General features: G+C 41.7%; 4 protein-coding genes across 11 annotated transcripts in view; 2 read left to right on the plus strand and 2 right to left on the minus strand.

The window, feature by feature from the left end:
• Positions 1-4,144: 4,144 nt before the first annotated feature.
• On the plus strand, positions 4,145-20,751 carry LOC143291156 (UBX domain-containing protein 11-like). Of its 2 annotated transcripts, none has more exons than XM_076600842.1 (4): positions 4,145-4,836; positions 8,983-9,346; positions 10,655-10,702; positions 12,258-20,751. In XM_076600842.1, the coding sequence occupies exons 2-4, from the start codon at positions 9,008-9,010 to the stop codon at positions 13,503-13,505; spliced, it is 1,635 nt and encodes a 544-aa protein (XP_076456957.1). In that variant the 5' UTR covers positions 4,145-4,836; positions 8,983-9,007; the 3' UTR covers positions 13,506-20,751. The 2 variants fall into 2 exon arrangements, with proteins under 2 accessions (XP_076456957.1, XP_076456956.1); XM_076600841.1 differs by lacking the exon at positions 4,145-4,836 and adding an exon at positions 5,089-5,175.
• A 31,631-nt stretch (positions 20,752-52,382) lies between these two features.
• Positions 52,383-81,614, minus strand: LOC143291157 (glucoside xylosyltransferase 2-like). 2 transcript variants are annotated; one of them, XM_076600844.1, is made up of 8 exons: positions 81,153-81,612; positions 71,379-71,459; positions 67,739-67,913; positions 62,526-62,657; positions 61,967-62,168; positions 60,953-61,102; positions 58,029-58,210; positions 52,383-52,813 (listed from the first exon to the last, which is right to left on the minus strand). In XM_076600844.1, the coding sequence occupies exons 1-8, from the start codon at positions 81,266-81,268 to the stop codon at positions 52,649-52,651; spliced, it is 1,203 nt and encodes a 400-aa protein (XP_076456959.1). In that variant the 5' UTR covers positions 81,269-81,612; the 3' UTR covers positions 52,383-52,648. The 2 variants fall into 2 exon arrangements, with proteins under 2 accessions (XP_076456959.1, XP_076456960.1); XM_076600845.1 differs by lacking the exons at positions 52,383-52,813; positions 58,029-58,210 and adding an exon at positions 58,320-58,357 and having other exon boundaries at positions 81,153-81,614.
• Positions 81,615-82,682: 1,068 nt separating this feature from the next.
• LOC143290885 (uncharacterized) lies at positions 82,683-121,454 on the plus strand. 6 transcript variants are annotated; one of them, XM_076600436.1, is made up of 8 exons: positions 82,683-82,718; positions 84,507-84,691; positions 91,899-91,992; positions 111,022-111,161; positions 112,508-112,756; positions 114,904-115,212; positions 119,144-119,245; positions 119,805-121,453. In XM_076600436.1, the coding sequence occupies exons 3-8, from the start codon at positions 91,907-91,909 to the stop codon at positions 119,807-119,809; spliced, it is 891 nt and encodes a 296-aa protein (XP_076456551.1). In that variant the 5' UTR covers positions 82,683-82,718; positions 84,507-84,691; positions 91,899-91,906; the 3' UTR covers positions 119,810-121,453. The 6 variants fall into 6 exon arrangements, with proteins under 6 accessions (XP_076456551.1, XP_076456549.1, XP_076456550.1 ...); XM_076600434.1 differs by lacking the exon at positions 82,683-82,718 and adding an exon at positions 82,949-83,085 and having other exon boundaries at positions 84,331-84,691; XM_076600435.1 differs by lacking the exon at positions 82,683-82,718 and adding an exon at positions 82,949-83,085.
• An 11,195-nt stretch (positions 121,455-132,649) lies between these two features.
• Positions 132,650-141,734, minus strand: part of LOC143291159 (dynein regulatory complex protein 1-like) — a 30,016-nt gene continuing 20,931 nt past the window's right edge. Inside the window, exons 15-20 of the mRNA XM_076600848.1 lie at positions 141,479-141,577; positions 139,250-139,294; positions 138,194-138,342; positions 137,554-137,706; positions 134,949-135,051; positions 132,650-133,757 (exon numbers count right to left, since the gene is read on the minus strand). Of these exons, the coding sequence (XP_076456963.1) occupies positions 133,692-133,757; positions 134,949-135,051; positions 137,554-137,706; positions 138,194-138,342; positions 139,250-139,294; positions 141,479-141,577 (615 nt within the window). The 3' untranslated portion in view covers positions 132,650-133,691. The remainder of the gene's footprint in view (positions 133,758-134,948; positions 135,052-137,553; positions 137,707-138,193; positions 138,343-139,249; positions 139,295-141,478; positions 141,578-141,734) is intronic.

The following is a 141,734-nucleotide window of genomic DNA, read 5'->3' on the forward strand; positions in this document are numbered from 1 at the left end:
GCCATCTGTGCGGTACCTGATGCCAATGCCTACGTCAGCGTCTCTGAAGGCATCTGTCAGCATGGCTGAAAACATGAGACTGAACAGGGTGGGGGCAAGAAAACACCCTTGCTTGACTCCATTGGAGACAGGGAATGGTTCTGAAGTCTCTCCATTGTCTTGGACTCGGGTCAGCATCCTATCGTGTAGTTGCCGTATGATGGTGATGAACTTTCTGGGACACCCGTACTTCGCCATGATTCTCCAAAGGCCATCTCTGCTAAGAGTATCGAAGGCCTTGGTCAGATCGACATACGTGGAGTAAAGGTTGGCGTTCTGTTCCTGACACTTCTCTTGGAGCTGCCTGGCAGCAAACACCATGTCGATAGTCCCGCGTTCTTTCCGGAAGCCACACTGGCTCTCTGGTAGGAGTCCTTGCTCAAGGTGCGCTATGAGACAGTTGAGTAGCACTCTGGCCAGAGTCTTGCCCAGTGCGACGGACAGCCGGGATATTCCACGATAGTTGTCACAGGCCTGACGATTTCCTTTGCACTTGTACAGGTGTATGATGGAAGCGTCTTTGAAGTCCTGTGGAACCGCCTCATGCTGCCAGATGAGCTGGAACAGCTGATGAAGCTTCTCAGTCAGTGCCATACCACCTTCTTTGTAGACCTCAGCTGGAATGGAGTCTGAGCCAGGGGCTTTGCCATTGGATAGCAGACGGATGGCTTTCTGGGTCTCCTCCAAAGCTGGAAGGTAAGAGACTGTAGAGACAGTTCTGTGTGTTTTGTCTGTTCGTCTTGTGTTCATGTCCGTGAATAAAAAACAGAAGGGGGTGGGGGTGGTATGAATGATATTTAAGCAAATACAATATTTTTGCTGTTTTATGTGCACGTGTAGGATGTGTATGCATTTTAAACATACATTTTATAAGAATGTAATGACAAAATTGTTTACGTGTATTGAAAGGGTTCAACCGTAAACATCAAGATTTATTAAGCTTTCTTTGTGAACCCCTTCAGTTGTTTATTGGTTTTATATACACACATATGTGTGTGTGTGTGTTGTCGCATTATATGTGGTACATAAACTAGGATATTGGACTACCCCCTTTATCCCTTTCCGTCATGTATCTTTGCTTCTCAGTTGGGTGTGGCTTCGTAGTCAGCCTTTGAAACCTTAGTAATTGAGCGAAAGACTTTTGTATGTCAATTGAGCGAAAGACTTTTATATGTCAGTTCTTTCTGGGATCCCTTAACTGGCCAAAATTGTAATATTCTTGTGTTGGGGAAGGGGGGTCTTTTGTAAGATTTGGTTATTGACAAATTGTTGGCTAGGTATACTTGTGCATTGTTAATTTGAGGGGAGGGGGCGAAGAGAGGATTCTGCCGATGTACAACAGACAATATCCAGTGTTTGCAGTATTCCCACTTCCCTGTCCATCCACTGTCTTCCCTGCCCTTCCACTGTCTTCCCTGTCCATCCACTGTCTTCCCTGCCCTTCCACTGTCTTCCCTGCCCTTCCACTGTCTTCCCTGTCCATCCACTGTCTTCCCTGCCCTTCCACTGTCTTCCCTGTCCATCCACTGTCTTCCCTGCCCTTCCACTGGGCATCCATTGTCTCCCACTGCCTGCCTTTGACCTCTGTGGGTTTGGCGTTGTTGGCTGCCACCGCCTTCTACTCCCTTCCATCGCCAGTGTCCTCTGGCCTGGCTGAGTCCCTGCAAGGGATTCTACTTTTGTCCTTGTCTTCGTCACTTACTCTTCTTCGTCTTCGTCACTTCATCATCGTCGCCTCCGTCTCTTAATCGTCTTCATCGTCGTCGTACTTTGGTTCAGTTCCAGTTTCGTCTTCATCTCGGCCTACCCACTTCATCGTCCTCGTCGTCCTTGTAAAGTGCTTTAGTGCCTCTGTCATCAATGTAGTGTCTGTGTCTGTGTTTCATCTACACCGTTTTTCCCTTCAGGAAGATTGATTTATTTTGTTATTCGGGACACCATCTACCTCCGCTTGGAGGAGAGTGATCAGTTGTGATCAATTCAACTGCCGCCTTTTGCGTCATGTCTTGCAACGTTGATTGATTGATCAGTTTATTGGATTGTACTTCTGTGTTGTGCTTTGTTTTATTTTGATCTTCGTAATTATCTCTGTATTGGTTCTTATAAATCATGTGTTGAATAAATATCATAAACCTTTATTCTGTTAGCCTGTGTTTGTGATGTCTGGGTGTAATCTACACAGACTTCATGAAGGCGTTCGACTCAGTTCCACACAGACGTCTTCTCTTGAAAATTGCAGCACATGGTATACAATGCAAGGTACTTGGCTGGATCCAGTCCTTGACAAACAGAACTCAGAGTGTAGTGATCAATGGATGTACTTACAGGCAAGGGTCACAAGCGGTATTCCACAAGGATCGATGCTCGGGCCAGCCATATCTGCACCGTATATAAATGACCTCCGAACAGTGTGTAGATGTTCAGTGCAGATGTTTGCTGATGACACTAAAGTCTATGATTGCGGCGATACAGCTGAGGCAATCGAGGCACTGCAGAAAGACATGAAAGGGACTAGGGACGAGGAGTACAATGTCCGGCTACAAGAGAGTGCAGTTGAAAAAGACCTGGGCATCTTTGTCGATAAGGACCTCTGTTTCAAAGAGCATGTCGGTAAAACAAGAAAGGCTAACCAAGTGGTGGGAATTATTCGACAAATGTGCGATTTCCTAAGCCCAGATCTTTTCATTCAGTTGTATAAAAGCCTCGTGCGACCGATTCTGGAATATGGACACTCAGTATGGCAGCCCCATCACAAGACATTGTGCTCCGAAGTTGAGGATGTCCATGTAGAGCCACTAAGCTGTTGGCCTGCATCAATGATAAACCATATAATGAAAGACTGGCCCACCTGCAATTACCAAGCTTAGAGCACCGAAGGAAACGAGGTGACATGATGTATATAAGTACCTGCATAGTTTATACATTACAGACAGACCTCGCCTCGAGCTAAACACCAATCGGGACACCAGGGGGCACTCCTTGAAATTGGCCAAGGGTAGATGCAGGCATGCAGTACGCAGCTGGTACTTCTCCCAGAGATTGGTGAACTCCTGGAACAGCCTACCTGAGGAACGGTGGTCACAGCCCCATCAGTTAAGTTTTAAAAGTAGGCTCGACGCTTTCTGGAAAGGCAGTTCAACTGTCTACGATCCAGTGTGTCTCTGGTAGTTTGTAGGCCTGCATTAAAATACCCACGCATGCAACAGTAATAGTTGGAGCGTATGGACCGTGTAAAGGCCAGATAGGCCTACACACTGTTCTGTTCAAGTTCAATTAGTGCTGGGTTGGGTGGGGGTTACTAGTCCGCTCTCTTATAGGGCGTGACACACACACACACACACACACAATCAGTAGGGACTAAGAGGAGATAACCAATGCCTCAGTACTAGCAATGTTTGTTTTCGTCAGTTCGAGTTTTGTCTCCTGGCTGGCTCTTGATGTCTCGAAGGCAAGCTCCAAAACAGTAAAAGACAACCAGAAATACTGAGACACACAAAGAGAAGAATGAAAGAAAGAAAGAAGAAAATCAGTTAAAGGTTTTCAAGGGATGCTTTACAAAACGTGTTCTACTGGAGCCAACAGATTCCGCAGCTGACATCAGACAGCTCAGTGCTTTACGTAGTCGATCGTTCACCTTCGACCACAAAAATTGTTTTGACTGTCTGCGCACGTGTGTGTATGAGTGTGTGTGTGCGCGCGTACAGTGCATGCGTGCGTGCACGTAGTGTGCTGACTGACATTTGTGTACTGTGAGGTTTGTCACAGTGTCAGTTTGTGCCAGTGTGAATGTCAGCCGTGTGTCACGTGTGTGTCAGTGAGTGCTTGCCTGTGCGTGTGCCCGTGTGTGTCAGTGTATGTGAGTCACGTGTGTGTGTGTGTAGTGTGGAAGGGATGATGCGAAACTGACAAAGACATACCGTCAGTCGTTAGAAACTACAACACACACACACACACAGATATATATATATATATATATATATATATATATATATATATATATATACACAATATACAATAATTCAGATTGTCTTTTAAACTGTTAGTGAAAAATCAATCAACACAGAAAAATGAAAGAAGAAATGGCTGGTTAACACTCGTGTATATTCAAGCATATGTGTTTAATCAACTGAATAAATCGTCATGGTACAAAGACATCTTTAACCTTTTCTACTGTTTATAACACTACAGCTCAAGAACATGCACACATGCACATACAAACACACACTGACACATATTCAAAAGTGGCACATGAACACAAACACTGAAACACGTACACGCACGTACGCACTCATGTCTAACGCACGCGTACGCACGCGTACACACACACACACACACACACTAATATTCACATGCATTCCCTTTCCTTTATCCACTTCTTTACTCCTTTCCGTCTAAAAACACTTATTGTGAATAGACGTTAAACTGCTGAAGATAAAACACACCCACCATCACACGTCGACACACATCCATCCACCCCCCCACCCAACCATGCTGATTGACGGTGCTCGAATGGTGGGGCCGAAAGTCCGCCATCTTTGATATTCAGTTGTACATTCTTCTCCAACTTTTCATATTGGTCTGCTGTACATCACACTGCTTTCCAACGTGAATAGTATCGACACGATCCCGTGTGTTACAGTTGTGAGGAATGACCCACATCTGCTTGGGTGAAAAAACAAGAAGAAGAAAATAGAATAGAAAAAGAAAAGGCAAATGACAAATCATCGCATTTTCCCACTTGCTGATCTGGCTTTGAGACACTGCACATTCAAGGGCCCACATTCAACACATTGAGAAGTAAGTTTATTATTGTTGTAAGCCTGCGAGTGCTTATTTTCAATGGTTGTAAATATTTGCCGCAATGGTTTTAATAAATGTTCTTTCAGGATTGTGCATAAGCCATTTCAATGATCACATATCGGGTATTATCATGATTATAACTTTAGCAGATCTGAGGCACTAAACAAGAAAATGTTGACATGGGACTGAAGAAATAAACAATATGTGCAAACAAAAAAATGAAACCTCCCTCTGATCAATATCCGTTCCAAGAGAGGTGCATGCTGGCATTACGTGCAGAGGGTTGCCAAAAAAATTTTTTTTTTCTACACGGTAGAACTGCCATTGCAGGGTTTGGTATGTGAAATGGTTAACTTCTTATGACAAACTAAACAACAATATAGTGTTTACTGGAATGTGTGGAACTTACGACGATATGTTGGGGGAAAAAAGATGTCGCATAATGTATTGCTCAATGAATCGCCATGGAAACGTTGTGAGCGTGTACTTTGAAACAGACATAATCCAAAATATTTGGGATATTTACGCAGTATTCGTCTTGAGATGAAGGTTATAGATTCGTCATGAGTCACGCGAGTGTAAATAATTGTCCAGTAACTGAGATTGTTTGTCAGATATTCAGTATTCAGATTGCATTGCAACATACTGAAAGTAAACTTGTGATGTGCATGATGCCGAATACATGTTAAGATATCAACAGACGCGGTGGATTACCAGTTGGAAAACTGCACGTTACATGTTAATCATAAAAGGCAGAACTCACTCTGTATTTAGATTATGAAAGACGCTATTGGAGTCTGATCACTAATGCATGATTTTGTTAAAACAACTCTCAAAACTGTTAAACCTACCTGTTAAAGTAAGCAACAGAATGCACAGTTTTCTTCTGACTTGTTGATTGTCGCTGTATATATTGTTAGCTTGTCTCTTCAGTTTATGTTGTGTGGGTGTAATATGTGGACAAGTGTGTGTGTGTGTGTGTGTGTGCTTGTGCATGCATCAATATTGGCGCACATTGTGTGTGTGTGTGTGTGTGTGGTGGGGAGAACAACAGTGGGGGAGTAGTGTGCACACATGTGAATGGGTTTGTGTATGTTTTAAAATGGTTTCTTTATAATTGGTTAGTCATTAATTTAACATCTGTTCACTAATGTGATTTTAGATGGGGGAAAATGTGTTCATGCAGTGTATGTGTTTATGTGTATTGTTGTTTGCAAATGTGTGCATAGTTTAAATTGTGTCTCACTATGTGCATGTGTGTAGATTTATTCTGTTATGGTCCATTCTATTTTTAAAGAATCATCTCATGAAGCCCACAGATCTCTAAGTCATACCAGAGGAGTGCGCTATTGAAATGTTTTGTTTTATAACTATGATAATGCTTAAATGTTGGAATTAGTTTTCAGGGTTTCACTGTCAACAGAACTATATCATAGTTGCTTTTTTTATGCTACTTTTGATGGAGTGATGGCCTAGGGGTAACATGTCCGTCTTGGAAGTGAGAAAATCTGAGCACGCTGGTTCGAATCACGGCTCAGCCGCCAATATTTTCTCCCCCTCCACTAGATCTTGAGTAGTGGTCTGGACGCTAGTCATTCGGATGAGATGATAAACTGAGGTCCCATGTGCAGCATGCACTTAGTGCACGTAAAAGAAGCCACGGCAACAAAAGGGTTGTTTCTGGCAAAATTCTGTAGAAAAATCCACTTCGATAGAAAAAAAAACAAAACTGCACACAGGAAAAAATACAAAGAGAAAAGGGTGGCTCTGTAGTATAGCGACATGCTCTCCCTGGGGAGAGCAACCCAAATTTCACACGGAGAAATCTGTTGTGATAAAAAGAAATGCAAATGCAAATACCTGAAATCAAGAAAAATAATGTGTCAGAGGCAAAGAATATATGTTTGAATTGAGTGTTTTTTCAGTTTTTGTTCAAGATGTATTCGCCTTAGTCTGTGCTTATTTCAGCTGGACAGAGACATACAATGATACATACTGCATAATGTTATCTCATTATTTACAATGCATTTTTATGATTTTGTTTATCACCCACTAAGTAGTGTTGAATGACATAACAACTGAAAACTCTATTATACTTCAATACAAATTGTACTGTGTCTCTCATGTGTTTCTTGAGTCAAAAGTTTACATTTCTTGTCAGTCTTCTCAATTTTGTAATGCAGTGGTATTCACATTGTAAAATCAAAATCTAAGCTTTTGTTGCAAACCATCACAATATTCATAATAGTAGTGTATTTGTAGTTGTTAATTTCTAAGAGTTTCTAAGCTGTTTGAATATGAAAACAAGAATATCAACTTTTGCAGCAAATAGATAATCTTAATACTGATATATCAATAGATGTTTATTTTTAAGAGTTTTTACTTTGTCCTTGAAGTTAAATGATATTAAATTAACACCACTGAAAGGACATTGAAAATCCACAGCAAACCAGAGAACATTGGTAACATAAATTAGTAGCAAAGCCACATGAAATAAATCTGGATGTACCCTATTTTATCCAAACAATTGATAATTTTCAGTCCTTTGAGTAATGCCACACTCATGCTTATCCTTTTACAAACTACCTCTGTGTACATGGTTTGAAATATAAATTGATTAAGTCACCTGCAGGATTTGTATTCACATACTGTTTTAACCAGTTGAGTACCTATAACAGTACAAGATGTCCACTGACATCCTACCTGTATTTTGATTTCTTCATAGTACTTTGGTACAGTGAACATAAACAGACTCTGAATGGGTAGTTTAATGTGTCTGGATTATAAACATACTATATAAGTGAACATTCATCAGGTGGAAGATCCCTTTTTTTCTCAATAATGATTTGTAAACTGGACCATGTGGAGCGAGTGTGTAAAGAGGGTTTACCTTAGATGCCAAAAAGGCCTCAGACACTTCGTCAAGTGAAGACAGTGGTCCCAGTCAGTGGATTTACACAACTTTGCAAGCTGTGCTGACAGTTATATATTAGTACAATGATGATAGATGGATTTGTCTTGTCTTATGATTCGTTTGAAGTCGAAAGTCATTAGGACAGTGACGAAACTGACAGCAACATTGTACACTTTCTTCAGTTCATCTATCCAATCATATATCATTTCTGAGCAAGTGACCATGACTGACAGTGAAGGTGCAGTCCTTTCATGTAATTTGAGATGAGGAGGAATAGAGATAGAGGAACAGTGTAAGACAATAGGTTGAAGGCCATACAGAAGGTGGGTAGGGGGTGTTGCACTGACCTGTTGGTCAACTGTCGTTTCACAGTGATGAACTGCTGGAAGTGGCAACAGCCAATAATCCATGATGTTTTTTTTTTTAATTCAGGGTTGACAGATGCTAGATGTGAATCTTTAATTTAAAAAAATTTTTTTTAATTATTATTATTATTATTATTTTTTATGTTTTCATGCTTTTTGTCACTGACCAGTTAACCAATGTATTTTTTAGAGGAGACAAACTGGATGCACAACAGACACTTTGTTGGATCAGTTACAATCAGGAGGAAGGGAATATCATAAAAGCGCTTTCTCCTCTAGTGAGGGGCACTCTCAGAAAGAAAAGCTTGACAGCTCACTTTCTTAGAACATGCTTGATTTTCTATCTTGACCAAACCTACGTTTATCATTTCTGAGACAGTGATTCACTTATATGACTACAAGTGTTGTGATTGTTTTCATAAACTTTAGCCATTTTCTTTTCTTCTACAGATAGATCACAGACAATAACTGAATAAGCATGCTGTTTCCAGCTGTGATCTGTTTGTTTTCTTTCTGGGTGTATTTCTGTGGAGGTGGAAATGCTTTCTTTTTTATGCATGAAAATTATTATCTTATTTTTGAAATGCCAGACTAGTTTTCTAGATTAAAAATTAATTGGAAAAGAAAGCGGAGATTTAGAATCAACATTCATTTTCATTCACAAAAACATATACTTTCATTCTGTATATCCTATAGTTTTTGTGCTATATTTTTTTTAAATTATTACCCGTGAATCCTCAAGATTCTCTGGCAAGGGGAGAGCACCTTTTTTTCATACAAAATTCTCTGGCACTGAACTGGTTGATACTCATGTGGAAGCACTGGAAACAATGAAAATTACATAAATTCCTTGTATTTTTGCAGGTGTGAAATGACCAGCCCATAAGCCATGTCATCCCCACTTTCCAGCCTGAAGAAAGGGAATCGAAACTCAAACCTCCCTGGCCGCATTCCTGGCCACCGCCCCATTCCGTTCCGGCACCCGGAGTACTCTGAGGATGAGAGCCGACTGCTGGAAGAGATCACCACCAGCATGGTGGCCAGCCGTCACAAGGCTCGAGACCCCTTCACCACGGGAATCCCTCAGATGGAAGCCTCTCCAAACCCCTCCCTGATGGTGGGTGGGGAGGATGACGGAGAGGATGACACAGAAGGGGCTCTGCCCCCGCCAGGTGACCACGAGCTGATCAAGTTGATGATGGCTCGTCTTGCCATTATGGAGCAAAAGGTAAACTGCTGTCATGTTTTTTTAGATTTTTTTTTTTTTTTTTTTTTTAAATTGTGATACATGTACCGAACACTTTGATTGGCAAAATCCATATAAGCATGTTGTATGCATGCATACTTACACGCACATGCACATGGTCTACAAAATATAGTTGCGTCTTTCCAGTATGCCATCTTCTTGACTTTTATCTAGGAATGTTTTTTTTTTTTCTTTCTCTGTTTTTTGTGGGGTTTTTTAGTATTTGTTCTCAGACTGTTGAGAGTGGCTTCAGTTTTCTCTCTGTCACCTCCTTCAGACGTGTTCAGATCAATACCAAGGAGCTGATTCTAGCAGCAGCAGATCCTGAGTCAGCAGAATCTGACTGTGATGCCTGGGTATTTCTGGTGGCTGCAGTGTCTTCATGACTCCTTGTCTTCCGTAATTCCTGAGGAATAAAAATTGATTCTGTCACATGGAAAATAAAAGAAAGGGAAAAAAAAACCTCACAGAGAGTGCTATAGAACTTATCATTGTTTGAAATCTTATCAATATATATTGAAAAACATTTGTTAAGATCAGCACCAATTTCTGTGTATCAAAAAATTATGAGCATAATGACATGATTTAAGTTCTTATAAGAGAAAAAATGCAGAAAAAGAAAGAATAAGATGCTCAAAGTCGAACCATTTATAGTGTTTTTTTCCTAAATTTGTGTGCTGAATAGGTAAAACGTATATTCTGAATTCAAGTGAGGTAGAACTCCAAGCACATATGTTTAGTTTCATTCAGTTGTGCTGTGATTTATAAATGATAAACACTGAAGCAATCTGTTGTGCATTTCTTAGTGTGGTCTTGATGATATGTCTTTTGTATTTTTGTTTTCTCCAATTCTTTTTGTTCTTTGCCTCTGTCAGTCTCATTTTCTCTTTCTTCTCTTTGAATGTTTCTTTATCAGACTTTCCGTTTGAATGCTGTGTGCACAATCATCCACAAGTTCATAATCAGTTCTGTTGATTTGTTTGGGTTTTGTTTTATGTGTTTTTTGCTGCACCATCAGCTCATTTCAGTGGCATTTCTCTCACACTGCTAATAAGTCCTGATAATTATTTCTCAGCTTTGTGTAATTTTTAGTATCATACTTCAAGTAAGGGATACAATATTTGAGCATTCTTGCGGTGTTCGGTGATTCAGCTTTGTGTAGATTTCAGCATGATACAAGAAGTAAGGAAGAAATTACCGCTATGCTAAAGGAGAAGCTAGTTCAGCAATGTGGATGCCTGTTTCCTTCCATATTATGACCCACTGTCTTGATGGTCTGTGTGTTCCCAGGTGCAGCAGCAGCAGCAGGAGATCCAGACAAAAGACCGTCGCATCAAGGTATGTGCATGTGTGTATGTGTTTGTACGTGTGTGTGTGTGTGTGTGTATGTGTTTGTGCGTGTGTGTGCGTGTATGTGTTTGTGTGTGTGTGTGTGTGTGTGTATTTGTGCGTGTGTGTGTGTATGTGTTTGTGTGTGTGTATGTGTTTATGCTTGTGTGTGTCTGTGTGTGTGTGTTTGTGCTTGTGTGTGTATGTGTTTGTGCATGCGTGCGCGCGCACATGTGTGTGTGTGTATGTGTTTGTGTGTGTGTTTTGTATTTGTGCATATGTGTGTGTGTGTATGTGTTTGTGCTTGTGTGGGTGTGTACGTATTTGTGCTTGTGTGTGTATGTGTTTGTGTGTATGTGTGTGTGTGTGTATGTGTTGGTGCTTGTGTGTGTGTGTGTGTGTGTGTGTGTGTGCTTCTGTGTGTGTATGTGTTTGTGCTTGTGTGTGTATGCGTTAGTGCGTGCGTGTGTGTGTATGTGTGTGTGCGTGTGTGTGTGTGCATAGGTTTCAGCCAGCACGTTTTGGAGAGGTACAAAGGGCAGGAGGGAGGAGAGTAAAATATCTCATTCTGACAGTGTTGTTTAAAGCTTCTTTTTTTTTATTTTATTGTTTTTGATTTTTTTTCTTTTACTTTAATTTTTCTTTTTAATGTTTATGTGTGGGTTTTATGTGACAGACTTCATACCAGTTGTTCAGTTGTTGATTTATACTTTTCTTCTGTTCTGATTATGCAGTTATGTGTATATTTTATATATAATTCTCTTCTGCAACCTTTTTGCTTTTATATAATAGTTTCAACTTCGATCACAACTTTTGTTTTCCGTGTGGTACACTTCTTACTGGTTCTTCAGATGTTGTTTTATATTTTTCATTCAGTTTGATTATGCAGTTATGTGTACATTTTTTTATGTGTAATCCTCTTCCAAGACTAGTTGCTTTTATGTATCTTCAACATTATGTTTCAACATATCTTACTGTACTGTGCTTGTTTTAATAGGTCATACTGTACTGTGCCTTGAGCCTTTTGCTTCTTAGGCAAAAGCGCACAATAAACAAAATCTGTCATTCATTGTCACGGGAAAGCATAATATGAATAACGTCTTACGTCATCAGTATGAGTATCAGTAGCTCAAAGAGGCGTCACTGTGTTTGGACAGATCCATATACGGTACACCACATCTGCCAAGCAGATGCCTGACCAGCAGCGTAACCCAATGCACTTAGTCAGGCCTTGAGAAAAAAAAGAAATACAAATAAAAGAGGTAAATGGATATCTAAAAAAAAAAATATATATATCAAAGAAAAAAGAAAGAAAAAGAAAAGATAATAATTATAATAATTATAGTAATAATGATAATGATAATAACAATAACAATATAACAATAAATAAAAATAAAATAAAAAGACAGTAATGATAATAAACAAACAAATAAGCAAATAAATGTAAAACATACAGCCTACGCACACACACACGAACACATACACACGCGCGCACGCACGCATGAATGCACGCGCGATGCAAGGAACGTGGCGTTTAGCGTGTTGCTCGGCCTTCATTCTTCAGGTACTGGAGGACAAGCTGCGCATTGTGGGCGGGGCCCGGGGGGACAGCAACAGCAGCAGCCAGGAGGGGGACAACAACAGCAACAACAACCAGAAGCGAGCAAAGGAACTGGAGCAGCACTGCCTCCTGCTGCAGCAGCAGGTGCACGAAATGGAGACCTTCCTGGCCGACTATGGCATGGTGTGGGTCGGCGAGCAGGACGACCCAGAGTCCGACATCTACCTTGAGGACCACGACTCAGAGGCTGACAGGAAACAGAAGCAGGCGGACGCGGGGCTGATCCTGGAAGATGCTGAGCAGGCGAGTGGGCAGTCCTTCAACATCGACTTTGACCGACTGCTGGAGAACATCCAGGACCTGAACGTCATTGCTGGGGAGGGGGAGGCTCGGGTCCAGCGCACCACGGATGGGGCACGCTTGAAGAGGCAGGAGCATGTGCCCATCACCTTCTATGCCAACGGGATGATGATGTTTGAGGGTCCCTTCAGACCCTACACAGAGCCAACTGCTGTGCAGTGTGTGCAGGACTTTTTGGATGGTTACTTCCCTTCAGAGCTGCAGTTGCGCTACCCAGAAGGTGTGCCGTTCAGTGTCAGAGATATGCGTGATGCTTACTTCAAACCGAAAAAAGCTTCAGATGTCTTCTCTGGCGTTGGGAACACACTGGGTGGTGAGATACAGCCTTCCCGTCTCATCCCCACCAAACTGAAAGAAACAGACGCAACAAAGCATGCCAAGACCTCAGCCAGGTCAGACGGCTTGAGTGTCACTTCAGATCCTCCGTTCCCGCCCGTGAAAGTGGATGTGTTTCTGAACAAACTGCCCAAGTCGGTCGTCAGAGATGGCAAGGTGATTGACATCCGTGACAGTGTGGGCAAAACCCTGACAGGGGAGAGCTCCTCGCCCGACAAAGTGCAGGTGGCGGTGGTGGAGACGGCAGTGACAAAGACAATCCAGAGCGCCCTGTCCCAGGCAAAAGCTGAGCGGCCCAAGACGCCCCGGGACATAAGCACACTGCGCATCAAGTCGGAGACGGGCAGTCACACCTACATCGTCAAGATGCGCTTTAAGGAAACCATCGGTGACCTGCGGCGCTACCTGGATGCTCACCGGGCCGGGGAGACAAGGGAGTACGACATCTGCTCCACCTACCCCCGCAAGGTCTTCCTGGATGACCAGGCCACCATGGAGGCCAGTGGCCTTGTGCCCAACGGGGTGTTGTACCTGCAGGGCAAGAAGAAAAACTGACCCACCCACTGACTGACCGACACCCACTGACTGATACACCCACTGACTGACCTACTGATGGAATAGCCAACTTACTGATGATCTACCAACGGACTGACGGACAGACAGACTGAGTGATTGGCCAGCTGGCTGACTGACAGATGACTGACCACATCATTTGATGCCCTTGAAATGAAACCCAGTCTCTGTTTGCACAGGGACGCAATTATATTTATACATTAGTTTGCAAGTCATCTGCATAAATCGACATTATAGAGAGGCTTGCTCGTTTGTTTGTTTTTGGCATTTGTGCTGCTTTTGAGAAAATATGCTTTATGAATTACTTCTCTTGCTTTTTTTTTGCCATGTTAAACCACCATCATGTCTCCTTCCTCTCCTTCTGTCCTTGGGCTGAATCTCTGTCTGCTTTCTATTTCTCTGTCTGTCTGTGTGCCCACTCTTTTATCTACTTGAGAATGTGTTGGGTTTATTTTTTTAAATATGAAAAAGGAAAATGCCTTAAAAGGAAAACCTCTTCTTTCATGTTGGTTACAAGCTGGTTATATCATTGATCGCTATATTTATTTTTCCTATAAATGTATAATCTGACACAGTTTTCCCATTCCCCAGTTCATTTTTTTACCCCATGGAAATGCCTTATCTACTGTGTGCATCTGTTTCCTACCTTTATCGTACTTGGATATTTTGCACAAAATCCTCTCCAATGATGCGGCTGCATGTATTTGTGTACACAACATAGATGCCTTCAGTCACATACCTTTTTCAGTTCGTCTTGTGGGAGTGGCAGGATTCCTGTATGTTGCATATATTTTTCCCCCATGTGTGTAGGCTAGTCTTGGTGGTGATGATGTCCATCTGTTCTTCTGTTCGCATGCACTTTTGATATGTATCATTGTATGTGTGTGTTTGTGTGTGTGTGTAAAGGATGTGCACATGTAGTTTCAGTGAACATTGACAGCATTTCATTTTGAGAACAGACAAACCCTCTTGTGGCGCTTTTGTTTCATGTTCTTTTTTGCATGCATGCAATAGAGTTAGAAGTAAATAAGAGCAATTCTTTTTCATAGAGATGGATGATTTTCATCAAGCTGGAAAGCTTTGACCCCTTTCCACACTCTGAGACGCATCACCACTTCACAGACATTCACATCACACACATTGGGCACCCACACACACACACACACACACACACACACACACACATGCCCCCCCCCTCCTCCCCATACACACAGACACACATCTCTCAAACCCACACAGAGTACCAGTCTGGAATTGAACCCACTATCTTAATATTTGTTATTTGAAATATGATATGTCTGATGACATAGAATATAAAGCTACCACTGGTTTCATATGATATGTCTGATGACATAGAATATAAAGCTACCACTGGTTTCATTCATGAACTAACTTGTGCACCAAAACCACCATAAGTGTAACAACAAAGTGTAGCCCTGTTTAAAAAAGAACTAATAATAACAATAGAATCCATATTACATCAGTTACCTAAAATCTACTTGTGCCAATTTTCCTTTTTGTTTGTTTGTTAGTGGCATGAAGCATTGTCCATTTCAGGAACACAGATCTCTAATTGTTAAAGTCATCAGGACTTTATAATCACAAGCACTTCTGTAAACTAAGTAATGGACCAGATGTAAATATTGCCCCAAACTTGTACCATGTTGCAAACAGGATACTGGGCCATAAAGGTCTCAACACTCAGCTGATTGATACATGTTTGTGTTGATTGGTTTTATGTCTGTGTGTTTCCTTACTGAGACTGGTGACAGACAGACTGACAGGTGGATAATAAAGTGGATGAACTTAATGTCCTCAACTTCATTGAGTATACATGCCAAAAAAGGTTATGACACCAGGAATGTGTGTGAATGAATGACTTCATATTTTACCACCACCACCCCCCCCCCCTACCCCCCCCCCCCCCCCAAAAATGAAATCCTGGTATTCAGTGAAATTCCTCCCTCCTTCCCATGCTTTTTTGGTTTTTATTTTATTTGTTCAAACTTTTAGAATTGAATTTGCTTCTGTGAAACTTGTGATAATAGAAACAAATTTCAGTGTGTTTCAGATACGTGTTATTCGACAGCCACAAATATGGTTACACTTTTTGTAGATCTTTGTTCTGTTTCAGCTTTAAAATGCTACCTGCCACCTCTTAGTCTTATTCCAACCAGTTTGTTGTCGTCTCATCACCTTAAGTGTACGACAGTGTTGGATCAGAACAAGTTTTCCTCCAGGACTGACCCCTGTGTGCTTCAGCCACAGAAGTGAAAGTTCTGTTTCCACACGTGATCTTTCAAGGACACCATTGCTTACAGGACTGTGGTGGTGTTAAGGTCTGATGTCAGTACATGTTTGTTTATTTCTTTGTGGGGTTTTTTGTGTGTGAAAGTGCACATACTAGTTACAGGTGTGTTATTTTTACAGGAACAAAATGTTGTATGAGATCATGTTGAAAGCTGTCATTGTGGGCAGATCCATAGGGACTTGTCTTGGAAGAATGCAGCAAGCATCTCCACCCTGAAAGGATGCCCAGCCAGTCTTCCTGCATGATGTAACCCTTATTGTCACAGGGAGCGTAACAGAGAATGCTTGTTCTGTATCCCAAAAGGCTTTGATATTGACAGTGTACCCAGCCCTTTGTGGTCAGAGGGGCTGTCAGCAACAGTGATAAATAAACAGGCTTTGATTAACCGTGGCAAAGGGACTTTGCTGCATTGCAAGTTGCCTGTAATAGTTTTAGGATTGGTAACTTCTTGTGAATTGCTGGACACAAGCCTGGGTGCACAAAGAACAGTGGAGAGGAGCTGTGTTTGAGTGTGTTACTGAAAGGGGACACTTGGTGACTCACTGGACTATAACACTCCTGCCTTGCTGGACACATGAGTAAAAGTGCTCCATGGTCCACAGTCCTCAGTCGATTTGCTGGTATCACCCTATCGTCTGTTGAAAAGTGTGAGGTCTGTCCAGCCTCATGTCCCAGTGAGGGGAGACACTGTTTGCAGGTGATGGTTCACACATAGAGACCTCTATTTGAAGCAAAATGATGCTATTTGATGCCGAGGATCTTCCTTAGGAATTAGGTGTCAAAGGCATTCAAACTTTTCTCCTGTGTGGTGTAAGTTGCCAAGATTAACAGCTGTGGAGGAGTGTGGCTTGAACATGTGATGTATAATCATGATCCGGTCTTAGAATTTTAGGGAAGTTTTATTGTTGCTTCATATTTGCTCCACTCAGTGGAGTGATGGCCTAGAGGTAATGCGTCCACCTAGGAAGTGAGAGAATCTGAGCACACTGGTTCGAATCACAGCTTAGCCTGCTGATATTTTCTCCCCCTCCACTACATCTTGAGTGGTGGTCTGGACACTAGTCATTCAGATGAGATGATAAACTGAGGTCCCATGTGCAGCATGCACTTAGCACACGTAAAAGAACCCACAGCAACAAAAGGTTGTTCCTGGCAAAATTCTGTAGGAAAATCCACTGCGATAGGAAAAACAAATAAAACTGCACGCAGGAGAAAATACAAAAAAATGGGTGGCGCTGTAGTGTAGCGACACGCTCTCCCTGGGGAGAGCAGCCCAAATTTCACACAGAGAAATCTGTTGTGATATAAAGAAATACAAATACAAATATTTTGCTGTTTGTTTAAAGCTGCTGCTGCCTATTCAGTTCAGCATTTCAGTTCATGGTAAAACTCACTAAGACAGAACAGCAAAAGAAAAAAAGGTATGCAGCTAACTTATTTTCTGTGAGGTGTGATAAGTAACTTTTTTTCACGTTTATTTTGCTATTTTAGGGCACAGACTTGCTGAATAGTAGGCTGGGTCAAGACATTTCCAGCCCTGCCCCCAGACTAGCTCCTTGTTAGTACAAGAACTCAACACAGTATGTGATTGTTTATCTGCAGAGCAGTGACAAATGATGATTGCACACTTTGTTTGTTGCACAGGTTGTTTTTGATTGCTCATCCGTTTAGTGAGATTCCATGGTACCACACTGTTGTGATGATTATGCTCAAGGCTGTACAAGCTATATGTAATTCCATTTTTAAATGTAATGCCTTTTAGTTTTTGAAAATAAATGTTTAGCAAACATAAGGATTCATTTCAAGCTTGCTAGTACTGCTGTTGAGCAGTACTTATTGCAAGCTGTGCAGAAGACAAACCAGCTTTGGAAAAGGAAAAAGAAAGCCATGTCTTAAATCAAACTGAAAAATGTACATGAGCATTCAGTGAAAATTATGGTGGGAGTTCGATCTAACCCCCATGTCAGAATGTTGGATTCACTTGAAATTGTTCCTTGTGCTTGCACTTGATCTGCAGAAATAGATCTGCACATATGACACATTCCCTGAATAAGTGCCTGCTCTTGCACTCAATCTGTTGCCAAGAGTTGAATCTGTTTAGCTGTCAAGCAAGTCCACCAAAAGCAGGGGACAGTTTGTCCTTGGAATCTTCTCTGCACATGAAAACTGCAGCTCACTGCTTCCTGAAAACATTTTTCGAAAAGCATGTGACAAGATCACAATGCTGCACTAATTTGCGTATATATATATATATATATATATATATATATATAATATGTATATGTATTGCTTGCAGCTCAACATGGTTGACTTGCAAGCATGTACCCACAAAATTTTAGTCGAGCAAAAACAAGGCTTCATCTTGTGCTTCAAAGTCTGAATGCATCAAACAGTGTGACAGTATCTTGACATGAGATACTGACTTTGGAAAAGTCTTCCAGCTGTTCAAAGCTTCTCTTGGACCCCTATGTTATCACTGCTGCTGTGTGACGAGGCAAAGAGCTGGTGGATGGGAAAAGACGTCAAGATCTCTTTCTTCTTTTTCACTTCTCTCTCGTCTGTATATGTCTGTCTCAGGAAGTCATCAAGTCCCATCATCTAGATTTTCTATACAGCTGCTTGATATGACCCCTTTTGCATTCATCCCCCTTAATTTCAGCTGTTTGACATTTGTTTTTGATTGTTGAAAGCCAAGAAAACATTGCTGAAATGTGGGAAGTGATGAAATGAAATGGTGTTTGCGTGTTCTGTCTTGGTCTTCAATCTCAGGCTGTTGCTCAGCTGGGTTTTTTCTGCTAAATTCTCCTCTCCTTTCTTTGCCAAACGCACCTTCCCAGGTCCACCTGTTTTCCTCTCTTTCTGTCTCTCTCTTTAATGAAAATACTGAACTCCAAACAACCCTGCCTGTTAATGGAATGTGTGATAAGAAAAGTAGGTATCTGTACCAATCAATTCACCTTCAACCAAGCTGACCCACCTAGCTTGTCAGATCAGATGAGTTGCAAACTTGGATTTACTTTTGTGTGCCTACATAAAATGTATTCTTTATTGATTTTTATTTGAAATGTTGTTCCCCAAACAATGGCAGGGTTTACATACATGTATTCCAAATAAGTGTTTGGTTCATGAAGAAAACATGGGTGTAAACAGTTCCAGTGATGTTTGATACCTTGCATTGTAATTGTCATCTTTTATATGATTGTTATTCAGTGACTGCCTGACTTATTTGTTGGCATGAACTTGATGAAAACGGCTGGATACTAGCCCCACAGCATGCTACATTTTCTGGGCGCTTTTCAAGACCCCTGTGAGAGAAGTGAGATAGGGGTGGGGAGAGGGACAGGGAGAAAATATGGAAATTCAGGAAACAGAAATTTGGAAATTTGCTGTATTGTTATCCATCTGAAATAGCGGTCAGGTCTGTTGCACTGTTGACTTGACTTTCCGTTTTGGAAATGCTTCAAGAACATTGATTTTTGTTTGTTTGTTTGCAGAATTTTTGAAGATTGTTTTTATTTCTTTAAACAGCAGTAATTTGATTTTCAGAAGACCACAGTTTAACTTAAAATTCCCCCCCTCTCTCTCTCTCTCCCCATCACACACACACACACACACACACACACACACACACACACACACACACACACTCGCAGAGCATTTCCTTCATTGCTTGATCATTTTGTTTTCATGTTCAGCATATATTCTACCCCAGTCGTTCCTGTTGTTTTTTCTTGAAGCCAAATTTTAATGAGGTTAACAGCTGAAGATACTGAAATAAATAAATAAAATTTGAAATGATAGAAATAGACCATTTAACTTTGGTACAAAAAATAATTCCTCCTGCTTATCCGCATCCTTCTGGATATTCTGTGCAAGAAATTTCCTCTGTTTTATTGCTTCCTTTGTCTATACATGAAATGTATAGAATATATTTCTTCTACCCTGATGGGATTTCACATAACATGTATTATACGTTCCGTCCATTTTTTTGTTGCTAAACCCCTCTTCCCACCACCTCCCACATTTCAGTTTTCTGCTGTGTTGATTGTTTCTCTTTTTATGATATTGTGGGTTTTTTTCCCTGTGAAAATTCTACTGTCTGCTGAGCTGCTTGAGTGCAGTTGGATTGCAGCAGTTTGTGGGCTTTGCTTTGTTTCCACCCCTCACCCCCTCCCTGCCTTTGCTCTGCCTTTTTGAAGGTGGTTGTACAGTACAGTTTGTGTGTACTTTCCACTGCTCTCTTTTTCTGTGTTTGAATACTGTTTGTGACAGTGGACTTTGGTGGTGGTGGAGTGTTTCCTCCTAGTTTAGTGCTTATCTACAATTTCACTCTGCTTTTTTTAATTTTTTTTATTTTGTTTATTATTGTGTATCATGGAGAGAAGAAGGATAGTTGTGGCAGGAGGAGAGGAGGGTTGTGTTGATGGATTGTATATTTTATCAGTTTAACCATGCTTTTGTTTGTTTCTTCTTTTTTTTCACCGGAAAAGTGTGAGAAATTAGAATGTCTTTGATTTCTCTTATTTTGCTTACTTTGGATGTTTCCCCTGTTTAATTCTTCCCCTTTTCTTTCATTCTCAACCATTTCTTCTTCTTCTTTCCCTTGTCTGAAATTTTATGTTTTGCATATCCCAGTACATTTCTTGTGGTCTTTGTTTTGTTTTTGTTTTTTGTTGTTGTTGTTGTTGTTGTTGCTTAGTTCACTTTGCTAAAGGAAATCCATTGATAGACTTGTTCAGGCCAAAGAAGTGTACAAAGTGTGATGACCAGAAAGGTCCTGCAGCCTGGCTTTATTGATATGTGATCTTACCTGGGTATTGGGAAAATTGAATGTACAAACATACACATCCACACAAACACACACACACACACACACACACACACACACACAGAGACACAGACACACACACACACACACTCTGAAGTCATCATCTCTTTTCTGCCTACTTCCCCCATACCCACCCCTCCTTCCTGTTCCAGTTTCTCTTTGTTCGTTCTCATCCATCTGACCTCCCTTCTCTCCTCTGCCCAGTTTCCTCACTTCATTGAACTGCAGCACCTGTTAAGGTCTGTGGACTTTCTGATGTCCTCAAATACTCTGAAGTCAGCGCATCAACATCAGCATGCACTTTCTGACTACACAGACAGTGTCTTTGAACACTCTGAAGCCAACCTTTCAGTATCACTGCTTTGAGGAACTATTGCTGAGTGTACAGATACACTTACATTCATTTTTCTTTTGTTTTTACCTAAGTGGGTCCTTTCTATTTTAAAAGAATTGTGATTTCTGAAAACTTGATTTCAGATTGTTAAAACAAGTTGCTTGTAATCTTCCCTTTTGAATTTTTCAGTGAAAGTTGTTTCTCATTACAGATATGTGGTTTAAGACAGGACTAGGTAGTCTCTTCCCAGTTATTTTGTTTATGTGTCTCTGTTGTCTGGATATTGGTGACGGCTTTGAGTTTTTACATAGTGAAAACGTAGGACTTGATATCCTCTGACATACATTTTTTGTTGTCAGTTGTGCTGTGATATATGATTTTACATCATGTAAGTATTGTTGGTGGTTTTTACTTGTCATTAAAAGGTTTGAAAAAAAAAGCAACCAGGATTAGTGTCCTCCCTTACTCTGTGTCCCAGTCTCTTTCTTTGTGTATGTGGCGCACGTGCGCGCATGTGTGTGTGTGTGTGTGTGATTCATTTGTTTTGTTTATTCAACCGATGTGTCTTTTCAAGACAACACCAGACAACTGTGTGCAATGATGCGGGAGATGCATGGAATTATCGGTTGTTGTTTTTTTAAATGAACAAGTAAGTCAAAAATGATCCCACTTCCCTCTGGAAGTGATACAAGGAGTATCAGCATGCTTGCAATCAGGCTGCCATCCATCTTTCTCACTTCCATCACTGGTTGTTAACATAATCACGCCTGATATTAACCTCTGGTTTATATATATACAAATAAGGAAAATATAATCTGGTTTAAAAAATCTGCAAATAAGGAAAACACTAGTCCATAAAGAGAACGCTACTCGAGAAAGAGAAAACTGTGGACAGTGGTCCAGATTCATTACCAGGGATTACAGATCCAGGGACCCAGGCTGCGTGACGCAAATGCTACAAATTCAAATTTTACCACCTTTAGAGGATCGTCGCAAAACCACACGACTTACTACAATGTTTACGATTGTTGACAATCAATTACCGGCCTTACCACCAGGAAAGTTGTTGACACCTGCAAGCAAGACCAGCAGAAGATCCAAGCCTACATCTTATAAAGACTATGATATAGACCATATAGTAGAAAGAAGAACTTTCAACAGCAGCAAGGGCTATGTCATTCCATTCTGCAGGACAAACCAGCTAAAGAACTCATTCTTTGTAAAAACAATAGCGGAATGGAACCAGCTGGAGGAAGGAGTTGTGAGCGCAGGGACGACCGCAGCATTGAAGGCGGCCATCAAAACCCCTGCCAGCTACTGTTTCCCATCAATAACAGTAACAGTAGTAGCTTTGTTGTTTGTTGTTGTTTTCATGCGCTCTTCCAAGTTCTGTTGCGACGATGGCCATGTTGGCCTCTGCGACGTGATCCTGATCCTGATCCTGATGTATGAAACATGAGTCTGCACAGAGAATACAAGCTAAACTGGAATATGTTCAGGAAACGTTTGTCAACACATGGAACATGGAATATACAGGAAACACCAGTCCATAGAGGGAATACTAGACAGACATTATTCAAGAAATAAAACACTGGTGTATGCAGGTAATACTAGTAACAACTAGCCAGTGCAGGAGACTGTGCTCCATACATGAAACGGTGGTATATACAGGGAATACTGCGGGACAACTTCCATCATTGAAAACACGATGCAGTGCATACAATGTAGCTTTCAAACAGAAGGCGATTGAGTTTCTCACTTTCTGTGGCTAATTTTGATCCGTTTTTGCACTTTGTGTGTGTGTGTGTGTGTGTGTGTGTGTGTGTGTGTGTAACATTTGCGGCTAATAAACCATCAGTAACAGTAACATATATGTTGATAAATGGACTTTTTTTTTCAAAATTCGGGAGGTGCAGCTGATATAATGATGCGCTCAACAGCCCAGTTTTTACGGAAGTTGAACACTAATCTGTACTGAAAACTCTAGTTTGTGCCAGGAATATCATAAAACACTGTCCAAAACAGAAAACACTGATCGATACAAGAACAGTAGATTGACCACCAGCCAAAACAGGACACAATTAGTGCAAACAGGGAATGCTAAACACCACTATACAAGATGTTTCAGTTTCAGTAGCTTAAGGAGGCGTCACTGCGTTCGGACAAATCCATATACGCCAGTATATGTGCCAGTATACAAGAAACAACAGAATATACGCGGAATACAAGTTAAAGATTTTGTACAGGAAACACCAGTCAGTATAGGGAATAGTTGTCAAGCACAATACGGAAAACACGAATACAAGTCTGCGTAGAAAACAAACACTAGTTTTACACATGAAAGCACTTCTATACAGGAAACACTAGTCAATACTGAAAACAGTACAATATTAGTGTGCACAGGGAACAATAATAGCTATTTAGTCTACACAACAGACCCTAGTCTGTACTGAAAACACTAGTGTGTGCCTGGATTTCTAGTTTAAACACCACTTTTTACAGGAAACATGAGCAGTAGTCTACACATGGAACTTGGACATTAGAGTCTACAGGTGAAACACTAGAACATATGGGAACGCTAGTATGTACTGGAAACTCTAGTCTTCAGGGAAATACTTGTATATACTAGTATATACCAGAAACAGTAGAAATCTAGAACTATTATATGGGAGAACGCTAGGCTATACAGAGCACACTGCTTCATTGTGGAAACGCTTGTCTATTCGGGAAACAGCAGTCTAGACGGGAAGTGCTAGTCTCGTGGGAAACATTAGTCTACATGGATACGAGAAACGCGATCAGCAGACTATTAATTTTGGGAAACAAAAGTACACAGGGGAACGCTAGTCTTTTCAGAGCTCACTAGTCTATAGGAACATGCTAATCTATAATCTATAAGGAAGCACTAATCTATTTGGGAATCACTAGTAGTTAATGGGGGAAACGCTACAGAGCACATTAGGGATACACGTGTCCATAATAGAAAACGCTGATCTGTACGGGAAACGCTAGACTATAAGGGAAACACTGGTCTATACTGGAAATGTTAGTCTACACATAAAACACTACTAGTGTATAAAAGAAACCCCTATGTTTACACAAACACTAGTGTAAAAGGAAACCCTTATCTATACAGAAAACTACACGGGAAACGCTGTTTTAAACTGAAAATGCAATTCTACATAGGAAACGCCAGTCTATACGGGAATCACTAGTAGTCTATCAGAGAAAGACTAGTCAAAAGGGAAACGCTAGCCCACACAGAAAACGCTAATATGTACGGGAAACACTGGTCAGTACTGGAAATGTCAGTCTACACAGAAGACACTTGTGCACACAGAAAATACTAGTGTGTTAGTATTGGAAATGCCAGTCTACACAGAAAACACTTGTGTGTACAGGGGACTTCCGCTCCAGGGAGAGGGCAGTATGACAGCCATGCTGCAGGGAGAGGGCAGTATGACAGCCATGCTGCAGGGCCTCCAGCTCCAGAGCCTCCAAGACAGACAGACGCCGAGGCCTCAGGCTGACCTTCTTCAGTCGAGTGGATGAGGGGTCGATGGCAGCACTGCCACCAGATAGGTATTTGGTGGAGTGTTGGCCAAGAGGTACCGCACCCTCCCAGGACGCGAGAGAATCTGAGCTCACTGGTTCCGATCCCATAGTCGCCAGTGTTTTCTCCCCCCTCCACTAGACTTTGAGTGGTGGTCTGGACGCTAGTCATTCGGAAGAGACGATAAAGCGAGGTCCCGTGTTCAGCATACACTTAGCGCACGTAAAAGAACCCACGGCAACAAAAGGGCTGTCCCTGGCAAAATGCTGTAGAAAAATCCACTTCGATAGGAAAACAAATAAATTTGCAGGCAGAAAAAAAGGGTGGGGGAGTGTGTGTGGGGAGGGGGGGAAGGGGGAGGGGGGGTTGACGCTCTCAGTGTAGCGACGCGCTCTCCCTGGGGAGAGCAGTCCGAATTTCACACAGAGAAATCTGTTGTCCCCAAAAAAGTGAACCGCTTTTTGACAAGTGTTTTCTCAGTGATGGAGAAACCAAATTCATTCACAATTTTTACACAATAACTTTAGGGTATCGTCAACAAGCCTGCAAAATATCTAAAGGTTCGGACGCAAATTATGCGATTATTGTCAAATTCAAAACAGCATGTCAAAAAATCCAATATCAGAGCTGTGCAATGTGACCTTCATCATGTTCATGTCAGCTGCCAGGTATTGGCATCTGTCAATCAGTGTCAGTCTATAAACAGCCTGTCTGGGTGTCAAGTCTATTGATTTTTAAAAAAATTTTATTGTCGTCTGTATCCAAAATCAGTACAAAGTTTCAGTTTGGAAGGATCAACCATGCCTTTGAGTGAAAGTGATAAGGTTACCATTGAAAACTGTTTGAAGGAGAAAGTGAGTTTTCCTCTGATATTGGATTTTTTTACATGCTGTTTTGAATTTGTTACTGTGTGAAAATCTTGAACGAATTCGCTTTCTCTATCACTGAGAAAATACTTGTCAAAAAGCAGTTCACTTTTTTTTGGTACACCCGATATTTCAAACCCAACAAAGAAAACAAGCGCCGTGTACAGCCCAGACGTTCCAGTGACTATCGCACAAAACGTCGTCCAACACCCAGCAACAAGCTTCTTCTTCCAGTCGTTCACTCTTTATGTACACGAGTCGGCTTTTACGTGTATGACCGTTTTTACCCCGCCATGTAGTCAGCCATACTCCGTTTTCGGGGGTTCTGCAACAAGCAACAGCAGATGGATTTGTAGTGCCACCATCAAACACTAAACAATGATAAGAACTTCTTCTTTATTAGAACAACGGTGTAGTGGAATAATAGACTGACGACATCGAGTTAGCTGGCTTCAGGCAGACGGCCCAGAGACAACACGTACATTAATCCTACTCGATCCTGTGCGCACCCCCCCCCCCCCCCCAACTCACCCCCTCCCCCTCCCCCCAACCCTCAGGTTGTAGTTATTGCCAATCTTGGCTTCAGCAACATATTCATCCACATCCAGATCCGGAAGCCTAGTCTATACAGAAAACACTTGTGTATACCTACGCGGAAACGCAATTCTAAACAGAAAATACTACTCCATTCGGGAAATGCTGGTCTGGATTGGTCTGGAAACACTATAGTCTATACGGGAAACATTGGTCTATGTGGAGAGTGTCAGACTGGACTTCAAAATGACCTATGGGCAGTCCTTGGCCAGCGTGTTCCGGGGGTACCGGCCAGGTGAGTTTGACAACAGGAACTACGTTGGCTTACCTGACAGCACAGAACCACCTGTTGTGAGTCCGCCGTGTCAGAGCGCATTCCTCCAGGGGCAAGTGGTTCTGTTTCCCCTTGGTGTACCGTGTATGTCCTGGATCGAAATGAACCTGATGACTTTTTGGTCAACGAATGACATCTTAATTAGTATCCCAGTAGTCTGGTTAGGTGTAGAGACTTTTGTATCTTTCACCCAGATTCAGCGTCAGGGAGCTAAGGAAGTCGACATGCAGCAGAGGTCTGTTTTAATTATCATCACCCATGAAAGTTCTCCACCAGACTTATTAAAAAAAAAAAATAAAAAAAAAAAAAAAAAATGCAGGCTTATATAGCGCCGCACCCCCATCTCAAATGGGGCTCGATACGCTGTGCAATAAGATATTCAAATTTAAGACTAAGTGACATAAACATATGTATAAAAGATAATACAGTATAAAAATAGAATAGAATAAAATAAATAAATAAACATAGTCTCACATCACGTTTGCTAAAATACATATTTCAGACAATCTCACATCACGCTGACTAAAATCTACTTACTTCAAACTAAGTCATACACACACACACACACACACACACACACACACACGCACGCACGCACGCATACAAATATATATATATATATATATATATATATATATATATATATATAAATATATATACATGTATACATATATATACATACACATACACATATATACACACATATATATACATACATATATATACATACACATATACACACACATAATCATATACATACACATACATATACATACATACACATACGCATACATACCCCCCCTCACCACCACCCCTCACCCCCCTCCCCACACACACACACACGCACGCATATCTATGTATATATATGCACAGATACTTACCACTGGTGACTGGCTCAAAGGGAGTAGCTAGACATAGGTTTAATCTTCTTCTTCTTCTTCGTTCGTTGGCAAGAAGTATGACATTTTGTCATTTAGCCCTGTTTGTAATTCTACATGTAGATAAGGTCTTCTTGTTTCAAACCCAACTTTGATGTTGTTTTCAACAGACAAAAAGGCATGATCTGAATTTCCCAGCGAAGGACAATCCAAGTTTTCCACAGACAATTAAAACCAATTTCCTGACATAAATGTGTTTGGGAAGTGCCTTTTATATCACAGGGCCTGAACGCACACCTCATGGTCCCATACCGTTATGGCACAGGTCCGTTTTATGGCAAGATCCGTTATGGCACAGGTCCGTTTTATGGCAAGATCCGTTATGGCACAGGTCCGTTTTATGGCAAGATCCGTTATGGCACAGGTCCGTTTTATGGCAAGATCCGTTACGGCGCAGGTCTGTTATGGCATAGGTTTGTTATAGCACAGGTCCGTTATGGTAGGGATCCGTTATGGCACGGGTTCCTTACGGTACAGATCCGTTATGGCACAGGTCCGTTATGGCACGGGTTTGTTATGGCACAGGTCCGTTATGGCATAGATCTGTTATGGCACGGGTCCGTTATGGCACAGGTCCGTTATGGCACGGGTTCGTTATGGCACAGGTCCGTTATGGCACGGGTTCGTTATGGCATAGGTCCGTTATGGCATAGATCTGTTATGGCACGGGTTTGTTATGGCATAGGTCCGTTATGGCATAGATCTGTTATGGCACGGGTTCGTTATGGCACAGGTCCGTTATGGCACGGGTTCGTTATGGCACAGGTCCGTTATGGCACGGGTTCGTTATGGCATAGATCTGTTATGGCACGGGTTCGTTATGGCATAGGTCCGTTATGGCATAGGTCTGTTATGGCACGGGTTCGTTAATCCACACAAGTCAGGAGTGTGGAAGCGTGTTTGTTAATCGTGAGGTTTTCAAGGCTCCAAGTGCTTCCGGTTAGTTTCAATAGTCCGACGAGGCCAATAGTTATAAGAATGGCTGCGTTGCATTTCCAAAGCTGTTTCCTAAGCCAATATATAAATTTTGTTGTGCGTCAGAAACTGCTTCTCAATTAGTTATGTACCCTTGATCCAGTGTGTCAGGAAAAAAAGCCTAATGATTTATTAACAAACACGCCATCACACACTGAGACCCTGCCTGACATGATCAGTGGCATAACACGGACCCCTCAGTATCCACGTGTTAGTGATGGCACGTGTGTAACAACGTAAAAAGACCAATTCACACACACACACCACACACACACACCACACACACACACACACACACACACACACACACACACACACACCACACACACACCACACACACACACACACACACACACACACACACACACACACACACCACACACACACACACACACACACACACACACACACACACACACCTACCTCTGTTTCAGTCCAAGTGAAATGTAAATCAAGATACACTGACAAGAAAGGACCGCCCGCCACTGGCGATGAGTCTGCATGAAAGTCATCTGTAGCCAACATGGAACTTAATTCACGCATTCTTCGTCTCTCTCTCTCTCTCTCTCTGTGTGTGTGTGTGTGTGTGTGTGTGTGTGTGTGTGTGTGTGTGTGTGTGTGTGTGTGTGTGTGTGCGCGTGTGTGTTTTTCCTTCTTTATTTTCTTTTAGTTGCTATGGATAACACAATGTTATTATATGCAACACCCTTCCCCACTGTATTGTGGCCCAAGGCCGATGTGCATAAAAAAACCAAACCTTTCTGTGGTCTGAGTTCTCTCTCGATGACAGTTTCCTTACGACCCCCCCCCCCTCCTCCTGCCCTCTCCTCCTCCTCCTCTCTCTCATTCCATCCTCTCATTAGCTGTTAACATTTCAAGCTCAGTACACACACACCCCTCCTCACCCCCAACCCCCAGATGTTTGCCACCCAACACGGAACGCACTGCCGGGTTAACGAGTGGAACACCTTGACTGATTGGACAGACACAGCTGGCAGGTGGAAAAGGCAGAGGGGCGGGGGGAGTGGTCCGGGTGGGGGGGGGGGGAGCTCAGGTGAGAAAGCTGAGAATAAAAAGGAAGAGAACGTTGTGCTGGTCAGCAGACCAGAAGGGCCAGTCCTGTTTCACGCCAGTCCACTGTCCCCTGCAAGTCTCTCACTCACCTGTCAGCGTCTGGTCAGGTGTATATATCTATACAGGTACAGTCTGCAATAATGCGCTGCTGTTCGTAGGAGTTGTTTAACTGGTGTGAAAGTGCTGCCTCCATGTCGGTTTGTGTGTGTGTGTTCGTTCTTTTGTTTAGCGTCTTTTCACTATCAGTGATATTAGACGTTAAAAAAAAAATTAAAAAAAATTAAAGGGGTGGGGTGGGGTGGGGGCATGGGGTATAACTAACATGCTATTACATTTAACAGTAACAATTCAATAATAATAATTATAATAATCAGAAACCATTAACACAATTCTGAAGTGCATTAAAGGAATGTAGAAATAGGGCTATGAACTAATGCCTGTGAAAGTTCGACCATAAGAACCTCGTCAGAAATAACTTTACAAAAATCATCTGCAGAATTATTATTCTCTTTGAAATACTTGGGCAAGAAGGTACGTAACTGCTGGCAGTGAAACAAACAATGATGCAAGCTGAACTGCTTACCACAGATGCATGTAACATTTTTACTATACTTTATCTTCAGCGCATCAAGTTTTATACGGAAGAAAGTAGAGGTTATTAATCTTGTATAGCAAGCTGATGGATTCGGTATCTTTTCTTTAATAATATTCTCGGGGAATAATGTTCCTTTATGGTTTAAAAACTTTAACTTCCATCGGTTATGAAATCGACCCCATGCTGATTTTTCTAACAAAGTGTATGCCTCTTTTACGGAGAGACGGACATGTATTTTTGTCGATTGTTCTGAATCTTGCGCTCCTCTTTTAGCTGCTTTATCAACAGTTTCATTAACAAGAATGCCCACATGAGAAGGCACCCAACAAAAACTGACCTCAGTCCCTTTAATCCTTAAACAATGTACCAAATGATTTGCCTCAATAACTAAGTCAGGTCTTGTTTCAAGGCTGAATAGTTCTAGAGCATAAAGTACTGATTTGGAATCAACAAAGAATGCTATTTTCGAGAAAACTATTTGATGGCTCACTAAGTAGTTCAGAGCTTGTATAATAGCAATTAGCTCAGCTGTGAATATGGAAAGGTGTTTTCCAATAAAGTAAGATTTTTCAACTTTAAAGGCAGGAATATAGAAAGCCGCACCAGCGTTTTTGTCATCAAGAACAGATCCATCTGTAAATACATGGAGATGCTTTATACAGTGATCCCATTCCGCAAAATGACTTGTGGTTTAATTCTCCTATTACATATGAGGAGTTACAAACCGCTATAGCTTCCCTTAGCAATAAAAAAAAGTTCAGTTGGAATCGATGCACTATCGAATGTGATGCTAAAACACATCCCAAAAAATTGTATCGTTTTCCTACACAAAATATATCAGAAATGTTGGACATCTGGAACTGTACCACAGATATGGAAAACATCAATAGTTGTACCGGTTTTAAAAGCAGGAAAACCTAAACGTAATAAAAATAGTTACAGGCCTATTGCTTTGACCTCGCATGTCTGTAAATTGATGGAAAAAATAGTCCTGTTTAGAATAATAACTTACTGCGAAAAATACAATATCATTCCAGTGAACCAGGCTGGATTTAGAAAAGGAAGATCAACGGTCGAACACCTAGTAAAGATTACAACTCAAATAAAACATCAGTTTGCCCGCAGAAAAAGTGTCCTCGCAACGTTTTTTGACGTAAAAAAGCCTACGATCAGGTTTGGCACAAACGTCTTTTATTCAAACTGAAATCAGTTGGAATATCTGGTAATCTCTATGAGTATATTAAAAGTTTTTTTTTTATCTAATAGAATTATTCAAGCAAGGGTGGGAACACATTATTCTTTGCCACATAAACTTGACATGGGAATTCCACAGGGCTCAGTTATAGCCCCTATTCTCTTTAATATTCTTATTCAGGATCTACCAAAGGCATTGTCAAATCGTGTAGTTTTAGTACAGTATGCTGATGATATATGTATGTGGATGGGTGTCAATCTAAAAAAGTCAACCCCACAAAGAGCACAGAATTATATACGTCGTTTGTATCAGTCTGATCTCGATAACATTGGTAACTATATGTTTGAAAATGGTCTAGCTTTGTCGACTGAAAAAACATGTATGATGTTGTTTAATTCAGGTGGTAACCCATCTAGCACACCCATTTTTAAATTACTTGGTGACGTCATTGATTATAAACAGGTAGTGAAGTTTTTAGGCGTTTATCTTACTTCAAAGCTGACATGGAACATTCACTTTGATTACATCTTAACAAAGGCAAGGAAAAGTATCAATTTTATGAAAATTATAAGCCGCTTACCCTGGGGAATGGATACAAAAACATTGATTCATCTTGCCATGGCCCTTGTAAGATCTAAGATAACCTATGCACAAGAAATATTTTTCAGTGCACCTAAATATCTATTACAAAAGATTCAAAGTGTAGACTGTAAGGCTATCAAAATTGCCCTCGGAGTGCCCTCTCATGCATCCAATCAGGAAACATACAAAACAGCCGGAATTCTTCCCTTAAATGAACATCGTGAGTTAGCAACAGCAAAATTCGCTGTGAGGTACACTTCAATGACAAAAAATTTCATTGCTGATGAACTGACAGTAAGATCAGACATTGATTTTCCTAAAAGAGCTAAAGCCATCTCATCACAAGAAACAGTTGCAACTTACATTTCAAATCTGTTAAAAGAATCTGAAGTTAACATGAAAGAGTTAGCTGCAAAACCACATCATTCTCCTGTTCCTTTTTGGGAAATGTTGAAAGCGGATTTTGATATCACTTATTCTGAAACAAAAAAGGAAGAAAACATCAATATCACGACAAGTACTGCCAGAATTCATATAACAGAAAAATATCAGAATCATCTCCGTGTGTGTGTGTGTGTGTGTGTGTGTGTGTGTGTGTGTGTGTGTGTGTGTGTGTGTGTGTGTGTGTGTAGCAAATCATTACCTACATATTCGTGAACGTGTCTCGTTGTGTACTTTCAGCCCTCAGAGCTTGATCATCAAGCTGAATGATCTCTTGTAAAAGTAACAACAACAGGTAACAAAACAACCACACACACAACACAACACGACACAACTCAACACAACACACATATACACAAAGCATCGTCTAATATCACTAATAGTGAAAAGACGCTAAACTAAACAACAACAACAACAACAACAACACACACACACACACACACACACACACACACACACACACACACACACACACACACGCACACCTTTCAATTACACTCAAAGAGGGATATCTTTGACCCAATGGCACTGAAAATCCGATCATATCCACTCGGACGATTGTTACTATCAATAAATTTTCTCTCTCCAGATACCGCGCAGTAGGCTGTGAGGTGACACTGCAGAACAATGGCGTTAAGATGCACACCCACTGCACTTCTTCTCACGCTCATTGGAGCTGTGCTGCTCTGCTACGTGGAGTGCCACAGCTACAGGAGTAGCTATGGCTACAGAAAGAAGTACTACGGAAGACCCAGCCCCTACTACGGGATGACCTACTACGGCAGAAAGGGCTACGGTTACAAGTCCTCTTACTACGACGATGAGCCGTCCTATGTAAAGAAGATTTACATTCCATACATCTTCAATTCTTACAATGGTAAAACTTTGATGTTGTTGTTGCTGTCCTTTGATACAATTTGTTTCTTTCATAACATTTTTTTATCTTCTTCTTCGTCGTCGTTCGTGGGCTGCAACTCCCACGTTCACTCGTATGTACACGAGTGGGCTTTTACGTGTATGACTGATTTTACCCCGCCGTGTAGGCAGCCATACTCCGTTTTCGGGGGCTGGTGGGGGCGGGGGGGGGGCGCATGCTGGGTATGTTCTTGTTTTTTCATAACCCATCGAACGCTGACATGTATTACAGGATCTTTAACGAGCGTGTTTGATTTGCTTGCGTATACACACGAAAGAGGTTCAGGCACTCGCGGGTCTGCACACATACTGACCCGGGAGATCGGAAAAGTCTCCTCAGGCGCCGTTACCGAGATTCGAACTCGGGACCCCCAGATTTAAAGTCCAGCGCTTTAACCCCTCGGCTATTGCTCCCGTCTTATAACATTTTTATCTATTTTTAAGCACAATTAGAAGAAAAACTAAGCAAAACAAAAGCAGCAAAAAGAAAAAGAAACAAACAAAACGAAAGAACACACAAACACAAACTCACCGGAATAGAAAAGCAGACTTCAATTAATAATATCAAAGAGCAGTTAAAGAAATGGGTTGATAACCAAAATGCCTGTCGTTTTAACGCTATCTGGTTGTCATAATCATTGCAACTAAATGTCTGCATTCCCACCCCACCCCAGCTTTTTCAGTAGCAAAACCAAAACTAACTGAACTTGCAAGGGAAGAGAAAAGCTCCAATTTTATACACAACTGGTTAGAATGGACAAATTGTAAATGTTCGTTTCACGAACAATGAATGAGGTTGCCTCTCTTAATGGTACAACTTGCTGGTCTGTTTCCCCTTCCGTTTAGCCCCTTGGCCGCTGCTCACAAGTATGAACGTCAGTGAAGGGTTAATTGTCACTTCACTGAAACATCACTGAGCTTACAGGTCATGACGCCAGTGAAGGGTTAATTGTCACCTCACCAAGACAACACTGAGCTTACAGGTCATGACGTCAGTGAAGGGTTAATTGTCACCTCACCAAGACAACACTGAGCTTACAGGTCGTGACGTCAGTGAAGGGTTAATTGTCACCTCACCAAGACAACACTGAGCTTACAGGTCGTGACGTCAGTGAAGGGTTAATTGTCACCTCACCAAGACAACACTGAGCCTACAGGTCATGACGTCAGTGAAGGGTTAATTGTCACCTCACCAAGACAACACTGAGCTTACAGGTCGTGACGTCAGTGAAGGGTTAATTGTCACCTCACCAAGACAACACTGAGCTTACAGGTCATGACGTCAGTGAAGGGTTAATTGTCACCTCACCAAGACAACACTGAGCTTACAGGTCGTGACGTCAGTGAAGGGTTAATTGTCACCTCACCAAGACAACACTGAGCTTACAGGTCATGACGCCAGTGAAGGGTTAATTGTCACCTCACCAAGACAACACTGAGCTTACAGGTCATGACGTCAGTGAAGGGTTAATTGTCACCTCACCAAGACAACACTGAGCTTACAGGTCGTGACGTCAGTGACCATTTTTCTTAGTTTGCATTTCCTCTTCCTTTTCTCAGCAAAATCTTTTTTTATATTTTTATTTTATTTTATTGATTTGTATAAAAAAAAAACAAAAAGAAACCTTTGCACAAAATATGAATTATAGTAAAAACTGATGCCACTATAGTGTTATTTCACCAATGTTTAACTGTCAGCGGTTACATCAGGAAAGAGCACTCTAAAACTGACCATCGTCATACAGCTGTGGACGTCAGGCAATGTTCGGCTGATGGTGCTGGTCCACTGTGAAGCAAAGCTGGACTCACTGGAACTCCAGGTTGAGTTTTCACTTCTATTTTCACTTCATCACTGGCAATGACCAAATGATTCTGTGTGTGTGTGTGTGTGTGTGTGTGTGTGTGTGTGTGTGTCCTCCATTTCCCTCTCTGTCTGTTTTCCAAACAGGTAATGACAACGTGATCAAAGGCTACGACTTTATGAAAGGGAGCATGGCGAAATTCTACCCGTACTACAGCAAGGGCGTGTTTTCTCACTACCACGACAACGACGACAAGGACCACAGCCATGTTCTCCTTCACGGCCAGACTCCACTGTTGCTCGGCTCATCGGCTCTTGGCCTCAACCTCGCAACCAAGCTGGGAACGGGGGTGGGAACGTATGGAACCGGAATGGGAACACTGGGATCTGGGGTGGGAACGCTGGGGTCCGGAGTGGGAACACTGGGGTCCGGAGTGGGAACACTGGGGTCCGGAGTGGGAACGCTGGGGTCCAGAGTGGGTACACTGGGGTCCGGAGTGGGAACACTGGGGTCCGGAGTGGGAACGCTGGGGTCCAGAGTGGGTACACTGGGGTCCGGAGTGGGAACACTGGGGTCCGGAGTGGGAACGCTGGGGTCCGGAGTGGGTACACTGGGGTCCAGAGTGGGAACGCTGGGAGCAGGATCCACGGCGGGACTGGTGGCTGGACTGGGAACTAACGGACTGAGCGGAGTTGGGTGAGAAACGAAAGACTTTTTACATCATTATTTATTCACTTATTCATGTCTTTATCTATTCAGATCCATTTGATGTTTGTAGTTGTTCTATGGAATTGCTTTACTTTCTCAGGTTGTTGTTGTAGGAGCTGTAACCATGAAATGTTTTCCCGTTTTCGAATCGGTTTGAATGTGGGTGAGTTTGTTTGTTTGTTTGTTTGTGTGTGTGTGTGTGTGTGTGTGTGTGTGTGTGTGTGTGTGTGTGTTAACGTGTATGTGTGTGTGTTAACGTGTGTGTTCGATTGATTGCTGATTTGCTTGTATTTGTTTTATCTTTCGATTGCTAAAAATCGTTAAAATGATGCTGTGTCACAGCACACCGTACGACAACAATAACCTGCTGGGTTGAGGGCCACTGATACTGACCCGGACACCATGTTTTACCGTGAGTCTTTCTCCCTCACTATCTGTGTGTGTGTGTGTGTGTGTGTGTGTGTGTGTGTGTGTGTGTGTGTGTGTGTGTGTGTGTGTGTGTGTGTGTGTGTGTGTGTGTTGAGGTGGGGTTTTTTTTATATAAAAGGTTACATTATACATCTTTATTCATCTATTTGGAAATCAGTTGTGCTTGTCACTTACCTCAGCCCACAGCCGAGTCCTACACACACACACACACAACATGACACAGGCTGAACCAAAAGATCAAAAAACTATATATTTACAGCAAGTAAGAAATACATGACAGCGGCTTCATTTTCCACACACACTTCTACATTGAGAAACACATTTTCAGAATAAGAAAGGCTTCTATTAAAACATCATAAGTTGTCAAAAGGCAGATCAAGTATGAAAAAAAACCCAAACAAACAAAAAACAACAACATGGGTATAGTTTTTTTTAAAGTTGTTAACCATTTTTTCCCTTCGATTTATTTCTTCTTTTTTTTCTCTTTTTTCCCCATGTTTTTCATTCTTTACTTTTCATTTCTTTAGCGGGTTGTTGGCAGAACAGATGCACACACATAACACTAAGAGATTTATTTGCTGATTAAACTACAAGCTATTTTTAGACTCTAAAAGCGGATATCCCTTGCAGACAGGCAAGCCTGAAGATTTGACTCGTGGACTAAGCGACTGACTGATTGGTTGAATTGCTGACTGGTTCTGATTGATTGGTTGAATGTCTGACTGGTTCTGATTGATTGGTTGAATGTCTGACTGGTTCTGATTGATTGGTTGAATGGCTGACTGACTGAACAGGATGGCTGGAACGACAGATTGAAGGAATGGGTGATTGACTTATCGATCGACCGATGGAATGATTGATTAGATTGGTTGATGGATTGATTGACTAAAGTCTATGATTTGTGATTAGATTGGTTGATGGATTGATTGACTAAAGTCTATGATTTGCCGGCAGACAGTGACGTTACAACAACAGAATGGACAAGACCAGAAAGCCCTCGATAACAGCGTTGTATGGATTTCCCACAGCTTTCGAACGTCCTTTCGAATAAAGAATCCTTTCGAACAAATCTATGGTCTCGACGTCTTGTCTGTGTGTTTGTAGACATGTGTCATCAACTCTCTCCCTCTCTCTCTCTCTCTCCCTGTGTGTTTGTAGACATGTGTCATCAACTCTCTATCTCTCTCTCTCTCCCTGTGTGTTTGTAGACATGTGTCATTAACTCTCTCTCTCCCTGTGTCTTTGTAGACATGTGTCATTATATATATCTCTCTCTCTCCCTGTGTGTTTGCAGACATGTCATCAACTCTCTCTCTCTCTCTCTCTCTCCCTGTGTGTTTGTAGACATGTGTCATCAACTCTCTCTCTCCCTGTGTGTTTGCAGACATGTGTCATCAACTCTCTCTCCCTCTCTCTCCCTGTGTGTTTGTAGACATGTGTCATTAACTCTCTCTCTCTCCCTGTGTCTTTGTAGACATGTGTCATCATCTCTCTCTCTCTCTCCCTGTGTGTTTGTAGACATGTGTCATCAACTCTCTCTCTCTCTCCCTGTGTGTTTGTAGACATGTGTCATTAACTCTCTCCCTCTCTCTCCCTGTGTGTTTGTAGACATGTGTCATTAACTCTCCCCCTCTCTCTCCCTGTGTGTTTGTAGACATGTGTCATTAACTATCTCCCTCTCTCTCCGTATGTGTTTGTAGACATGTGTCATCAACTCTCTCCCTCTCTCTCCCTGTCTGTTTGTAGACATGTGTCATTAACTCTCCCCCTCTCTCTCCTTGTCTGTAGACATGTGTCATTAACTCTCTCTCTCTCCCTGTGTGTTTGTAGACATGTGTCATTAACTATCTCCCTCTCTCTCCCTGTGTGCTTGTAGACATGTGTCATTAACTCTCTCTCTCCCTGTGTGTTTGTAGACATGTGTCATTAACTCTCTCTCTCTCTCCTATCTGTTTGTAGACACGTGTCATTAACTCTCTCCCTCTCTCTCCCTGTCTGTTTGTAGACATGTGTCATTAACTATCTCCCTCTCTCTCCCTGTCTGTTCGTAGACATGTGTCATCAACTCTCCCCCTCTCTCTCCCTGTGTGTTTGTAGACATGTGTCATTAACTCTCTCCCTCTCTCTCCCTGTATGTTTGTAGACATGTGTCATTAACTCTCTCCCTCTCTCTCCCTGTGTGTTTGTAGACATGTGTCATTAACTCTCTCTCTCTCTGTGTGTTTGTAGACATGTATCATTAACTATCTCCCTCTCTCTCCCTGTGTGTTTGTAGACATCTGTCATTAACTCTCTCTCTCTCCCAGTGTCTTTGTAGACATGTGTCATTAACTCTCCCCCTCTCTCTCCTTGTGTGTTTGTAGAAATGTGTCATTAACTATCTCCCTCTCTCTCCCTGTGTGTTTATAGACATATGTCATTAACTCTCTCTCTCTCCCTGTGTTTGTAGACATGTATCATCAACTCTCCCCCTCTCTCTCCCTGTGTGTTTGTAGGCATGTGTCATTACTAATCTCCCTCTCTCTCCCTGTGTGTTTGTAGACATGTGTCATTAACTATCTCCCTCTCTCTCCCTGTGTGTTTGTAGACATGTGTCATTAACTCTCTCCCTCTCTCTCCGTATGTGTTTGTAGACATGTGTCATCAACTCTCTCTCTCTCCCTGTGTGTTTGTAGACATGTGTCATTAACTCTCTCCCTCTCTCTCCCTGTGTGTTTGTAGACATGTGTCATTAACTATCTCCCTCTCTCTCCCTGTGTGTTTGTAGACATGTGTCATTAACTATCTCCCTCTCTCTCCCTGTCTGTTTGCAGACATGTGTCATTAACTCTCTCCCTCTCTCTCCCTGTGTGTTTGTAGACATGTGTCATTAACTCTCTCCCTCTCTCTCCCTGTCTGTTTGTAGACATGTGTCATTAACTATCTCCCTCTCTCTCCCTGTCTGTTCGTAGACATGTGTCATCAACTCTCCCCCTCTCTCTCCCTGTGTGTTTGTAGACATGTGTCATTAACTCTCTCCCTCTCTCTCCCTGTATGTTTGTAGACATGTGTCATTAACTCTCTCCCTCTCTCTCCCTGTGTGTTTGTAGACATCTGTCATTAACTCTCTCTCTCTCCCTGTGTCTTTGTAGACATGTGTCATTAACTCTCCCCCTCTCTCTCCTTGTGTGTTTGTAGAAATGTGTCATTAACTATCTCCCTCTCTCTCCCTGTGTGTTTATAGACATATGTCATTAACTCTCTCTCTCGCTCTCTCTCTCTCCCTGTGTTTGTAGACATGTATCATCAACTCTCCCCCTCTCTCTCCCTGTGTGTTTGTAGGCATGTGTCATTACTAATCTCCCTCTCTCTCCCTGTGTGTTTGTAGACATGTGTCATAAACTATCTCCCTCTCTCTCCCTGTGTGTTTGTAGACATGTGTCATTAACTCTCTCCCTCTCTCTCCGTATGTGTTTGTAGACATGTGTCATCAACTCTCTCTCTCTCCCTGTGTGTTTGTAGACATGTGTCATTAACTCTCTCCCTCTCTCTCCCTGTGTGTTTGTAGACATGTGTCATTAACTCTCTCCCTCTCTCTCCCTGTGTGTTTGTAGACATGTGTCATTAACTATCTCCCTCTCTCTCCCTGTCTGTTTGCAGACATGTGTCATTAACTCTCTCCCTCTCTCTCCCTGTGTGTTTGTAGACATGTGTCATTAACTCTCCCCCTCTCTCTCCCTATTTGTTTATAGACATGTGTCATTACTAATCTCCCTCTCTCTCCCTGTCTGTTTGCAGACATGTGTCATTAACTCTCTCCCTCTCTCTCCCTGTCTGTTTGCAGACATGTGTCATTAACTCTATCCCTCTCTCTCCCTGTGTGTTTGTAGACATGTGTCATTAACTCTCCCCCTCTCTCTCCCTATTTGTTTGTAGACATGTGTCATTAACTAACTCCCTCTCTCTCCCTGTGTGTTTGTAGACATGTGTCATGAACTCTCTCCCTCTCTCTCCCTATGTGTTTGTAGACATGTGTCATTAACTCTCTCCCTCTCTCTCCCTGTGTGTTTGTAGACATGTGTCATTAACTCTCTCCCTCTCTCTCCCTGTCTGTTTGTAGACATGTGTCATTAACTCTCTCCCTCTCTCTCCCTGTGTGTTTGTAGACATGTGTCATTAACTCTATCCCTCTCTCTCCTCTCCTTGTGTGTTTGTAGACATGCGTCATTAACTCTCTCTCTCTCTCCCTCCCTGTGTGTTTGTAGACATGTGTCATTAACTCTCCCCCTCTCTCTCCCTGTGTGTTTGTAGACATGTGTCATTAACTCTCTCTCTCTCCCTGTGTCTTTGTAGACATGTGTCATCATCTCTCTCTCTCTCCCTGTGTGTTTGTAGACATGTGTCATCAACTCTCTCTCTCTCCCTGTGTGTTTGTAGACATGTGTCATTAACTCTCTCCCTCTCTCTCCCTGTGTGTTTGTAGACATGTGTCATTAACTCTCCCCCTCTCTCTCCCTGTGTGTTTGTAGACATGTGTCATTAACTCTCTCTCTCCCTGTGTCTTTGTAGACATGTGTCATTATATATATCTCTCTCTCTCCCTGTGTGTTTGCAGACATGTGTCATCAACTCTCTCTCTCTCTCCCTGTGTGTTTGTAGACATGTGTCATCAACTCTCTCTCTCCCTGTGTGTTTGCAGACATGTGTCATCAACTCTCTCTCCCTCTCTCTCCCTGTCTGTTCGTAGACATGTGTCATTAACTCTCTCTCTCTCCCTGTGTCTTTGTAGACATGTGTCATCATCTCTCTCTCTCTCTCCCTGTGTGTTTGTAGACATGTGTCATCAACTCTCTCTCTCTCTCCCTGTGTGTTTGTAGACATGTGTCATTAACTCTCTCCCTCTCTCTCCCTGTGTGTTTGTAGACATGTGTCATTAACTCTCCCCCTCTCTCTCCCTGTGTGTTTGTAGACATGTGTCATTAACTATCTCCCTCTCTCTCCGTATGTGTTTGTAGACATGTGTCATCAACTCTCTCCCTCTCTCTCCCTGTCTGTTTGTAGACATGTGTCATTAACTCTCCCCCTCTCTCTCCTTGTCTGTTTGTAGACATGTGTCATTAACTCTCTCTCTCTCCCTGTGTGTTTGTAGACATGTGTCATTAACTATCTCCCTCTCTCTCCCTGTGTGTTTGTAGACATGTGTCATTAACTCTCTCTCTCTCTCCCTGTGTGTTTGTAGACATGTGTCATTAACTCTCTCTCTCTCTCCTATCTGTTTGTAGACACGTGTCATTAACTCTCCCCCTCTCTCTCCCCGTGTGTTTGTAGACATGTGCCATTAACTATCTCCCTCTCTCTCCCTGTGTGTTTGTAGACATGTATCATCAACTCTCCCCCTCTCTCTCCCTGTGTGTTTGTAGGCATGTGTCATTAACTATCTCCCTCTCTCTCCCTGTGTGTTTGTAGACATGTGTCATTAACTCTCTCTCTCTCTCTCACCCTGTGTGTTTGTAGACTTGTGTCATTTACTCTCCCCCTCTCTCTCCCTGTGTGTTTGTAGACATGTGTCATCAACTCTCTATCTCTCTCCCCGTGTGTTTGTAGACATGTGTCATTAACTCTCTCCCTCTCTCTCCCTGTCTGTTTGTAGACATGTGTCATTAACTATCTCCCTCTCTCTCCCTATTTGTTTGTAGACATGTGTCATTAACTCTCTCCCTCTCTCTCCCTGTGTGTTTGTAGACATGTGTCATTAACTCTCTCCCTCTCTCTCCCTGTGTGTTTGTAGACATGTGTCATTAACTCTTTACCTCTCTCTCCCTGTGTGTTTGTAGACATGTGTCATTAACTATCTCCCTCTCTCTCCCTATGTGTTTGTAGACATGTGTCATTAACTCTCTCCCTCTCTCTCCCTGTCTGTTTGTAGACATGTGTCATTAACTATCTCCCTCTCTCTCCCTATGTGTTTGTAGACATGTGTCATCAACTCTCTCCCTCTCTCTCCCTGTGTGTTTGTAGACATGTGTCATTAACTCTCTCCCTCTCTCTCCCTGTATGTTTGTAGACATGTGTCATTAACTCTCTCCCTCTCTCTCCCTGTGTGTTTGTAGACATGTGTCATTAACTCTCTCTCTCTCTCTGTGTTTGTAGACATGTATCATTAACTATCTCCCTCTCTCTCCCTGTGTGTTTGTAGACATCTGTCATTAACTCTCTCTCTCTCCCTGTGTCTTTGTAGACATGTGTCATTAACTCTCCCCCTCTCTCTCCCTGTGTGTTTGTAGACATGTGTCATTAACTCTCTCTCTCTCTCTGTGTTTGTAGACATGTATCATTAACTATCTCCCTCTCTCTCCCTGTGTGTTTGTAGACATCTGTCATTAACTCTCTCTCTCTCCCTGTGTCTTTGTAGACATGTGTCATTAACTCTCCCCCTCTCTCTCCTTGTGTGTTTGTAGAAATGTGTCATTAACTATCTCCCTCTCTCTCCCTGTGTGTTTATAGACATATGTCATTAACTCTCTCTCGCTCTCTCTCTCTCCCTGTGTTTGTAGACATGTATCATCAACTCTCCCCCTCTCTCTCCCTGTGTGTTTGTAGGCATGTGTCATTACTAATCTCCCTCTCTCTCCCTGTGTGTTTGTAGACATGTGTCATAAACTATCTCCCTCTCTCTCCCTGTGTGTTTGTAGACATGTGTCATTAACTCTCTCCCTCTCTCTCCGTATGTGTTTGTAGACATGTGTCATCAACTCTCTCTCTCTCCCTGTGTGTTTGTAGACATGTGTCATTAACTCTCTCCCTCTCTCTCCCTGTGTGTTTGTAGACATGTGTCATTAACTATCTCCCTCTCTCTCCCTGTCTGTTTGCAGACATGTGTCATTAACTCTATCCCTCTCTCTCCCTGTGTGTTTGTAGACATGTGTCATTAACTATCTCCCTCTCTCTCCCTGTCTGTTTGCAGACATGTGTCATTAACTCTATCCCTCTCTCTCCCTGTGTGTTTGTAGACATGTGTCATTAACTCTCCCCCTCTCTCTCCCTATTTGTTTGTAGACATGTGTCATTACTAATCTCCCTCTCTCTCCCTGTCTGTTTGCAGACATGTGTCATTAACTCTCTCCCTCTCTCTCCCTGTCTGTTTGCAGACATGTGTCATTAACTCTATCCCTCTCTCTCCCTGTGTGTTTGTAGACATGTGTCATTAACTCTCCCCCTCTCTCTCCCTATTTGTTTGTAGACATGTGTCATTAACTATCTCCCTCTCTCTCTCCCTATTTGTTTGTAGACATGTGTCATTAACTCTCTCCCTCTCTCTCCCTGTGTGTTTGTAGACATGTGTCATTAACTCTCTCCCTCTCTCTCCCTGTGTGTTTGTAGACATGTGTCATTAACTCTCTCTCTCCCTGTCTGTTTGCAGACATGTGTCATTAACTATCTCCCTCTCTCTCCCCGTGTGTTTGTAGACATGTGTCATTAACTCTCTCCCTCTCTCTCCCTGTCTGTTTGTAGACATGTGTCATTAACTATCTCCCTCTCTCTCCCTGTCTGTTCGTAGACATGTGTCATCAACTCTCCCCCTCTCTCTCCCTGTGTGTTTGTAGACATGTGTCATTAACTCTCTCCCTCTCTCTCCCTGTATGTTTGTAGACATGTGTCATTAACTCTCTCCCTCTCTCTCCCTGTGTGTTTGTAGACATGTGTCATTAACTCTCTCTCTCTCTCTGTGTTTGTAGACATGTATCATTAACTATCTCCCTCTCTCTCCCTGTGTGTTTGTAGACATCTGTCATTAACTCTCTCTCTCTCCCTGTGTCTTTGTAGACATGTGTCATTAACTCTCCCCCTCTCTCTCCTTGTGTGTTTGTAGAAATGTGTCATTAACTATCTCCCTCTCTCTCCCTGTGTGTTTATAGACATATGTCATTAACTCTCTCTCTCGCTCTCTCTCTCTCCCTGTGTTTGTAGACATGTATCATCAACTCTCCCCCTCTCTCTCCCTGTGTGTTTGTAGGCATGTGTCATTACTAATCTCCCTCTCTCTCCCTGTGTGTTTGTAGACATGTGTCATAAACTATCTCCCTCTCTCTCCCTGTGTGTTTGTAGACATGTGTCATTAACTCTCTCCCTCTCTCTCCGTATGTGTTTGTAGACATGTGTCATCAACTCTCTCTCTCTCCCTGTGTGTTTGTAGACATGTGTCATTAACTCTCTCCCTCTCTCTCCCTGTGTGTTTGTAGACATGTGTCATTAACTATCTCCCTCTCTCTCCCTGTCTGTTTGCAGACATGTGTCATTAACTCTATCCCTCTCTCTCCCTGTGTGTTTGTAGACATGTGTCATTAACTATCTCCCTCTCTCTCCCTGTCTGTTTGCAGACATGTGTCATTAACTCTATCCCTCTCTCTCCCTGTGTGTTTGTAGACATGTGTCATTAACTCTCCCCCTCTCTCTCCCTATTTGTTTGTAGACATGTGTCATTACTAATCTCCCTCTCTCTCCCTGTCTGTTTGCAGACATGTGTCATTAACTCTCTCCCTCTCTCTCCCTGTCTGTTTGCAGACATGTGTCATTAACTCTATCCCTCTCTCTCCCTGTGTGTTTGTAGACATGTGTCATTAACTCTCCCCCTCTCTCTCCCTGTGTGTTTGTAGGCATGTGTCATTACTAATCTCCCTCTCTCTCCCTGTGTGTTTGTAGACATGTGTCATAAACTATCTCCCTCTCTCTCCCTTTGTGTTTGTAGACATGTGTCATGAACTCTCTCCCTCTCTCTCCCTATGTGTTTGTAGACATGTGTCATTAACTCTCTCCCTCTCTCTCCCTGTGTGTTTGTAGACATGTGTCATTAACTCTCTCCCTCTCTCTCCCTGTCTGTTTGTAGACATGTGTCATTAACTCTCTCCCTCTCTCTCCCTGTGTGTTTGTAGACATGTGTCATTAACTCTATCCCTCTCTCTCCTCTCCTTGTGTGTTTGTAGACATGCGTCATTAACTCTCTCTCTCTCTCCCTCCCTGTGTGTTTGTAGACATGTGTCATTAACTCTCCCCCTCTCTCTCCCTGTCTGTTTGTAGACATGTGTCATTAACTCTCTCTCTCTGTCTCTCCCTGTCTGTTTGCAGACATGTGTCATTCACTCTCTCCCTCTCTCTCCCCTATGTGTTTGTAGACATGTGTCATTAACTCTCTCTCTCTCTCCCTCCCTCCCTGTGTGTTTGTAGACATGTGTCATTAACTCTCTGTCTCTCTCCCTCCCTGTGTGTTTATAGACATGTGTCATTAACTCTCTCCCTCTCTCTCCCTGTGTGTTTGCAGACATGTGGCATTAACTCTCTCCCTCTCTCTCCCTGTGTTTGTAGACATGTGTCATTAACTCTCTCTCTCTCTTCCCTCCATGTGTTTTTGTAGACATGTGTCATTAAGTCTCTCTCTCTCTCCCTCCCTGTGTGTTTATAGACATGTGTCATTAACTCTCCCCCTCTCTCTCCCTGTCTGTTTGTAGACATGTGTCATTAACTCTCTCTCTGTCTCTTCCTGTCTTTTTGCAGACATGTGTCATTAACTCTCTCCCTCTTTCTCGCTATGTGTTTGTAGACATGTGTCATTAACTCTCTCCCTCTCTCTTCCTGTATGTTTGTAGACATGTGTCATTAACTCTCTCCCTCTCTCTCCCTGTCTGTTTGTAGACATGTGTCATTAACTCTCTCCCTCTCTCTCCCTGTGTGTTTGTAGACATGTGTCATTAACTCTCTCTCTCTCCCTATGTGTTTGTAGACACGTGTCATTAACTCTCTCTCTCTCCCTATGTGTTTGTAGACATGTGTCATTAACTTTCTCTCTCTCTCTCGCTATGTGTTTGTAGACATGTGTCATTAACTCTCTCTCTCTCTCCCTATGTGTTTGCAGACATGTGTCATTAACTCTCCCCCTCTCTCTCCTTGTGTGTTTGTAGAAATGTGTCATTAACTATCTCCCTCTCTCTCCCTGTGTGTTTATAGACATATGTCATTAACTCTCTCTCTCGCTCTCTCTCTCTCCCTGTGTTTGTAGACATGTATCATCAACTCTCCCCCTCTCTCTCCCTGTGTGTTTGTAGGCATGTGTCATTACTAATCTCCCTCTCTCTCCCTGTGTGTTTGTAGACATGTGTCATAAACTATCTCCCTCTCTCTCCCTGTGTGTTTGTAGACATGTGTCATGAACTCTCTCCCTCTCTCTCCCTATGTGTTTGTAGACATGTGTCATTAACTCTCTCCCTCTCTCTCCCTGTGTGTTTGTAGACATGTGTCATTAACTCTCTCCCTCTCTCTCCCTGTCTGTTTGTAGACATGTGTCATTAACTCTCTCCCTCTCTCTCCCTGTGTGTTTGTAGACATGTGTCATTAACTCTATCCCTCTCTCTCCTCTCCTTGTGTGTTTGTAGACATGCGTCATTAACTCTCTCTCTCTCTCCCTCCCTGTGTGTTTGTAGACATGTGTCATTAACTCTCCCCCTCTCTCTCCCTGTGTGTTTGTAGACATGTGTCATTAACTCTCTCTCTCTGTCTCTCCCTGTCTGTTTGCAGACATGTGTCATTCACTCTCTCCCTCTCTCTCCCCTATGTGTTTGTAGACATGTGTCATTAACTCTCTCTCTCTCTCCCTCCCTCCCTGTGTGTTTGTAGACATGTGTCATTAACTCTCTGTCTCTCTCCCTCCCTGTGTGTTTATAGACATGTGTCATTAACTCTCTCCCTCTCTCTCCCTGTGTGTTTGCAGACATGTGTCATTAACTCTCTCCCTCTCTCTCCCTGTTTGTAGACATGTGTCATTAACTCTCTCTCTCTCTCTCCCTCCATGTGTGTTTGTAGACATGTGTGATTAAGTCTCTCTCTCTCTCCCTCCCTGTGTGTTTATAGACATGTGTCATTAACTCTCCCCCTCTCTCTCCCTGTCTGTTTGTAGACATGTGTCATTAACTCTCTCTCTGTCTCTTCCTGTCTTTTTGCAGACATGTGTCATTAACTCTCTCCCTCTTTCTCGCTATGTGTTTGTAGACATGTGTCATTAACTCTCTCCCTCTCTCTTCCTGTATGTTTGTAGACATGTGTCATTAACTCTCTCCCTCTCTCTCCCTGTCTGTTTGTAGACATGTGTCATTAACTCTCTCCCTCTCTCTCCCTGTGTGTTTGTAGACATGTGTCATTAACTCTCTCTCTCTCCCTATGTGTTTGTAGACACGTGTCATTAACTCTCTCTCTCTCCCTATGTGTTTGTAGACATGTGTCATTAACTTTCTCTCTCTCTCTCGCTATGTGTTTGTAGACATGTGTCATTAACTCTCTCTCTCTCTCCCTATGTGTTTGCAGACATGTGTCATTAACTCTCTCCCTCTCTCTCCCTATGTGTTTGTAGACATGTGTCATTAACTCTCTCTCTCTCTCTCGCTATGTGTTTGTAGACATGTGTCATTAACTCTCTCTCTCCCTATGTGTTTGTAGACATGTGTCATTAACTCTCTCCCCCTATGTGTTTGTAGACATGTGTCATTAACTCTCTCCCTCTCTCTCCCTGTGTGTTTGTAGACATGTATCATTAACTCTCTCCCTCTCTCTCCCTGTGTGTTTGTAGACATGTATCATTAACTCTCTCCCTCTCTCTCCTTGTGTGTTTGTAGACATGTGTCATTAACTCTCTCTCTCTCTCTCCATGTGTGTTTATAGGCATGTGTCATTAACTCTCCCCCTCTCTCCCTGTCTGTTTGTAGACATGTGTCATTAACTCTCTCTCTGTCTCTCCCTGTCTGTTTGTAGACATGTGTCATTAACTCTCTCTCTCTCCCTCCCTGTGTGTTTGTAGACATGTCATTAACTCTCTCTCTCCCTCCCTCCCTGTGTGTTTATAGACATGTGTCATTAACTCTCCCCCTCTCTCTCCCTGTCTGTTTGCAGACATGTGTCATTAACTCTCTCCCTCTCTCTCCCTGTGTGTGTGTGTGTGTGTGTGTGTGTGTGTGTGTGTGTGTGTGTGTGATTTCTTAAATTTCTTAAGTCATTCTTATCCCAGAGGACATTCCAGGTGAGATTGGGGGTATATTATCCAGATCAAGGTCCGTCAATATGGGTGTTCCCCAGGGAAGTGTAATTTCTCCCACTCTGTTTTCACTAATGCATTATGATATGAAAAATATCAACACAAATGGTGCCACATTAGTAGCTTATGCAGATGACATAGCTCTCTGGAAGAATGTGAATTGTAATATTACAAACAATACATCAAAACGAAATAAAATTATTAAGCATTTTCAAGATGCCATCGACAACATTGTGGAATATATGAAAGAAAGTGGTTTTCTCCTGTCTGCTGAAAAGACTGTTTTCGTCATATTTACTTAAAAAGTTGATTGAATTTGAAGGCAGGGATGCTATTAAAATAAAGGTAAATGAAACTATCATATATCCGAATAAACAGGTGAGATTTCAAGGTGTTATCTTCCATTATAAACGTTTTTGGACTAAGCATATAAACTACCTTATTGAGAAAGCGAGGAAGAAAATAGCTCTATTACGTGTGCTTTCTGGAATCCCTGTTATAAATTGTGGCAATAATCTGATCAATGCTGCAATGGGACTAGTCCGCTCAATTATATCATATGGTCAGGAAATCTATTTCACCTCTTCAAACTCTGATCTTCATAAACTGACAAGTATTGATTCCTTAGCTTTTAAGATTGCACTTGGGTTACCGCGATGGGCTTCAATCGACAAGACATACAAAGAAGCTGGTGTTTTACCATTACTTGAACACAGGAAATTATGCGCCTGTAATCACATGGTAAGGGCTAGAGCTGTTCCAAATTCGGTTGTCTCTGAAATTGATGAAGAAACATACATCTGTATAGAAATTCGTAACAAAGCTGTATACACGTCCTTGTTCGATTTTACTAAGTCAGTCCTTGAGAGTTGCAGTCTGTCTCTTTCCCAGATTGCGAAAATTCCGCATTGTTTTCATCCGCCTTGGCTGACTGAGCAAGCAAATATTATTTTTACATATGGACAATTAAAAAAGAGTGACAGTCCACTCATTATTGCCTCTCGGGCCAAAGAACTAATTAATGCACATTTCAAATATTACCTCCGTGTTTTCACAGATGGATCAATCAGTAGTAACTCTGAAGTTGGAGCCGCTTTTGTAATCCCCGAGCTTAACATTAAAAAGAGATTCCACTTAACTAAAGGTTGTTCAATTTTTACTGCTGAATTGTTTGCAATTCTGATGGCTTTCACCTTTTTTTTTTAGTGATATGCCTCTTGTGCCTGCAAAAATCCTTATACTATCTGATTCAAAATCAGCATTGATGGCTTTAAATAATCAATCTTCATCTGAACGAGCAGATATTATGTACGAAATTTTGTATTTAATCCACCAGTTGATTATGCGAGGCTCCGACATTTCACTCTTGTGGGTTCCTGGACATTCTAATCTTCGTGGCAACGAAATGGCCGATTTTTGTGCCAAGGAAGCGGCATCGAACAATTCAGTTTCAATCAATCACAATATTCCTATTTCTGTTTCTGAAGCCTGTACTATTCTTTCAACATATATCTGGAATTTCAGACAGAGACAGTTCTTAGAAAACTCCAAAAAGAAGCTCTGGTGGGATCTCTCTCTTCCAGTAAGAAAAGGCACTAACCCCCCAGGATCAATTTCCACAAGAAACTTGACACACAGGCTAAGAACTAATGCATGGTTATGCAGACTTTTGAAACCGTCACCACTATGTATTTGTGGTAAGACCCTTGACATCCCACATTTTTTGCTCGAATGTCCAGATACACATTTACATTTCAAACCCCTTCATGATATGATTACATCCTTTAATCTTCAATTCGCCATGTTCAGCGTTTTTCACCCTAGCAAAGAAAATGGTTGGTCTCTGACAAAAACCGCAGTTGACCTAATTAAAAGCCATCCAATTGGTCGGTTTTTCTAATTTGTTTCATCCCCCTTCTGCTGCAGAGGTTCCCCTCTGTTTTATTTAATCCAAAGTAGTGTTTCGTTTTGGGTGATAGCGTCAGATTTACTTGTAGAGCAAAGTTCCCATTATTCTAATTAGTGGAACTGTTCGACCCTAACATGTAATATGTCGTCTTGATTACATTACGAAACCTTAATTTGATGAGAAAGAGTGAGAGACAGTGTGAGTGTGTGTGTGTGTGTGTGTGTGAGTGAGTGGGCAGGGGAATGAGGTGGGGGAATTATAATGGGCGTTTGTGTGCATGCATGGATGTATGTAGGGAGAGGGTGGGGGAGACAGGTATGTGAGTATGTGTGTGCGTTAGAATATTTTTTGGAGATAATGATATTAATTAAATTTGGTAACTTGATTTGTTAAATATGTTGGGTTATTTTTTTGTTTGTTGTTTTTTTTAAATCATACCTTCCCTCAAATCAGAATTTCCTTGTGTTGCGCAGTTAATATTTTATTCAAATGGTTGCGAAAATGTCAGTACAACAAACAGTTAATCTGACAATAAATGGTTTCAGTCAGTCAGTCAGTCAGTGTGTGTGAGGTATTAACGCGTGATGCTGACTGAAGTCAAGGTGAAAACTGTTCAAGCAAGCATGTCAACCAAAATTCAAGTTCAATCACAGTAAGAGGATCCAAAGGACAATAATCATGGTAAACTGATTGCACCATAGCACTACTAAGCACCCAATAGGAGTAAAATAACAAAGTTATTTAATGGAGTAAAATCAAAAAGTTCATTGATATCAAAATCAACCGTTATACAGTAAGCCACCAACTAGTTTAAGCCGACCAGGTTAATCGCAAAAGTAATATAATATAATAAGTTTGAATCAAATTAAAAACTGACAGAGATACAGAAGAAATAATCTCATCATAGGAGTTGCCGCCCAATAAAGCAGGAGAAAAAAAAAAAGAGAGTAATATGATATATATAATATCAGATCAGATCATATATCACATCACACACACACACACACTCACACACACACACACACACACATATATATATATATATATATATATATATATATAGAGAGAGAGAGAGAGAGAGAGAGAGAGAGAGAGAGATATGTATAGATATATATGATGTAACATTCTATTTCCTGTCGCCCTGTCATCCCTTTACTGTAGCAGTCAGTATCCCGGATTTTACCATATTACATTTTCCAGTGTGTGCGTGAGCGTGTGTGTGTGAACATAATGCGACAGCAGACTACAAGCAATAACCCAGTCCCTGCAGCTTTCCACAGCAGATGATCAGCAATAACCCAGTCCCTGCAGCTTTCCACAGCAGATGATCAGCAATAACTCAGTCCCTGCAGCTTTCCACAGCAGATGATCAGCAATAACTCAGTCCCTGCAGCTTTCCACAGCAGATGATCAGCAATAACCCAGTCCCTGCAGCTTTCCACAGCAGATGATCAGCAAATGAACGCCAGACAGAAGTATCCCAACACAGAAGGCTGAACAGAACAGATCTATCTTTGCTAGAGAAACCACAAAGCTCTCGAAGCTGTGCAACGAATGAGTCCCACCACATGATGTCTTGTTCCTATCACAGACAACACCACCAACCCTCCCCCAGCTTGGGGGAGAGAGAATGGAAAACATCTACACCTCAGCACCACGTGTCACCACCACAGATGAGCACAGTGCCAAAAAGCAAACAAACAAACAAACATAATCCCTGACACAAGCTGTGCTTGAAGAACGATACCCTAAGAAACCATGGATACAGACAAAACTGCACAGATATATGGGTCAGCCACAAAATTTGAATGCAGTCTGGAAACAGGGATCATAAAGTATGGTCAGTGAACCGTCCGTGTCAAACCTGCTTGCACGTGCATGTGTGCTATAAACCAGTACGTGAGTCTAAACATTGTTCACACACATACACATACAAACACACACACACACATATATATATATGCCTGACCTGAAGAGAATAAAATCTAAACACACACACACACACATATATATATATATAAATAAATAAATGACTTGAAGAGAATGAAAACTACAAAAACAAGAGCACTTTGGTGAGTGTACAGTCAAGCCATGTCAAGTAAAAACTAACTGTTATCATCTCTTGAAGGAGAAAAACTTACATGTTGTCGAACATAATGCCGCATACTAAAGCAACATGTACGAATTATATTTGCGACATTTCAAACACAAAACTATGTCTAAGACAGTTATATCTTAGAGCAATAATAATCATAAACCTGACAATCACTAAAACAGGAGAGAGAGAGAGAGAGAGAGAGAAAAAAAAGAAGTTTCTGAATAGACACGAATTTATTTTTTTTTAAATAAAAGATCAACTTCCATTGTGTTTCGTAATGAAGGGTAGACCGAGATACATCTATGCACGTCCCCGAAAGAGAAGCACCAAGTCTATTCATACATCCTTCATTCAACAATGGCGGGGAAAATATGAAACACAACATGATATTTTTATTCATTTTTATTTCTTTGATGAAATTCGGCCTGATCTCTCCGAGGAGAGCAAATCTCCGTAGTGCGGCGCCACTCAAATTTTCTAATTTATTTTATTTATTTATTTATTTTCTGCAGTGTTTTACCCTTAAAGTGGAGTTTTCTACAAAGGTCTGCAAGGGAGAACACTCCTGTTACCGCGGGCTTTGTGTTTCCAGCACTCGCTATGTCGCCTCAAAGAAGAACTGGTGCCCGTGTAATCACTTATCTCGTGTCGCTCAAACGGAGGTGTGTTTAGGTGGTTCTAGTTTCGCCACCACTTGGGCCAGATGCATGATGATGGCATTTTGGAACACGGGGGTGGTGCATGGCGTCGTCTTCTCCCGCAGTTTCTTGGCAAGTTTTTTCAGCAGACCTGTACGTAGGTCGTCTCCGAGTTTGTACTGTGAGACAAAGACAAGACAAGACAAATTCTTTATTTGCGAGGAAAATAGATGAGTACTGGCGCGCTTTTTTTCATCCAGTCCCCGCCCTGAAACAGGTCTAGACTACACAATACTACATTATATATGTCATTGCATGCACTACACAATGCTACTTATAGTCATAGAATGCGAATACTATACTACATAAATGCATAAGCATGGTACAAATAAGACACACACACACACACACACACATACACAAGAGCACACACACACACACACACACACAAACACAGGCACAAGCATGGTGTTAATAATCGACATAGGAAAAACAAACAAACAAACAAACAAAAACAGAACATACACACACCCTCTCTCTCTCTCTCTCACACACACACGCACAAGAAAGTAGAAAATTTGGAGAAAAAGGTTGATGATTTGGAAGGTCGATCAAAGCGCAATAACTTGATCATCCATGGAATACCGAGAGTCAAAGACGAAACGTGGCAAGACTGTGAGAAATCGGTCAGGGAGATGCTGACAGATAGGTTGGAGATGTCAGACACAGTACAGTTTGACAGAGTACACCGTGTGAGTGCCAATCCTAAGTCTCCCATCGTTGCTTGCTGTACTTTCTACAAAGATAAGGAGAAGGTTTTGAAAGATAAAAGTAAGCTAAAAGGAAGTGGTATATTTATTGGTGAAGATTTCTCTGCAAAAGTCAGAGAAATCAGGAGGAAATTGACCCCTCATCTTAAGGCAGCCAGAGACCAGAGAAAGAAAGTCACCATGGTGTACGATCACTTGGTGATCGAGGGGAAAAAGTACTATTTAGACACCGGTGATAGACTGAAAGAAGTCACGTAGGGTTTCGGCCGACCCATTGAACCATTCTGTGTTTTGTCCTCTAACCCTTTTGGAAAAATACCGATTTTGATGCCAAACATGTCTAAAAGAGGGTCTAGTTTGAGCCTAGCACCGGGTGTAGATTTTGTGTGTGAAACTGGGTACAGAGCGGTAGCTGGCAGCAGGCCAACCATGACACCTGTGTCAGATGACAGTGAACTTGTTGCCAACAGGGAGGGTGGGGAACATGGTGACCTGGCCAGTGACAGTCCGGTGTGTGTTGCAGCTTTCAAAGAGCACGTGAATCGCATGAGGCCAAATAGAACCTCACGGCATGATGAACACTTTCCGGGATTACCCGATGAGGTCTGCATGTTTGGAACAAAATTGTGTGTTGATAATGACGTGTGTGTTGTGAGTGAAAAACCACTTGTTCGTGATTGTGAAGATAAATGTTTTGCAGCTCATGTGAAGTTCTCTCCAATACGTTCAAATTTGTTGTGTTCAAATACGCTTGATAGTTGTTGTGAAGACAATATTAACAAGAGAGGCAAGGCCTTCAAGACTCACTTGTGATACACTTAAAAAAAAAAAAAAATCCAAGCTTTTTATGTATTGAGTATAATTTCAAAATGTAATGTTTAAGATGACAAAGATCAGTTTAAAGCAAATTAACTCCCCTAGCATTAATTACAGAGTGATTTCCCTTCTTTACTATCTGCACCAAAACGTTTGCAAAATAAATAAAACTTCCATGCTTAGCAAAAGAAGTTCCTGTTTGAACAAAAAATGATAATAATGACTGCTCTAGCTGTTGGGTCAGAATATCAGATCAAAGTGCCAAGTTTAGAGAATGCAAAAAATATAAATATAACAGTTCATGCAGTTTGCATATAATTAGGCTTCATTCTTTATTTTTTGTGCCCATCCCAGAGGCGCAATATTGTTTTAAACAAGATGACTGGAAAGAACTGAATTTTTCCTATTTTTATGCCAAATTTGGTGTCAACTGACAAAGTAGTTGCAGAGAAAATGTCAATGTTAAAGTTTACCACGGACACACAGACACACGGACACACAGACACACGGACACACAGACACACACAATTTCCGGAAAGTGTGGTGTTCAGACTGTCATCAGCCACCTCCCCATTCCCGTTCACATAATCATCACAACTTTCATCACCACTCTCATTCATCCTCTCATTACTGCTCCCTCCTCTCTCTCCCACGCCTTCCCTCATGGTACAAAATGCACTATTTATTCTCATTACTTTTATCCGCACTCACAAACTCATCATCACTGTCCACACAACTTCCGATACATTCGTCATTTTTGACTCACTTGATATCTGTAGATCAGTGGTATGATCATTTTAGAAATGTACTTGAAAAAGAAGCAGATGATTTAGATGAAGATGATGCAATAGATGAAGCAGTAGAAGATGGAGCAAATGAAGTTATAAACAGACAAATATCCAGGGATGAATTACTGTTAGCGATTAGAAAATTGAAGAGTGGAAAATCAGCTGGACCTGATGAATTAATCGGCGAGTTTTTCAAAAATGGTGGTGAATCCATATTAACGTTTTGGTTGAATTTATTTAATCATTTATTTGACAATGGCATTCATCCACAAAACTGGACCGAATCAATTATTTTACTATTGTTTAAGAAAGGTGAAGTGAATGACACAAATAATTATAGAGGAATAACATTATGTAATACTAGTAGTAAATTGTATAGTTCAATTATTAATTACAGATTACAAGAATGGGTGAGTTTAAACAACATAACAGGTGAACGTCAAGCTGGTTTTAAGAAAGATTGTTGTACTATCGATCATATATTTAAATTGTAGCTGCTGTTCAGAGACAATTTGCCAATAATCAAAAGTTATATGTTGCATTTGTTGATTTTGAAAAAGCATTTGATAAAAATGGAATTAGAGGTAAACTGTATCGATGTATTAAAAGCATGTACAGAGAAGTGAAAGCTAGGATAAGAAGTGGAGCGAAATTATCAGATTTTGTTAATTGCACCAGAGGAGTAAAACAAGGCGATGTTTGTAGTCCTGTTTTGTTTTCATTGTTTGTCAATGAGATTGCCCTCGAAATCATTGAAAACGGGCGACATGGGGTGACTTTTGATTTGATAGAGTTGTTTATGTTGCTTTTTGCCGATGATATGATTTTGTTATCAATACCAGTTATTGGTTTGCAAAGACAGTTGAATAGTTTGTATGAAGCCGCAATGAAACTAGAATTAAGAGTAAATATGGACAAAACAAATATAATTGTGTTTCGAAAGGGTGGATATCTTAGTAGACATGAACAATGGTCTTATGGAAATGAAACAGTAAAAGTGGTAAATGCATACAAGCATCTTGGAATATTTTTTTCAACTAGACTTAGTTTTTCTTTTGCGTGTCATGATTTAGTAAACAGAGCAAAGAGAGCTGTTTTGATTATACTTCGTGTTATGTACAAATTAGATTGTAGCTCATATACTATATTTATAAAGTTATTTGATTCTCAGGTACAGTCTATTTTACAATATGGTGCTGAAATATGGGCTTTTGAAAATGGTGCAGACATTGAAAGACTACACCTGTCTGCTATGAAACGTTTCTTGAATGTTGACATGCGAACACCTAACGACTTTATTTATGGTGAACTTGGGAGATACCCGATATATCTAAATTCTTATGTAAAATGTATTAATTACTGGCTAAAATTAACTAGAATGGATAGTTATAGGTTACCATACAAAGCTTACAGGTCGCTGTATAATTTAGACAATAATGGTAAGAAGACTTGGGCTACAGGTATTAGAAAATGTTTGTGTTCCTATGGATTTGCCTATGTATGGGATAACCAGGGTGTTGAAAATGTAGCAGGATTTATGAAATGTTTTAAACAAAGACTTGTTGACTGTAGATGGCAGAGCTGGCATGATCACGTACAGAACAGCAATAGATTTGCTGAATACAGGATGTTTAAAGTGACAAATAGTGTGGAACCATATATTGAAATTGCAATGAATAGATATGTTAAATGTGCTCTGACTAAATTAAGATTTGGTGTAACAGACATTGCCTGCCATAGGTTTAGATTTAGCGATAGAAGAGTAGATAAAGTACAGTGTCGTTTATGTCATGATTCAGAAGAAGATGAAATTCATTTTATGTTTTGCTGTCCTGTCTTTCACGACTTAAGGATAACATATATTCAACCTAAGTTTTATAACAGCCCATGTCGCTTTAGATTTAATTTGCTTATGTCATCTAGAAATGAAATTGTTTTACGTAATGTTGCGTTTTACATTTACTATGCCTTGAAACGATTACGTACGGCTGTAACTTAAATCATAGTATCAATTTGAATTTTCATGACAATAATGTTGTTAAGATCAAATACTAGACACTGTGTTATCGTAATTTTGGTTGTTTGTTTTGTATATGATTTCCTCTTCAATTAGGGGCTTAGGCCTAAATTTGAATAAACATTTCGCATTCGCATTCCCATTCTCTCACACGCACACGCACACACAAGCATACATTGTTTGTGTTCAGTAAAACATACTATACTAATGTGAATATAAAACTGTAAGACAGAGTAAGGGAGACTGTGAAACAGACAGACAGACATACAGAAAGAGTGTGTGTGTGTGTGTGTGGTGGGGGGATTAGGGGGTGCGGGTGGGTGCATGCATGCACACACACACACACACACACACACACACAAGTTTCAAGTTTTAATTATCCTTTCACTCCTATTGGAGTATGGAGGATTACTGCAAAATAAACTTTTCGTGCCCAGAACAAACATTTCCAAATACACAACAATGTCACATAAAAGTTGAGAAAACACAAATGTCTTTTAACTCCAAAAGTATAACTAGGCAACATTTGCAAATCTAATCATCTTACTTACAGCTAAAATGACTTTTTTGCCTCCTTTGAGCATATTACACACACACACATACTTTCACACACACACACACACACACACACACACACACACACACACACACACACAAAATACAATGTCTATGTATTTTCTCCCCTTCCAATAGACCTTGAGTGGTGGTCTGGACGCTAGTCATTCGGGTGAAACGATAAACCGAGGTCCAGTGTGCAGCAGGCATTTAGCGCACGCAAAAGAACCCACGGCAACAAAAGTGCTGTTCCTGGCAAAATTATGTAGAAAAATCTTCTTCCATAAGAAAACAAATTAAATTAAGGGCAGTGGAAAAATACAAACAAACAAAAAAAAAACAAAAAAAAGGTGGCGCTGTCAGTATAGCGTTGCGCTCTCCCTGGGGAGAGCAGCCCCAATTTCACACAGAGAAATCTGTTGAGACAAAAAAGGAGTAATATAAATACCTCAGCGAAAACACTGTAGACGCCGGAGAGCAGACGGTTCTTGTGGAAGGACTGTCTGCTCCCGTGCAGTATCTGAACCCCTCTCCCTTCTGCCGACAGACAGGCGCTGCTGTTGTCTTTATAGCGAAACTGGCAGTGGTCCGTGCGGAAATTCAGCGGGCAGTCCACCCAGAACAGTTGGTCTGCAAAGTGTAATGTGATCAGAAATTGTGGAGAAACTGGGGAGAGCTCTTTAGTCCAGCCAGAACAGCTGGTCTGCAAAGTATAATGTCATAAAAAAAAAAAAATTTAAATGGGGACAGCTGTTTAGTCCAGCCAGAACAGTTGGTCTGCAAAGTGTAATGTGATCAGAAAATCCATGGAGAACTGGACAACACATTACAAGGTCTTCAGAGAAGAATTACCCCTCAGTCAAATTTTTCGGCCTTTAACTCTTTTCACTCTAAGGGGGCCGGGCCGCACCCAGGTCATAACTCCTGAATGCACTTGTATTGCCACCTTTTTTTTTTCCCAACCTGGTCCTCAGCAGGTTCGAACCCGCGCATCCAGGGTGGTCGCCACTTCAGGACTGTCATCTTTCTGGCAGACATTTCAACCACTGATAATGATGCTAATAATAGTAATAATGATATTCATAATAACTTTTTTATATATAGTTACTAAGGAAACAATTTTGCTCCAAGTGCTTTACAGTTACAACAGTTCGTTTTTGACTCACTTGTGCAAACAAAGTGAGTCTATGTTTTAACCCGGTGTTCGGTTGTCTGTGTGTGTGTGTGTGTGTGTGTGTGTGTGTGTGTGTGTGTGTGTTTGTGTCTGTGTGTCCATGGTAAACTTTAACATTGCCATTTTCTCCGCAAATACTTTGTCAGTTGACACCAAATTAGGCATAAAAATAGGGAAAATTCAGTTCTTTCCAGTCATCTTGTTTAAAACAATAATGCACAAACAAAAAATTAAAAAAAGAAGCCAAATTATATGCAAACTGCATTGACTGTTATATTTATATTTTTTTTATTCTCTAAACTTGGCACTTTGATCTGATATTCTGACACAACAACAAGAGCAGTCATTGTCATCATTTTTTGTTCAAACAGGAACTTCTTTTTGCTAAGCATGGAAGTTATATTTATTTATGCAAACGTTTTGGTGCAGATAGTAAAAAAGGGAAATTAATCTGTAATTAATGCTAGGGGACTTAATTTGCTTTAAACTGATCTTTCTCATCTTAAACATTACATTTTGAAATTATACTCAATACATAAAAAGCTTGTGTGCTTTACTCTCAGTGTACAGGGCTTTCACTATGTTCATTCGCCCAAGTGGTCTTTTTCGGAAAATACTAAAATCAATACGACGAGTGGACTTTATAGATCTACTGGCTGAGCCCTGAAGCTCATGGGCAAAAATCAATTGCGTACACATATTTATACACATTCAAAGCGCGTGCTCATATTCTTCGCGAACGCGAACGACGCCATTTTGTTTCAAGTTGTTGACCTCCCGTTCAATCCTATATTCAATCAACAATACACGATAACATGTGATGGTAAGTTGGAGAAGGAGACCGTTAAATATTTATTCATAGAAAGATTTGTGAACGCCTCGTCACTTACTGGATTATGCCCCAAACTGCCATAAAAATATCCACAGAATCAGTCGGAAATCAGTTAAAAATAATAAACCATGTGAGTTAATACCCTTGAATTGATGAAACGTAAAAATTTCCGGTCTTGACTTTTCTCAAAATGAAGTCCTTTTCACTTCATAAGACGTTTAGAAGCACTTGTACTTGGCTCTACGTGTTATTAGTTTAACAAAATACTCAATGTTCATATCAAATTTAAAACTAGAATGAACATAAAAGAGAAATTGAATCGACCGTGTCAACCGGGTGTATCTAACTGAAACTTGTACATCTATCTAGATCCAGAGAAAACGTCTAAATGTTGCAGTGTGATTGCGGCGATAGCCACGTCTCCTTTACCGCGGACTTAAAAAGAATTTTTAATTACCTTAAAGATTTTTTGAATGCCCAAGATACACCAGAATAATATGATTTAAACAGCGTTCTCACTGCGAATACCGCAATCGATTTATCGCCCTTTAAAACAGCATGTTTAAGTACTCGTATTTTTGAACGTCAGTTAAGGAGCCACGACAGTGTAATGGGTAAGACAGTTTCTTCTCACCCAAACACGCAGAATTCGAATCTGCCGTTAGGACTTTTTTTTCTTTTTCTTTTAACCCAAAGCTTTATAATAACAAATACAGAACACATTTTAACGATTAGATTTTTTTTTAAAGTGTATCACAAGTGAGTCTTGAAGGCCTTGCCTCTCTTGTTTGGATTGATAAAACAAAATAAAAAACAACAAAAACATATATCATCCCCCAAAACATGCAGGTTGATCCAAGGAAGAAACAAACATGACAAAATAAAACAAGACACTGCATCAAAAGTAGTAACAACAACAATAACAATCCAATCCACATAGCACCCCCCCCCCCCCCTTCCGAGTCATGCAAGACATGCTCAACTACACTGCACAGTATAAAACTCGACGAGTAAAACATACATTTGAACACAAAATGAAAAACCAATATCCATAACCTACACAAACATCCAGCCATACACCAAAGCACGTTCAAGCACACACACACACACACACACACACTTCCATTGTTCTAGTTTATCCCTTTTTCTTTTTTTTTTTCTTCCAACCCCCAAATCACACACACACAGCACACACACGCGCGAGCGCACGCAAGCAGGCAGGCACGTACGCACGCACACACACACACGCACACACACACACACACACACACACACACACTTCACACACATGGCGTCCTTTCTCTCCCTACCGCCCAGTGTTCCACCAACCCCTTGTATCCAAAGCCACGTGCTCACAGAGAATCACCTGGATGGAAGTGCAGGTAGATGTTGAAGAGGTCCTGGTCCACCGTGAATAGCTTCTTCCGGTAGACATGGCTGTAGCGCCACATGTTCTCACCAAAACTGACCTGGCGTAGTCTGGTCAGGTTCATCAGAATCACACCTGAATTCACACCTGAGAAACACCACCACCACTACTAAAGGTCACCCACCCGACTCACCTGAAGTTCTTTCTCTCAAGTATCATCAGAAAAGATATCATAGACCAAAGAAACCAACATCAACTCTCATTGAAATACCGTGCTCATTGAAATACACCGAGGAACCCTAAAGGTGAGTTCAATTCCACTGTACCTTTAGAATCGTTTCTGATATTTCTTTCACTCCTTTCCTGCTGTCAACGCTTCGCACTGAAATGATAAACAATATCGGCCTCCTGCGTTCATCATACACAACAAGTACAGACACTACCCTGTCATAAAAAATTAAAAAAATTCCAACGCTTGCCTGATTAGAATTTCACCAAAGATTAAAAAATCTTTAATTCTTTTCTGTGCGGTGCTTAGTGGATGGATGTACGGCTTGAATTTCACGTGGAAAAATAAGATGTGACAATCAAGAAAGTAGCACAACACAAACTGCTGATATCATCTGCAAGTTTTGTAAGAAAAGTGCTAAACGATGCTGGAAGACAAGAACACTGGAAGAATCCATCTTGCCAGTTGTCGGATTACATGTTTGATCAAAGCTACAACACAGTTCAGTTCAGCTCAGCTCATGTTGTTTGTAATGAGGTACAGGCCATCGTGTGGCTGGGGATCACCACAACACACAAGTTCAATCATATCTCTGTGAACTTGATCAGTTAAAACAAAATGAAGAAGAAATTTTCTACTTTCCCCCCCTATTACTAATATCATGCTTCGCGACAAGTTTTCGGAAGGCATTGAATTCTGATGTTTGTACCTGACAGGTGGACACTCAACATATTATTTTCATCCTCACAAGGAGGTTGCACATAAACATTGTTCATCCTCACCAGACGGGTGCACGAAAATGCCACGGAGCTTGGTCGTTGTTTTGTACCAGCCACCCCCCTTCTTGTTCTCGTGATTGGCCACCAGGCCCAGGGTCTGGCTGGCGTTAAAGCGGGCAAAGTGGTCCCACACTGATGTCACAGAGGTCAGGAACAGGTTGTCGGTGTCCACATACAGTACTGCGTCCACGTCTGCTAACAGAGTCTGCCACGCACAAGCACACACACACACACACACACACACACACACACACACACACAGACACACACACACACATGCAAGCACACACGCACACAGGTATGCATATACATACTCACACTCTCACACTTAAAAAAGATAATTCAGCCGTTTTGGTGTAAGGAGGGTGAATAGCCCAGCAAACAACGGAAGAAAGTCAATGAAAAACAGAATGCAAAGTGAACAATGTCAAAAAGTTCAATAATTTTGACAATTTGATAGATATCCACTTTCCCACGCGCATGCACACAATATTCTGAACACTTGAACACTCCATTCTATCCATTCAGGCATCAGGGATACTGTCACCCAACAGGAACTCACGTGCAGAAACAGACGCTGATATGCACACGGCCTCCAGAACACCGATTTCCACCAGGTGGCGTTTGCTGGCAGGGTGATATTATACACCCGGTACTCCATTTTCTCTGCGTACTGCTGGGGCCAGGCTTGGAGCTGACCCAAAGCACAGTCACCAGACACACTGTCACAGGCATGGTCATTCTGCATGTCACAGGCATGGTCATTCTGCAGGTCACCCACCCCACCTCCAGCACCATACCCCAACATGTGTACAGCAGCTGTTAACAAAATGCAGCCCAAAGGTCATTCATCCTCTCAACAGCAGGTGCTTATCAATGCAGCCTTTCTTTTTCTTTTTCATCTTCTCATTCTTCTTCTTCTTTATCTTTTCAGTAATATCTTTGTCACTGAGTGTCTGGAGATGCCTCCGCTGGCACAAAATTCCCTGCAAATCATTCGCTACTCGTGGAATAGTTTTAAATGTGATTGCTGTTATAACGCTATCAAACTCCAAATTGACGTTATTGCACCACCAACAGCCTTGTCTTTGGCACTGAACACAGCAAGCATTGGGTAGGTATGCCTAACTGCGAGTGATCCAGTCGAGCGACCACCTCAACATGTATTCTGTAAATATAACATGTCGTACGATAGTCAAACGTAGTATTTTTGTTTTTGAAGGCTTTCTCCGACTGGTTGCAGCAGGAAAGGTTCGTCTGCTCATTTTTTTCAACGCTTTGTTGACGTTTGAAATAGCAGGGGTGCCTGAGGGTAAATGCGAACGGGCAAGTGTAACTGCGAACAATGGCTTTGGGTACATATAGGCAATTAAAACAGAAGCAAGTCTTTAACTCATTAGACAAATTATATTAGTGGAACATCGCACCAGATTCTTGTATTGTTGGTTCTGATTACACATGCACACAAACACACAAACAGACATTTAGACACACACACCCCACACCGCACACAAACACACCCTTTTGAGAGTGCTCAGTAACTGTGCAGCATCGTTCGCAAATAGACGCGTAAAAATATCCTATGGTCTAGTTTCAAACGACACTATACAGATTCCTGTCAAAACTGACGTTCTGATCTGTCACCAACATGCTTTCTTAAACTGACACAGCACTGGTAATGCACATTCAACATATCCGATCAAATCAACTATTCTAAACTATGTCAAAGTTCACGTCATACAACTTGCTTCCAATGATTTTAGGATTTTGTGAGCACGTTTGAAACCCTAGTCGGCAGTGGTGCGCGAAGAGAAGAAAGAGCGCGGAAATAGCCAGAAATAGCTGATGGTTGACTGGTTCTTGGAAATGGATATTCATTAAGGTATTAGAAAAAGGTCGATGCTGACGTTAAACTGTAAAATACAACCGTTAAGAACGCTTCGACGTGGGGCGGTATACGAGTCGTTCGCAATTACCCATACCTACCCTACTGTGTGCACACTTGGCTCACAGGGCTCAGCTGAGTTCCCCTTCCTCATCACTAATGGCGCACAGTGTCAAATCCACGTAGACAATCACCAAGCGCATATAACTGTTTATGTCTGAAATCAGTGTTTGGGGGTGGGAGGGGCCTGAGGTGGGGTAAAGTGGGATGGGGTGGTGGTTAACAGATAACCCAGAATGACTCAGACAACAGCCAAACATTTATATATAATTAAAAGAAAATAAATTCTTAAGACAGACAGACACACACACACACACACACACACACACAGAGAGAGAGAGAGAGAGAGACAGACAGACAGACAGACAGACAGACAGAGATGGGGGAAGTTATATATATATATATATATATATATATATATATATATATATATATATATATATGTGTGTGTGTGTGTGTGTGTGTGTGTGTGTGTGTGTGCGCGTGTGTGTGTGTGTGTGTGTGTGTGTGTGTGTGTGTGTGTGTGTGTGTGTGTGTGTGTGTGTGTGCGCGTGTGTGTGTGTGTTAATAAAGTTTTGTTGCATCAATCGTAAACTGCAAATCGAAGTAAAAAGGAAGGGAAGTGGAAGACTGGGAAAACAGAAGTTACAATGAACTACCATGATTTCTTCTTTTAGAAAAGAAAAGAACAAAAAATTAATGTATTGTTTATTAATATAGTTGGAAATAGATTAACAGGGCCTACCCAGCATACTGTCTGTCGACTTTGTTTCGTGCTGTGGGGAAATCACAACTTGACTGAAGTCAATCCAGAAAACGCGGGAAAGACACGGAATTTTAGTATGCTGACATTTGATTTTTTTTTCATTTTTTTTTTCAAAAATATATTTTTTTGCGTTTTTGTATGCTTGTAAAGTTTGACGTATGTAAGGTCATCACTGAACGTGCTTCAGTCACAGCCTGCAGCTCATCTTACACCTCTCTCACACACCCCGAGCCCCCCTTCCACCCCCCACCCCTCTCTCACACCCATCGAGCCCCCCTTCCTCCCCCCACCCCTCCCTCACACACCCCGAGCCCCCCTTCCTCCCCCCACCCCTCTCTCACACACCCCGAGCCCCCCTTCCTCCCCCCACCCCTCCCTCACACACCCCGAGCCCCCCTTCCTCCCCCCACCCCTCCCTCACACACCCCGAGCCCCCCTTCCTCCCCCCACCCCTCTCTCACACCCACCGAGCCCCCCTTCCTCCCCCCACCCCTCTCTCACACACCCCGAGCCCCCCTTCCTCCCCCCACCTCTCTCTCCCCCCCCCTCCCTGCCACCCCCCTTCCTCCCCCCACCTCTCTCTCCCCCCCCCTCCCTGCCACCCCCCTTCCTCCCCCCACCTCTCTCTCACAACCCCTCCCTGCCACCCCCCTTCCTCCCCCCACCTCTCTCTCACATCCCCTCCCTGCCACCCCCCTTCCTCCCCCCACCTCTCTCTCACACCCCCTCCCTTCCCCCCCCCCACCTCTCTCTCACATCCCCTCCCTTCCCCCCCCCACCTCTCTCTCACATCCCCTCCCTTCCCCCCCACCTCTCTCTCACACCCCCTCCCTTCCTCCCCCCACCTCTCTCTCACATCCCCTCCCTTCCTCCCCCCACCTCTCTCTCACATCCCCTCCCTTCCCACCCTTCCTCCCCCCACCTCTCTCTCACACCCCCTCCCTTCCCCCCCTTCCTCCCCCCACCCCTCCCTCACACCCCCTCCCTTCCCCCCTTCCTCCCCCCACCCCTCCGTCACACCCCCTCCCTTCCCCCCTTCCTCCCCCCACCTCTCTCTCCCACCCCCTCCCTTTCTCCCCCACCCCTCCCTCACACCCCCTCCCTTCCCCCCTCCCTCCCCCCACCCCTCCCTCACACCCCCTCCCTCCCCCCACCCCTCCCTCACACCCCTCCCTTCCCCCCTTCCTCCCCCCACCTCTCTCTCACATCCCCTACCTTCCCCCCTTCCTCCCTCCACCTCTCTCTCACATCCCCTCCCTTCCCCCCTTCCTCCCCCCACCCCTCCCTCACACCCCTCCCTTCCCCCCTTCCTCCCCCCACCCCTCCCTCACACCCCCTCCCTTCCCCCCTTCCTCCCGCCACCTCTCTCTCACATCCCCTCCCTTCCCCCCCTTCCTCCCCCCACCCCTCCCTTCCCCCCTTCCTCCCCCCACCTCTCTCTCACATCCCCTACCTTCCCCCCCTTCCTCCCCCCACCTCTCTCTCACACCCTCTCCCTGCCACCCCCCTTCCTCCCCCCACCTCTCTCTCACACCCCCTCCCTGCCACCCCCCTTCCTCCCCCCACCTCTCTCTCACATCCCCTCCCTTCCCCCCCTTCCTCCCCCCACCTCTCTCTCACACCCCCTCCCTGCCACCCCCCTTCCTCCCCCCACCTCTCTCTCACACCCCCTCCCTGCCACCCTCCTTCCTCCCCCCACCTCTCTCTCCCCCCCCCCTCCCTGCCACCCCCCTTCCTCCCCCCACCTCTCTCTCACCCCCCCTCCCTGCCACCCCCCTTCCTCCCCCCACCTCTCTCTCACAACCCCTCCCTGCCACCCCCCTTCCTCCCCCCACCTCTCTCTCACATCCCCTCCCTGCCACCCCCCTTCCTCCCCCCACCTCTCTCTCACACCCCCTCCCTTCCCCCCCCCCACCTCTCTCTCACATCCCCTCCCTTCCCCCCCACCTCTCTCACATCCCCTCCCTTCCCCCCCACCTCTCTCTCACACCCCCTCCCTTCCTCCCCCCACCTCTCTCTCACATCCCCTCCCTTCCTCCCCCCACCTCTCTCTCACATCCCCTCCCTTCCCCCCCTTCCTCCCCCCACCTCTCTCTCACACCCCCTCCCTTCCCCCCCTTCCTCCCCCCACCTCTCTCTCACATCCCCTCCCTTCCCCCCCTTCCTCCCCCCACCTCTCTCTCACACCCCCTCCCTGCCACCCCCCTTCCTCCCCCCACCTCTCTCTCACACCCCCTCCCTGCCACCCCTTCCTCCCCCCACCTCTCTCTCACATCCCCTCCCTTCCCCCCCCCCCACCTCTCTCTCACATCCCCTCCCTTCCCCCCCCACCTCTCTCTCACACCCCCTCCCTTCCTCCCCCCACCTCTCTCTCACATCCCCTCCCTTCCCCCCTTCCTCCCCCCACCTCTCTCTCACATCCCCTCCCTTCCCCCCCTTCCTCCCCCCACCTCTCTCTCACACCCCCTCCCTGCCACCCCCCTTCCTCCCCCCACCTCTCTCTCACACCCCCTCCCTGCCACCCCCCTTCCTCCCCCCACCTCTCTCTCACACCCCCTCCCTGCCACCCCCCTTCCTCCCCCCACCTCTCTCTCACACCCCCTCCCTTCCCCCCCTTCCTCCCCCCACCTCTCTCTCACACCCCCTCCCTGCCACCCCCCTTCCTCCCCCCCACCTCTCTCTCACACCCCCTCCCTGCCCCCCCTTCCTCCCCCCACCTCTCTCTCACACCCCCTCCCTTCCCCCCCTTCCTCCCCCCACCTCTCTCTCACACCCCCTCCCTGCCCCCCCCTTCCTCCCCCCACCTCTCTCTCACACCCCCTCCCTTCCCCCCCTTCCTCCCCCCACCTCTCTCTCACACCTCCTCCCTGCCCCCCCCCCTTCCTCCCCCCCACCTCTCTCTCACACCCCCTCCCTGCCACCCCCCTTCCTCCCCCCACCTCTCTCTCACACCCCCTCCCTGCCACCCTCCTTCCTCCCCCAACCCCTCTCTCACACCCCATCCCTGCCCCCCCCCCCTTCCTCCCTCCCTCCACCCCCCCTAACCCTCCCCCCCTCACCTCACCTCACGGGCAAGCCCTTCCTGTAGATGTGCCTCAGAGAAGATGTGGAAGACCAGGGATCCCTCACTGGTCAGGGCAGCTGCCGATCTGAGCATGGTCAGGGTCTCCTCCGCCCTGTCGCGGCACGCTACCACCGCCAGGTGCATCCTGGGCAGGGAGGAGGCTTTTGCCCCTGCCCTGTGAAAAAGTGTCCCTGTGTCTGATGGGTGAGGAAGGAGCGCGCACACATTCATACGTGTGTACACCACTTAGATATATATGTACTCTGTGTGTGTGTGTGTGTGTGTGTGTGTGTGTGTGTGTGCGTGTGTGTGTATGTGTGTGTGTGCGTGTGTTTGTGTGTGTGTGTTTATTGTGTGTGTGTGTGTGTTTGTGTGTGTGTGTGTGTGTGTTTTTGTGTGTGAGTGTTTGTGTTTGTGTATTTGTGTATTTGTGTGTTTGTGTGTGTGTGTGTGTGTGTGTGTGTGTGTGTGTGTGTGACAAAAGAGAACGAACAAAATAAGCAGAAAGACAGCAATAAAAAGCATTCAGAAGGATACCAGATAATAAAAAATTACCAAAAAATCATATATATATATATATTATATATTATTATTATATATATTAACACTATTTTGGCGAAGAAAGTTCAGAATATGAAAACATAAACGGAAAAAAACAATAATGGATACTTATATAGCACACAATCCAGATATCTGCTCTAGGTGCTTTACAAAAACGCTTTTGTTAACATAAAACATTACATCAATGTTACATACACACACCAAATTGTGACTACACACACACACACACACACACACACACACAATGCATAATACATTTTAACATACTTATGTGTGTAACAGCTACTCTAACACATACGCACACATAGGCAGGCACAAACTTACATAAACACACGCACACACAATACACATTCATATACATGCATGTAGTTATGTACACATATATATGTATACACACATAGTCAAGCACAGTTAACGCAAATGAAGTGGACCTGCCACAATTGAACTTATTGCTGAGGGAAAAGGTGACTTTTGAGACGAGATTTAAAAGATGCGAGGGAATCAGAATGACGGAGGTTATCGGGGAGCTTGTTCCACGTCTTTGGCGATTGAAAAGAAAACGATCTGTGTCCATTTGTCTTACTTCTAACGTGATGTATCCTGAGAAGTCGAGTATCAGAGGAAGAACGGAGCTGGCTAGACGGAGTATAGACATGGAGTTCAGAAAGATACTTGGGGCCAGATCCGTTGACTGCAGAAAAGGTCAGAGTGGATAGCTTATAGTCTATTCGATCAGAAACGGGCAACCAGTGAAGAGACTGAAGGAGAGGAGAAACATGGTCAAATTTAGAGGCTCTGCAAATGAGTCTGGCAGCGTTATTCTGAATTCGTTGGAGTCTGTCTAATACATATTTGGGAAGGCCGGCCAAAAGAGAGTTGCAGTTATCCAATCTTGAGAGAACCAGAGAGCATACAAGTGTCTTGGTTGCATCGGTTGAGAGATAGTGGCGGATAGAGCTGATTCTACGCAATTCCAAATAGGCAACTTTACAGATATTCGAAATGTGCTGTTGGAAGGAAAGAGACTGGTTTAGGATTACACCAAGACTGCGAACAGAAGGAGAAAGTGAAACAGGTGTGCTATTGATCAGAACAGAGTCAGGAAAGGAAGGATGTTGACGAAACTTCTTTGGACAGGTTATCATCAATTCAGTCTTATCATCATTTATTTGCAGCTTGTTGAGAGTCACCCAGTCCTTTAGGCCAGCAAGGCACTCCCGTATTTGAGTCACCAGTGCATCAAATTCAGCTATGGAAGCCGACTGATACAGTTGTGTGTCATCAGCAAGGCTCTCATGCGACATCGCATGATGACTGATGACATCCGACACAGCACGAAAAGAACAGGACTTAGGACAGACCCCTGTGGGACACCATATTTTAAGGCAGATACTCTAGAGTATCTACCATTTACACAGACTTTCTGTGTACGATCTGACAGGTAAGACGTGATCCATGTTAGTGCAGTGTCACGAATACCAATGGAAGTTTTAAGTCTGTTCGAGAGGATAGAGTGGTCGATAGTGTCAAAACCTGCTGACAAGTCTAAGAGAGCGAGAACAGATATCTTATCCTCATCAAATTTCGAAAGCAAATCATTCACTATTCTAAGAAGGGCTGTTTCGCAACTATGACCACGTCTATAAGCTGACTGGTGGGAATTAAGTAAACCATTTTGTTCCAGATGAGCTAAGAGCTGAGACAATATGATATTTTCTAGCAGTTTTGATAAAAATGACAGATTAGAGACAGGTCGATAATTTTTCAAACAATTATGATCCAAAGATGGTTTCTTGATGAGTGGACGTAGAACAGCAGATTTGAAGCTTTCAGGGAAACAACCAGACAGTAGGGAAGAATTGATGACATGAGTAATATGTGGCAGTAGAACATCAATACATTCAACCAACAAAGAAGACGGGACATGGTCAAGCTCACAGGATTTCGGACAAGCCCTCAGACACACTTTCTTTACAAAATCTTCAGTAACCGGTTGGAAACAATGTAAAACAGGACCACTGTACATGCGTTCTTTAACGGGTGAAGAAGGAGACACAACAGAGTCAAGCTTCTCACGAATGCATGATATTTTGCCGGTGAAGAAGTCAGAAAACTTTTGAGGGAGTTCCTGCACCGAAAATGTAGGGAGAGGAGTGTTTTTCATTTTACCTAGCACATTGTTCGTAGCATTGAAAAGTTGTTTGGCTGTGGTGCATGCAAGGATTTTAGAAGAGTATAACAATATTGCAACTGAAATGTTCCCATTTTTCAATGAAATAAAAAGAAAAATGTGGACCTACTATGCAGTGCGTGGCAGTAACTTATTTTGGAAACACACCTTAGGGCTTATTGAAAATTTTGTTGTCAATGGAGACCAAAATGAGTTAAGATCTTCTGTCAGAACCAGTTTTATTTTACATTGACAATTTCATGATTGGAAACAATACGATAAATTATCGACGTTGGATTAACATGGGGGTTTACTTTGTATCACGTTTTTTCTAATAATGATGGAAGATTCCTCCCCCCCCCCTCCAACAAGGGGAAGTACTACAAAATAATGAACAAAATCTGGAATGAGTACTTTTTATGGTCAAGTGCCTGATTAGTCTCACACTCAGTGAGGACTGCAGCAGACCCATCCACAGGCTATGAACCATAGTGTTCGCTCATTAGTTTTGTAGCTTGATTTATGTGGAGGGCTTGAATTTCGTCCTCATTGATGGCGAATGTCAAGTACTCAGAGTAGAAATTGACTTCTGTTTTTGTGTTCTTTTCTTTTCTTTTTTTTTGTTGTTGTTGTTGTTTGTTTATTTGTTTGTTTTTTGTTTTTGGTTTTTGTTGTTGTTGTTGTACAGATGAAGTGATAATAATTCAAAGTGAGACTGAATATTGCGAAAGGGAAACAGCGTAAGGTGGACAAAAAGCTGTATTGCCAAATGGAGAAAGTTTATCAAAACTGTTGGTTGTAAAATAAGACTCACTTTTGATAAAAGGTGTCCAACGTTTTCCAACTAACACAGTCCCTGAAGAATCGACTCAACAGTTATTCTTCATTTTATCGTTAAAGCTGTCTTACCTTTGAAGGCGAGGCTTCAGACCAGACTCTTCTCGGGTCGCGCCAGTTGTGAGTTCAGTGACTGTCCATCGTTCCCAGTTTCTGCTCATTCATATTTCACAGTTAGTTTCCTTTCTGTTCACATAATTACACACTTTCATTTTGTTCATATGAATACAAAACAGTGTGTGTGTGCGCGTGCGTGTTTCAGCGCATGCATGTTGTTTTTGCTCTGTGTGTGTGTGTGTGTGTGTGTGTGTGTGTGTGTGTGTGTGTGTGTACGTATCTGTGCGCACATGTGTCCGTTTGGGTAGTGTGTGTGTGTGTGTGTGTGTGTGTGTGTGTGTGTGTGTGTGTGTATGTGCGTCCCCGCGTGCGTGCGCATGTGTCCTCTGTGTATGTGTTTGTGTTCTTTTATTTATTTTTAGTGTGTGTGTGTGTGTGTGTGTGTGTGTGTGTGCGCGCGCGCGCGCGCGCGTTCACATGTGTTTGCGCGTCTGTGTGTGTGTGTGTGTGTTTGCGCAAGCATCGACACCTTCACTCCAGAACTTCGTTTTGAGGCATTTAAATGTGTACTGGCCTTATTGCACTACATTGTGGAAGTTTTATACACGCTGCTTGTTCTTCACACAAATGCTAACTTTATGGGCTTATGCTCCACTAAGACTGTATGGTCATGTCATTGTGTACATCACCTTGTTTCCCTATCTATGGAAACCTTCAGCGCGTATCAACACGAAGGCCTGTCTATCATGTCACAGCTCTCTCTCTCTCTCTCTCTCTCTCTCTCAGGAGGAAGAGAAGAGGGAAAGGCTAAGAACCAGGTCAGCTGTGACAGCCAGTGAGCAACAAGCCAGTCACCACGAAGCTTGGGGTATGCATGGCAAAACACACACAACACACACATAAATAGGGGTTAGACCGAGGCCGAATTGGCCTCCACAAACAGGAAAAACCAGTTTGTGCAAGGAGAGGCGGCTCCAACATTCTGACACACAATACTGACTCCCAACGAAGCCGCTTTCACACACACAGACAACGCAGGGGTCATGAACAGATCAGAAAACACAACTGAACGTACAGAATATGTTGATGTAGCAGACGACATTAATGAGGTAGATGGGACCAGTTTGCCGAATATATATGTAAATTCAATTCAATTCAGTTCAATTCAAAATACTTTATTATCTGTTTCAACCAAAACCAGAAAATTTTCTTTAGGCTCACTTAAAATAAAATGCCCGTCAGCAAAAAAAAACAACAACAAACTGACACACCCTTCACTTATCACCATGCACACATCAATTATAATGTAAAAAGAAAAACATGTGGGTAAGATACTATTATATTCAGAGTGTAACAACTGTGTGTGTGTTGCATGTGTGCCCGTGTGCGCGCATGCATCGTTTTGTGTGTACGTTTCAATCATTATAAAAAGGAGAATATTCAGTAAGATAATAATAACATTGAAAAAGACAAATGCTCATCAACAGATAAAACCGAAAAACGAATGAGCAACTGGCACACCCTTCCTTGATCACAGCATACATATTAACTATCATGTTAAAAGAAAACATTTAGGTAAGAAAACAAAAATTACATTTTAAGATAAAGTGAAACATTTCAATGATATAATAAGAAAATATTCAGTAAGATAATTATAACATTTAAGAACATGAAATCACAGTTGAAGGGTCAACCGCCACCAAGACAAAAAGCATGTAAAACTTCTTTCACGCCCCTCTGCGGCAAAACAATAACTGAGCACGCGCTCACACACACGCGCGCGCGCGTACACACACACACACACGCACACACACGCGCGCGCGCACCCACACACTTCTCCCCTCCCCCCCTCCCCTCACTTCTTTCTTTACACGCATGCATGCATACATATAGGGAAGAAAGACAACTGCCATCATAACAATAAACAAATCACAGGCAATGGAATTAAAACATTATTTGAGCGAATCATTTATCACAGCAACAGCAGAGGGGGCAAATGATTTTTTGTACACATTCTTCTTTGCAAAAGGGATTTTACATCGTCTACCAGAAGGGAGTTTCTGAAAGACGAGTTAAGTGGATGAGTGGAATCATGAAAAATTTGGAGTGCTTTTCTGCTAAGAGTGGACTGGTATAGGGTGTTCAGTTGTTGCTGGGGCTTGGTTATGATTTTGCTGGCCAGGTTTACAACTCGTCCTAATTTTGTCTTTAACTTCACAGTCATATTACCAAACCAGGCCACAATACTGAAAGCCATGACACTTTCTATCAGACTTCTGTACACCAGCTCAAGTATGTGTGGACTAACATTAAAACTTCTTAATTTTCGCAGTAAAAAGAGTCTCTGGTGAGCTTTCTTGGCAGTGGCATCAACATGTTCACTGAATGTGAGACTGTGATCAACTATAGTCCCTAGATATTTAAAACTGTCCACTATTTCCACTTGTTTCTGATCTATTATGACTGGATTTTGTGTGTGTGTGTGTGTGTGTGTGTGTGTGTGTGTGTGTGTGTGTCCCTTTCACTGCCTAAAATAAGTTCTTTTGTTTTCTCCACGTTCAGTTCGAGAAAGTTATCCTTTAAGAAAGAGTTTATGACACTAATTTCTAAAAAAATACTGTGAAATTGAAAACTCGTCTTTTAAAAGACCTACTAAAGCCATGTCGTCAGCATATTTTACAAGACTGAGAAAAAGTTCTGAGCACCTGATGTCGTTAATGTAGAGGGAGAAAAGCAAAGGGGATAAAACACAGCCCTGCGGAACTCCAGTATTCACAGTAATAATTTCAGACAATGTGGGCCAGCCAGAACTGACATTCAGACAAACACGCTGTGGCCGATCGCATAAAAACTGTCGTATCCATAAAATAAGGTCAGATGTTACATCTAGGTCTATAAGTTTCCTCACTAAAATATGATGTTGAATAGTATTAAAAGCAGCGGACAGATCCATAAAAAGTACCCTAACAGATGTTCCAGATTTGTCCAAATGACGTGCGATTAGATCAATTAAAGAAACTGTTGCATCATCAACACCTCGTCTAGCCCTGTACGCAAACTGTAATGGATCCATGTGATCAGCTATACATTTCGATAAGTGTCCACAGACCAACTCTTTCCATACATTTGGCAATGACAGATGTGAGAGCCACTGGGCGGAAATCTTTCATTTGGACAGCACCAGAAAACTTTGGCAATGGAACAATAGTTGTCATCTTCCATAAGCGGGGCATGAAATGTTTATCTAAAAGAAAATGAAAAACACGTGTAAAAACTGGACCAAGCTGGTCGGCACAAACTTTCAACACGCGACCTGACAGGCCGTCTGGTCCGGGCGCTTTGTTTGGGTTGACACGTGAAAAACACCTCGTCACCTCAGCTGTGTCCAGTTCCACAGGGCAAGAGACAAGTGACTGACATAGATCATCACACTCTGCACGGACATCATGCCTGTCAAACCTTGCATAAAACCTGTTCATGTCATTGGCAAAGCCAAAGGGGTCATCAGACAACAGAGCTTTGGGTCGCTGTTTCCTTCCCATCATTGTATTTAACCCCTGCCAGGCCTTCCTAGCATCCCCACACAACAAATTTCGTTCCACTTTATCTTTATATTCACGTTTTGCTAACTTAAGTTGACTGTTAAAATCAAATTATCTTTCTTTTCTTACTTGGAATGTGAATGGGCTGGGTGCCAAACTTTCATACTCAGATTTTGTGGACTATATTCTGTCTTTTGATGTTTGTTGCTTACAAGAAACATTTACGTTCAGCTCTTTCGATTTTGATGTCCATTTACAGATTACCTGGTTTTTCATTCTCCAGCAGTGAAGCTATCCAGGATGGGACGTGGATCTGGGGGTACAGTGCTTCTGGTTAGAAATGCTTGTCAGATTATGTGGTTAAGTTTGAAACTAAATTCGAAAATATCATTTGCATTAGATATTACAAAACTCTGTTTGGGTGTGAAAAGAATGTTTTATTTGTCAACATATACAATCACCCCATCAACAGTGTCTTCTATAAAAGGAAAAGACTTTGACTGCACTATTGAAAAACTGGAACAGTTCTTAATGTCCACATTTGAGATGCATGGACGTGATTTCCATATTGTAGTAGGTGGGGACTTGAATGCCAGAATTGGAGACTGGGTTCTGGAAATGGCAAACTTTGATGACGACTCTCCAATGGGCAGTAGCAATGAACTGTTAAGACGCTCAGAAGATACAAATGTAAATATTTTTGGAAAACGATTAATGGATTTGTGTACAACATTTCAACTGACACCACTAAATGGATTAATCGAAAAAGGTTATGATAGTATTTATACTTTTTTGGGTGACAACGGAAAGAGTACAACTGATCTTTTTCTTGTGTTCAGTTGAATTTATATGGATGACAAAACATTTGAATGTAGCAGAGCGTGTCGAATCGCTGCACATGCGGGTAGAATGAACTGTATATAATGCTAGTTTTGGCAATAGGAATGAGATAAATTAAGGTGGGATTCCAAAAAGCAGCATACATTCTCTTGTCGAATAACGTCGCCGGAATTTATTAAGGTTTTGGATGAAGCAACCACTCTAATTAATACAAATGTAGAAGGGGCACTGAAATTGTTTTTATCAGCGTTGTTGAAAGCCGGTGACTGCATGCGATACACACTTAAACCCAGATCACGTGCAAGCCTTTCCAACAAGCGGTGTGACGCGGAATGTCAACGTCTCAAACGTGAGGCAAGACACTCGTTAAATCGTGCCACTCGCACGAAAAAATAACCTGATAAACAAGTATATCGGGAGAAACGAGGTTTATATCAGAAGACAACAAGAGAAATGAGAAATTCCTTTAAAAATGATACTAGGGACAGGTTATTGAACAGTAGAAACGATAGTAATAGATTCTGGTCAACCATTCATAAAATAAGAAGTAAACCCCGTAATTTTGCGCCAATACAAATCACCGCATGGAATGAACATTTCATGGGCATTCAAGGACAGCCAGACAGAACAGTTGATGATAGTAACAAATGTTCCAATGACACTACAACGAACACAAGGATAAGTGAGTTGGTTATAGTACCCGAGTTAGACGATAACATATCAGAGACCGAAATTAGACATGCTATTAGAAAACTAAAATCAGGTAAAGCAGCAGTCTTGACGAAATACCGAATGAATTTTTAAAATCGTCTGAAAACCAGATCACTCCCTTTTTAACACAGCTGTTCAACACACTATATGATAATGGAAATTTTCCAGACGACTGGACACGCTCGATTATCATTCCGCTACTAAAAAAAGTTAATACAAATAACCCAGAAAACTACCGAGGTATTTCACTATTTAGCAGCATCAGCAAAGTGTTTACTTCAATTCTAAATAGTCTACTGTGTAGATAGGCTGAACGCGAGGAAAAAATATGTGAAGAACAAGCTGGTTTCCGTAAATCTTATTCGACAATCGATCACATTTTTCTCTCATAACAATGATTCATAAAAACGTGAATAACAGTCGTAAGGGCAAATTATATGTAGCATTTATCGATTATATGAAAGCCTTCGATGCGGTCAACCGAGAAAGTCTTTGGAACGTGCTCGAAAAAGTCAAGACATCAACGAAAGTGCTTAAGATGTTACAAGGAATGTATAGTTCCGTGCAATCGTGCGTCAGATGGGGATCTGAGGTATCGGATTTTTTTTACTGCCCGAATGGTCTAAAACAAGGCTGTTTTTTGTCTCCCCTTATCTTTTCGTTGCTCGTAACAGAAGTTGCAGAGCAGGTGAACAGCAATGGCAGACATGGGATACAACTGTTGCCTGGACTAAGGAAGATATTTCTTTTGCTATTCGCAGATGATATTGCTTTGATTTCAGCGACTCCATTTGGTTTGCAAACACAAATAAATATCTCCAGCGAGCACCTGTTAGACTTGGACTAACTGTGAATTTAAGTAAAACTAAGGTTATGGTTTTTAGAAAAGTGAAATGTGGTACTACAAAGGTAAAGAAATAGAAAATAGTTAACAGTTATAAATACCTAGGCTTTATATTAACAACTTAATTATCATATGTTACAGACTTAGAAGAGATCGGGCGAAGAGTAAAGTATTAAAGGTGACAGATCGTTAAACTGTACTCGACTGTAAAATGTTAGAGATTATGAAAACTAGACTACGTGTCGCAGCTTCCATGACACACACACACACACACACACACTATATATATAATTATATATATATATATATATATATACATACATACATACATACATACACACACACACACACACACACACAATATCTATATTGCACTGTTTCTGAATCTTCTTGAGAGGGACTAACAAGCCGGGGGGAGTACTGACACGGGGAATCATCTTGTTCTTTATTAGTGAGTGCGAAAGGGTGTGTGTGTGTGTGTTAGCGGGTCACGCATGTATACATCATATGCACATAACGCTGCCATACAATCAACCATGTTAAAAAAAAATCTAAAGTAAGATGGGCATCTCAGGGTGAAAAAGTAAGTAAATATTTTTGTAATCTTGAAAAACGTCACTTTATCAGCAAACACATGTTAAAGTTATTTACGGATGAAGGTAATATACTGACAGAAACAGATGAAATACTAAAGGCGACAAGACGTTATTATGAAGACCTATACAAAGAACAGAATGTAAAAGATTTAGATATTAGTGATTATGTAAACAACTTACCCAGACTTGATGAGACAGAATCAAAACAACTAGAAGGATTAATTACAAGACAAGAAGCCACATATGCTATTAGACGAATGCAAAACGACAAGAGTCCAGGTACAGATGGAATGACTGTAAATTTTTTCAAATTTTTTTGGAAAGACATTAGTGACTTTGTTGTGAGATCACTGAATGAAGGATTTATAAGTGGAGAAATGTCAACAACACAGAAAGAAGGATTAATTACATGCCTGCCAAAAGGGGATAAACCAAGGGAATACTTAAAAAACTGGAGGCCTATATTCTTGTTAAACGTTATTTATAAGATAGGATCATCATGCATAGCTAGTAGAATTAAGTCAGTCCTGCCTAAGTTAATAAATGAAGATCAGACAGGTTTCATTCCAGGTAGATACATTGGTGATAATTTAAGAATACTATATGACATCATGCATTACTCAGAAAAAGAAGACATTTCAGGCTTACTAGTTTCAATAGACTTTGAAAAGGCATTTGATTCGGTAAACTGGGTATATATGAACAAGGCCTTAAACGCTTTTGGATTTGGAGAAGATATATGTAAATGGGTAAGCACTTTTTATAGAAATATAAAGTCACATGTCATAGTAAATGGTAAGGTATCCCAGAGTTTCCCAGAGTACAAAGGGGGTGCCGCCAGGGAGACCCGATTTCGCCATACTTCTTTGTATTGTGCTCTGAGATTCTGGCATGCAAGATAAGGGAAGATGAGGGTATTAAAGGCATTAGCATATTGAACACCGAATTTAAAATTAGTCAGTTTGCTGACGACACAACATTTACGTTAGAGGGAGATAAAGAATCGTATGAGAAATTATTCGAAACACTAAATAGATATGAAGAATTTTCAGGTCTGAAGTTAAATTATGACAAAACGCTAAATGTTTGGTTAGGGTGTATGAGAAATTCGAAAAGGAAATATCTCCCAGAAAAGAATATGAAATGGACCCCCCCCAAATTCAAGATTTTAGGTATATGGTTTTTAAACGATATATCAAAAATAACTGAAGTGAACACAAGGGATAAATTAACAGAAGCAAAAAAGTATTCAAGATTTGGTCAAAACGTATATGCACACCCCTCGGTAGAATTGCTATTCTCAAATCTCTCATACTTTCAAAGCTAATATACTTATGGATTCTTCTTCCAAACCCTCCAGACAAAGAAATAAAAGAATTACAGAGACTATGCTATGAATTCGTATGGGATAAAAAGCCAGATAAAATTAAAAGAAAATACTCGATACATAATGTTGCAAATGGAGGAATAGGTATACCAGACATAAAAAGGTTTATACATGCTATTAAGATAACATGGATAAGGAAATTATACACAGGAACACCAAAGTGGAAGAGAATCTTACTTATAAAATGCGAAGAAATTAACTCACTGCATCTATATGGTTCAAAAAAGTTTCTGACTATCGAATGTAACCAATTTTGGAAAGATGTTTTTCAGGCATACACGAATTTTACGAAACAAATAGAATTAAAAGAGCCACACGAGGTACTTGCAGAGCCCCTCTTTTATAACGACAAATTTAGAGTTGGTAACAACGCAATCCACTACAAATGTTGGACAAATAAGAATATATATCTGGTTAGAGATGTTGTTGATGAGAATGGGTGCTTCCTTAGTTACACGTGCTTTACAGAAAAATATAATATTAATGTAAATCATTTAGTGTATATGGAACTGATACATTCGATAAAAAGTTACTTAATTACACATAATATTTATCTAAGTGATAAAACCTGTAATAAACAATCGAAAGCACTACACTTAATATCCTCTACTATGAAAGGCTCGCAAATATATTATGATATACTTCTTGAACCACTCTTTATTTACAATATAAATTCTTTTGTTAAGTGGGAGCAAAAATTAGATATCATCGTTAATTGGGTAACCACCATGAAGCAAATAAAAAAAAGTAAAAGAGATAAAATTGAAGTGGTTTCAAATTAGAATTTGTCACAACATTTTAGTTACAAACAAAATTCTGAAGAAAATGGGTATTACAAACAGTGACAAGTGCAATTTCTGTAAAAATGAAATAGATTCAGTACAACATTATCTATGGTTTTGCAAGTTCTCTCAATTGTTTTGGAAGGAATTAGAGAACGTCTTAAAAGAAAGATGTGATACTTGCTCAAACGTTAAGTTAAACATAGAATTAGTTCTATTTGGAAATGATGAAATTACAAAAATAGATGAAACTTTTAACTATATTATTCTTGTTGCAAAATACTTTGTTTATAAATGCAGAATAAATAAGATTAAACCATGTATAGAGCACTTTTTGAATGATTTAAGAAATAGTTATAAAGTAGAAAGATATATGCATTCAACGGAAATGTTAAGCGTTGTATTTATGAGAAAATGGTGTCCATATATAAAACTTCTTGAAAATAGTAACCCATAACAAAATATTATGAAAAGATCAAAATGCACAATAATAATGAAGGCTCAATGATATATATAATTTTTTTTTTTTAACTTGAACAGATGTACGTGAATGTGTAAGTATGCGAGTATGTAAATAATATATGCATGTGTGTATTCATGTGCACTTATGTGTCTGCAGTAATAATGTTTAACATGACTGTGTAATGGGTGTTTTATATAATCACGTATAGAAAACTAGAGGAAATGTGTTCATACATAAGATATCCCATGTGTGGGTTGTGTTCTTTTCACATTACGTTAGCTAAGCAAAGTGTCCATAACTCTATGCTGATGCTAGATATAATGTCTATTATATGTTATAAAACTGCACTGTTACACATGATGAAAATGTGTCCACCTTGACCAAATTGATAGAACAATATAAGTATAATGACTTATGATGACGATGTTATTGTCAATGTACACTGTATTCATTTTTTTTCTTGTTTTGTTTTTTCCCCTTTCTTTTCCATCTACTCTGAATTGTTATAATGAATTCATATACAAAATAAAACGGTGGTTGACCCAAGAAAGTCCGGGAAAAAAAAAAAAAAAAAAAACATGTTAAAAAAAAACAAAATGACATGCACCTAACAGCAGAACCTACCTGGGCATGGACGCCGAACCTCCCGTGTTTCTCAGCTTGTATATCACAAGTACTATCCCCAAGAACGTTGTCAGGAAAAACACTCTTTTGAGCGTTGGCCTAAATATGGCAGTCATCGTGGTCTTGCTCCTGGACAGTCCCGTTCGCCCTAATAAATTAAGAACCGACAAAAACAAAACAAACCGACAACTTACTAAGGAACTCCGAAGATAAAATAATAAATCACAGCAATGTTATTAGCAATGAAAAGAAATCACCAAGAAAAATCTTGATGTTAGCACTGGAAAGAGCTTGATTTCTTCCGAAGTGACGTCAGTCCTGTTCTTGGCTTAACTTTTTTTCTTCTTCTTTTTTTTTTTGTGCACGGTACACTGATTTTGCTCAAAAGTCCTGTTGAGAACCTATACAGCGATAACCAAAATGGGAAAGGGCAAGACACGGAGCTAAGAAATGAACTGAGAGAACACGTTAAAAACACGTCTATACCCTGCCGATTCACCTGTGACGGGCCGAACTCTACCCCTGGCTAGTTTATACCCCGGGTGTAGAAAAAACAAATAAACAAAACAAACCTCACCAAATTCTCATGTCTGGAGTATAACCCCCGTGTACACTTTGCTCACCCCACTGCCCCGTATCACATTTATATTTTACATTACGAATAAAAAGTATTCAGGTTTCAAGTTTTATCTATCATATTGGAAGCACGGAGGACCACTAAGGACCACTGTCAAATGGTAACTGCACGCCCAAAATAAGACATTCAGATACTTAGACTATAACCAGACATAAAGAAAGCACAAATATGTTTCCAACTACAATTTGTATTTAAGTAAACACACGCCCAAAATAAGACATTCAGATACTTAGACTATAATTAGACATAAAGAAAGCACAAATATGTTTCAAACTACAATTTGTATTTAACTAAACAAAATTTGCAAATTTCAATAAACTTACTTATAGCTAACAAAGCCTTTCTGCTTCCTTTGAACAAACTTTTAAAACATGAAAACTGACTTTGAAGACAAACGTTTTTAGGCACATATTCGTTTCGGAAGTCATTGTACTTGGGGCATTCCATTGTAGAATGAAACTCATCCCATTCATATATAGTCATATTACCAACCTTACTTAACCGTAACTCCCGTGGTGTGCCACTACGTCTCCCAATTTCTATTCCAACTTATGATTACTAAGCATATCTTCATCGAAAGCAATCAAAGTACATCAAAAGCTTCACACTTCAAACACCTCCGCAGTTCACCTAGCTCCGTTCAAAGTTTATGATTCTTGCCAATATTCACACTCTTCAAATATCGATGTATTTCAGATGAAAAAAGGAAGGACAGGGAGGGGGGAGAGGAGGGGGGGGGGTTATAAAATGGCCCACAGGATATAAACTGGCTCAGGCTAAACAATACCCCGGGTATAAGGTAGCCAAGGGTAGTTTATATCCGGGGTATATTCTGGCCAAGGCCAGTGTGTACGGGGGCATATTGTGGACTGGGCCACTTTATATGGTGGCCTTCTCCGGACAGGGTACAGTCTCAACTACTACACCGGGTAGGAAGTTCAGAGAGTCACACAAGTATTGTGTGTTGACAAGTATTGTGTTTCAAATGCACCCGAACAACTACACGGTGTTCATGTTTGAAAGGCTTTTTATGTTGTCGGTGGTGGTGGTGGTGGTGGTGGTGGTAGTCGTCGTCGTATGTGTAAAAGGAGGAGTGGATGTATGCAGGAAGGGTGCTTGTACGTGGTGTGGGGGAAGGGGTAGGGGAGGGCACAGGCGAGAAACTGAATGAATGGAATATTGAATAAGAGATTGTAGTCAACTTTAATTAATAACATGGGGTCCACCAAACTGCCAGCGTTGTGTGTCAGGCACGAAAGTGACAATATTTCGACCGTGTTTTTTGGATTGCGAAAGGTCAGCAATAAGTTGTGTCGTGTCTTGTCTCGTGTTTTGCTGTTCTGTGTTGTGCTATGTTGTATCGATTTGTGTTGTATTGTGCAGTGCTGTGTTGTATCGATTTGTGTTGTGTTGTGTTAGTTGTGTTGTGCTGTGCTGTGTTGTATCGATTTGTGTTGTGTTAGTTGTGTTGTGCTGTGCTGTGTTGTATCGATTTGTGTTGTGTTGTGCTGTGTTGTGTTGTGCTGTATCGATTTGTGTCGTGTTGTGCTGTGTTGTATCGATTTGTGTTGTGCTGTGCTGTGTTGTGCAGTGCTGTGTTAGTTGTGTTGTATCGATTTGTGTTGTGTTGTGCTGTGCTGTATCGATTTATGTTGTATTGTGTTGTGTTGTGTTGTGCATGTATTATGTTGTGCTTTGTTGTGTTGTGTGGGCTTTGCTGTGCATGTGTTTTGTTGCGTTGTGTTGTGCAGTGTTGCATTGTGTTGTGCAGTGCTGTGCATGTATTGTATTGTGTTGTGCTGTGTTTTATTGTGCTGTAACGTGTTGTGTTGTGTTGTGCTGCGTTGTGCTGTGTTGCGCTGTATTGTGTTGTGTTGTGTTATGCTGTAATGTGTTGTGCTGTATTGTGTTGTGTGGGACTCGAGCTGTTATTCCCAGGGGAAGGAGCATGTCAATAAACCTGCACCACACATATTTTACTGTCTGCAAGAGCATGTGTTTTACTATCAAAGCCACTTTTGCCAGGGACATCGATCTCCCTCACTTGTTGCCGTGGGTTCTTTTACGTGCGCTAAGTGCATGCTGCACCTTGGACCTCAGTTTATCGTCTCATCGGAAAGACTGGAGAATGGGGTCGATCAGGTGAAAATCCTGGTCCTTGTGGCACTCGACCCGCGGACACACACTTCCTGGTGGGGCGTATTGCCACTGGGCCACCGCTGCACGTTTCAGTCACACATTTCATTCAGCCATTAGTGGACTGTTGGCTAAGATGTAACGCGTCCGCCCAGGAAGGGAGAGAATCTTAGCGCTCTGGTTCGAATCACACCGGTAGTCGCCAGTATTTTCTCCCCCTCCACTAGACCTTGCGTGGTGGTCTGGTGTGTGTGTGTGTGTGTAATGGGTGGCGCTCTCAGTGTCGCGACGCGCTCTCCCTGGGGAAAGCAGCCCGAATTTCACACAGAGAAAACTGTGGTGACAAAAACAGCAATACAATGACACGGTCCACCACTCCAAGTTTAAGTCACACAGTTCATTCAGCCAGTGACCAGGTCCCTAAGAACTCGTCAATTAAAATGGAAGCGATTTCGAGCCCAGATGCGTGCAGGTGTTTTTGTAGCCAGAGGTCAAATCGCTAATTTCCTTTGACCGCATCCGGGTCGTACTATGACCTCCCGGACCCGCAAGAGTTATCTTTCCTTATGAACCGTGTTCAGACTCTGAGCAGACGACACCTCGATCGACAACTGAATTGAAAGGGTGGCAGTTTCCTTCTTCGAGTCACCTTGGGATTGATACGTATTTGCTGATTTTTCCGCCCGGTCTGTATAAAAGGGACCAGAGTGATGAGCATCTTTGTTAGCGACTTCGGGTATAGAGACATATCCACAGCTGACCAGAGGTAAGTACTTAAATTTCATTTGCCTGACGAAAATCTGCGGAGAGAGAGAGAGAGAGAGAGAGAGAGAGAGAGCATAATTATATTTTGCGAAATGTTTTATTCAGGTTTAGACAACTGCACAAATGAAACTTGGAATGTGACAATGAAGTAACTTTGTATGGCATTTTTTTTTTTTTTTTTTTTTTTATATATAGAAGCGTTCACGTGATGCCTACTTGTATCTATTTACATTGCAACCATTTACGATCATTAATTTTTTTTAGAGCTTTGTGAGTTAAACAAAACAAACAAACAAAAACAACACCAAAAACAACGACAGTGCAATCTCATACCTGCTACACAGAACCAAGTTAAACCTAAAGCGGCATGGATTATAACACCTGGTCTAAATATATATTTCACTCTCAAGACATGACGGTCAGGACAACAAAGAATATAATGTTGTTTTCGTTTCTCGCAACAATGGCATGAGAGAGACAGACAGACAGAAAGAGAGCGAGAGGTGGGGAACCAAAATTCTTGTCTGGCAGGACATCGCCACAAAACGATGCATACAAGTAATACGACAGAAAGAAAAGAAAAGAAAAACTCGGTTGGTATGGCTACGTATCAAGACCTCAAAGGAACTGTCGAGGGAAGGAGTATGTGAAGACAGTTAAAAGGAAGGGGGGTTGGGGGGGGGACAAAAAGACGGCCTGACAGTATTGCAGAATTGACGGGAAAATCCTTTGCCAGAGATCCGGGCTTTGAGTCAGCCTATAGACCGGAGTCTAAGTGTCTGGGTTTGTTTTAATCTATCTTTTATTTACCTGTGTGCCAGCTGAATCGGTCGCGTAAACAGCACTGACTTGAAGTTGTGTACCTTGTGTATGGAGAGAGTTACCACTCTACTATTTGTTAATTAATCTACAGACCGGAGGTACCTGGTGAACACTTCTTTTATGCAGAGCCCCAACAGTACATTTCAGGAGCTCCGAGCATTTTCAAAGTTTTTGGCCAACTAAATGAAATTAAATTTCTAAATTAATTAAGAGAAAATTGCATAGTGAACAGAAATTGATAAACAGTCCCTGTTGTGGATCAGGAAAGGTTTTTCGTATAAAAAATTAAAAAAAAAAGAGAGAGAAAAAAGAAAAAGAAAACTAATTTGCACTGAGTACTTCCACGGACACCATTTTGTGCCACAAATTTCACTTTCGTTTTTTGTTTTCTGCACCTCTAGAATGCACTAATGCACTAACAACTGACAAAGGTAACAATTTTTGTTTTCTTGTTTCTCTGTTTGTGATACTACCAACAGGGGAAATAAGGTAACATCTCTTGATATTTGTTTTCTGTTTGATATTGTGTTCTGTTTCGTTATATTGCCAATATATTGTTCGATTTATTGTCCATGTAAAGAGGGAAACAGCGTAACGGTAGAGTTGTACGAAAAGATGAAACCGCCGAGTCAACGCAACAGTGGGGAGGGAAGCGGGGGTGGGGGGCTCAAGCACACCCAAGAACAACGCATCTGGCACAGAGTTACAGTCAGAGAGGTAGGCCCTGTCTCAATTGACAACATGGCAGTGCCTAATTTGTGACGAACCCTGTGAGGATGGCGAAGAGGCGACGCCATCTATAGAATGCTTTAACTGCAAGCACTGGGTTCACCAAACGTGTGCCAAAATCAAGGCTGATCTTTTCAGGCAACTGATGCAAAACAAGTCTGCAATCGGTCTGTGAACCCTGTACAGCAGACAAGAGAGAAGGGTAGACTAGACTAGAGACAAAACTTGACAAAATGATGGATATGTTTTGTCGGAGATAGGAAGCAATAGAAAGATAAATTAGGGGAGGGAAGCAGGAACAGAAGACTGAAGAGATCGTAGACAGAAAGCTGACAGAAGCTGTAGAAGAACGAGAGGAGAAAGAAAAAAAAGGAAGAACAACATAGTGATATTGAATTTGACTGAAAGTAGCAAGCCGACTGCAGAAGAAAGGAAAGAAGACGATATGGAGGAAATCATGAGGATCATGGACAAATGCGAGGTGACAATAGACAAGGAAGAACTCACAAACCCTATCAGAATGGGTAAAATAGGGGGAAATAGACCCAGATTGTTATAAGTGACCGTGACATCAGAAAATAAGAAGAAAGAAATAACGAAAAAAGCAGTTCACACAAACCAAGAAATCAGTGACCCCAAGAAAAAAAGTATACATAATGACTTGACACTGAAAGAGAGACAGAAATTCCAAGAACTGTTGACTGAAACAAGGAAAGAATGGTCAAAGGGGGAAAAAGATCTGGTAATTAGAAATGGCAAAATAGTATTTAAAAAAAAAATATATATATATATATATTTTTTTTTTAAACACGAAGACTAACGACCGACCAGTTACTGACAAGGGAAAGGGAAATAGGACAAATTACCAAAACAAGGAGTGACTACAATCACAAAACATACTGACTGTAAATAGCTGTAAAGATTTTCTTCTCTCTAGTGATTTTATCATAATGTATTTTCTACATTATGATAAAATCACTAGAGAGAAGAAATTCTTTACAGCTATTTACAGTCAGTATGTAGATAGTCCATCCAGTATGTAGATAGCCCATCCAATAAGTTAGGTGAATTTAAAATAAGAGTGAGATAAGACTACACATTATTGGCCTAACAGAAACAATTCCCCCCCCCCCCAAAAAAAACAAACAACAACAAAAAAACAACAACAACAAAACAACAACAACAAAAAACAACAACAACAAACAAACAAAAAAACAGATACTTTTTCAACGTAAAAGAACATGGCAGTATCCCTAATTACGATATTTTCACAAATACAAATGAAAAGAGAGGAGTAGCCTTGTACTTTCACAAATCACTTAAAGCCCAGGAATATTCTATTCTAAACAAGTCTGCTGTTGAAGAAAGCGTATGGTGTAAATTTAAAAGTGCAAATGATGAGAAAGTATTAATTGGATGTATATACAAAAGTCCAAATTCATCAGAACAGAATATTGAAAGGTTATTTGAACTGACAAAATCTAAAGAATTGACAAATTTTTACAAAGTTTGTATTATGGGTGATTTTAATTACCCAGCTCTACAGTGGGATGGTTCATGGACAGGCCCTTCCGATAATAATTTTATAGAATGTCTGAGAGATGCTTTCCTGCCTCAAACAGTGGCAAGACCAACAAGAAATAGAATAGGTCAAAGACCTAGCATTGTAGATCTAGTAATGGTGAACAATACCAGGTTGGTAAGTGAAATCAAATACCTAGATCCTCTGGGAAAGAGTCACCATGACATTATGGTTTTCCAGTTCCATATTTCAATGGTGAAGTTAAAAGCAGAAATTAAGTATAGATTTGACCTAAAAATGGGAAATTATGATAAAATAAGAGAAACAATAAATACAATGGATTGGGCATACATGGAGGAACAAGATGTTAACAAGTGCTGGAATGACTTAAATACACTAATACTTAAATCTATGGATAAATTTATACCTAAAATTACAGATAGACAAGAAAAGAAATTAAAACCCTTATGGATGAACAGAAAAATAATCAGAAGCATCAGAAAGAAATATAAACTATATAAGCGATTCCTAAGAACAAAAACAGGTTACTCATATTTATGTTATATAACAGAAAGGAATAAGTGTTGTAAGCTCATTAAAAAAGCTATATATGTATATAAAAGAGTACGAAAGAAACATAGCAAATATAACCCAAGAATGTTTTGGAAGTATGTACAGGAAAGAACTAAGCTAAGAACGGGAACAGGAATACTGAAAAAAGAAGATGGTAGTTTAGCAGAAACAGATAGGGAAAAAGCAGAAACTTTAAATAATTTCTTTGCAAGTGTTTTTACGAAAGAGACTGTTACGAATTTATCTAACCTTGGAGAAAGTTCCAGATCGGGAAATATTAATGTATGTGATCTAAGGGTCACCCCTATGGCAGTGGAAAATCAATTAAAAGCATTAGACCCATATAAAGCACAAGGACCAGACCAAATACCTTCAAGGCTCCTAAAAGAGCTGAGCAAAGAGTTGGCTATTCAATTGAGCATCATGTATAATAAGTCACTTGAAAGTGCTTCCATACCAAACGACTGGGAGATGGCTGAGGTAACAGCTATTTACAAGAAAGGGTCAAAACAAGAACCAGGTAATTATAGACCAGTGAGCCCGACATGTATATCGTGTAAGATTTTAGAATCTTTTATTAGAGATGCAATGATTTCGCATATGAAAATAAATAACCTTTATGTAGAATGTCAGCATGGCTTTAGACAGAATAGATCATGTATAACGCAACTATTAGAAGTAATCGAAGATCTAACTAAAATGACAGATAGCGGTAGATCTATTGACATAATTTATTTAGACTTCAAAAAAGCATTCGATTCTGTCCCACACGAAAGACTGTTATTAAAATTAGCCACGTATGGTATTACTGGTAACTTACTGAACTGGACAAGAAACTTAACAGGCAGAACACAATTAGTTAAGATAGGAGAAGAAAAGTCAACTTGTGCAAACGTAATCAGTGGTATTCCACAGGGCAGTATTCTTGGACCAGTACTTTTCACAATATATATAAACGACCTTCCTGATTGTATACAAAGTATGTGTAAAATTTTTGTAGATGGTACTAAAATTTATGGTGATGCACGCAACAATCACACATTACAAACTGATTTCTATACACTACAAGAATGGTCTGACAAATGGAACCTTTATTTTAATGTTTCCAAGTGTAAAGTAATGCATATAGGGGGAAAAAAATCCAAACAACAATTGCCACATGAAAATAGAAAATACGACACAGAATATTGGGAAATGCCATATTGAAAAAGACCTTGGTATAATGTTTGACAATAAACTATCCTTCGATGCACATATTGATGATATTACAAATAAAGCCAATCAAATGATTGGTGTGATTAAGACAGCCTTCAATTACTTAGACAAAGATATATTTCTCAGTTTATATAAAGCATTAGTTAGATCGTATGTGGAATATGGTAATATTGTGTGGCACCCATACCCTAAGAGACGATCTATAGCATTAGAAAGGGTCCAAAGAAGAGCAACGAAATTATTAAAAGAATGCAAAAATATGAGTTACATACTTAAATCTACGTTCACTGAAATAAAGAAGAGTAAGAGGAGATTTGATTGAAACTTATAATATATTAAATAACATAAATGATGTAAATGCAAAACATAACTTTAGAATGTCTGACTATGGTAGTACAAGGAACTCAGTAAAGAAAATTTGTTTAGAACACCGCAACACCAACATTAGAAAAAAATTATTGGCTAACCGAATTGCACAAACATGGAATGCACTACCAATCCAAGTTAAACTTGCACAAAATACTAACACGTTCAAAAATCTCCTTGACACCAACACCATCTTAAAAAAATTTTTTTTGACTATGATGAATAAAACGAAGTTTCTTGCAGAAGTGTATTTGCGTACACCGCCCAACAACAACAAACAAAAGATGAAAATAAATAAGTAAAACAAAATGGAAGATGTGAAGATGAAGATTCGATGGGGACATAAAAAGGCCGAGAGGTCAAGGCAGATGACTGCCAGTCCCTATACTACTACTACTACTACTAACAGAGTTAAGGGTGGAAACAGTATAGAACACTGTCCAACCAGGGTGGTGTGTGTGTGTGTGTGTGTGTGTGTGTGTGTGTGTGTGTTTGCGTGTGTGTGTGTTTTCAGACAACAGAATGTAGAACAATGTTCAGCCAGAGTAGTTTGTGTATGTTTTTTCAGACAACAGAATGGAGTATAGAACAATGTTCAAACACAGTAGTTTGTAGGTATGTATCATTATATGTTTTTCAGACAACAGAATGGAGTATAAAACAATGTTCAACCAGAGAAGTGTGTAAGTATATATTTTTCAGACAGCAGAATGAGTATAGAACAGAGAAATCTGTTGTGACCAAAAAATAAAAAATGAGTAATATGTGATACTGTACAAATTGAAACTCGAGTGGAATGATGACCTAGAGGTAACACGTCCGCCTATGAAGCGAGAGAATCTGAGCGCACTGGTTCGAATCCCGGCATGGTCGCCAGTATTTTCTTCTCCTCCACTAGACCTTGAATGGTGGTCTGGATGCTAGTCATTCGGATAAGACGATAAACTGTGGACCCTTGTGCAGCATGCACTTAGCGCACATAAACAAAACCACGACAACAACAGGGTTGTCCCTGGCAAAATTCTGTAGAAAATTCCACTTCGATAGGAAAACAATTTTTAAAAATGCAGGCAGGGTGGAAAAAAAGGGTGGCGCTCTCAGTGTAGCGACACGCTCTCCCTGGGGAGAGCAGTCCGAATTTCACACAAAAATCTGTTGTGACCAACAACAACAAAAAGGAGTAATGTTCAACCAGAGTGGTGTGTGTTTTTCAGACAGCACAATGGAGTATAGAACAATGTCTCACCAGAGTGCTGTGTGTGTGTTTCAGACAACACAATGGAGTATAGCACAATGTCTAACCAGAGTGCTGTGTGTGTGTTTCAGACAACACAATGGAGTATAGCACAATGTCTAACCAGAGTGCTGTGTGTGTGTTTCAGACAACACAATGGAGTATAACACAATGTCTAACTAGAGTGCTGTGTGTGTGTTTCAGACAACACAATGGAGTATAACACAATGTCTAGCCAGAGTGCTGTGTGTGTGTTTCAGACAACACAATGGAGTATAACACAATGTCTAACTAGAGTGCTGTGTGTGTGTGTTTCAGACAACACAATGGAGTATAGCACAATGTCTAACCAGAGTGCTGTGTGTGTGTTTCAGACAACACAATGGAGTATAGAAACATGTCTCACCAGAGTGCTGTGTGTGTGTTTCAGACAACACAATGGAGTATAGCACAATGTCTAACCAGAGTGCTGTGTGTGTGTTTCAGACAACACAATGGAGTATAGCACAATGTCTAACCAGAGTGCTGTGTGTGTGTTTCAGACAACACAATGGAGTATAGCACAATGTCTAACCAGAGTGCTGTGTGTTTCAGACAACACAAACCAGAGTGCTGTGTGTTTCAGACAACACAATGGAGTATAGAACAATGTCTAACTAGAATGCTGTGTGTGTGTGTTTCAGACAACAGACTGGAGTATAGAACAATGTCCAACCAGAGTGCTGTGTGTGTGTGTGTGTGTTTCAGACAACAGAATGGAGTACTGTCAGATCTTAGTGATCGTCCTCCTGGTGGTGGGCCATCTGCTGTTAGATGCTGATGCACACTACTACAGGAAAAGGTAAGCGGTGTGGTGACTGTACCGCCATTACATGTCTCTACAACCCACACCCATCAGTGTCAGGGAACTGGCCTACATGTTTTACATTATTACATCAGAAGAATGAAAATTTCCTGCACAGAACTGTATTTTCTAAAGATGGGTAGAGCGAATCATAACTGAAAGGGGACAATGTAAAATTTCCTATGAAGAACTTAAGAAACTCTAATGACATTCAGATTAAATCGTAACTAAGGGATATGGAACATTTCCCAAAGAAAATTCTTTTTTCTTGGGAAACGCAGTCACTAGTGAAGCGTAAGTTTAGGAACACTGAAAATTTCCTTGCATAACTTTAATTTCTGTAGACACTTAGAATGAAACGCAAATGACGACGATGAAAATTTCACTTTACGGTCAAGAAATGTAATTTCTGAAACACTTGTACAGTGAAACAACTGGCCTGTAGTGGGACAGTGAAAAACTCCCAAGAGAAAGGTCTTTTTGTAATAGTAAAGCATAACCGGTTGGACACTTCCTGGAGAGAAATGCAACTTCTTGGGACACTTGCAGTTAAGCGTTGCTGGGGAGAATTGACTGAAAATCTCCAAGAGAAATAGACTGAAGCGTAACGGTAGCGTTCTATGTAGGTCCGCATGAAGGCAATGTGGTGTTGGAGGTGTAGGACTAGGAGTGCAAGAAAATCTTTTTTATGAGGAAAAACAACAACGACAGAACACATAATGTGACTGTTCACACATGCATATACATGAAACTTTTTTTTCCCCGATTTCACTGGATCTTCATTGCAAGCGGACAGTTTCTGCCCTACCATTAAAAATTTTTTTAAAAAGAACAAAATAAAATGAAAAAACCCCAACATTTTTGCGACATGGCTTTTAAATACAGACTAGCACGTTCTCAGTGAGAGATACACAGAGAGAGGGATAGAGAAAGAGGGAGCTCAGAACTCGAACGTTTTTTATTCAAGGATTAAGATTTTAGGCATAGCCTATTCTTACAATCTGTCCTTGCTAGTTACATCGGTTACAACAGCATACATATAATGATATATTCAATGGAGAGAGACAGACGAGTCCGAGACATAAAACGGAATTGCGAAATAATGCAGAAAAAAAAAAAAAATCCACGGCCCCCGTATATCCCTCCCTTCATCCCCATCTCCTCCCTCCGCCTACATCCCCCGATAAAACCTTTACCTAATCTCGCCGCGTGTTGTGCAGTCACGAATCTTTCTGCTCTGATTGTCAGAGGAGAGAAGAGAAGAGAGGGGAACAACAGTCTGTGTGCACGCTGTTGCGCGCCCCCCGTGTTTCAATGTTCCACTCTCGTCACTTCTCCCACAGCCTTCATTCAGGAGAACAGCAATTTTGAGCAATGTTGATGAACCACTCTTGACAATGAACGTTAACTGCCGCCCCCAAACCCCCTAAAAAGAATAAGAAAGAAAGAAAAAACAAACAAACTAACTTCCTCCCTCTGCTCCCGCTCGCTCATCTCTTCGCTCCCAGTTTCCTGAAAATCAATGCGCACATTTCATGACGTCAGCTAGAGCGTGGTGAAGTTTCCCTTGGAAGGAAAGGCTTCCAATATTTTATTCATTCTTTTCTGTTTAGATATAAAGCCGAGGGTTTTTCCCACTCTCTCAAAGGGACAATCGTTTCGTCTGTGGTTCCCATGCGTCAAGGTTTTATTTTAGAGCCGATCTCTTGTTCTGATTGTTCTCTGCCTGCTGTGGCTAAAACAATACAAAGTCCGGATAACGAAATTACTATATTTGTTTAAAAAAATAAATCAATAAAAATAATTAAAAAAGCATTTCCAGTGGTTTTGAATTTAATAACTCTCTCTCTCTCTCTTAATATATCCCAAGTATGATGAAATAAGAAGTGAATTTATTCCGCCAAAGTATTCTCGAAATCCGTGTATGTTTAAATTCTGGTTACTTATGTCTAGTACTAATGAATCTGTTTAAGTTAAGCTGTCTAGTTTTGTTCACAAAGCAAAGCGGATGCAAGCTGCAAAAATGTAAACATTCCATTGTACGTAGAACATGTCATCGCTCATGTTATGGGCCGGAGGCCTGGCATTAAAAGTATTTTTTACTTTGATTTTGACTCTCTCTCTCTCTCTCTCTCGCACGCCCACATGCTCGCACGTACACACAAGACACACCACACTCTCTCTGGGGTTTATCCATCTTCCTTCTGTCAGCCTCTCTTTCTGAATCAAACGTATGATGATCTAAGGGGCCCATAAAAATCAGCTTATCCTTGCTGTGAATAGAATGCCATCAAACATCTCAGGTTTTTTTTGTTTTTTGGTTTCTTTTTCAATTTTGATTACACATATATTTAACATAAGTACTTAAATACATGAATCAAATACATAAATAGGATATGAAAGAGAATATGATAAATGAAACATAAGGTGCAGAAAGGCATGTCGACGTACATAATAGTGGAAATAGGTACTGCAACTCAAGTATATAGGTCATTTGAATATATCCTAAAAAATAAAAAAACAGAAAAAAACAACCAAACAAACAAACAATTCCACCCGAAGTAAATCATTTCCATATAACATTACACAATGCTTAATTTCTTCACCCAACAACAAAACATTTGTAAAAGCATCATGGATATTTAAATGTTTGAGTATCTGAACTGTTAATAAGCGTCTCATATATTGTTTTCAAGCAAAGGTAAATATTGTAGCCATTTTGTCTTGAAACTGTATTTTACATGTGACCATTGCATTATATGCTTCTGTTTGTTTTTTTTATCTCGAGTTAATATAATTTTGAAATGAGTGAATATTTGGTAGGCATTTATTTAATTTACATTTATGTATATACATCTTCCCCAGGAGGATGATCAAATCAAGAACTTGGTCTGTAACTGCTCGTTAAACTTTAAATTTGCATACATTGTACATTTTGTTTTGAATAAATCTTCTAAATTTACAAAAAAATTTTTAGAGTGATCGCATCGCCAGAAATATGCTCAATACTATCTTTAGCTTCCAAGCAAAAGTCACAGTTATTACTATTCACTATTCCCGTTTCTTTTAAAATTACATTTGTTCCAATGATTCTGTGTATTATGCGAAGTTGTAGCCATTTCAATTTTATTTCTTCTATTTTATGAATTTTAATTAAAAAAAACTTTTCACAACATATATTTGTTCTCAATTTCTCAGACCATTTGTTACAAGCATTTGGAATTGTATTATCAGATGTCAAAACATCGTAGTATGCACGTGATCCCTTAGATACTGAGTAGATTACTTTTAATGCCCATGGTATATCCTGTGTACTTTGGTTTGTTAGCATACTAAGTTCTACCTGCTGACAATATTTTTTTAATTGCTTTCAAACAACGGTTGTAAGCCAAGAAATGTACATTTATTTCATATCTTCTGGTGAAGTCGTTTTGGGTAAGAAGTCTTCCATTGTTATCTAGAAAATGTGAAACATAATAAACCCCTTTATCAATCCAACTTTTATAATTTATTGTACTGTTTCCAATCTTGAACTTATCATTATAGAAATCTGGTTCTGACTGAAAATCTATTATTGATTTGGGCTTCCACTGACATGAAAATTCCCTATGTGCCATAAAAGTGTGTTTCCAAAATAAATTAGTGTTACTTTTAAGCAGTGCATAAACAGGTCCATATTTTTCTGTAAATGAAACATATAACCTATAACGCGAACGAGCACTGACACACATTCACACACACACACACACACACCTCACCTCATCTCTCTTTCACTCACACACACACACACACTCATCTCACCTCACCCCCTCCCCTCACACACACACAAACAAAACACACACACACTCATCTCACCTCACCCCCTCCCCTCACACACACACACACACATACACAACACACACATCTCCCCTCACTCCCTCCCCTCACACACACACATACACAACACACACATCTCACCTCACCATCTCCCCTCACACACACACACACATACACACACACACTCATCTCTCCTCACCCCCTCCCCTCACACACACACACACACACACAAACAAACAGATCTCACCTCACCACCTCCCCTCACACACACACACACACACACACACACCTCATCTCTCTTTCACACGCACACACACACACACACACTCATCTCACCTCAACCCCTCTTGTTCTGATTGTTCTCTGCCTGCCGTGACAAAAGCATTGTCAGCCAACCATCGACGAACGACAACAAAACGGAAAGAGAACAAACTGTACGCCGTCAGCAACGGAAGAAAATGCGGAATTTTTAAACACCGGAACGATGTTTCAAGATCAGTTATTGGGTTCTCAAGAGCATTGTATAAAAGTTATGAAACTATGGCCGAAGCACTTGAAGCAGTGCGAATTGCTGGACATGAAAACCCGACAATCCACGATGTCGGTGAGTACATAAATGATGAAGTAACAATTGATCAGATGTACCGTGATGAAGATAACCACCATGAAATGATAGAAAACAGCAAAAGCTGCTTCTGTGGACAAATAACGGATGAACGCACATTGCGATGTTCCGATTGCCACAGAAAAATTCATTTTTCATGTACAAACCTCCCAACCTACCAGATTTGTGTATTCGTGAAATCGTCACGCAAGTATGCGTGCAAAGTTTGCAGTGACATTTTCTATGATGAAGCGATAGCTGAAAACATATTTCCCAAAGAACCAGAACGTAAAAATGACGTAAACAAAGATGACGTCAGTTGTCCTGGCAAGCTCACAGCTCAGCTATTGATGTCACAACACCAAACAGTGATGTCAGTCCTGTAGAACCTCGAGCACGCAGTGGAAAGTGTAGCCTCGTCCCTTGCCGATCTTCAACATCCTAAACGCCAAGAGGAACTGATGTCAAATATAAAAGAAGCTCTACGGTCCCACCAACTCCCACAGGAACCATCCATTCAAGTGACCACATCCCATGCCACAGTCCAAACAGAAGAGAAGGCATACCTGAAATCGTCCATCAAGTCTTTTTTCTCACCAAAGACACCCACTGTGAATGAACCCTCTACCCCAAAACTTTCGTCCACTCCCTCAAATCAAATTGTTCAATCAACATCCACCGTAAAACCATCAGTTGAATTATGCCCTTTTAATAGTCAGAACACATATACTGCGGGTATTCATGACAAAACCAAACACCAGACACCGGTCAGCAGCAAACACTCAGTCACACCAGGATCAACAGTTGAGCCGGGGAAGGCAGCCCCCTCAGTCAACATGGCTGTAAAGTCTTCAAGTGACTTATTATCCGCAAGTAAAACCCAAACTGGCCCTTCAAAAGGAGCCAAACACGACAAAAGAGAAAGCCGCTACACAGAAAAAGAGGTCGCCACAACAAAACGCGGACAGATACGGAAACGCCAACAGCTGGGTAAGGGAGAGTTCAGAGGAAACACAGGACTCTGGAAGCGACACCACGGACAACGACGAGGACAAGAATCGTCAGGACACCCACAAGATTTCCAACTCCCACGAGTTACCCTGCTCCATGACTCAGTGTTGAAAGTAGTGCAAGCAGACAGACTTGGTCGTTCTTGTGGCATGGACATCGATAAAAGAAGATTGTCAACAACTCTATGCAAGATTCAGAACACCCAGACCCCATACGTATTCACTCTGGTATCAACGACCTAAAAAATATGACAGCTGAAAAAACATGCAACAACCTTGTTGCAGCGGTCACAACAATCAGAACAAAACGCCCCACAACCAAAATTATAATCAGCAAAACAACTGCAACAAAGTCAGATGAACTCAACCACAAAGTGGAGCTGTTCAACGCCCTGGCCTTCACAAAACTTCACGACACTGACAACGTGTCCTTCCTGGGACACGACACCTTACAGTCAACTCGCCATCTCCAAGACGAGATCCACCCAAACAGGAAAGGAGACAGTATCCTTGCAGGAAACATTGGTCGACATTTGGAGGCTATCTTGTGGGAAAGACCTAGAAGAAAACGATATTCCTCGACCAACAATTTTCGAAAAACAACAGGCCAGTGCCAAAGACCACACCAGCAACAACGAAGAGAGGGAGAATTCCGCAGAAGAAACTACGACTTTGACTTTGACTGTTGACGGTTTAGGCCTCTCCCGAGGCCTGTTCGTGTTCAAAAAAACAAAACAAAAAAAACAACAAAAAAACTGTCACTGAATTGGTTGCATGCGTGGCGAGCGCGGCTAGACCAAATCAGTTGCTCTGACAAGATGGGTTGTACAGACCAGGTAGGCCCCTCCAGTGTTTATCCAGGCGGCTCTTGAAGGAGCAACAACCACAATGCTGGATTCTACAACAGATACAAGACGACAAACAGAGGTTTCTGAAGAATAATGGTTTACATTATTAGCCAATCAGCAAATAGATATCTGTATTCAGCCCGGGATAGTGATCGACTCCTAGGCAACCTAACGACGCATGGCCGGGACAACAACATAATACGACATGGTGTCAGAACCGGGATCGAATTCACTGCATTGATGGTTCTGCTGATTTTTTTTTTTTTTTTTTTTTTTTTTTTACTAGATCAAAGACTGTGATTGTGATTTGTCTTGATTAGTAAACAACTGACGTTAACGATGGCGGTAACATCGTCAGTAAGCCAAGTGAAGCAGTTCACAGCCAGTGTGCCTGCTGCAGCCAAACTAGACACTAGATCTGGAGATTTTGGGAGCGACTGGAAAAGATTCCAAAGGCAATGGGAAAATTATGCAATTGCAACCAGGCTGAACAAAGAAGACCCTGAATTTCAGAGAGCAGTCTTCCTAACAACAATTGGAGAGGATGCTTTTGACATTTTTGAAGGGTTTAGATTTGAAAATGAAGATGACAACAAGAACGTGAACAAGATTATAGAGAAGTTCCAAGAGTTCTGTGTTGGTGAAATGCATGAAGCGTATGAAGCTTACAAATTTCATTGCAGACGACAAGAAGTCTCAGAATCTATTGAAGCTTTTGTTTCTGTTCTTCGCCAGTTAGCAAAGAACTTCAACTTTGGGCAACAAGAGGACAGAATGATTCGAGATCAAGTTGTTGTAGGCGTAAGAGATGACAATCTCCATGAGAAAATGTTGGAAGACCAGAAGCTTGATTTAGCTAAATGTCTGTGTTTAAGGAGAGCCCATGAGACCTCCAAGCAACAAGCACACGCAATGACAAGCCAAGAAGAGGACAGTCTCCATGTCAACAGAATCCCAGTAATGAAAAGAAGAAACCAACCAGCAAAATTTCACTTCCAAGGAAACAAGAAATGTCCACGTTGCGGAAAGAGACCAATGCATGGAAGAAAAGACAGCCCAGCAAAAGATGCTGAGTGCCAGAAACTGCTCTGCAAAGGGACACTATGCTGTCATGTGTAGAAGCAAGAAGAAAGTCCACAACATAGATGAAGGTGAAGAAGAAACAACCTTAAGCTCCATTGTGGAATGCAAAGACAAAGACGGTGTCAACTCAGTGAAAGAAGATCTTGGGCATTCTACACTGCAAATCAATGGAAAATCAGTCAGATTTCGTGTCGATACAGGTGTTGATGTCTCAGTTATTGTTCCAAGACGACTTTTCAAAAAGAACTCTCCTTTAATTGAGAAAACCAACAAGAAACTGTTAGTTCCAGGGAAGACAGAAATCAAGGTTGTAGGAAAATACACTGCCACTCTCAAGACTGAGAAGACAGAGACTGAGCAAGATCTCTACATAGTGGAAAATCTGCAAGACCCACTACTTGGGAGGCCTGCCATAGAAGCGCTTCATCTTCTTGAAAGAGTGAACTCTGCACAACAAGAAGAGAGTCCACAATCCAAGTTCCCCAAACTCTTCACTGGTCTGGGAAAGATGAAGACCGTCTACAAAATCAGACTGAGAGAAGACATGCAACCATTCTCCATAGCAGCGCCTAGACGTCTGCCGCCCCCTATGAAGACAAAAGTAAAGGAAGAACTGGCTCGACTGGAAAAAAGAAGACATCATCAGACCTGTCACCACTCCGACTGATTGGTGTGCACCAATAGTGGCTGTACCGAAATCAAATGGGAAAGTGAGGCTGTGCATCGATTTCACAAAACTCAATGAGAGTGTGCCTCGAGAAAACTTTCCACTCCCCACAACTGATCAGTTACTAGCCCAATTGGATGGTGCCAAGGTGTTCACAAAACTGAATTGTAACAGTGGTTTCCATCAAATACCACTTCATTCAGACAGCCATGAGCTGACAACCTTCATAACTCCGTCGGGCGATGTTGCTACAAGCGTCTGCCGTTTAGTATCAACTCAGGGCCAGAAGTTTCCCACCAAGAGATGACGCGCATCCTCGAAGAAATACCTGGAGTCATCTGTGACATCGATGATGTTCTGGTTTTCGGAAGAAACCAGAAGAAACACGACGAGAAACTAAAAAGAGTGTTGCAGAAGATGGAAGCAGAAAATATCACACTGAACGAGAAATGTGTCTTTTCAACGGTCACAGTGACATTTCTGGGTCACATCATCACATCTGAAGGCATCAATGTGGACCCAAGAAAGGTGGAAGTGATCAGCAATTTTCCAAAGCCGCAAAACGTTCCAGAGTTGAGAAGATTTCTCAGAATGGTGAACCATGTGGGAAAATTCATTCCAAATCTTGCAGACAGTTCAAAGCCCCTGCGAGATCTACTCAAGGAAGAAAATGAATGGACTTGGGGTCACCAACAGGAAGAAGCTTTCCAGAAACTCAAGGCCCAGCTGAGTTCAGCTCCAGTTTTGGCTCACTACGACCCTACAAAAGAGACCAAGATATCTGCAGATGCTTCATCCTATGGACTAGGTGGAGTCTTACTTCAAAAGGAAGGACAAAATTAGAGGCCTGTGTTCTACACGTCAAGATCACTGACGCCAACTGAGCAGAGATATGCTCAGGTAGAAAAAGAAGCCTTGGCATCAACTTGGTATTGCTAGAAGTTTGCAGATTTCTTGATTGGACTGAAAAAGTTCACCATAGCAACCGACCACAAACCTGTGCTAGCCTTACTTAAGAAGAAGAACTTGGATGAATTGACACCAAGGATCCAACGCTTCAGGATGAGGCTACTATGCTTCTCCTATGATGTGGAATACACACCAGGAAAGAACATTGTGATCGCTGACACACTGTCACGCGCCCCAGGAAGTGTTCCAGCTCAGCAGGATCATGAGATGGAAGATGAGACGAATCAATTCATCAACTGTCTAGCTGAGAGTCTTCCTGTCAGTGACAAACTCCGAGAGAAGATCCGCATCAAACAACTGAAAGACAAAGTCTGCAGTCAAGTCTCAAATTTCTGCAAGACTGACACATGGCCCGAAACAGCACGACGAGATCCTCAGTCAGTTGAAACAATACTGGCTTGTCCGTCAAAATCTCTCAGTGCAGGAGGGATTGCTGCTGTTTCAGAGACACATTGTCGTTCCAACAGACCTGCAAGAGGAAGTTCTGCAAAATATTCACGAAGGGCATCAAGGTATAGTGAAGTGCAGGTTTGCTGGCTAGACAATGTGTTTGGTGGCCAGGCCTCTCAAAACAAATTGAAGAGAAAATCTCCAGCTGCAGCATCTGTGAAAAGGAACGAGTTCATCACCCCGAACCACTCAAACCAACAAAAACCCCTGACTATCCTTGGCAACGTGTGGGAATGGATCTGTTTGAGTACAAAGGTCGAAAATATCTGCTGATAGTTGACTATTTCTCAAGATGGATAGAAATATCTCACCTGCCAACAACCACATCAGTCTCAGTGATTTCACACCGCAAAGCCATCTTCGGAAGACAAGGCATTCCAGAAACTGTTGTTTCAGACAATGGACCTCAGTTCAGTTCCAGAGACTTTGCCAAATTTGCAGAAAAGTATGGTTTCACCCATCTGACAAGCAGCCCTCTTCATCCTCATGGAAATGGCAAGGCAGAGAGAGCAGTACAAACTGTGAAGAACTTGTTGAAGAAAGCTGAAGATCCAAACATCGCACTTCTGAACTACGGAGCTACACCTCTACGACATGGACTGAGTCCAGCTGAACTCATGATGGGAAGAAAGCTGAGAACGAAAATCCCCTGCATGCCAAGTCATCACCTTCCAGTCAACAGAAACTTTCAAAAGTTCCCGGAAATTCATGCTCGCATCAAACAGGAACAGAAAAAGAACTTTGACCGTCGTCACAGAACAAAGTCACTGAAACCCCTGGAGAAAGAAGAGAAGGTGTGGATGAAAACTCCTAGAGATGAAGAAGCAATCGTAGTCAACAAACCGACATCATCTTCGTACACTCTGAAAACCCGTACCGGTCAACAAAGGAGGAACAGATGGCACTTACGAAGACGATACGAGGCATACAAAGAACCAGAAGAAGCTGTTACTACGTCAGCAGTTCCAGAAGAACCTGAACCAGAACCAAAACCTGAAACAGAACCTGGGCCACTACTGACAACAAATCCACGAGGTTGTGAAATGAGAGAACAAACTGAACTGGCCACTTGTACGAAATCAGGAAGACGTGTGAAACCTCGAGATATTCTAGATCTCTGACAGTGCACACTGGTTATGATATTAGTTTCAGTTTAAATGTTGGTGTTGAACAAAGTTGACGTTGAATTTATTAGTTTACCGTTAAGATGCAGATACACTGATCGAACAAGACTTGAAGACCTAAATGTAGTTTGTTTGTTTGTTTTTTTGTTTTTTACAAACTTGAAAAGGAGGGGTGTAGAATAATGGTTTATATTATTAGCCAATCAGCAAATAGATATCTGTATTCAGCCCGGGATAGTGATCAACTCCTAGGCAACCTAACGACGCATGGCCGGGACAACAACATAATACGACAGTTTCTATCGCAACAACGAAGAGAACGTCACCTACATTGGACAGATGAGCAGATCCCGAGAGCACGCTACACAGAATCGTCTACCGCGTTCGTCAAACATGAACACTGCTACAAGTCAAAGATACAATCAAGGGCGATATGATAATTCTGTCTGCTATGACGTCAGGGAAGATGGTCGTGGCCGTCATGCAGTGGACCAATACTGGAGAAAAAACTGGTACAACAATGACAGGCCAACAAGCAACTATTACATCTACTGATGAAGTGCTGACATTGTAGATTTTGCAGGCAGTATTGTATTGAGTTAACGCGCATTAACTGTATTATACCTTTAGGGTTTTTCTTTCTCTTTCCTTTTTTTTCATTGTCTAATGCCAAAAACAACATTAAAGATATTATCATGGAACCTCATGGGTTATAAAGAGACAATTGACGGACTTAAGATAAATAAATTTTAATTTTTTTAATTTTTCTTCTTTTTTTTCAAGAAATGCACCTGAATAAAGAAAGTGCACATAATATATATCTACCAGAATTCTCACCAGGAATTCACTGTGTACGACAAAAACGTAGTAAAGCAGCAAGTTCATCTGGTGATATATCGGTATATATCAAAGAAAATATCCGAAGATACGTCAAAATTCTACCATATAGCAACAGTGATCTAGTATGGTTAATGATACCTGGGACCAACAATGACAATGCTATTTACATTGGATGTGTATATATCCCACCACAAACATCGTCATTTGGTCGGGACAACACCGCGAGCATATGGGACAAGATAGAAGACAGCGTGGAACAATTAACACTAAAAGGAAATGTTATTTTGTGTGGTGATTTTAATGCACGAACTGTGCAAGTTACTGAATACATTAAGATGGATTCTGATAACAATGTATATAATTTACCACATACTTATTCATTTGACACAGAGTGCGATAGAAATTCCATGGACTCTTTGATACAAAAAACTGGCAGAAAATTGATATCAATGTGCATTGACAATGATCTGTGCATCATTAATGGAAGAACACTGGGTGATCTTCATGGGCGTTTCACATGCTATAATCAGCATGGTAGCAGTGTGGTAGATTATTTTATTTGCTCTAAGGCAATTAGTCAGGAAATATTACACATGAAAGTTCACCCTCTTAAAAGGTTTTCTGATGATTGCCAACTAGAATTAAAATTATTTATGACTGGACTATGGAGACAAAAACAAAGTATAGTAGATAACTCTCACGATATAAGTTTACTTAAAAACACATTAAAACAAAACTATATTAAAAAAACAACAACACACATTTGGGATCAATATTCATCAGCAGCATATGTCAAAGCTTTAGGTTTACCAGGGATACAGGAACAAATACATAATATATATAACAAACTGAGCAGTCAAACTGTTAATCAGTCTATCGTTAATGACATAGAAGTGAATGACGTTGTTAATGAATTCACACAAATAATGACGTCAGCTGCGAATGTTAGTCTAAGAACAGAATCTAGATTTCATAAGCAAAAACGCCGAAGAAATAAAAAATGGTTTGACAGAGACTGTTATCAACACAGAAGAGACATTAAATCAATTTTGAATGCGTTAAATAGGCAGTTACACAATCAGTCTTTACGTCAAAAATGTTTTGCTAAACGCAAGGTATACAACAGACTGGTAAAACGAAAGAAACGTTCATATAAAAATCTCTTAGTGAAAGAATTAAACGAGGCGCTCAATAAAGATCCAAAGTCAGCATGGAAAACAATTAAAACTTTGCAGACAATGGGAGAACAGAACGAATGTAAACATCAATTAAATGTTTCAAAATGGATTTATCATTTAGAAAACTTAATTTGAAAAGACGTGGAAATAAATGACGAGCAAAAAACGAAAATTCAAGATGCGCTTGAAAACACTGAAATGTTAGATGACGGCAATACATTAAGTTTCAATAAAGAAATTACTGAAGAAGAAATACGAAAGGCATGCCTAAGTCAAAAAAAGAAAAGAAAAAAACACCCCAAAAAAATCGCCAGGAAAGGACGCAATAACAAATAAGATGATCAAAAGCAGTCTTCCGGTTCTGTTACCTGTCATGCAAAAGCTATATAATATAATATATACAACAGGTATGTATCCAGACAATTGGATAACTGGTATCAGTATCCCTTTATATAAAAGCGGCAACCCAATGGTCCCAAATAACTATGGGGGGATTACACTGACTAATACATTAGGTAAAGTATTCTGCACAATCCTGAATACAAGAATGAATGAATATCTGGAGACTAACGACGTTTTGATCAAAGAACAAGCCGGATTTCGAAAAAAAACAACTATAGAACCACTGATCAAATCTTTGTTTTAAAAGAGCTAGTAGATGAGATAATAATAATAAAAAAAAGAAAGAAAAAAATTTAAAAAACCAAAAAAAACCCCAGTCGACTATATTGTTGTTTTGTAGATTTTCAAAAAGCATTCAGCACTGTTTGGCATGATGCAATGATGCTGAAGCTACACCGGATAGGAATAAAAGGTAAATATTTTGATATCATAAAAAATGAGTAAGAACGCGAAAATCTACGCAAAATCACAAGATCATTTCAGCAGAGAATTTATTATTCGAAAGGGGATACATCAGGGAAATACACTCAACCCCAATCTATTCAATATTTTCATAAATGATATCACCACAGATATGACAGAAATGAACTCCCCAACAATTCACAACAATTCATCTACTAGACTCCCATGTCTTTTATATGCAGATGATTTAGTTATTTTATCATTATCTAAAGACGGCTTGCCACAAAAGCTTAACATTTTACACTCTTACTGCAGTCAGTGGGGCTTACGATTGAATAGAGAAAAGACAAAAGTAATAATTTTTTCAAAATCTGTCCCTAAAATACCCCTACATTTTAAATGCGGAAAGGACATAATTGAAACAGCAGAAGAATATAAATATTTAGGAGTTATATTTCATAGAAATGGCAACTTCAGTCGAGCACAAGGTCATCTTAAAAATCAAGCAAATAAGGCTCTACATGTGCTACTCAGAACATTTCGTAATACAAATATGAATGTAGATATCATGTGTCAGTTATATGATACTTTGATAACGCCTATTTCAACATGTGGAGCAGAAGTTTGGTTTCCATATGATGTTGCAAGAGATGTATCGTTTAATTTATTTGAATTATTCAGTAATTGTCTTTTCAGCAAATTTCCACATGAAAGACTTCATGTCAAGTTTTGCAATCACTTACTTGGTGTACATAAAAGAGCAATGGTTCTCCCCGTTTTAGGAGAATTAGGAAGATTCCCTATCAGCCAAAAAATGATAGGTCAAGTTATTGGCTATTGGATACACATATTAGATCTTCCTCAAAATTCACTTGTATACACAACATATGAATGCATGTATCGTCAAACAAATGAAAATTTTTCAGTGGCTACTTTTCATAAGAAATATATTAACTAGCACTGGATTAGATCATGTTTGGAAAAATCAGTTCACTTTTAGTGCTAAAAGATTAAAGTATGCTATATCCAAGAAGCTTGAAAATGAATATGTAAAATTTTGGAAACAGAAACATAACACTTCATCTAAATTAGAATTTTACAAGAACGCTGTGACAAATTATAAAATTGAACCGTATTTAAAGAATACAGCAAATGGGGGGGGGGGGATGGTTCGTCCGTCGGGATCGACGAGGACCATCTCGTCATCCTGGGGGTGGGTGGGTTAGGCTCTGTGGGTGTGCAGATGACTGGTCAGGCCAATCCGCGCCCGGAAGGTTCTGACGCAGTGTGGACAGGGGATGGTGGCGGCTGTCGGGGACATGCTGGCACTGCTTTCCCTGGCCTGTCTGCATTGCTCTGCTGCAGCGATTCTGTTGGCCTCACAGGATTTGGCGCCTTTGTGGACAGCTGAACGCCACTTTGGTCTGTCCATTGCAACCAGCTCCCATGTGTCGTGGCTGATGTTGAAGGCCTTCAGAGAAGCTTTCAGAGTGTCTTTAAAACGCTTCTTTTGGCCTCCATGGGAGCGCTTGCCATGTTGGAGTTCGCCGTACAGCCTGTGGTCTGGCATGCGAACTACATGGCCTGCCCAGCGCAGCTGGGCCTGCATCAAGATGGTGTAGCTGCTGGGCAAGTTTGCACGAGTGAGCACCTCTGTGTCAGGGATCTTCTCTTGCCACTTTATGCCGAGAAGTTTTCTGAGGCTGGTGGTGTGGAAGTGGTTCAGCTTTTTGGCGTGGCGTTTGTAGACCATCCATGATTCACATCCATAGAGCAGTGTGGTGAGAACTGTGGCCTTGTATACTTTGAGCTTCGTCTCCAGGGTGATGCCTGTCCTGTTCCAAAGATTCTTATAGAGTCTGCCGAAGGCAGCGCTGGCTTTGGCGAGTCTGGCATTCACCCCGTCGTCGATGACAGCTGTGCGAGAGAGTGTACTGCCCAGGTATGTGAACTTGTCTACCGCGTTCAGTCGTTGCCCGTTGATGAAGATGTTTGGTTCAACGTAAGGCTTTCCTGGAGCTGGCTGGTGCATCACCTCAGTCTTCTTTGTGCTGATTGTGAGGCCAAAGTTGTCACAGGCAGCAGAGAACTTGTCGACACTGTGTTGCATGTCAGCTTCAGAGACAGTGATGAGAGCACAGTCATCAGCAAACAGGAGGTCGTTGACGGTGTCTGTCCTCACCTTGGTTTTTGCTTGAAGCCTCCTGAGGTTGAAGAATTAGCCATCTGTGCGGTACCTGATGCCAATGCCTACGTCAGCGTCTCTGAAGGCATCTGTCAGCATGGCTGAAAACATGAGACTGAACAGGGTGGGGGCAAGAACACACCCTTGCTTGACTCCTTTGGAAACAGGGAATGGTTCTGAAGTCTCTCCGCTGTCTTGGACTCGGGCCAGCATCCCATCGTGTAGTTGCCGTATGATGGTGATGAACTTTCTGGGACATCCGTACTTCGCCATGATTCTCCAAAGGCCATCTCTGCTAACAGTATCGAAGGCCTTGGTCAGATCGACACAGATGGAGTAAAGGTCGGCGTTCTGTTCCTGACACTTCTCCTGGAGCTTGCCTGGCAGCAAACACCATGTTGATAGTCCCGCGTTCTTTCCAGAAGCCACACTGGCTCTCTGGTAGGAGACCTTGCTCAAGGTGCGCTATGAGACGGTTGAGTAGCACTCTGGCCAGAGTCTTGCCTGCGACGGACAGCAGGGATATTCCACGATGGTTGTCACAGGCCTGATGATTACCTTTGCGCTTGTACAGGTGTATGATGGAAGCGTCTTTGAAGTCCTGTGGAACTGCCTCATGCTGCCAGATGAGCTGGAAAAGCTGATGAAGCTTCTCAGTCAGCGCCATACCACCTTCTTTGTAGACCTCAGCTGGAATGGAGTCTGAGCCAGGGGCTTTGCCATTGGATAGCAGACGGATAGCTTTCTGGGTCTCCTCCAAAGTTGGAATGGCATCCAACGACTCACTGACTGGCATCTGGGGGAGTCGGTTGATGGCTTCATCATTGATGGCGGAAGTGCGGTTCAGTACGCTGTCAAAGTATTCAGCCCATCTCTCAAGGATCCCGTCCTTGTCAGTGATCAGGGGAGAACCATCAGCACTGAGGAGTGGAGCAGATCCGGAGGTGGTGGGACCGTAGACTTCTTTCAGGCCGTTATAGAAGTTCTTCACGTCGTTCCTGTCTGCAAAGCCCTGGATCTCATTAGCTTTGTTGTTCAACCAGGAATCCTGCATCTGCCGCAGCTTCAGCTAGATGGTGCTGCGTGTGCTCTTCAGTATGTCTTTCTTTGACTGTGACTTGGGATCTTCAATGTGGGCTCTGTAGGCTTGCCGTTTGTCTTCTAGCAGCTGCTTGATCTCAGTGCAGTTCTCATCAAACCAGTCTTTGTGCTTCCTGGCAGAAGGCCCCAGGCACTCCATGGCAGTGTTGTACACCGTCTCATGCAGTGCGCTCTGATTGATGTTGCCTAGCTCCAGCTTGTTGACATTCAGGCGTTTGGGTGCTTTCATGCCCTGAGGCCGTCTCTTGGGCTGGATGCGGAGGTTGAGCTTGGAGACGATAAGGCGGTGGTCTGTCCAGCACTCGGCGCCGCACATGGCCCTCGTGACTCGTACGTCCTGCCTGTCCCTCTTCCTGACGATGACAAAGTCGATGAGATGCCAATGCCCAGAGCGAGGATGCATCCATGACGTCCTGTTACGGGTAGGGAGGCAGAAGACGGCTTTTGTGACAAGAAGGTCGTGCTCGGCACATGTCTGGAGAAGTAGTTGGCCATTGCTGTTACAGTTACCAACCCCATGCTTCCAAATCACGCCTTCCCAGGAGGTGCTGTCACAGCCAGCCCTCGCGTTAAAGTCACCAAGAATGATGAGCTTGTCTGCGTTGGAAACAGTGGTGATGACAGCATTCAGATCCTCGTAGAACTTGTCCTTGATCTCATCCGGGTTGGTCATGGTGGGCGCGTAGGCGCTGACAATGGTGGTAAACTTCTTCTCGTTCCATAAAGGGAGTTTCATCGTCATCAGGCGATCGTTCACTTCCTTCGGGGGCCCAGCCAGCTTGCCAACGAGGGTTGTCTTCACTGCAAAGCCAACTCCAGCCTCACGTCTCTCCTCAGGTCCGCGACCACTCCAAAAGAAGGTGTAGCCTGCGCCTCGCTCACAGAGTTCGCATTTTTCTGCCAGTCTGGTCTCACTTAAGGCAGCGATGTCGATGTTGTACCTGGCTAGTTCACTCGCAATGAGTGCTGTGCGTCTTTGTGGTCTGGCTGAGTCGCCTCTGTCCAGAAGCGTACGCACGTTCCATGTGGCAGTGGTCAGTGGGGTGCTCCTTGTTTTCTTCTTTCTTTCCTTTGTGTGTCGACCGCTTGAGTAAGGTCCCCGTCAGCCGCAGTATGCTGACTAGGGTGGTATGGAGCAGAAAATGTTTAGGGCACCTTTTCTAGCCCCTTCCTCATGCCATGGAGGTGAGCAGTGCTGTCCTGAAGAGGGCTGCTCAGTCGCTCAGGGGGCTGCCGATCTCCACCGCTGCTCCAGTCGGTTAAAAACGACTCTATGGCCTGAGCCGCCTGTGTGCAGGTCCACGGCTACGACTGCCAGTGTACCCACACCTGTCGCTTCGTCGCTCGCCTGTCGCCACAGGGCATGGGGAAAATGATGGTATGGGATGAAGGATGACTGATGACTTGCGCGATGACTTTGTTTTAGTGAGGAGTTGCGCACCGTCGACCTCACTCTCTTGTCTGTATCCAGTGGCAAGACGAGGTCAAGACGACTGGAGATGGAAACGGATGCAGTGGATGACCAGGATGTCCTATGTGCCTTATCCTGCCCTCAGCACTCCACAGTGCTCTGCTGCAACCGCCTTCCTCTTCGTTGAACCATGAAGGTTTCTTCCGCAGAGTCCGCCGGATCCAGTCTTCACATGCTTGGGTAGACAAGCCCTAACTCATCGTCGGTTTGAAACCCGTCGGCTACCCTAGTTTAGCCAGCCTGTCAAAGCCGTTGCCCGGGGGTTGGGCGCTGCCGCATGCTAGCAGCTTCTAGGACCCATAGGTGAGAGCTGGGTGCCGATGGGGACCAACAGAGGACGAACCACTCCCGGAAGAGCGTGACAAGCTCCCCCTCTAGAGGAACTACCCCTCCCGTGCACCCCCTAACCCCCCAGCAAATACACAACACAAGAAAGCACTGACCATGTTACGAATCAGCGCTCATGACTTACAAATCAAACAGGGAAGATATAAAAATACACCGAAAGAACAAAGACTGTGTGATACTTGTAACAGTTTAGAAGATTAGATTCACCTTTTAGACAATTGTGTAAAGTACAATACTTACAGACACAGATTCCTAATCGATATATGTCGTCCAAATGCAAAGCCTAGTGATTTGATCCTTCTTACAGAATTACAGCCAAGGCTGGCGAAATTTGTTCGTGAATGTTTCTCTTCTTAATTTGCTCATGTTTATGTTTCATTGTGTATTATAAACTTTAAGGTTTTATGACAATAAAAAGTATTCTAATCTATTCTATTCACACACACAAAAATACACACACACGCGCGCTCTCTTCACTTTGACCGTTGTAACAACTCACACCACGTGGCGGGGCGGGGGGCGGTGCAGGTACTACTCCAAACCTGGTGTCGGCGGGCGGCTGTACGCCAGCAGCAGGTACAGGGGGTACCATAGCGGCTACAGACGTGGCGGCCCCATTGGACTCCGGACCATCTACACCGACATTTACAGCGGTTTCAAGGACAAAGGTACCCGCCACCCTCTCTTGGCAAAGAGAGAGAATGAAGTTCTTTTTTCATTTGGTTGCTTGACATATATTATTTAGTACTAAGTAAGCAAAATGTCAGTAATTCAATGCTGATTATAATGCTTATTATTTCTAATGACATTGCACCATTATCAGTATCTGATGATTGTTTTCACATTGCCTTCGAAAAAAAAGTGAATTAAAAAATTTAAAGAATAAAATTAAATTTTAGAGAGAGAGAGAGAGAGAGAACGAATGAACGAAAATATTTCATTGAACTTTTGACCCATAGTTCCGAAACCAGGGGAGTGGGATGGGCGTCGGGTGGGACATTTTGATACTTGCATTGCATCAATCACCTATTCAATACTTGGACATGGCCCCCTTTCACTTTACTCGGAGTTGGTTGGGAAAGAGAGGGAATGTGAAAGTCTGTATGGGTGTGGATGGGGTGTATTCTCTGACATCCAGTGTCCTCTTATAGCCAGCCATGTGTTAACTCGTCCGTTTGATCATTCGGATCACTGTGTCCGAAAAAGAACATGCATGGTCGATCTTGCTTTGATAATGCAATGGAGTAAGTGCCCTAATATTTTGTTTGTTTACGGATCTAGGTGCATGCGTGCGTGCATGTGTGCCAAGGATTAATCTTGCGCGCGTAGGTTTTGTTAAAGTTGAATGGTGTTTACCGATTTACTAGCTGTCTGGGCTCCAGGAGGGGATTCTAGATGACTGTCAGGGAGTCAGGTCCGTCTGGATTTCGGTCTCTTCTTCGTTCGTGGGCTGCAACTCCCACGTTCACTCGTATGTAAACAAGTGGGCTTTTATGTGTATGACCGTTTTTTAACCCGCCATGCAGGCAGCCATACTCCGTTTTCGAGGTTGTGCATGCTGGGCATGTTCTTGTTTCCATAACCCACCGAACGCTGATATGGATTACAGGATCTTTAACGTGCGTATCTGATCTTCTGCTTGCGTATACACACAAAGGGGGTTCAGGCACAAGACAGGTCTGCATATATGTTGACCCGAGAGATCGGAAAAATCTCCACCATTTACTCACCAGGCGCCGTTACCGAGATTCGAACGCGGTACCCTCACATTGAAAGTCCAGCGCCTTAACCAATCGACTTATTGCGCCCGTCTGGAGTTCCAGTTAAGGGAAAGCCTGGCTGTTTGAAGAGGGGTGAAGTGTTGGCTGTTTTTCTTGCGTTCCGAGAGGGGTGGGAGGTGAGGGGGGAAAACCAAACGTTAGACTTCGTCACTTAACAACACCCCAGTGTAGCATCAAAGCGCAACGACAGGCTGAAAGGCCCAACTGTTGACGTGGACCCTCCTCCCTTGCAGCTGATGACAGGGACGGGAACGGGGCCGGGGAGGACGACCGGAGACAGCCAGTGGTCATCCGTCTGCCGCCCAACTTCAAGATGTCCGACCTGCCCTTCTACCTGTCCACCGGCATCTTTGACCCCAACGACCTGCCCGGGGGGGAGCCCTCCCCGCTGCCCACCCCCATCGTGGATCCTGTCAACCCCTCTGGCGTCTTTAGCAACAACGAGGACGATGATCTCAACAACGACCTGAACCAGATTTTTGGTGGGTAACATGTGAAAAGAGAGAAACGAAACGAAACGAGTTGAAGAGGGTAGCGGAATAAGTATGACTGGGTTATTATTATTATTATTATTATTATTATTTTTAAATATCATCCAGACCTCACAAGCAAAGACAAGCAAAGACAGACAGAGGCAAACCGAGACAGACACACAGACAGAGGAAGACAGAGACAGACACACCGGCAAAGACAGACAAACAGATAGAGGCAGACAGAGACAGACACACAGGCAGAGACAGACACACAGGCAGAGACAGACACACAGGCAGAGACAGACACACAGACAGAGACAGACACACAGGTAGAGGCAGACAGAGACAAACACACAGGCAGAGACAGACAAACAGACAGAGGCAGACACACAGAGACAGACAGACACACAGACAGAGACAGACAGACAGACACACAGACAGAGGCAAACAGAGGCAGACAGAGACAGACACACAGGCAGAGACAGACAGAGACAGACACACCGGCAGAGACAGACAAACAGATAGAGGTAGACAGAGACAGACACACAGACAGAGGCAGACAGAGACAGACACACCGGCAGAGACAAACAGATAGAGGCAGACAGAGACAGACACACAGGCAGAGACAGACACACAGGCAGAGACAGACACACAGGCAGACAGACAGAGACAGACACACAGGCAGAGGCAGACAAACAGATAGAGGCAGACAGAGACAGACACACAGGCATAGACAGACACACAGACAGACAGAGACAGACACACAGGCAGAGACAGACACACAGGCAGACAGAGACAGACACACAGGCAGAGACAGACACACAGGCAGACAGAGACAGACACACAGACAGAGGCAGACAGAGACAGACACACAGGCAGAGACAGACAAACAGATAGAGGCAGACACACAGAGACAGACAGACACACAGACAGAGACAGGCAAACAGAGGCAGACAGAGACAGACACACAGGCAGAGACAGACAGACAGAGGCAGATAGAGACAGACACACAGTCAGAGACAGACAGACACACAGGCAGAGACAGACAAACAGAGGCAGACAGAGACAGACACACAGGCAGAGACAGACAAACAGAGGCAGATAGAGACAGACACACAGGCACAGACAGACAGACAGACACACAGGCAGAGACAGACAAACAGAGGCAGACAGAGACAGACACACAGGCAAAGACAGACAGACAGAGGCAGACACACAGGCAGAGACAGACACACAGGCAGAGACAGACAAACAGATAGAGACAGACAGACAAAGACAGACACACAGACAGAGACAGACAAACAGGGGCAGACAGAGACAGACACACAGGCAGAGACAGACACATAGGTGGAGACAGACAGAGACAGACACACAGGTAGAGACAGACAGAGACAGACACACCGGCAGAGACAGACAGAAACACACACAGACAGAGACAGACACACAGATAGACATACAGACAGAGGCAGACAGAGATACAGAGACAGACACACAGAGACAGACACACAGGCAAAGACAGACAGAGACAGACACACAGGTAGAGACAGACACACACAGACAGACAAAGACAGACAGAGACAGACAGACAGACACGCCCACAAGCAAAGACAGAGACAGAGAGACAGATTGACAGGTAGAGAAATGAGGAAGGCGAACTGAACTCAGTGTTATTGAATAAACCGCAGGTTCTTTTCAACGGCGAGCTTCAAGATAGAGAGATGTTCTAACGTGTGTGTGTGTGTGTGTGTCGGGGTGACGGTGACGGTGAAGAAGTGAGAAGAGAATAACCTACTTGTACAGTAGGTCTACAACAGTTTCTTCAGCGTGAATTTACATTGTCGTGAAACTGAGAACACACACACACACACACACGCACGCACGCACGCACGCACGCACATCACACGCACACACACACACACAACACGCACGCACGCTAATACACACACACCACACGCACACACACACACACACAGACACACACACGCACGCACACACGCACATTTTATTCGAAAAACACTCTAATATTTTCCTGCTTGTTAAGTTACATAAATGCTTGCAAATGTGTCATGAGATATCAGACAAAAGTCTGATTAGCCTTCGTTTTTGTCTGTTTATTTATTCATGTATTACTTTATTATTTATTTATCTTTGTACAGGAACAAATAACAACATCTTGGGCGGAGCCAACACCAACCTACTGGCTGGAACCAATACGAACTTGTTGGGAACCAGTACCAACCTTCTGGGCGGGGCCAATACCAACCTTCTGGGCGGAACTAATACCAACCTTCTGGGCGGGGCCAATACCAACCTTCTGGGCGGAGCCAATAGTAATGTGTTGAGTGGAGCCAGTACCAATGTTCTGGGAGTGGCGAACACCAACGTCTTGGCGGGTGCGAGTACCAACGTCTTAGCAGGTAGCAACGCAAATCTGGGCGGGACAAACACGAATCTCTTGGGACAAGGTAACTAATTTTCTGTTTTTAAGTTTGTTTTTGGTCTCCCCCCCCCCCCCCGCCAACCCCCAAGGAGTGGGAAATAGTGGATGTACTTTGTGTGGTATAGTCATTAATTTAACGTCTGTTTACTAAAGTGATTTTAGACGGGACGGGTGCTTTGGGTGTGCAAAACTGCCCCTCATTCAGGCGAGCTGACGGACACTACAATAAGACATCATACTGTGATGTAAAAATATATACATGTAAGGGTTTCTTCAACTGGGTTTCATTGCAGACGTCTCTAGATCTGTCAGAGTCGGACAGTTACCAAGCCAATAGAAGACCTGTTATGGGAGGCGCGAAAGCAGAATGGACATGTAAACATTGGACTTGTGATGCTGTGCACTGTTCGCTGTCCTTGGGAAAGGCACTTCATTCCGATTCTCCTCACTCCACGCTGGTGGGAATGGCGCTACCTGACATCGACTGGGGAAGATTTTTTTTTTTTTTTTTTTAATGCGGAAGGAGAGGATTTGGCCCTGCCTTCCAGTGCCGTTCGCTGGACACTGTAGAATCCATTGCTACCCCCACCCCCTCCCCATGGCCGTGAAAGGCTATGCCGTTACCTTTACTCCCCCCCCCCTCCCTCCCTTTTTATTCTTATTGTAGCCGTGGACCCGATACATGAGGGGACAGTACAAAAGAACTAACTAATGATGATTTACTGTATTAAAGGATAGACAAGAATTCCCGCACACTGGCAAGGAACATATAGAGGCCAGTCACAAATGGGTTTTTCTATTGTTTTATTTACAATAGTTATAAGAAGAATGAGAATAGATAATGAGAGAAGACTAAGAGGAAGACAGTGCCTGGAATGACACAAACAAGTGTCATCAGCACAACATGTCGGCACAAGTGAATAGTAAAGCACATGTATACATATAACATGGAAAGACTATCACTTGGTTTGTTATAAACAACCACATACGATAAGATAACGCATATTTGTGAAGACCAAACAACTGACATCAAATTGCATTTCTGATACATTTAAATAGTGCAGTTAAAGTGATTGAAGCTATGCTGATTTAGTGAAAGTACACTAACAGTATAGATTAGGAAAAGCTTATACTGTGTCAAAGTGACTCAAATGAATCAATTTATCATGTTGCACTATACTGGAGTAAGCCAAATAGGAGAGAGCATGATAACTAGATTACAATTACACACTGATACATATCAGGTGGTTTTAACCAATAACTGATATTAACCCAACACTATCTTGTAATCTTGACAGAATACTACACACATCTTAGAGTAATGAGAATCAGTGAAACACTGTAGTATGATAACTGATTTCAGCATGTGAAATAACACATGAATAATAAACAAGATAACAGAATCAGTGGCTTTGATAAAATACTGGCAGACTAAGAGACCAGATAGTCCATGAAGAATCATCATGGCTTAACCATTAAGTGGTGAATGAACCTACATAAGTTATCCAGTTGCAATAAAGCCAAATATCAACATAGCTACGCTTGTGCCAACATTTAAATCTCCTCCACAGAAGCAGGATAAGGAACCTAACCTTCATCAGTGACAGCAAACTAGAAACTCTCACTAGAATATTCTAGTGTCCAGAGACGTCACTGACTGTGACGTTAAGAAGAATTAAATGGAACACTGCTCGAAGCATATGACGACATGGTGATTTTCTTGATCAATCATAGCCAAGCTGTGACTACATGTCAAGGCAGTAACTGAACAAAGCAATAACTGAAGAAAGCAATATCAGCATACTCATATGAACGCAAGTACTGTGTCAAAGAATACAATTTACAAATCATCAGCACATTTTACACACTGTACTTACAGTGATACGTAGCGAGACACTGTCCATTGGGGCCGCGATACACACTGGGTGACACAACAGTCAGTGGTCAGCTAGCTTGCTATCGCTGCAAACGGGCTCAGGTGAAAGTGACCACTAATCTATTGTTGGAGTTTTAACGACCTATTGGCACCTGCACCCTTAAGGTCAAGTTTGTTTGGTTGGAGTTGTTTAAATTACCACTAATCACATTGCCAATTTATGCAAGTTATGCGGACTGCAAAGACGATCACGTGTGCTGCGAGCAGATCGGCTCAAATCAGGCCAAATCTGAGAAAAACTGTTTCTTACAAGGTGTTCAGTGAAAGATTTCTAATGATTCCTGAACCGATTTACGTCGAATAAGTCGCAAAAGAAAGAGGTCAACACCTAGTTTCCAATGAGTATAAAATGAAGTGTTTATTTTTTAAGATGAATTTATAATCTTAATTTAAGTCACCTGAGCAGGGTCAGTTTTAGCGAGCTCATTGCGGAAAATTACAAACTGCGTAAAACAGTTTAACGTAGGCAAACATAAGTGGAATAGATTTAAAGATGGAATTGCGACGATTCCGACAGTATATAATACTTGTAGTTTGCTGATCGGACAAAAGAGATATTAATTAAATACGGTGGAACAGAAACAGATTCCAGCTCAGCCAATAGCGTACCGCGACACTGGTCGAGCAGTGAGTAGGTTGTCTGGCGAGGAGGACAAAATGACAGGAGCTTAGCGTCAGCTGAAATCTTTAGACTGACGAACGATTAAATGAAATCAAGTGTGCTTCTAACTGATTACAGTGTGTGTGTAAGCACAACAAATATAATATTACAGTAAACGATACAGAGACTTGATTTAATAGATGTTTGGAGCCTTTGTCTAAAAGGGGATTTGCATTCACACCGGGAATGGCGTCACACATTCTGCGGGAGCCGTTGAAGGCCTGTGGGTAGTTGCGAAAATGCCATCTGTTATACAGCTTGTGCGTGAGTTGAGTAGCCAGTCGTATTGAGCACATGGCTACATCATGATTATCTTTTAATAAGGTTATTGAATGGGCTTACTAGACTTAAAGCATTGAGCACATGGCTACATCATGATTATCTTTTAATAAGGTTATTGAATGGGCCTCCTAGACTTAAAGCTTTATATTTAATTACAATCCTAACGACCTGATAGATCTGAACCTGAAACGACCTTGGTGTAAAACTGTATACGCATGTGATCTGATAGATCTGAGGCTACATGTTCGTTGTTTGTCACTGCCAGATGAACTAGTTTGTCCTCTTCGCAGAGACTTGGCGGTGTAAAAGCATGCAAGGCGGTGTCTGACTATACAAGTAGTCACTGTAAACCTTCATCAAACCAGGACGGACACCCTGGACAGCGTGACCGTTGAGGGTGTTGTTGCCGTACAAAATGTCAAAACGGCACAAAATGTACCATAGTGATTTTCACTGACTACCTGTCATCTACATTGTACAAGGTATATACAGTAGTACTCACGACACACTAATAAGCTGTTAAATATTCAAAATCTGCAGTTCACGTCAAAGTGATCTCAAACCTATACCAGGACACCAGTTTTAAAGTCTATGGTTTTACTTAGCTGCGGATCAAAGTGGGGACCTTCCACTCCCAAGGTGGACATCTTAACCACTAGGCCATGTGTGTCTGTGTGGTAGTTGTCAGTGTTTACTCACCTTTTCAACTGCACTTCATTCAGCCGACGCGAGTCAGACCCGACGGAAAACGGTCTATTCATGTGTGACAAATTGTGGCTGCGCAGTTGACATGAATATACGTTAATGTGGAAGAAAACGTCACAAATGTGACAAATTGTAATGTTGTGACATTTTGTACCGTGAACACGGTTTTGACATTTTGTATCGCAACAGTTGTCAGCCAGTGGGTCGTTAAACCCAACGCTACATAAACCCTACAAGGTAACTTGGGCAAGACACACACCACACTCAAATTCTGGTCCAGATAGTCGGGGCAGCAGCTGCCTCTTCTGCTGTCCCGATGGTCATGGTCAGATGGGCCATGATGTAGTACACACGAGGTGCTGGTTTGTGCAGGCGGCAACACGGCAGGCCTGCTGACAGGTGGTGACCCCAACACGGATTTCTACAGCACCAAGACTGGTGGGTCTGTTGACCTGCTTGGAGGCAACACCCTGGGTAAGATGAGTCACCCTGCTCTGTCCTTCATCCCTCATACTGTGTGTGTGTGTGTGTGTGTGTGTGTGCGTGCGTGTTCCTTCCTTGTTGTTAAAGATTTATCAGATTTCATACAGCACACATTTTATCGCTGTTTTACCAGCAACTATGACGACAATGATGAACATTTTATCGCTACTGTTAGTACAGTAATAGCATGTGTGATCCATTGCAGTGTGAAGTTATTTACAGCTTTTGTGAAGAACTATGACTCTCAAACTAGGAGGCAAGACTGCACTGGCGTTTAGTGCTACCGCCTTGGGGGATAGTTGGCCTTTGGGAACCATCCCAACGCTCTGTCCTAAAACCCTCTTGGCCCAGAGAGTGTGGATGTAACTTCGTGAAAACACTCTCCACTATGATCAAATTCTAGCCTCGATAGACAGCAGGGACAGCAGGTGCCTCATCTGCTGTTCAGATGGTCATAGTCGGACATATATATAATACATAATACAAATATAATGCATAACACATTGCCCTGTTTGATGATTCACAGTTGTATCTGTTGTGTTGTCCACAGGTTAAACATTGTCTGAACTTCATACACCTTGGAGAGACGAAATATCAACCTGAACCTGCATTACATTTTGTAAATATATATATATGGCTTTTAAAATTTTATACACAATTTGATTTTCAATGGATCTTTTACACTATCTGTCCCTTTTGTTGCCATCCTTTATGCTGTACTAACCAACACAGCAAACATCGATACAGACAGACAGATGAATGAATAAGTGCATGTAAATTTTGGTCTGTCACAGAAATCGATACCCTAGAAAACATGAGTAGGGATGCTGTTTACTTAAGGAATGTTTAGGTGCTGTTTTTGTGTTTTTTAAATGTTTTTATCACTTTATTGGCTTGGATTATTTGCCTGTTTCATGTCTGAATTGCTTTTCTTTAAAATAAAAAAGAAAGAAGTAAATATTTGATTTCCTTTTAGGAAAAAATCAAATGGAAAGAAAATGATAATCAAGATGATTCTAGATATCTATCTTTTTCAGTGCTCCATAAATTAATGACAGGATTATGGATTCTTACTCTTATTCGTTTTTTTCTGTTTCTTGTTTTTGTTTTTAACTTTTATTTTTGCATTTTAACAGTAAGATGTCTCTATCAGTACATGTTTCCTCTTGTGACTGTGTCAAACCGTTACAGTCGGTGTAACTGAATCCTTTTAACTCCATTGAAGTCTGCCTAGCATGAGTCTGGATAACAGGTGAATCTGGTTTGCAACATTAGGCCTAATACTGGCATTAAAGATCAACATATCTTGCTTCAAAATTCGTTGTAAACATGAGACCTTTAGGGTTAGGGTTAGAAAACAGTAAGTTACTTTTATTCAGAACATGTCTCAATACACTGCAGTGAAAGATAAAACAGGACAACAGGAAAATGTCAAAGTCTTGTCCTGATTTTTTTTTTTTTTTTTTTAATGTAACGGATGTCCTCACAGCTTGAAATTTAAAAACTGAATATGGACGATTTTCGACAAAATGAAATTAAATGATAAAAATAGAGCACTATGATATGAACTGCTGCTTAGGATGAGGAGAATGTCCAGTTCCAAAAATTAAAAGTGGTTGGTTGGGTTTTTTTAACAGCAACCTGTTGGACATGATCATTGAAATCGGCTTGAATTTTGCAGCATGGCAAGTATCATGACTACGTCCATATGGCAGATGAATCGTTTTCTCTCTACTGATTGGTCCCTTACACCTGGCCACTGTGCTGTGCTCTGTGATTGGCTTGTTTCCTGTTGATATCTCAAACATGCATTTCACTGACCATCTTCACAACCTTGGTTTAACTGCATTACCAGTGAAAACTGCACAGACTGCATTCATGGCTTCACCAGATCTTTCTGTTTTTATATATTGGGCAGGTGAGCATACAGTGTTGGGTTCCTGACATTTATACAGCATTCACCAGCTGGACAAATCTTTTTGGGATTTCATGTTATCAAGATTAGCACAATGTTAAAACTTAGATGGACTTCACTGTATTTATATTCACAACTTTTCTTATTCATTGAAATACTATGATGTGTATGCAATCCAATTCATCAAACCCTATAGCCCCACCCTTTTAAATTTTTTTTTTTTTTTTTACACAATTGCAGGGCTTGTCATAATGCTGCAAAGATACCACTCTTTGATATTAGAGTCCAATACCTGTACCACTATGACTTTCATATATGCATAGTATGCTTTATTCCAATTAAACAGTTTATGCATTTCAGTGTCATGTTGATATGCACGTTTTGATTCCATGTACTTTGTCCTGTTCAAGTGTTGTTGGGAAGAGTGAGGGAGGAGAGAGACTAAAAAAGAAAAGGTGGCTTGGGTACTCATGTACTAGATTATGTTTTTGGGAAGAGTGAGGGAGGAGAGAGACTAAAAAAGAAAAGGTGGCTTGGGTACTCATGTACTACATTATGCTTTTGGGAAGAGTGAGGGAGGAGAGAGACTGAAAAAGAAAAGGTGGCTTGGGTACTCATGTACTACATTATGAGAGCACTTCACAAAAAGAAAACAAACAATAATGATTATGTATATATTTCAACGCATTCAGCACATCTTGTTAATCTTCGACAAATTCAAAATGTATGTCAAAAACTTTCATCTTTGCTTCATGGTATGTTGTTTGCAGTTCGTTTTAAAGGGAAAAGAAAAGAGCCAAAGCAAAACAAAAATATTCAAAAATGGAAAGCATCGCACATTCACAATAGATGTTTGACTGCTAAGGATAGCCTCAGCTTCATAACTAGCTGCATATATCCTGTCTTCAATGATGCGTGTGTGTGTGTGTGTGTGTGTGTGTGTGATAATATTATTGCATAATAAATAATATGCCGAAAAAACATTTAATCATTTCCTTAAATTGTTTATACCAACAACTGAAGTTTCGAAAATACCAGAATTCAGATCTACACACAGCAATCTGAACATCGTCCAAATGTTCAATCATTATCAAATCTGATTATTCCCATGATCAAAAGAATTCCAAGCAATTACTGAGCAAAAAATAGGCATGTCTTTCCCAAAATTGTGACTGCACTTTAATATGGAGATTTAAAAAAAGAAGCTGAACAAATTAAGTGTATTTTATTACCTTGGAACTGGAAAGTTTTTAAGGTGACAGTCATTAAACTGTCTAAAGATGAAGACCTGTGGAGAAATTTGGGGAAAATGTTCTTTTACACAGAATCAGAATCTGACTTCATATTTGTTTCTAAATCATGGTCTGGACAACTGGAAGGGTATACTTTAGTTTCCTGCTCTTGTTCACACACACACACACACACACACACACACACATATGTGCAGCTAAATATTATGCAAAAATTACCCCTTCTCCCTTTCATCGTTTTTACACAAGAAGCACATTCATTAGTAACCACACACACACACACACACACACACACACACACACAAACACACACCGTGACCACAAACTGACAGCCCCAGCCTTAGCCCCAGCCCTACACCTACCTACGCCGATGTGGCCAGAGTTCCCTCACCAGGGAACCCAGCGAGTTCCGCAGACACAAAACGAGCAAGCCACCAAGACAAAACTGTAAAAGGTCTGTAGTATCACCTACACCTGTATGGGAACTTCAAAGAGCGCAATTTGATATCGATCACACTGATCTGACCAAAGATGACAACATAAATTTACTTAAATCGCATGTACGAATCCATTTGGAAGAGAAATACCTTAATCATCTAAAGATTTTTACAGACGGCTCTGTTGTAAATGATAGAGCTGGTGCTGCTTTCGTTATTCCAGACCTTAACTTTCAAAACTCTTTTCAAGTGGGAGTTCACAGCTGAACTCATAGCAATTCTAATGGCGTTAAATTTCATGATATCCTTTCCGAAAACTATATTTCAGATTCTATTTTGTGTTGATTCTAAATCAGTTCTTCACGCTATTGAACTTATAAAAGAAACGGTTTGGTATGAACTCATTATTGAAATTAACCATTTGATTCACGAACACTTATTAAGAGGCTCTCACATAACCTTTTGCTGGATTCCTTCTCATTGCGGTTTTTACTATAATGAAAAAGTTGACATTTTAGCTAAAAAAGGAGCTAGAAGCTCCACGAAGGAGTTAGATTTAAATATTTCGCTTTCACTACAGGAATGTTACACCATGGTAGAAAAAGTCCAATGGCCAAAATTTCAGTTTGAAGAAAAACACACCGGTAACTCGGAGTTACATAAGAACATACAGAAAATGTATGGTTTCATGGGAAAACATTACCATAATGATTTTCATAAGAGGCAAATCATTTCTCTAATCTGATGATGGAAAATGAATTGTTTTCAGACAAAATATGTCAGTAATGTTTCTTGCATCTGTGGTGCTCACATAACAGCCGATCAAATACCAACTTGCGACAAGTCTCAAATTCCTGAACTGATATCATCTTCAGTGTTGACGATCTTCAGCAGTCCATTGCTAATGTATGACTTTTTCAACTCCTTGTTAAATAGTCCAGTTGGTTCGCTGTTATAGTTGTTAGTTTTTCATTAGAAATGTGTTATATTGTTATGACGTTTTGTTTATTTTTTAAACAAAACTTAAATCAATAATTTCACACACATACACACACTTTCACTTACTCGTATGCATACACAGTAATTCCCCCCTCCCCTCCTCCCACTCGATTTTTTTCCTTCCCTCCTCTAATATCACTTACAGTGAAAAGACGTTAAACTAAAGAACGAACGAAGACAAAACTACCCTTCAAAAGAAGAAAGAAAAAAGTTGAAAAATCAGTGGCGTCTTGTGACGAAAAGACGATGGATGACGCAAAAAGTACACAGTCTAGAAGTACATGTTCTGCACAGAAAGAAGAAAATGGGGAATTACCCAAGGTAACAATTCTCCACCATGTGCAGGAAAGCAGACTGGGCAAATCATACCACTTCAAAGCCTCCATGCAAAAAACTCACACAGTGTCTGAAACCAGAAATTCAATTTACTTCAAGCTGTCACGACCACAGAAAAAAAAGAAGCCTGAAGCTGTTGTCATTCATTGTGGCATCAATTAACAACTTAAGATCAAAAGATACAACAGAAATCAGTAATTTCTTTATCTCAACATTGAAAGACACTGCAAAGAAAAATCCAACAAAGTTCATCGCAAGTTCAGCAACCACTGTCAAAGATTCAAAACTGGAGGTCAAAAGACAACTGTTCAACGCAATGGTGGCTTCGGAACTGTTTGACGAAAAAAACGTATCATTCATAAAGAACGACAACCTCAAGACCAACGCCCTCAGAGACGCTGTCCACCCCAACGGCAGAGGAACCAGCATCCTCGCAGGAAACATCGGGCGACAGGTAGTGTTCTAGGATCCCTTCTTTTCCTGTTGTACATTAATGACCTTCCTAGTAGAGTGAAGAGCAATGTGAAATTGTTTGCCGACGACACAAAGTTGTTCAAACAGAGTGACCAAGTAGGTGCTTCACAAGTCCTCCAAGATGACCTAGACAACCTACAGCAGTGGTCTAGAGAGTGGTTCCTCTACTTTCATCCAGAAAATGCAGTGTAATGAAGCTAGGAAACTGCAAATCAGAAGCGATTTACTACACGAAAGGGAAAACCAACAACGGGGAGAAATACAACCTGGCACTCGCTGAGAGTGACCTGGGAGTGTACATTGACAACAAGCTGGATTTTAAGACGCATGTGGCAACAGTTACTGCAAAGGCTAACAAGATGGTTGGTATAACCAGGCGTTCCTTTGACTACCTATCTGAAGATCTGTTTATTCAATTGTTCAAATCCCTGGATAGACCCATTTTGGAATATGGGCATTCGGTCTGGAACCTGCAGTCAAAAACATTGTGCAGAGCGGTGGAAGACGTCCAGCGACGGGCAACGAAACTGATTGGTCATTTGAAGAACAAGCCTTAGCATGAAAGACTCGCTTTCCTTAAGCTACCTTGTCTAGAACACAGGAGGCAGCAGGGAGATATGATTGATTGCTATAAATACATACACGGAATCTACAAGACCACAAATCCTGAACTATCATCTGCAGTAAGTAGAGACAGAAGAGCTAACAGTTTAATGTCAAATAAATCACATTGCAGACTGAGAGTGCGCAGTTCCTTCTTTACAGAGCAAGTCGTTAATAAATCGAACGGTTGTGACTGCCCTAACCATGTCATCTTTCAAGACTAGGTTAGACGCTCATTGGGCCAACTCTCCAAATATTTATGATCCAGTATGCTATCATTAGGCCACGCATGCTGGTATACTGTATCCAACTGAACGACGAACAGGCCTTCACAGGCCTCAAACGTCTAATTCCAGTTCAAGTTCAAGAGATCATCTCTGGGAAACACCGAAGAAATCAACACACACAGCCAGATTCCACCATCACCACAACCCAGCCCCCTTTCAGTTTCAGTTTTCAGTTTCAGTTGCTCAAGGAGGCGTCACGGCGTTCGGACAAACCATATACGCTACACCACATCTGCCAAGCAGATACCTGACCAGCAGCGTAACCCAACGCGCTTAGTCAGGCCTTGAGAAAAAAAAAAAGCAAAAAAAAAAAGCGGGGGAATAAATAATAGATAAACTTACATAAATAAATAAATAAATGAATAATAATTATAATATAGAAAAAGGTAGTAGTAATAATAATAGTAATACTAATAAAATGAAAAAAAATAAAATAAAATAAAAATAAATAAATAAATAAATAAGACAACAATGGTGATAAATAAGCGAATAAATGTAAAACATGAAGACACACATTCACACACACACCCACACATGCACAACAGAAATGCACCAAACATGCAGTTTCACAGATATGAAAGCACAGTCAAATACATATAAACGTACATGAGTTCCAACACACACACACACACACACACACACACACATTACCTTGCACCTCCTCTACCCCCCTCCTCCACACACTCATTTCTAGTCTAAGTATCGCAGCTTCCACGGCACACACACACACACACACACACACACAAATACACACTCACAGAGATGAACACTTACTTGTACAAGCACACACACATACGCCCATATCTCCCACCCCCAACCCCACACACATATATACAAAGATATATATATATATATATATATATATATATATATATATATATATATACGTTCCAATATCCTGTTGCTCCCACAGTGTAGGCATGCATATACTCACATGCCTCATCCTCTACCCCACCTCCCCCCGCACTCCCACCTCCTCACACACACACACACACACACACACACACACACGTACACAGATCTCTCCTGACACTTGTGTACACTTACACTCTCGCGCATTCACAAACGCACTCAAAAGCACAGACCCACACATCCACACAAACACACATACACACACGCACAGAGGCTGCCACTGACTGGTCACAAGAGGGATGGGAAAAGATCTCTGATGCCAAAAACGTGGCGTCTAGTGTGTTGCTCAGTCTATTGTATCTGGAAAGGCCCACAGAGACTCTGTTCCGTTTTGAAGAAATTTGCGCAATGTTGGTTTGGAAATGATGCCGATATTTGTTTGATTTGCAAAGCATCGTGCTCTACCTTTCATGTTAGACTTGCGGCCGCTCCATCTCTCTGCTTTTATTTCTTTGAGGCGATCGATGGTGTGATGGCCTTGTACCTGTTCTTTTTGGTATTCTTTGATTTTTCTGAGGATTTCCGATTTTCCTAGATGTAGGCCGCTCGTTGTTGTTGCGTTACCAGCAAGTCTGTCAGCTCGCTCATTTCCCTTAACACCTGCATGTCCCGGGCAGTATGACCATGTGAGTTTTTTAATCTGAAAGTTGCGCATTGCCTTATGCCACTCTGGGCTTCCCATTCCGTTTTCAATTTTCTGTATGAGGTTCATTGAGTCGGTTAGAATCATGGCAAGCTGGTTTCCGGGCGTATGGATGGACGATAGCCACTGGAGGGCATGTGTCGCAGCTTCAACTTCCATCGTTAGGCTGGAGGTTGTGACTTTGTAGGCAGCATTCTCTTCCCAAATTGTTTTCCCATTTTGTTTCGCAGTGAATCCCCAACCAGACTGGTCTTTGGTGACTGAGCCATCTGTGTATATGATGATGTCCTCTTCTTTACTGTTTTCTTCTATGAGTAGCTTCACTTCCGCATCAGTTTTGCCCTCTGGCCATTCCCGACAATGTCTTCCTAGAGTGGGTGAAATGACGGTGTTGAATAGATGGTTGAGGTTTTTGGGGTTTTTCTCCCATTCTTTTGTTTCTTTCAGGTCTTGTAGTCCGCATACTAGCTGGATTGTGTCTTCTGCTTGTCCCATCCATGATCTTCCTCGTCCTAGACGGCTGCCTTTTGGTTCTTTGACTGCGTCATGCAGTGGGTTTTGAGGGTTTTCTAATGCTTTGAAGTAGGTCTTGACCTGTTCTAACTTGTTTCTGGCCTGCACTGAAGGAAGGTCAAGCAGGTATCGCATGGTTTCTGTGGGCGTGTCTTTTGTTGTTCCAAGGATCAGCCTCATAGCTTCATTTTGTACTCTTTCTAATTTTAGGAGGTTGCTTTGAGACGGTGTTGTTAGCCCAAGTCCGTAGTCGATCACACTGAGGACGAGTGATTGGTATAGCAGGAAGAGGTGGCGTTGTTCAATTCCTTTGGTTGCCATTGCTTTTAAGACTGAAAGGCCCTTTTTGCATTTGAGAACAGTATTTTCCGTATGTTTTCTGAAGGTCAGCATCCTGTCGAAGTGTATTCCTAGGTAGCGTAGGCATTCAGTTTTCTCAATTTGAATCCCATCGAATGACACAGAAGGTGGTGATTTGCTCGCGGTTTTGTTGTTGAGGGTGCACAGCAACGTTTGGGCTTTCGCTGGATTGATGGAAGATCCTGTGTCTTTGCACCATTGAGCAATATTGTTTAGTTGTTTCTGGACGGCTTTAGTTCTCTCCTGAGCATCTTTCGAAGTTTTGAAGACCAGGCCATCATCCGCAAGGGTAAGCACCCGAGCAATTCCATTGTTGTTTAAGTCTGCAAGGCCCTTTTTGTAGACATTGTAGAGGACAGGAGAGAGCGGAGACCCTTGTGGCAGTCCCATGGATAGTTTAGAAGGTGCAGACATCCAATCTCCGAGTCGTAAGACGACGGTTCTTTCCTGAAGTGCTGCTGCTATCCATCTTGTCAGTGTCAAACTTACTCCATAACTTAGTAGCAGCTCCATGAGGTGCGCAAACTGGACTTTATTGTACGCATCTTCAAGGTCAATTGCTACTGCTAGTGTTTCTTCTTTTCTTTGAAATCCTTCATACACCTCATATGCAAAAGCAGCTGCATTTTCCCATGTGGACTTGCCTGTTCTGTAACCACCTTGATTTGAAGGGAGAATGTGCCTGTGTTCAAGATCCCTTGCAAGTTTCCTGGCTATCATGCGTTCCATGAGCTTTCCAGCAATGTTTTGCATGGTTAGGATCCGGTAGCCGCTTACCTGACGATGGTCCTTTCCTGGTTTTGGTATTCCCCCTTTCATCACGGCTGGTACAATCCTTACGACGCACTGGCCAGTGTTCTATTAACATTTGTGTCAACTTCTGCCTGGCACTGATTAACTTTTGTGCTGAGCGATATTCTTGGTTTGCTGAGTGACCTTTCTTCCTGCCGTTTGCAAGTGCATTTTTCGTCGACAATATTTAGCCTGTTATTTTTGTTTCCCCGTTTCTTTTCATTTACTATTTATTTTCTAACCATTATAGAGTTTGGTTTATTCATAGTATTAATAACATTATATTCCTGTTTGATAGGAAAGATAATCAGTAATGAAAAAGCAAACGCGATTACAAATTAGGCTGCACCAGTGGAACTGCAGATATATTCTATCTAACCTGGCCTATTTGAAACATTTTCTAGCATCAAGTAAGTGTGACGTTTTGATTCTGCAGTCACTATCAGTGTGTGTAAGCTTCCCAAACTTCCAAATAACTATTTTCCACCAGTATATGAAACTGGGAACATGACAAGAAGATAAGTACTATTATTTATATACTTAGGGAATTACAGTATAATCCGTGAGTCTCCTGTTTCAAAATCTATTGCAAGCTTTGACATGCACTCTTGTGCAGCTACAGTAAAATTTAGCAATAAGCTAATTCTAAATGTACTTTCCGTTTATCTTCCAAAAGGTCCAAACGATCGAAATACTGAGTGGCTTAGAACATTACAAGAACAACAGCCTGGTAAATGGGTAATAGTGGGTGATTTCAATGCTCACGCTCCATTCTGGGAAAAGGACTGTAAAACTGTGACAAGCAATCGGTTAACAGAAAATATCACTGACAGCCCCTTTTATCTTATGAATGATGGTAGTGTTACTAGAATTCTTGACGTCTCGAAACATAGACCAACAGCAATTGACCTGACACAAATATCACCAGAGCTAGTCCCATCATGTACCTGGGAAAACACATAAAGACAAGTTGGGAAGCGACCATGTGCCTATCATCATTACAATAGCTGATGATGATAACTAGCCTGATAATAATGCCGACATAATTCCAAAATATACATATAAAAATGCAAATTGGGATTTATTTCAAAACATTCTTACCTCTCACGATTTTGAAAAACTTGAGAATGAGAGTGTAAATGTATTCAAATTTTACAGAAGCTGTGTTATCAGCAGCTGATATGTCGATCCCAAAAGTAAAGGCTGTGAAGTCAGGTGACCGTTCAGGCAATGTCTGGTGGAATGATGCATGTGAAAAGGCAATTAACTACGAGAAAGAAACATTTAAGAACTACCTCACGGACAGTGAGCCCCCAAACCACAAATAAAGAAAGAAAGCAAACACTCAGAGTAATATGACAGCCCAAGCTAAAAAAGATCATTGGTCATCATTTTGTTCACAAGAAATTTCAGATCCTAAAGACTTTAATAAAGTTTGGACAAAAATAAAAGAAATGAAAAATGGAATAAAGTTACCAAGTTGCCCAATATCAAGTGATTCACAAAACAAGTTTCTATTAGATCAGGAAAAGACAGAAATCTTTGTTGAAATGTTTGTGAAAAATAGCAAATACGAAGGCTTATCACCTGCATGTAAAACACACCGAGACAGAGAAGAAAATAGTGCTTCATACAGTGATCCCATTCCGCAAAATGACTTGTGGTTTAATTCTCCTATTACATATGAGGAGTTACAAACCGCTATAGCTTCCCTTAGCAATAAAAAAAAAGTTCAGTTGGCATTGATGCACTATCTAATGTGATGCTAAAACACATCCCCCCAAAATGTATCATTTTCCTACACAAAATATATCAGAAATGTTGGATATCCACAGATATGGAAAACATCAATAGTTGTACCGGTTTTAAAACCAGGAAAACCTAAACGTAATAAAAATAGGTACAGGCCTATTGCTTTGACCTCGCATGTCAGTAAATTAAGAAAAATGCTTTGACCTCGCATGTCAGTAAATTAATGGAAAAAATAGTCCTGTTTAGAATAATAACTTACTGCGAAAAATACAATATCATTCCAGTGAACCAGGCTGAATTTAGAAAAGGAAGATCAACGGTTGAACACTTAGTAAAGATTACAACTCAAATAAAACATCAGTTTGCCCACAGAAAAAGTGTCTTAGCAACGTTTTTTGACATAAAAAAAAGCCTACAATCAGGTTTGGCACAAACATCTGTTATTCAAACTGAAATCAGTTGGAATATCTGGTAATCTCTATGGGTATATAAAAAGCTTTTTATCTAATAGAATTATTCAAGCAAGGGTGGGAACACATTATTCTTTGCCACATAAACTTGACATGGGAATTCCACAGGGCTCAGTTATAGCCCCTGTTCTCTTTAATATTCTTATTCAGGATCTCCCAAAGGCATCGTCAAATCGTCTACTTTTAGCACAGTATGCTGATGATATATGTATGTGGATGGGTGTCAATCTAAAAAAAGTCAACCCCACAAAGAGCACAGAATTACATACGTTGTTTGTATCAATCTGATCTTGATAACCTTGGTAACTATATGTTTGAAAATGGTCTAGGTTTGTCGACTGAAAAAACATGTATGATGTTGTTTAATTCAGGTGGTAACCCATCTAGCATACCCATTTTTAAATTACTTGGTGACGTCATTGATTATAAACAGTTGGTGAAGTTTTTAGGTGTTTATCTTACTTCAAAGCTGACATGGAACATTCACTTTGATTAGATCTTAGCAAAGCCAAGAAAAAGTATCAATTTTATGAAAATTATAAGCCACTTACCCTAGGGAATGGATACAAAAACATTGATTCATTTTGCCATGGCCCTTGTAAGATCTAAGATAGCCTATGCACAAGAAATAATTTTCAGTGCACCTAAATATCCATTACAAAAGATTCAAAGTGTAGACTGTAGGGCTATCAAAATTGCCCTCGGAGTGCCCTCTCATGCATCCAATCAGGAAACATACAAAACAGCTGGAATTCTTCCCTTAAATGAACATCGTGAGTTAGCAACAGCAAAATACGCTGTGAGATACTCTTCAATGACAAAAAATTTCATTGCTGATGAACTGACAGTAAGATCTGACATTGATTTTCCTAAAAGAGCTAAAGCCATTTCATCACAAGAAACAGTTGCAACTTATGTTTCAAATTTGTGAAAAGAATCTGATGTTAACATGATAGAGCTGCAAAACCACGTCATTCTCCTGTTCCTTTTTGGGAAATGTTGAAAGCGGATTTTGATAAAACTTATTCTGAAACAAAAAAGGAAGAAAACATCAATATCACGACAAGTACTGCCAGAATTCATATAGCAGAAAAATATCAGAATCATCTCCATATATTTACAGATGGCTCCATATATTTACAGATGGATCTGTTCTTGATGACAAAAATGCGGCTTTCTATATTCCTGCCTTTAAAGTTGAAAAAGATTATTATTATTATTGAGTTGTTACTGTTAAATGTAATTGCATGTTAGTTATGCATTTTTGATAGTTTTCTGGTTTACCTTTTTCTGTTTTCCTCTTCCCTGCCTCCACCCCCACCCCCTCCACCCCTCCCACCCCCCTTATATATATTTTTTTTAAATTTTTTTTTAATTATTTTTTTAAATGTCTAATATCACTGATTGTGAAAAGAAAACTAAAGAACACACACACACACACACACACACACACACACACACACACACAAATATATGTGCAGCTTAAATATTATGCAAAAATTACACCTTCTCCCTTTCATCATTTTCACACAAGAAGCATATTCATATGAAACCAAACACACACACACACACACACACACACACACACACACACACACAGTATATATAATTTTGCACCACACTTGTAAGAAAAGTAAAAAGAATATCACAACTAAAGTTTGTCAACCAACTTGCTTTATTGATCACAAAATCACATATTGGATGGAATGTATAACTTTCCCTTTATACAGTATTTTCACAATATAAGCACATCTTTTTCTTTCATTTCCTGTATGTTGACAACAGAAAATCAGTGAAACAATGCCAAGAAACTGTCAGTGAGAAACAAATGTTGAAGAGAAAAAATAAGGGGGATAGAATGAAAGGATGACAAGGATAACAACGTATCCTATACATACTCTTGTAAAAAAAATTAAAAATAAAGAAAGAGAGAGAGAGAGAGAAACACAAATATACAAAAAAACCACTTTTGATACTTAGAAAAAGGCAGAAAAAAAGTGATGCCAGAGCCCATGTTCTTTCCCTTGGCAGATAACTTCGACTTCACAAAGAAAAATCTGTTTCCAAAAGAAAGTTACTAAACAACACACAAATACACAAAGAGACTAAACACAGTGAATCAGTTGTGATCTGTCTTCAACTATCTTACATCCAAACATGGTCAGTAGTATGGGGCTCTTCATACGGGTGGTCTAAAAGACAAGTCCTGTAAACATGGGCAGCAAACTATAAAATAAATATCACAGTGTCTTTGACACCAAACAAATATCACAGTGATTGACAGACTGATTCAGTGCCACTGGCACTCTCAAATTCAGTATGCAACACACAGATCTGGATTTCTGTTTCTCACAGATTATGAAATATTTTTTGCTCTGAACAGTCTAAATAATTTATTACCTATGTCCACCTACCACACCTGGTACTCCCCATTCATTATGTAGACATCTGGTGCCCTCTATTCATGACACACAGGTTGTTACTCATTTCAACACCACTTTTTCCCATACCCATACATCCTGAAATTCTGCCCCCACCCCAGCCCCTCCCCTAGCCCCTCCCCCTCCATCCTTTAGGGTGTATGTATGTGCAAAAATTGTTGTTGCTTTTTAATCATTCAAGCACTGAACTGGTAACCCACAGACAATGGTTCCCTGAATCAGATGTCACAGTGTCACTGGCCAGCAGAAAACTCTAATGGCCTGGGTTCAACTCCAGCTGCAGCACTCTGGTTGGGGGGATCTCAAGTTCTGCATTCACCTGAACACACACCAACAGCTTGTGGTAATGATGATGGGAATTATTACCTGAACACACACCAACAGCTTGTGGTAATGATGATGGGAATTATTACCTGAACACACACCAATAGCTTGTTGTAATGATGATGGGAATTACTACCTGAACAAGTGTCAAAGGGTTGTGGTAATGATAATGGGAATTATTACCTGAACACATGTCAATGGTTTGTGATAATTGGAACCATTCAACTGAACACATGTCAATAGCTTGTGGTAATGATAATGGGAATTATTACCTGAACACATGTCAATGGTTTGTGATAATTGGAACCATTCAACTGAACACATGTCAATAGCTTGTGGTAATGATAATGGGAATTATTACCTGAACACATGTCAATGGTTTGTGATAATTGGAACCATTCAACTGAACACATGTCAATAGCTTGTGGTAATGATAATGGGAATTATTACCTGAACACATGTCAGTGGTTTTGTGATAATAGGAACTATTTTCCTGAACAGACACCAACAGCTTGTGGTAATGATAACAGGAAACATTCACCCAAGCACACATCAATGGTTTGTGATAATAATCACAGGAATGAAAACAGACGATGCACTGACAAGATATGGAAAAAATCTGTAGCTCACCCTTTGAAATCAGTGGTGATTCAAAATCATATATTCTGAAGTTTTTGTTTTTGTAAATGAATGAAAGACATTTAAGTATCCTAAAAAAAACAAACCAACACACACACTAAAAGATATAAATTTATCTATGAGCAATGTTGTACTTAAGGACAACAAGGCAGTCTGCAGCACACATGGTCAAACTAATTGCTATACATGATAGGCATTACTGACTCTGAGAGAAATAAAGTGAATTTCAAACAAAAGCTGCACAGTAAGACAGGAATGGTTTGAGGATCCAAACGACACATAAACATCCAAATACATTCCTAACACAACCAGTCGCTCAACAGTTAGAATATTTCACAGTGTCAGAAAAGCAGAGCAGAAGGATTGAAAAAAACAACAACAAAAAAACAAATTCTCCACCCAATCCCTCCACCTGTACCCACCCCTGTCAACACAGGCACAAATGGCCTGATCAATAAACCATTCAGAGTTCAAATGACCACAACCACCACCACCACCACCACCACCCATCCATGCACTCTCCCATCTGGTGACGCTTCAATCTCACCTTGGAGTTGACATACTGGTGGAGCAGAAGTCTCAGCTCGGCATTCTGGGTACGCAGAGCCTCCGTCTCCGTCAGCAGTCCTGACCGTGAGTTCAGGACCTCACTGGGCAGGGGGAGAGAAGCAGGAACATCAACACAAGTGCCATTCAAATCAATGCATACCTTACTTAGGGTGCAAACAAGAATGTCAGTGTACTTTACATCACAGAGGAGAAATGAGATAAAACAAGAGAGACTGGGCTGTCAAGGTTGATTCACCATGAAAAAGAGCTTCATAGTGATGTACGACACAACTATGGTAGTTCACTTTTAGAAATTAAAATAAGCACATTCCTTCACTGGCACCCTCTTTCTCACCCTCTTTCTCTATTTTACTTAACCTCTTGACTGCGCTGTTGACGTACGGTGTATGTCATAAAATGTCGCTCGCCAATGCTGTATTGACATGCACCATATGTCATGTTACAACGTTCTATGTTTTGAGTCCCGCATTGCAGAAAAAAGTCTGCTAACCATTAAATTAGCTCCCCTGAGAGCTCTTTGTCTCCTGAGTTCCATTTGCTAAAATTATTCAGCTATTATCATATTTTTGGTGAAAGTTTTGCAAGTTTGTATGAAGCTCAAGTTGTGTTTGCAAAGCCATGGCTGAACGCAGACAAACCCCAACACTTGCATGAATATTGGAAGAAATCTTTCATGATGCAAACAGTAGAGATGAAGATTGTGGACTGAATGAGATAGAACTCCGTGAAGTTGATGCTGAAGACGCAGATTTTGACATGCAGGGGGGTGGAAGGTGGGGTTGCTTGACAAAAATGAACAGACAAGCTCAGCTGATTCAAGATGCAGGTGGGTGTTTACGAGGTTTGTCAGTTTATTATTTGCTTTCTGTTTGTTGTAACAAAGAATATGATTGCACTGTGTGTGTTTTGAATGTGTTTGCAGTGGTAAGTAGCTTCATCAGTCACTGATCAGTGTCTGTGTGTGTGAGAGAGAGTCAGCCACGTGTGTACTGTGTGTGACCAACGCTGCACGAGGGGGTGTGGCTTGCTGGCTGGCTCATTGTTGATGACAGCGTGTGTCGCTCGCCTAGAGCTTTCTGTGAATTCGTTCCCGAGTGTGTATCAGTTTGTTGTTGTTGTTGTTGTGTGTGTGTGTATGTGTGTGAGTGGGGGAAGGAGCCGGGAGGGATGGGGGGGGGGGGGAGGGGATGTTTACAAACTGAAATCAGAGAATGATATACAGAACTGCATGCCTAAATTACTTTGTAAGTGCAACACTTGTAGAAGTGTGTGTGTGTGTGTGTGTGTGTGTGTGTGTTGCCATTTTGTTTTGTATGAGAAAGAGAATGAAGGGGGTGTGGCATACCATGAACCAGTTTCAGTTTGTGTGTGTTTGGGGTGGGGGAGTAGGTGTGTGTGTTTGTATTTCAGCTTCTGAAAACAATCAGAAATAAAATGGTACCATTTCATAACCTTTTTATATGTAAAAAACAAACAAACGAAAACCAAAAAAAACACCAAAAACAACAACAAACAAACTTCGCCTGTTACGCAATGTGTTTCAGGTATGCAGCATGGTGATGATCATGATGTTCGTCCTGGACCATCTGGAGTTGACAACTTGCCACAAACCTGCAGCTGAAGACCAGCAGCAGCAAGACCAAAAGGCAGTAAATAAGCCTCCAGCACTTCTGGATTACAACAAAAACATGGGTGCCATGGACCATCATGGTACGAATATCTGTGTGTACATTTTCTACAAATTGCCATGCTGAATGCACACATCCTCTACAAAAAGCAGGCAACAGCAGTACATTCCTGGACTTCCAGAAGGATGTAATTAGTGCCATGATTTTTGGTAACCAAGACCCAGACACTGCTAAAGATGACCACGCTGTTTGTCTGTCTGAAGGCCTGGCTACAAAGGAGGTGCACAGTCTGCTGGAAGAAAGGGCAAAGAAAGGATGTGAGGTTCTACTGCCCAGACTGCCCCAGCAAACCACACTGTGTCTTGAAGACTGTTTCCGCAAGTACCACACCCAGTGTTTTTACTGGCGATAGATGCTCGGTGAGTACACCCTTTTCATTCTGTGTGTGGACTTATGGACCTGGACACTGTTGCACAACCTTTGACAGTGTTTGTGGTTGATCACAACAGTCACAAGAAAGACTGGTTGACAAACTGGTTGATGTTGTAGCACCTACATAATGGAATGACAGTCCCAATTTCTTTTTTTATTGCATTTTATGGAATTTTTGTGTCAGATTGACTCATTATTTGAACAAAATCTTGGTTCATTTTCCTTTCATTTGATATATACTTTTATGCACTTATCTTCAGTACTTTTTGAAATATAAGCATATTAAAATCATTGGCGTGTTTTTCTTGTTTTTCTGAAAATTTTCTCAGCATAGGCTATAGCAAAACATACTAGCAGTGAAGGGGTTAAGGTGTGAAAGCATTATTCACTTGAAAGATTATCAGTTTTCTGTGAGAATATGTCTTCTCCAAGTACTCTGACTTCTCATTCATTCATTCATTCCATTCACTTTTGTTCGTTTGTGCCTTTCTTTCTCCCTTTCTTTTTTTCCTTCAGTGTCACCTGTATTTCTCCAGGCCGTCCAGCAGAGCATCCCAGACACGCTCCTTGTTCTCTGAGAGCAGGGAGCTGTACTTGATCCAATAGGCAGAGTCATCAGAACAGTCCCTCTGGTCCAGAGCAGTGATCCGGAACTGAGAGCGGCCGCCTTTCTCCCTGATCGTGATGGAAAAACAGTATCATACAGACCCCCAAAGTACCATTCCAATCCAATAAAGTATCATTCTATTCCCAAAAGTATCATTCCGATCCCAAGTGTATCATTCCAATTTCAAAAGTATCAAGACAACAGAGGACACTCACTTGTCCTGACATCCACACAACAGAGGACACTCACTTGTCCTGACATCCACACAACAGAGGACACTCACTTGTCCTGGCATCCAGACAACAGAGGACACTCACTTGTCCTGGCATCCAGGCAACAGAGGACACTCACTTGTCCTGGCATCCAGACAACAGAGGACACTCACTTGTCCTGACATCCAGGCAACAGAGGACACTCACTTGTCCTGGCATCCAGGCAACAGAGGACAGTCACTTGTCCTGGCATCCAGACAACAGAGGACACTCACTTATCCTGGCATCCACACAACAGAGGACACTCACTTGTCCTGACATCCAGGCAACAGAGGACACTCACTTGGAAGGTTTGCGGTTGTCCTCCACAAAGGCCCTGAGGGCCTTGAGGACCTCGTTGGGGTGGACCAGGTCCACGGACTCGCTCTGCACGGAGTCATTGTCACCCTCCTTGCCCGTCAGCACCCGGATCTCCTCATCCACCTCATCACCCTGCGGCACACAACATCTATGTGTCACAATAATAATAATAACCTCATCACCCTACGGCACACAACACCAATATGTCACAATAATAATCATAATAATATCAATGATAATAAAAATAACAATAGTAATAATAGCAATTAGAAAAATAATATCAATATAACAAAAATAATATCTTAACCAGTGTAGTGCCTTTCCTCATAAAACATGCTCAGTTGCATTGTACAATGTAGAAAGTGATGTGGGAATATGAAATCATAATGATGATATAATTCACAAAGCACCTTTCCACACAAAACATGGCGAAGTGATGATGACCAACAAACGATCAGTTTCTTTCTGATCATAGAAATAACTTTGAAATAACACATAACAAAAAAAATATTTAAACCCCCCCCAAAAAAAACCCACAACCAACAAACAAAAAAATACAGCAAACAAAGTTACTGATTTGGCCATTATTGTTGCAGTGAGTGAGATTTGCTAAACTTTCAGTTTTATAGGCTTTTCTCCCCCACTTGCAATGAATGTTCTACTGTCGGGTACAAAATTAAGCATTTTACACACGCACCATATCAGATGAATCATTTTATACACAACACACAACATACTTTGAATAATGATGTTGACCACCATCATGAATTTCACAGGTTTCAGCAATTCTTTAAAATATAATTTTCTACATAAAAATAAGTGGTAAAGAACACACCTTGATCTGAGTGCAATGAATGTCTTATGGCAGATTATTTTTATGATTTTCTTAACTTTTTTGTTGTTGTTCTTTCCGCCATATGAACAGACATGCACACCCCACTCCCACACACACACATGAAAAGGAAAGAAGAGAAGAAAAAAAAGCAGGAACTGAATTCAAGCAATTGAAGAAACAGTTTTCAACCAGTCAGCTTCCTACCTCCCCACTGCCTGCGTCAGACTCTGCCTTGGCCCCTTTGCCCTGCTGCAAAACACAGACAGGCAATAATGGTCAATGGAAATAATCCCTCCAAAATGTAATATAAAAAATCAGACGCTATTCTACCATTGTACAAACATCCATCCCCACTGTGTCCCCTGCTTTTTTCTTTTCAGTTCTGATATTCCGCTAGATTCTGGGAGGTTGACTGTCAATGTGTGCCATCAGTGGAGAATTGCGGTTTTAAGCTATTCAGTCCTTACGCTTTGTGTTTTTTCATAGTTGCCAGAAATACCCTTTGCAAGTTGTCACTGACCTGCACTGCAACTGCTAAACGCATCATAAGTTTTCATTCTTTGACGGTAATGTGGTGTGTCATGTGTAGAAAGGAACTGCCATGGTGGTGATCATTTTGCAGAGAAACTATAACCTCTGATGCAATGTGGGGAGGTGGAAGGGACAGAGAAAAAAGAAACGTAAGTGACAGATGGAAAAATACCAAGTCCAGAACCCCCCACAGTATTCATTTTCTGGGTATAAGGAATCCGGAATTCAGTGAAGCATACTAATAATGACACAGGACATCATGGTGATCCATGAGACACCAAGTTCACAACACCAATATGAATTACATATATCAAAATTTGTGGAATTTCTGGTAAAACAATTTTAAAAAGAGGTGTTACAGTTGGCTATTAAGGTCAAAAAAAGGAAGAAAAAAAAAGCAAAACACATTGGCCACAATATTTTTTATCCTGATGGCTGTCTAGCAAAATTAGACTTTTTTTTTCACTATGCAAATCATTTTTACAGAAAACATCCTGCAGTTGAACACTTTCAATTCACCCATTTCAAGCAGTCAGATACAAGAGCACAGATCCACTCCATGTTGCACATTTTTTCAACATGCCAACATGCCACTTCCTTGCATGAGCTGTGCTTGACTATGTGTGTATACATATGTATGTGTACATAAATACATGCATGTGTATGAATGTGTATTTGTGTGTGTGTGTGTGTATGTGTGCACCTGCATGCGCATCTGTGTATGTGTGTGTTTGTGCATGCCTGTGTGTGTATGTGTTGAGGGTAACTGCTATATACATATATATGTTAAAATGTAGGTATACATTGTGTGTGTGTGTGTGTGTGTGTGTGTGTGTGTGTGTGTGTTTATGTTTTTTCTAATCACATTTTGGTGTGTGTACATAACATTGATGTAACGTGTTATGTAAACAAGTGCTTTGGTAAAGCACCTAGAGCAGATTTCTGGATTCTATGCTACATAAGTATCCATTCTTATCATCATTCTGCTGACACATCAACACTGCTCTCCCCACAGTCTGTCACATCAACACTGCTCTCCCCACAGTCTGTCACATCAACACTGCTCTCCCCACAGTCTGACACATCAACACTGCTCTCCCCACAGTCTGACACATCAACACTGCTCTCCCCACAGTCTGTCACATCAACACTGCTCTCCCCACAGTCTGACACATCAACACTGCTCTCCCCACAGTCTGTCACATCAACACTGCTCTCCCCACAGTCTGTCACATCAACACTGCTCTCCCCACAGTCTGTCACATCAACACTGCTCTCCCCACAGTCTGACACATCAACACTGCTCTCCCCACAGTCTGACACATCAACACTGCTCTCCCCACAGTCTGACACATCAACACTGCTCTCCCCACAGTCTGACACATCAACACTGCTCTCCCCACAGTCTGTCACATCAACACTGCTCTCCCCACAGTCTGACACATCAACACTGCTCTCCCCACAGTCTGACACATCAACACTGCTCTCCCCACAGTCTGACACATCAACACTGCTCTCCCCACAGTCTGACACATCAACACTGCTCTCCCCACAGTCTGACACATCAACACTGCTCTCCCCACAGTCTGACACATCAACACTGCTCTCCCCACAGTCTGTCACATCAACACTGCTCTCCCCACAGTCTGACACATCAACGCTGCTCTCCCCACAGTCTGACACATCAACACTGCTCTCCCCACAGTCTGACACATCAACACTGCTCTCCCCACATTTGCTGCAGACCCCATGGAGACAGACATCCCAGTAATTGGCTTCATGCTGCAGCCACAGTCAGTCAATCCTCACCATTCTGTCTTGCACACACACCCACACCCCCACACACACACACACACAAACACACACACACACACGCACACACACACACACATACGTACACACCTTTTCGTCAGAGGAGGCAGCGGCCACCTGGCGTTCCCGTAAGTGCATGAAGTAGGTGGACAGCTTGTGGATGTCTTCTTCCGTCTCCACACCCAGCGCCTGCCAGCACAGATGGTGGTGCTATTGTTTTCTTTATCAACTACATGCTAAAAGTATATGCCTGTCTTTCTAGCTGTACTCAATTATCTTCACAATAAACAACACACAACAACAGTAACTTTGGTGCCTTTAAAAAAAAAAGACAGTACCCTACAAA

This window comes from Babylonia areolata, chromosome 16 (genome assembly GCF_041734735.1).
Source record: "Babylonia areolata isolate BAREFJ2019XMU chromosome 16, ASM4173473v1, whole genome shotgun sequence".
Taxonomy (NCBI): Eukaryota; Metazoa; Mollusca; class Gastropoda; order Neogastropoda; family Buccinidae; genus Babylonia; species Babylonia areolata.

What these genes read in the sequence shown, in the direction of transcription:
- LOC143290885 (XM_076600436.1), top strand. Translation starts at nt 91,907, where the DNA reads ATGGAGTACTGTCAGATCTTAGTGATCGTCCTCCTGGTGGTGGGCCAT. An exon ending in CGACCTGAACCAGATTTTTG is followed by an intron (nt 112,757 to 114,903) that starts GTGGGTAACATG and finishes ATCTTTGTACAG; the next exon opens with GAACAAATAACAACATCTTG. An exon ending in CACGAATCTCTTGGGACAAG is followed by an intron (nt 115,213 to 119,143) that starts GTAACTAATTTT and finishes TGGTTTGTGCAG; the next exon opens with GCGGCAACACGGCAGGCCTG.
- LOC143291156 (XM_076600842.1), top strand. Translation starts at nt 9,008, where the DNA reads ATGTCATCCCCACTTTCCAGCCTGAAGAAAGGGAATCGAAACTCAAAC. An exon ending in TTGCCATTATGGAGCAAAAG is followed by an intron (nt 9,347 to 10,654) that starts GTAAACTGCTGT and finishes GTGTGTTCCCAG; the next exon opens with GTGCAGCAGCAGCAGCAGGA. An exon ending in CAAAAGACCGTCGCATCAAG is followed by an intron (nt 10,703 to 12,257) that starts GTATGTGCATGT and finishes TTCATTCTTCAG; the next exon opens with GTACTGGAGGACAAGCTGCG.
- LOC143291157 (XM_076600844.1), bottom strand. Translation starts at nt 81,268, where the DNA reads ATGACTGCCATATTTAGGCCAACGCTCAAAAGAGTGTTTTTCCTGACA. An exon ending in CATTTTCGTGCACCCGTCTG is followed by an intron (nt 61,103 to 61,966) that starts GTGAGGATGAAC and finishes GGTGTTTCTCAG; the next exon opens with GTGTGAATTCAGGTGTGATT. An exon ending in CTACCTGCACTTCCATCCAG is followed by an intron (nt 58,211 to 60,952) that starts GTGATTCTCTGT and finishes TACACTTTGCAG; the next exon opens with ACCAACTGTTCTGGGTGGAC.